The sequence below is a fragment of the Anopheles nili genome, chromosome 2, assembly GCF_943737925.1.
Source record: "Anopheles nili chromosome 2, idAnoNiliSN_F5_01, whole genome shotgun sequence".
Lineage (NCBI taxonomy): Eukaryota > Metazoa > Arthropoda > Insecta > Diptera > Culicidae > Anopheles > Anopheles nili.
The window spans coordinates 63548076-63661165 of record NC_071291.1 but is presented as its reverse complement, the minus strand read 5'-3'; the positions used below and the strand labels follow the sequence as shown (position 1 = coordinate 63661165).

The 113090-nt window shown below is 48.3% G+C and overlaps 11 protein-coding genes across 11 annotated transcripts in view; 5 read left to right on the top strand and 6 right to left on the bottom strand.

The window, feature by feature from the left end:
* Positions 1 to 3563: 3563 nt before the first annotated feature.
* On the bottom strand, positions 3564 to 5823 carry LOC128731828 (tubulin-specific chaperone E). The gene is made up of 5 exons (XM_053824974.1): positions 5743 to 5823; positions 5551 to 5651; positions 5048 to 5422; positions 4267 to 4976; positions 3564 to 4178 (listed from the first exon to the last, which is right to left on the bottom strand). The coding sequence occupies exons 1-5, from the start codon at positions 5821 to 5823 to the stop codon at positions 3883 to 3885; spliced, it is 1563 nt and encodes a 520-aa protein (XP_053680949.1). The 3' UTR covers positions 3564 to 3882.
* A 785-nt stretch (positions 5824 to 6608) lies between these two features.
* LOC128727973 (PSME3-interacting protein) lies at positions 6609 to 7635 on the top strand. The gene is made up of 4 exons (XM_053821843.1): positions 6609 to 6705; positions 6783 to 6881; positions 7000 to 7160; positions 7231 to 7635. The coding sequence occupies exons 1-4, from the start codon at positions 6609 to 6611 to the stop codon at positions 7633 to 7635; spliced, it is 762 nt and encodes a 253-aa protein (XP_053677818.1).
* A 6861-nt stretch (positions 7636 to 14496) lies between these two features.
* On the top strand, positions 14497 to 77141 carry LOC128727957 (uncharacterized). Its single transcript, XM_053821842.1, has 24 exons — positions 14497 to 14540; positions 33577 to 33907; positions 34404 to 34461; positions 36071 to 36204; positions 37613 to 37786; positions 40626 to 41906; positions 43830 to 44974; positions 45066 to 45364; positions 45432 to 45563; positions 45659 to 45706; positions 53194 to 53356; positions 53497 to 53616; positions 60350 to 60786; positions 60877 to 61109; positions 61336 to 61694; positions 61789 to 61855; positions 61923 to 62042; positions 62159 to 62367; positions 70681 to 71342; positions 72183 to 72732; positions 72800 to 72998; positions 73069 to 73224; positions 73312 to 73419; positions 75739 to 77141. Exons 1-24 carry the CDS (start codon positions 14497 to 14499, stop codon positions 75943 to 75945), a joined length of 7236 nt encoding a protein of 2411 aa, XP_053677817.1. The 3' UTR covers positions 75946 to 77141.
* A 3109-nt stretch (positions 77142 to 80250) lies between these two features.
* LOC128727941 (seminal metalloprotease 1-like) lies at positions 80251 to 81527 on the bottom strand. Its single transcript, XM_053821841.1, has 3 exons — positions 81437 to 81527; positions 81175 to 81363; positions 80251 to 81088 (listed from the first exon to the last, which is right to left on the bottom strand). The coding sequence occupies exons 1-3, from the start codon at positions 81525 to 81527 to the stop codon at positions 80547 to 80549; spliced, it is 822 nt and encodes a 273-aa protein (XP_053677816.1). The 3' UTR covers positions 80251 to 80546.
* Positions 81528 to 82726: 1199 nt separating this feature from the next.
* LOC128727924 (seminal metalloprotease 1-like) lies at positions 82727 to 83764 on the top strand. The gene is made up of 4 exons (XM_053821840.1): positions 82727 to 82744; positions 82796 to 82886; positions 82952 to 83137; positions 83223 to 83764. Exons 1-4 carry the CDS (start codon positions 82727 to 82729, stop codon positions 83762 to 83764), a joined length of 837 nt encoding a protein of 278 aa, XP_053677815.1.
* Positions 83765 to 84657: 893 nt separating this feature from the next.
* Positions 84658 to 85542, top strand: LOC128727908 (zinc metalloproteinase nas-13-like). The gene is made up of 2 exons (XM_053821839.1): positions 84658 to 84931; positions 85016 to 85542. The coding sequence occupies exons 1-2, from the start codon at positions 84658 to 84660 to the stop codon at positions 85540 to 85542; spliced, it is 801 nt and encodes a 266-aa protein (XP_053677814.1).
* A 1579-nt stretch (positions 85543 to 87121) lies between these two features.
* On the bottom strand, positions 87122 to 90241 carry LOC128720586 (protein lines). Its single transcript, XM_053814261.1, has one exon. The coding sequence runs from the start codon at positions 90239 to 90241 to the stop codon at positions 87122 to 87124; it is 3120 nt and encodes a 1039-aa protein (XP_053670236.1).
* A 3131-nt stretch (positions 90242 to 93372) lies between these two features.
* LOC128721806 (WASH complex subunit 1) lies at positions 93373 to 94866 on the top strand. Its single transcript, XM_053815599.1, has 2 exons — positions 93373 to 93465; positions 93522 to 94866. The coding sequence occupies exons 1-2, from the start codon at positions 93373 to 93375 to the stop codon at positions 94860 to 94862; spliced, it is 1434 nt and encodes a 477-aa protein (XP_053671574.1). The 3' UTR covers positions 94863 to 94866.
* A 156-nt stretch (positions 94867 to 95022) lies between these two features.
* On the bottom strand, positions 95023 to 95604 carry LOC128721807 (protein mago nashi homolog). Its single transcript, XM_053815600.1, has 2 exons — positions 95318 to 95604; positions 95023 to 95250 (listed from the first exon to the last, which is right to left on the bottom strand). The coding sequence occupies exons 1-2, from the start codon at positions 95579 to 95581 to the stop codon at positions 95068 to 95070; spliced, it is 447 nt and encodes a 148-aa protein (XP_053671575.1). The 5' UTR covers positions 95582 to 95604; the 3' UTR covers positions 95023 to 95067.
* A 3323-nt stretch (positions 95605 to 98927) lies between these two features.
* On the bottom strand, positions 98928 to 103090 carry LOC128727892 (membrane-associated guanylate kinase, WW and PDZ domain-containing protein 1). The gene is made up of 3 exons (XM_053821838.1): positions 102642 to 103090; positions 99621 to 102357; positions 98928 to 99548 (listed from the first exon to the last, which is right to left on the bottom strand). Exons 1-3 carry the CDS (start codon positions 103088 to 103090, stop codon positions 98928 to 98930), a joined length of 3807 nt encoding a protein of 1268 aa, XP_053677813.1.
* Positions 103091 to 110551: 7461 nt separating this feature from the next.
* LOC128720137 (uncharacterized) overlaps positions 110552 to 113090 on the bottom strand; it is a 4831-nt gene continuing 2292 nt past the window's right edge. Inside the window, exons 4-6 of the mRNA XM_053813784.1 lie at positions 111642 to 112186; positions 111434 to 111577; positions 110552 to 111278 (exon numbers count right to left, since the gene is read on the bottom strand). Coding sequence (XP_053669759.1) covers positions 110568 to 111278; positions 111434 to 111577; positions 111642 to 112186 — 1400 coding nt within the window. The 3' untranslated portion in view covers positions 110552 to 110567. The remainder of the gene's footprint in view (positions 111279 to 111433; positions 111578 to 111641; positions 112187 to 113090) is intronic.

Here is a 113090-nt window from a genome sequence, read left to right as displayed (position 1 = left end):
CGAGAGCTTTCGCTTTGAAATATAAAAAATAAACCGAGCGGTGATAAAGATGATAATTTTCGACAATTTGCCAATGATAGTGAAAGGGAAGGGCCGATTGCCGATGCTGCTGGAGGACGTTGAGTCCATCTTCTAAAACCGGAAGCCGAGCGAACGAATTAAACTCTGATTTTTCGCTCCTCTCGGGCTTGAACCGGAAGGGACTTGAGGCTTTTTACTCGTTTCGGGCGAATGTGCTGTACATGGCAACCGGAAAACAGCTTCATTGGTCGAGAAGAGAAAGCTCTAAGTAGGCCTGGTTGCGTGATGCACCGACTACTCGATCGATTCGACTGTTATTCGATATCGCGTTTCGTAAAATCGAAAGGTGAAAACGCAGGCACAACAAGCCAATATAAGGTCGGCGCTCGACTCTCCAAATCGGTCCCGACCTTCAGAGGGGTAAAAGTAATTGCAATTGCTGATCGAACATTGCGCCAACATTGCGATTGCCATGAACGAGCAAACGAAGCAATCCACAAACACTGAGCACTTGCTACTTGCAATGAAAGTCTTATGACACAGCAGACAGACAAACAGATTATATACATATATACATATATATTATATTTAAGAAGATAGCGAACAATCTGCTTTGATAAGTGTAAGCCGTAGCAGCGACGTAGGGCACGCAGGCACGCATTAAAAGGGCGAATTAAAGCGCCCGCGAAACGCACTGCAGAGACGAACGTGCAAGTTTAGTAGAAGTGACAACGTGCTATCAAACCGGAAGGGAAAGCGAAAGTGTTACAGAAGGAAAAAAATAGAACGCTCAACATTACCGATAAGGGAGCGCTTCATGACGATGTACATAACCGTTGACATTGATTTATATACCTATACATATTATACATATATACATAAAATTACCGTAAACAAATCATAGCAGCATAAGCGAAGGACAGTGTGAGAGAGAGAGAGAGAGAGAGAGAAAGAGAGTGTAGCTTGGGTGCATCGTGATGCACCGATGCAAGCGAGGTTAAAATGCAGTAACGCAATCAGTGGCAAACATACATGCACGTTCGAATGGCAAAAGTCCCGCCCGAGGTGGGACCAGGTCAAAAAGTGGGGAGAACAAAAAAAAGGGAAAAAAGGGAAATCACGGCAATGCACGGAAAAAAATAGAACAAAACAAAAACCACGCAACAAAGCATACACACGCGAGCACTCGCGCAGTTTTATCTGTGAGACAAACAAGAGAGAGAGAAGACGAAGAAGAAAAAAAAGGGCAAACAAACGAAACACTTCTAATCGACACATATTCAAGAGAAAACGAACCTAATACCACCCCCTCGTATTTGTAGCATTTCCACAAGCATACACATCTGTGGGTACCGGCCGTCGTAACGAAAAGGATGCGTGGAGCAACAAAAACAAGCAGCATAAGCAAAGCAAAATGGCATATTTATATATAGATATATAAAAATCAGACAAAAGAAAACCCCCCTAGCTAATGCGGGTAATGGTCCCGGAAAAATCGCAACCGCACCGATGGCTGGCTATTCGCGTATAATCACCCTCATTGCAGGCATAAACGATATTGAAAACGATAAATGAATCTTAATCCTAAGTCACCGTGACCGTGGCATCGGGCAGAAGAAGAAAAGCGTATGTGTATAAAGCAAGCATCTATGTACGATATGAAAACTTACTAAAGAGACGCGATCGTGCATCGAACCCGCGATCGTGTACGATCGCCCGAGCATCCTGTCGAGCTGTCGGCGACGGAATCGTGAATCGAAAAGTCATATAGCATAAAACAAACACGGGATCCGCAGTTCGCAATTTAGCTCGAGATTGCTTTGCGTAGCACGCAAATATACGTTCAAGAGGGCAAGATTCATCTCGAACGCAGGGAGAGAAAGCGCGAAAGCATACTACTCTTAATAGAACGTGGGGGAAAAAAATACTAGGGCAGGCACATCCTCATATATAAATATATGCATACTCATGTAACACTATCGATATAAGGATACAGAAACAGCGAGACAGGAGCAAGGAGCGCTTTCACAACCAGACTATGGGGGATGTTTTTGAAGTTTACCTTTGCGTTTTCTACATTTTCGGACATTGTTGCCGTCGTTTGTTTTTTGTCATCGTTAGCGAATAACTCAAACCACCCTCTACACTCACCTCCCCCCACACACACCCACACAATTACTCGCGATCGCGCAAACAGGCTTCATGTAACGATTGAGCAATCCCGGTAGCACATTCCCAAGGCTCCACCGGAAGTAGGCCGCGGAACCGAGTTCGTTTGCAATTTTCCACCCCCGTAGTCCGCAAGTGTGTGTTTTTTTGTATGTCCAAATCGCCCCCCCCCCCTCCTCCCCATCCCCCGAAAGGGCGCTTCCTTTCGGGAGCTTGCGTAACGCGCATTACCGAGATAGCGGCTTTGTTGATGATTGTGTTCGACGGGCGGTGAGGGGTGAAACGTGAGAGCTTCATGGAGTCGGGGTCATGTAATGGAGTAATAAATTTAAAAGCAAAAACAAAAAGAACAGCAACAAAAAATCAGCCTGCGTCCCATATGGCCAGACAGACTAAAAAAATTAAAAATGGCCGGTCGGTTTATTAAAGCTTCGTTAAACGTCGTATGAGAATTAATGAAATTTAAAGCAAAAAGAAAAAAACACACACACCACACATGCCGGCTAAAACACACTATAAACACTACACGTCGTGGGGCACGTGGGCGGCGTAGATAACCAAGTGTAAATTACTGAAACTTTGCTGTAAGCCAACGCGAAAGTGTGCAAAAAAGAGAGCGTCAAAGGACGACGCCAGCCGGGCGGACGATGTTTGTTAAGTTTTTCCTTCTAATGCTATAGAAACAGAGAAAGCGAGAAATAAATAGGAAGAGAGAGAGAGAGAGAGCGCGCGCGCTAGGAAGGCGCAAGATCGCGATCGATCACGATGTCCTGGTGTTAAGAGCGAGCGAAATGGCTCCCACACCGATGGCGTGTCCTTGGGAAAATGTTACGTTTCGCACTGGACGCACCACGCGATCGAGTGAAACGCGATCTAGCCCGCTTATGTAAACGAGATACGCGAAAATCACAACACGGAGGATCCTGCGAGGATCGTACCGTGAAAAGGATCGCTAGCAAAAAATAAAAAAGGGGAGAACGCACTCCCGAGGAACACACACACACGATGATATTAAAAAAAACCAGAAAACGAATATGCGATAAGCGGAAAGGACAGCGCACGTGGAGCGAGTAAAAGAAGAACAAGAAGAAGAAGAAGAAAAACACATACTGTTATTAGTTAACAAGGTATATGCGATAATATGAAAAAAGTATTAAACGAGAACATTATGAAGCAGCGGGATTGAGCGGAGAATGCTGAAATAAAATTCACAATGATAAACGAAATGGTCTATATTTGTTTGTATTGTCTTCTGTTCCAGAGACGGAGGACGTGCAGTCCTCCTATGGACGAGCTTTTATTTTCTTTCAAGTAGATCATCAGATATCAGCTCATAAATCTAAAAAAACAAGAAACACAAAGAGCTAGTTGTTTTGAATACAACAAACACATCGCACTATGTGCTGTTGTGGTTTAATTCGAGTTAAATAAAAAAAACACGATTGAATAGAAAAAAGAACACTTGCATCCGCGATCACGGTGCAATGCTGCAGCTGCTCCTCGGGGAGGCCCGCAAAGGCGTGTTTAACAAACGGGATTAAACGTGACGAGAGTATAAAACAATCTGACTACATAGGGAGTGTTGTGTCACGTACGGTAAGAGAAGCTCTCGGTAATACGTAAAATTTGTATTAAATATCCAATCACGTGCAGCAAATGCGACAGGGGTCGATCGGTCGGTGCATCCTTCCTTCACTCAAACGCGATCGTGTCGTTATCCTCGACGGAGTAAAAATCGAGACTCTTGCCGTGGTTGTCGAGCGGTATTCGCACCTTACGCTTCCGATCCAACAGGTACAGTTGTAGCGAGGACATGCTCTCCGGCAACCCGAACAGCTTCACGATCAGATTCTGGAGCGTGTGCAGGTTGATCCGCTTCGGGACCTTCTTCTCGCGCCGCTGCGCCGTCATCTCGTTCACCAGCTGCAGGTTGATCATGTTGCTTGCTTTGCGCGTATCCGGCAGGAACTGTTCCGGACTGCCCAGACCTAAAAGTGAACGGAAAGGAAACCGTCGCGGTGAGACTCGCTGGTATTTACGATCACGCGTGAGGTCGCGCACGTGGCTTTCACTTACGTTCCATCAGGCGCGGATACATCCGGTGGGTTTTGAAGAACGCCTTCAGCCGTTGTGCATCGTTGCGCACTTCCGCCCACTGGGTCGCGTACAGTTTCCACATGTCGCATTCGGAATCGCGCCGCAGCTTCTCGCATATCGCCGCCCGATTGAACATCCGCAGCCCGCCGATAGAGCCAACGACACGCGAGACCGTCTCCTCGTAGCTCACGCTTGGATCGGAATCGATTGTGAGATGTTCGAGATGGGCCAGCTTGTCGAGCTCATTAAACGTGGCGCACTGGTCCTGCAGGGGGTTATCCCGTAGGTACAGCGAGCGCAACTGCGGGAACAAATCCACTTTTTCGTTGTGCGGGCAGTCCTCGGAGAACCGCAACTCCCGGATGCCGTTCCCGTTTAGGAACAGGCCTTCGAGAGCCGGCAGTTTGCCAAGGTTGCGCAGCGAATCGACATCGCGGATGGCGTTTTTCTGCAGATCCAGTATCTTCAGACGGCTCAGGGCCACAAAGTAGGGCGCTTCGTCCTCCACGGAATGTATGTCATTTGCCTCCAGCGAGAGAAACTCGACGGCGGGCCACATTCGTGCCAACCGGACCAGCTCCGTCCACGAGCCGAGGGCACAATTTTTAAGAATGATTTTGCGAATGTTCTGGAATTTTTGCGCAAAAACGCTGATCTGCTCCTCGTACGGATCAACGAATCGGTTGTTGCTGTAACGATTTTGTTGGGAAATGACGCATCAGTATCGAAAATGCCTAACCCCGTCCCTGGGGCTACTCACGAGAGATTCAGCTCCTTTAGTGTCGGGATCTGCTCGGCAATATTCGCAACAACGGTCCAGTTCCACAGGAGCGTCGACGACACGTCGAGCATCTGCAGGTTCACGAGGCTGCGCAGGGCTCCGGCTGCATTCACGGGACAATACCGAACCGAAACGTCCACCAGCTGGTGCAGGTTGCTCTGCTTTCCGCCCACCTTCTCCATGCCCACGATCTCAAACACGGACGCCTGCAGCTGCTTCTGCACCGCCCGAATCATCTCCGAGTCCATGCGCACCGTGTCCTCGGTCATGATGTACTTCTCGGTGATGGCCTCCTCGAGCGTTTGGAACTTGGTGAGCTTCTCGCTACGGATCATCGAGCCCGACATCGGCAATCTGTAAACAGATATCGTGGATAAAGAGAAAAAAAAATCGAATAATAAATATACGTTCACGGTCGATCGATCCAACAGGGTGACACGGTTGATGAGTCATGCTGCTCTCGTGCGCACCACCGAAATTACCTTGTCTGGAAGTACTGCACCCCGTTGATGTTGCCCGAGTGTTTTCCGCGCTCGGGATCGTCCCATTCGATACCGATCCATTCGCCTTCCGTATTTGGTACCTGCGAAAAACGTCGGCGAGTGGAAATGAAAACAGAAAGTTACACATCCGCAGTGCGACGTTGGCCTCATCCAGCGCTAGCTAGACCTTACCTCGCCCACGTATCGGATCGTTCCGAAGTGCTGGCCCACTTTGACGCGGACACCCCGTTCGAGATGATTCTGCAGTATCATTGCGAGGAATTTACACTCCGAACCCGCGGTCAAACCACGCAACGGTGCACGTTTTGCGAGAAATTCACCGTCGACGAAGCAGATGCACGAACCCGATTTCGATGCAAGAGTTGATGTTATGGGGCAATCAACAAAACAATGACGGAACGGACAGATGGTAGAAAAAGGCAAAACACTGCCATTAGGGGTTGAAGGGGTGGAAAGTTGATGTTTTGCTATCTTCTGTCGTGAGAGTGAGGGAGATGGCGAAGGAAAAAGCTGTCAGTTTGACGTTGTGCAAGAACGTCCATCATTTGTTTGGTAATTTCTTTATAAATGTTCACTTAAATACTCAAAAACGCCCAAATGCTATGGGAAAAATTATCAAAATTATAGCTACTGATGCAAAAGGTATTATAAAGGTGTTTGTCCGATTCGTTTGTTTAAACTGAGTCGTCTACATGACTGCAAAACAAGTTAAATAGCATTGCTGCGCAATTGTTTTACTACGATGTATTTATGTTAAAAAAATCAAGATTTTTAAGCTCCCTTTAATTGCGATATTGTTTGCAAAATAAAGCATAAGCATTTCATACAATTTCTCGAAATGCAACATTACTAATTGCAGCACTGTGTAATTGGCCCTACATGGTTGCAAACTCACAGCATGTAAACAAACGTCTCTATCAGCCTGCTGCCAGTTTGTCAATATTTTCGGTCCAGATTTGTGTGTGTTCTACTTACGCCTGCTCTTCATCCCTCTGAAGAAAATTCTGCAAAAAATATATCACTGCTAGTATCACGATATGGCGAGCGGATTTGTTACTGAAACGGAGCTCGCAGAAGCTCGCCGTAAGCGGCAGGAAGAATGGGAAAAAGTCAGAACAGCCGACCAACCGATAGGTAAGTTTTGTCTGCCATCCCAAGATGGGGTATTAGGAACATAAAATTGTAAACCATTATGGTGACTTTATCCACAGAGGCCCCGGAGGAGGAGTACGACCCCAGATCGCTATATGAAAGGCTGCAGGAGCAGAAACAGAAGAAGGATAGCGAGTTCGAGGAGGCTCACAAGCTCAGTAAGTTCGTTCATTTTTGCTTGTAAGGATAGTTCATCTTTTATCGAACGATTTTATTATTGGTTAACTTTCGGGTATGGTTTGTGTAACAAATTGTCACTATTTTTTGTACGAGCAGAAAATATGATCAAAGGTTTGGATGATGATGAGGTTGAGTTTCTGGATTTGGTTGACAAAAATCGTATGCAGGCGGAACGGCAAGCACACATGGAAGAGCAAAAAATGTTAAACGAGTTCCGTGAAAAGGTGGCAACTCTTCAAGAGAAACAGTTGGACGAGGTAAAACTTTGCAGTTGACATTCGCTCTATGTACCAGCCGTGTAAGAGACCATTTGTTTTCAATTTGTAGCAAATACAGCAGCATGTTTCGAAACCAAAACCCGCGAAGCCTTCCATGAGCAGTAATCGATTGAGTCAGAAGCAAATATTGGCAGGAGTTGTAAGGAAGCGAAAACTGGAACCCGATAACAACCAGAGCGAGTCCAAAAACGCATCTGAGAAACCTGGCAGCGAAGAACCAGCGAAGGCTGCAAACAACACAACGAACGCCGCCCAACAAGATCCTGCCGACGATAAACCTAAACGTCCAAATATGGCCATGCGTGTCATCGGCATACTACCAGGCATGGGATCGTACAACTACGATGATGACGATTCCGATTCCGACAATAGCTCAAATGATTCGGAAGTAGATACCAGCCAAGAATACGATTGGATTGGACGAAAGATTCGTAAAACTTGTGATGGTAAATGATAGGTATATGGTATTGATGCGCTCCGTTTTACAGAGCGCTTATCTCGGCTGGAAAATACACTCCAATTAAACTATGATGCTTCTTCTGATTTACAGTTCCTGTTGATCGAGAAATAAAGGTTCATGTTAATCATCATTTCTAACGTTAAGAATCTACCCGTGACATTCAATTTTATTTATACTATTTGTAATTGTCTTCAATCTTATGCAAAGCAAAAGAAAATCTTCCACAAATAGTTAACACTTCTTAATAATTGAAACAAGAACTAACAGATGCAAGTACTTATACGTGATCATCTTGGAACACGATTAACATGCAGTGCCAGCCATATGTTGCATATGACTAGCAACATTTATATAACATTTAAAACAATTTCAATTTCTTTTACAGCAATATAAAAATCCTTGCGTAGCATATTCTGAATATCAAAAAAGTCGCTGTAAATCAATCGAATCATGACGATGATTCAAATCAATTAACACTCCTCGTAAAGATAAAAATAATTCAATATGATTTGAACTGTTTGTTATAAAATACTCTTCGGAGTATTCCTTCTATAGTGTAGAATGTCTAAGGCTCTAAAAATGTCTTTTTCCTTCATTTGTATGGCTACTAAGTTGACCATATCGAGCAAAATTGCTAGTGTACTAGCGCTTATGTAACCACTGTCAGTGGTATTTCAGATGCCAAAAAATCAATTTCGAACCAGCTGGGATTAAATTCCTAGAGGGAAATTATTAGATTAATCCTTGTGCTGGGAAATGCAAGACATGGATTCTAATGCAGCCCAGCCGAAGCTTCGCGACTTAAATCAAGGAATCTCAGATGCTAAACGAGGCTCACCAAGGATAAAATATACAACCCCCCGTTGATGAGAGCTAACGATCAATACCCTGGGAATACGGATGGATGGAATCTCAGAACAACATTACCAAATTGATGAATTATAATTGAACTTAAAACCAAAAAGACAGCATTTATAATTTAAATTTTGCTATAATAAGATCAGGCTGTACTAGAATTAATTGAAAAATGCTGGTACTGGGAGCTGCAATCGTATGTAGAAAAAGTAATTTTCTGTTCCCTCTGAACTAAAAAGCAGGTCCATTTCATTTAGATCGATTGCTCTACTAGTTTTACATTTATTCAACATGTTTTTCCCATTCGATTTGAAAAAGCCAGTCAGTAGTCATGACAGCACATCAGGAGTGTGCGCCAGAGTGTGTCACACTGCTCCCTCTACCCACCAGTGGCAGATGTGTATCCTTGCAGTAAGGTGTGTTTTCTCGCTGTCATGTTTTCGTTCATGTCAGAGCAGCCCGACCCGAAGCCAGCCTCAGACGCATCACCCTTTTCGAGTCGAACGAATTGTGGTCAAACATCAAAGGGTACGCTTATCCGAAATTCTCTCGGTATCCTCGCTAGAAGTGGCTGCCGTCTATTTTTTTTATTGTGTTGTTGCCGTGTTGTGCCTGTGCCGCGTGTTAATTGCGCTGATCTAAACAAGGTAAAACAAGATGCTGGCATCATCGCGTTTTGGCCTCGCCAAGTGCGTGCGTGTGTGACCGCTCGATCGTTTGGTGCGATGATCTTTCCGTCACCGCCAACTGTGTGCCGCAGGAAGGTGAAAACTGAAACTTCAGCGTAACTATGTTTCCGATTTGTGTGCAAATCGACAGTGGTAATGGTATTATGCTCTGCTAGCGCTCTTGGTAGAAGAACAGCAGAGGTGCTTTCTCGTGCTTGTTTTTTTTCGTTGAATTTCTCCCGTTTCCTGCCGTGTGTGTTTTTTTTTTCGCCAAATGTAGAGTGAACAAAGCGTGCGGTGGAAATAAAGTGCACAACCCATCGTTTCAGTGCTCATGTGGGGATATATTTCATCGGGTGTGGAATCGAAACGGAACAGCAGCGCTGGACTCCTCGCGCTCAGCCACCATCATCGCATCATCGTCCTCCTTCGACCCCGTTTCCAACACACCGTGTCGTCATTTGCGTAGTGTGTTGGCCCCCGCAGTCAGTGTGCGTGTTGGCATCGTGTGGCCCGTACGAGGGGGTGGGGAGGCGGGGAGGGAACGTGAATTCCGGCCGCGCCGACAGGCAACGCCTACCAACCCGATCTTTCCGTGGCGTTGCGAGCCCAGAGGGTCCCTGCGTTCCGCAATAATTCTCTTCCCCCCGTGGTGGCCACCGTTGTGAAGCGTTTTATTTTCCTTTTCAAAAAAAAATCCCCGGCCCCATCACATGGTGTCCGCAGGTCAAACCCCGTTCCTTCCTTTTCTTTGTGCGTCGGTATGTGTATGTGCGTGAGTGTGTACGTATGCATGTTTTTGATTAAAACGCCAAGTAGGCTGCTTAGAACAGCGCACAATTGTGCCGTGAATCCAAGATGTGAGTGAAATCGAGCCGAAGAAAAAAATGTGTGCGCCGGGCCAGGTTCACGACAGGAAGGAAAATGTCTCGGATCTCGTGTGTATGTGTGTGCGTGTGTGTGGCACGGAATCCATGCAGCGTACGGAGCGTAGAAAGCGCTGCTGCTATAATCTTCTCCATCGGGATCGAAATCGTTGGGCAGAGCGAGAGGCACCGCTCGAACATGGCGCCGTGCGAGAGAGCGAGAGCGACGACGAGGTCGCGCGCGCGTGTGTATGTGCGTGCGTGCCAAGCTGGCCATTGTTGGGCGGGTGTGAGCGTGTGTGTGTGTGTGTGCATCGTGCATCATAATGTGCGCACTGGCGTTTTCAATTGTGCCCCTGGAAACGTGTCTGGGAATGTATATATATGGCGCTTGTGGGGCTCCCTTCCATGGCCCCTTCTTCAATCACACATACGGACACACACACACACACTCACCGATGGTGGCTTTTTAATTCACAGCTAAAAGAAGCAACCAAAACCAAACTGCTCTCGCCATCGAATGCGGGTGTCACAGTGTGCGGTTGTGTGAGTGACGCGTACGCCCCCCTCCCTATTGCACAAACACACACACACACGCGCGCTCACCGTTAGTGCTGGATGGGCTGGCATCATATTTGCATCACGGGGGTGAAACGGGTCGTGCTGTAGCAGCAGTGGAGGGGGGGGGGGGAGAGTGTACGAGAGAGCTGCACTATTTCGCGATCCACGCACGGTGCAGCGGGTTGACGTTTTTCGATCACGATCGTGTTTGAGGTTACGTTTGCGAAGGCACGGAATTAGTAGTAGTCCCACCGTAAACCTTCCAGATAGCATGATGCACGCACGCACACACCCCCACACGAGCACACGATCGAGGCGTTTTTTTTTCTTCTTCTCTCTATACTCTTTCCTCTCCCATTCATACCGCGAAGACTCAATCAGCGAGTGTAAACGCACCGCGTGATCGTCGTCGGTTGTTATGTTCCAGATGTGCTGGTGCCCCTTTTTGGAGGATCAACAGTCGCTTCCGGTCACAGTGCGATGGAAAATGCTGAGTTTGAGCGGGTTTTCATGACTCCATTTTGCTGTGGTTAATAAATCGCAAATTATCTCATGGCATATAAGACGTGAGTGGGGGCCACATGGCTTTTATGTCGCTCTTTTTTCGGCGTTCAATCGCCTCGAGCATCAGCGGGTTGGTGTTTCCACTAAACCGTTTTCGCGTACGTGCTCTCGCAAATGATGTTGCCGCGGGGGTTGATCGATCAATGATCGCCAAACGCACCCTGCAATGTAGCTCGTAGTTGTGCTCCACTTTTAAGAGCTCCCTCCCCCTGAGATGCACTATGTGCGTACAAAGCATTCTGGACGCGCCCCGTGTAAACGTATCTGTGTGTGTACGATTGTTAAAGGGAAGATCCAATGCCTTTTGTTGTTATGCTGTGGGAAACACTTGTACTAATTACGAAGAGTTCCTCTCGATTGCCCTTTGCTTGGGGTTTTGCCGGAGAGAGAAAGAGTGAGAAAGCGATGGAGCCAGAAAAAGAGAGAGACTCCGGGATGTGAGTGAGAAAGAAAAGACTCATTTGACCTACCCGCGGACCGTCTCGCGGGATCGCCGGACGATCGTTCGATAGTTTCTGCCAACGAGCGCGGATAGTTTCGATGATCGTTTCGACAATACACAAGCCACAACTCGATCGAGCGCACGCACACACCCATGCACAAAGGGTTGACGGGGCGTGTACGTACACCTCTGCATGCGGTTGGGGCACAATTTTCTTCCCTTCAAACAAAATGCAAATCGGGAGAATGGATTTAGCACCAACCGCGGAAGGGCGAAAAGTGCGATCTGATGGCCCCGGCGGCAGTTCCGATGACCGATTACGCTTGTGACAAGGGATGGAGGGTTTTCTAAGAAAAATGTGTATTAAAAAGGTACGAGGTATTTTCTTATCTTATCTTATTTCCGGTCCTTCAGTAGCTTGCCGAGACCGAGTTACCGAGAATTCGCACTTGAGAAGCAATCTTTTAAGTTGTATCATGTGAGCCCAACCCGAATGCCATAAAAATGGTTTCGTAAAGCCTTTGAAATGTTACCTTGTTGATAATTTTGTTTAATGATTTTAATTAGTTCACACAATTGCTTCATGGTGTATGAACGATCAATTGCCAATATTTTTAATGGTTTTGGTTTAATTTTTTGCGATGAGCAACGTGCCTTTCAGTGGTGTTTTGAATTTTTGAACCACCCATCCAAAAATCGTTAATTACGCGCCAGAGAAGCTTTCTCGACCCGAACCCGATAATGGAATGGAAATTCGTGGAAATTCACACACACGCGCGCGCGCGCATCACCTCCATCTCCATCACGTTTGGTAGTAATTTTCATCGAACGTGAACTTTGGAGCAGTCGGAAGTGCAAAAATAATAAACGGAGTTGCTTCTCTCGTTTCGTTGCAGCGCCAGCAATAATAGAAATCGCCTCCCGACGAGCGAGGAGTCGCTGAGGGTTGGGAGCGGAAAAAGGGAGCAGAACCCTCTACCCCCGCCCTACATTAGACGCTTTCCTCTCTCTCCTCGCATTAAATGAAATTAAAAATAAAAAAAAACCTCCATGAGCTGAGGGGAGTTAAAAACATTAAATTAGATTACATGGTCTACCCTCCTGTCTGCCGATTTCCCCACCCCACAGCACACAGTCGTCTGTCTCGCCACCGTCGGCCATTTGTGAAAATGATTGCCCTCTTCTAATCTCACCCATCCCAGCATATTCTCGTCGTCTGGGACATGCTCGGTGTCACTCCACCTACTCCTATCGCTCGAGTGCTCGCTGGCCCAAGCGATCATGGCGATGACGCCAAAGGTGAAAGTAGTATAAGGCCTCTCGCAAGATAAGGCTTGATAGGGGCCGGGGGAGGGACAAACAACAGCACACAAAAGGGGTGGGGGAGTGATCACACACCACAACAGCGGCAGTCTTCTCGCCGCCTTAGAGGGGTGGTGTTGCAGATCACGGGCAAGGAGAGACGATGGGTGTGAGGCAGGCAAATAGAAAAAAAAACCCACCACGTGTGGGTGGGTGGAAAGTGAGCGGAAAAGTGCGTGCGTGCGTCCTGCGTGCGTGTGAACAAGAGCAAACACCATTCCATTTCTTCACGGCAACCGGAAAAAAACGGGCAGAGAGGGGCAATGGAAAGTGATACATCAACCCGCGCTTTCGGATTATGCATTGTGAATGCGTGCGTGTGTGCGTATGTGTGTGTATGTGTTTAGATAATGGAAAAGCGTTTTTGTTTTTTTTTGTTTCATTTCATTCGTTAAAGTTTTGTTTTCTAGAAAATGTAGAAGAATTGCCGACAAGCGGGGAAGGACAGCGGGCGTGAAAAACCGGAACGTGAAAATGAAGCCCAAAATTCGAATGTTAAATTAAGGGTTAATTTTAATGGCGGGGTAGGCTGAGAAATTCGGAAGTGTATCGCGCATCATTCCCCCGATCGGTCAGTGAAATTGGACAAAACAGTGTGAAGATCGCAAGCAAACTGCGCTGTCGTGCGAGCGCGAGAGTGTATCGTCTGTTTGCCTTCGTTTGTGTTTGCGCGGTGGTGTGCTTGTTTGTGTGCGAAACGATCGACGACCGATCGAGCGCTCGAATGGTGGATTAGAAGTATAGTAGGCTTATGCGAGAGCGTTCCGCAGCGGCTACTGTCAAAAGTGACAGGCGGTGGGTCATCGCGATCAGTTCGGGGGAAAGTGTTGTTTGAGGTGACCGGGGTGGATGAGGAGATGTGTGTGTGAATGTGTGTGCTGTAATCGATAAAACTCGCAATGCTCAAACTCCTATCCTGTCGATCGAAAGGCCAAAATCGCATTCTGCATTGTGTCGAATCTTGTTCTGTTTTTTTTCTTTTTGAGCTTATGCTCATTCTCTCTCTCTCTCACACATTCTTGTTTCTTTCTTCCTCTTCGGGGAATCCATAGTGCGCTTTCGGATGTGCTGCTGCGTAGCAAACATGAACCAACCGTAGCTGTGAGTGAACGTGAAACGTGCGCAAACGGAAAATAAATAAATAAGTTTCAAACAACAACAGCAAAGCAAAAAAGAGGTGTGTGTGTGTGTGTGGGCGTAGGCGCGAAAAGCAAACTTCGCCTTTTCCCCGGGAACGGATGCCCCAGCAGCAACCGAACCGGTGGGGGCAGCTGGTGCGCCATCTCGCAGTGGAAAAGTGACGGTATCCTTGACGCATCCTTGCGGCGCATGAGCGCCTAAGGAAGTGTCACACCGGCGTGTGTCCGGGAGGGTCCTTCCGCTTGCCCGAACCCGAAGTCTCCGCACACGTGGTCCTGAAAGCTGAACGTCCCTCCCCCAAAGCCACGGAAAAGCTGTCTCCCCGTCAGCCAACGACTCGCCGTGAACGCCGCTAAGATCCGCGTGCGGATTCGGAGGCGGCTTCCGCGAGCGCTCCATGGATAACAACAACCTGTCATCGACCGCCGGACCGCCTGAAAGGTAATTTTTGTGCGTCTCCATTCGGGGTTTTTTTTTCTTTTCTTTTTGCGGGCCCCGTTTCGACGGGAGCTTTTCCTTTTTCATTTTCCACCCGCTGTCGTTCTTTCCTGGTTTTCTTTTTCTCTCATTCGCGAACAACTGCACCTTACAGCACGTGTAGTCTTTTTCGGATTTAGAAGTAGTACGCTGTTTCAGTTAGACGTGCGATCCTTTGGCTGCCCGATTTGAAAAATAAAAACCATATTGGTGAAACCGTTTGCTACTCCGGAATAAAACGCAAACGAAATCGGTAAATATTCTCGAGAAATAATTCGTGTCGGTACTAGACGATTTCCATCGATAAATGGGTGTATGTGCCTTAATCATCGTCCAGAATGTTAGATTTTTAAAGTATTAAAACCCGACGAAATGTTGCTTATGGATTATTTGTGTTTAAACTATTGAATGGACTCATTGATGAGCCTTTCTTGTTGTTATTGTTACATTGAAGACTTTAGAGAATGAAAAAATTGACTGTGCCTTGTTGCTGGCAAAACATTTTTGTGTTGCGATTAGATATAGAAAATTGTCCCATCGTGCGCGTGTATTTAAGTATTTTTCTACCTGCGACCTAACGCAATCGCCACAAACAATCGAACAACCGAAATAACGAGTGACATAATCGGTTAATTGTCCACCGAAGCGTGAAACGTATTTTTTGTAAATTTTCATTTATCAAAGCTGCACGATTAATTGCTCACAATTTTTCCTAGAAGTAAGGTGAAACGAATGTTACTTATCAACCGATAAGGCGACGAAGAGACCATTGCATAACGTGAATGATAACGGGATTAAAATCGGCGATGGCGAGACAATAATTAGCGCCAGTTTGTCACACCTTTAGTCCGTTTGCACCGGTCCACTGCTGAAGCTCGTTTACTTACGCAATGAAACGCAATGAAAAGGCTAAAATAGGGATGCCATAATTGGGTACATTTTTTTGTGATTTGGTAGATTACAGATAGCTCAATGCAACATTATTAATTGAACAATGCGTGCGTACTGATAGTGCAAGAGTATACGAATCATTTCATTCGTGAGGAAGTTAGATAAAAAGGTGTGTTGGAAGGCTGTAGCTAAATTCGCTAAAAATACGTGCATCGGGTAAGAAAATATAATATTATGAAGTAAAAGCTTTAAGTCAAAAGCTTTTACAATTTTAAATATTTTGGATTTGAGAGAGGAAAAGCTGGAAATCGTTACACGAGGGTTAAATATAGAGACAAGTACTTTTATTTTATTAGGCGAGAAAATAACTTGCGATCTAAATTGTTGGAAGGAGAAATATATAGGCAAATAGTGTCCATCACATTCAATAATGAACAAAGCTGCAGCTAGTTATGAGCAGAATGCTTATTGCGCATTTAAATTTTTGGTTTTAACTGAAAAAAACTATGCGAAAAGCCTTTGTACACTTTTTTGACAGTTTTTGATCGAAATGCTTCAATTCATTGCTTGTGTCATTCACATGACTCATTTATCGCCTGTGTCAATTTCGAACAGAGCGTTAAAGCAAAGCTCCATGTCAGTTAAAAAAAATACCTCTTCCAAACGCAAACACACGCAGTAGCTGCTCTCTCGGGGGCCACTTTAACGCATGATGATGCCAAAAGAAACTCACGTAGAAGCCTCTGTGCAACAAAAGGTGTACAATTTGAGCACGATGATATAATATTCCGGACCCCTCCACCACTGTCTGAGATCATCCTTGGTGACTTGACCAGGCTTTGTGAGAGACGCTGAAGCGCAAACACTTGATCTTCCTTCACCTTACGCCCCGCGGGTGACGGGCGCTTTAAAATGTCGAATTTTCTCGGAGCCAACCCCCGCTTGGCTGCATTCGTGTGTGTGTAACTGGCCTGTGTCTTGACCCGGTTTTTCTTTTGCCCTACGGTGCGGAAACTGGCTGGCTACACTCTAGTCACCGTTTATTGTGTGTGGATGTGCAGAAGGTTGCAGAGATGCATTTTAAAGGGCGCGCTCAAAGTTTGCAGGCTAATGAAAAATGTAGCCAACCCCCGTGAGAGGCTGATGAGACTACATGAATGCTAATATTTACCTAATAAACTACCCCCAGACGAGTTGTTAATGAGATGTTTTTTTTTGCTTCAAAATCGCTTGATGGTTTTGTTGCAGAGATTGAATAAAGAAAGCTTATTCTTTTCCCAAAGAATTATCCAGAATTATTAGTGTGATTCGCTTATGCCACACCATTCAGCCTAACTCGTCCTGAGTCATCACTTTGCTACTGAGAAAAAAAGGCAAATCCAGTGGCGTTCAGATTCCAACGAGTAGGACAATTCTTCGCATCAAACCGGAGACGATCCGTTCGAGATTGTGATGACGGTTTCGTGTGCAAAGTGTTCCACGATCGGTTACCGACACCAAAGTGTGATGTGTGTCCCGTAGAAGACGATGATTCCATCCCCAATGCGCTGCTGATCGTCAGCCAGAGGGAGCTCGTTTTCGCACAAAACGTGAGCAAACGTTAAACAGGCTGCCCCATGTGCCGTTGGTGGTTTGATTGTCGATCGCACGGTGGAACCCGCGCAGGCTTTTACAAAGGGAATTAATTAGCATTCTTTGACCAAAGATGGGGCTCGTAAGTGTGGAAGGAGTGGAGCAGAAGTGTGATGCTTGTTGGCGATTTAGCTGGTGACGCTTTTGCGCACGAGTTCACATCACACTTTGCTGAGGCACATCCACTTTTTGAATCGATAGAATATGTCTGTAACTAGCTGCTTTTCTGAGGCAAAAATGTGATGAAGGTTTTCAGTAGTTTACTAATTTGTTTTCATGTTTGTTTTCCAAATCAAAATTCGTTTGTCAGTGGAACAAAGCATGTTTGTTTTCGATTAAAACGCTGTATTTTTAGCTAAACACTTATTGCACCTGTTCCAATGTTGCAATAAGAGCAATTATAAGTAAATTATTATCGAGAACAGGAAGAAATATCATCGACAAAAATCCCTTAAATTTCATCATGTTATGAGCTTTAAAAATCACCGTAAAACAACACTTCTGGTAACATTTCTTGAAATGGAAATGTGATACTCGACGATCGATACATTTGTGCACTTTCGTGCGGATTTTGCACGATTTCTGAGGCGGTCAGAAAAATACTCGCAATCGGCCCCCTTCCTGGCATCCTTCAAATGCGATCGCGTGTAATTTTTTTTCCCCTTCTCGTGCTGCTACCCTGACACGTATTTTTTGCCTCACGTCACGGCAACTCAGAACGATCACGCGGAAGACGATGGTGGCCTTTTCGCACTGGGTTGTGAGCTGCAGCCCTCCCTTCCGTCTCGAGCAAGGGCCACAATCACATGTGCCTCGGACCAGTATGTTATTGTTTTAGAACTTCCTCCCTACCCGGTTGGCGGCATCTCGGCCACAAAGGGAGCATGTAGTGCTGGAGAGAAGAAAAAAAATAAGAACAAGAAGTGACAGAGGAAAAAAACTAAACAAACCTCCTCATCAGACGAATGTGTGGGGGGTGTCATATTATGTGTCAGCAAGCGCGCGCACAAGCTACTGTTACTCGTTCCGGAATCGCTCGCGCCATATTGTTGCACCGATCGTGCGGTTTCGTGAAGGAAAAGGAAGTGGCAAAGGGTTGGCAAAGGGAAGCAAGTTGAATCACTCGACCGCGATTGATCTGCCGATCGCACAAGGTCCGAGCCAGCGTGCTTGCATGAATCTACGCCGCTACTCATTGACACGGCCTCCAAACACAGTTGCAGTTGGCTCTCATAAAAAAAGCTCCTAGTAAAGCCCAACTGCTGCAAAAGCACACTCAAATTAAAGACGATTTGTGGGAAATGCCCAAAATTTACAAAGAAAATCACATACGAATGGGGGCTTTTCCCCGAACGAGGGCTTTGGTGTGGCCCCTTATTAGGCCCTCCAGGGATGACCTTATTTCTCAGCGCTTTAGCCCCAGTTTTTCGGGCCACGAACCAGCGCAGACCACTGGAAAACCTTCCATCGTAACTGGGGCGTTGGTCTCATCATCGTCACCACCGATAGCGCGCCCGGTCCGGACCTGGAGAGCAAACATAAATGAGCAGTTCCCAACCCCGGCTCCACTCACCAGCCCAGCCCGGAACGAGGCAATTCCCGGGGGTGACAAATGGCGGCGCGATAGCAGGCGCCCCCTATACAACCCAATTGGTGGGCTCGCGCGGAGGCGAGTGGAATTTATATGTGCCCAACAGCAGCAGCAGCAGCAGCATTACAAGGACCATTCCATTGAGGTGATCCACGAGGTTGGTGGTTATTGGAGGGAAGAAAAAAAAATGCACCCAACCGATGCACGGTTTCTTGAGGAGAGGGTGAGATTAAGGACGCAGTGAAGTTCGTTAGGTGTATCGATAGGACGGCTGGCGTTTCTGGGAACGCCATTATCTCAACCACACCCAGCTTCGAGCTACCGAGGCCGGACGTTCATATCGCAAAGAAAAAGCCACCCCCGAGTCACGGGGGTGCTTCCGAGGGCTAGCGGGTTGGTGTGGGGGGGGGGGGCGAGGTTTCAGCACAGGCGGGGAGTTTTTTTAGGCTTGTCGCTTCCTTCCTTCCGCCTTGGATGTGGGTTCATTATGGCACAAAATATTCCGCATCTCTCAATTATACCGCCTCACAGGGTTCGCTTGTGAAGGGTCAATTCGTGTGAAACTCGAAGGGAGGCGGACTGTGGAGTCTAGCGGGCGAATGGAATGGGAAAATCGAACAGTTTGTTGAATTATTTATCCATTTTATTGGACGGTAAGAATTTTGATTTTTTTTGTAACGAACATTTTTGATGGAGCCTCATATGTTTTGTAATCTTGTTTTTCAGTAAGATTATTTTTTATCTGTTTTTTTTTTGTTACATTAACCATCGATTCCTTCTTTTTCCCTTATCCATTCATCGCAATATATTTGCATATTTCGTGTGTATATTGCCTTTTTATTCTGATCATACTCTGAATTCTGAAAATACTTCATCGTCACCACCATTCCATCTCTCTGATTGCATTTGCATTTCCCACGCGATTGAACGCGTTCTCGACCCATTTGTACACAATTCTGCTATTAATCGATATGTCACCCGAGTAGTTCGTCTCAGTAACGTGAGCATAGTGAAGAAGGCGGCGCGAAATGCATTATTACACAGCCCGTTAGCGGCCACGTTACGCCTCGCGTAATTGCGTTCTGCTCGATTAAAAAACCATCCGCACAGCAGCAGTAGGCAACCCAGAGAGTGGAATGGAAGGACATCCCCATGTAGATTGCGGCGGCTATTATCAATCAGAAATTCTACTGAACGGGGGTGATTTTATTGAGCGCAAATATGTTGTTTTGTGCGATATCCGCAGTCCGTGTGAATTTAAAAAAAAGCAGTAGGCGTACCATTGAAACTTTAAATTGGCTGTTCGGCGAACCGCGTGAAAAAGAGACACTCATTGTATTGATTTTATTTATCGTCGATAGCGCCGCCGATAGAATGCAAACGGTTCTTTTCCTGAGCTGAATCATTCTCGCAGAGTGGCACTACTGTTTTTCCCTAGGTTTTAGCATTTTTTCGGATGTTCAATGAATGAAAATATTGTTTGTAATTTACCTTTAGAGGTGCGAATTAGCCCCGTAACCATCAGAACACTGTCCCCGTTGTTGGGGGTCAATTTTCAGCAAGAAAACCTATCAATAATGTAGGCCACTGTCTTCACAAGGGCGTTATGGAACTTGCGGGGCAACATTTTAACGAAAAAAAAACAACTAACATCGATTGTAACGGCCACGTTAGTTTAGTGTGTCGTAAGGGGGTGGTGCATTCTTCTCATGATGGAAGCCGAGAGAAAGAGAGAGAGAGAGAAGCGAGAAGCTAAAGAGAACATGTAAAAAAGAGCCCCCACGGTTGAAGGTGCTGCTGGTTCGTTCATTGTCGGTTGCGCCAGCCGGCAGCTCTCGGATTAAGGTAGTTTCACGGTGACCGCGATGGCGTCATCCGTCACCACCGCTTTTTCGGAATCATGCATCTCTCTGCAGCGGCTTTGGCGCTGAAGGTTGAAACAAGGAACAATAATCAGCGAGCGAATGAGAACGCGTGGAGAGGGAGGTTGAGGAAAGGTGGCTTGGGCGCGCATACATTCGCGCGATCGGTTGCAAGATCCCGCGGCGAGAATATGGGAGGGAGGGGAATAAAAACAAGAACAAGGAAAAACAAAATGGAGAAGGACAGAGAGAGAGAGAGAGTTTTCATGTTGCGGGAGGCCGTATTTTTTTTTTGGTGTAATTTTTCTAGTCTACGGCGTGCGGCTCCATGTGTCATGTGTCATGGCAACTGAGTCCATCTGGCTGCGTCCTGCAGGTGTAAGCGAGCCAGCATATGCGAATGAGCTTGTTCGTTTTTATCCTCAGGAAAATAAGAAGATAAGCGCGTTCAGAGGATGTTCACGCATTCATCATCTGGGGCAGACTTTCAAATGCTGTTATTTGCCGTGCCCGGGTGGTTCCCAAGCGGTGGAGGGGGGGAGGGGGAAGGGTGAGATTTTCTCACAACACTAGAAAAAAGAAGCAGCAGCCTTGGAACACGGGGTGAAACAAAAGAAATTAGCAAGAAAAATTCGCCGTGAGCGCGATGAGAACACTTTCTTTTGGCACGCGCGCGAAAGTGAGACGGAGAGACACCTGTGTGTGTGTGTGTGTGTGTGTGTGTGGTGGGGGAAGAGGAAGAAGATCGCGGAATGCAGGGAGGCACTCGTCGTCTCTTCGCCTGGAGGATTCACAATGGGCCCCTGCGATCGATTGCTGGTGCTGCTGCTTTATGCTGCTTAAGCGTCCGCCTTGCCCTGCTGCTCGTCATCGCAACCCCAATCAAGTCGCTGGTATTTTTATCGCCCCGCCACCCCTTCACTACCCCTACGCGATTCTCGTATGCGAGGGTTGCCTTGGGGGTACCCTACTGGCGAAAGCCGAAGCTCTGTGGTAGCGGGAAAGAGACAAAAGATGATTTTCTACCTACCCCTCACCGGTTTGAGTGATTTTGGGTGATTTTTCCCCGCCTGGCTGCACGAAGTGAACGAAATGGGCTAGATTTCTCCGCTTTGCACCTTCGCACCCTTGTGCGTGTGCATGTGTGCGGCTGCCAGCAGCGATTTTGGGTTTGTGTGCGCGTTTCTCCAAATTCTAAGTCCGGCCGATGCGTCGGCGAAGAGAACTTAGCAAATTTGTGGATTGAAGCAAACGGCGAAGAGTACGGGTAAGTTAAAGAGAAAACTCAAACTGCCAGTGTGCAAGTTCTGTTCTTGGAGAAAGGTCGCATCATTGCAGAGGAAGCGGTACCGTTGAGGTAGGTTAAAAATCATCCCAATTGAAGTTTGATCTGCTTTCTAATACTTTCATTATCTTATTTCATGTTTGCTGCTGCTTGACGAGGGAACTACTATGCAGGACAGGATGTTTGCTCCTGTTTGACGAGAAAATTATGTCACCGCATTTCACCACTGGAAATACTGCTGATAAACGTGAACTACGTGCAATTGGACGATACAGGCAAGCAGTGTTACTGGACGATGAAGGCGTTTATTCCCCGTACACGCAGCTGAAAAACGCCACCGCAAACAAAATATAATGAAATATGAAAAACGCAATAAAATGTACTGTATTCCCTCTTGTAGGTTCTTCCGTCTGCGCGTTTGTTCTGAAAGAGAGCGCAGCCGTAAGCGCGAGCGTAATTGCGCTCGAAGCTTGCGCTCGCGGCTTGCGTTCTCTCTACCTTGAAAGAAACTGAGCTGCAGAAATGAGAAATGTGAGCGAAGGGGAAAAGGGCCGAAGCATGCACGAGCGTTTCCGGCCGCGGTTTCATTTTTGACGACAAAACCGCAAATTTGAAGCCTTTTGAGAGCCTCGGTCGTGAGTTTCTTTTGAGTGATTCTTGGCAGTAGGGTAGTTCCACCACCAAACGTATACCAACACACGAACGACCCCTACTGCCAAGAATCACTCAAAAGAAACTCACGACGGAGGCTCTCAAAAGGCTTCAAATTTGCGGTTTTGTCGTCAAAAATGAAACCGCGGCCGGAAACGCTCGTGCATGCTTCGGCCCTTTTCCCCTTCGCTCACATTTCTCATTTCTGCAGCTCAGTTTCTTTCAAGGTAGAGAGAACGCAAGCCGCGAGCGCAAGCTTCGAGCGCAATTACGCTCGCGCTTACGGCTGCGCTCTCTTTCAGAACAAACGCGCAGACGGAAGAACCTACAAGAGGGAATACAGTACATTTTATTGCGTTTTTCATATTTCATTATATTTCGTTTGCGGTGGCGTCTTTCAGCTGCGTGTACGGCGAATAAACGCCTTCATTGTCCAGTAACACTGCTTGCCTGTATCGTCCAATTGCACGTAGTTCACGTTTATCAGCAGTATTTCCAGTGGTGAAATGCTGCGACATAATTTTCTCGTCAAACAGGAGCAAACATCCTGTCCTGCATAGTAGTTCCCTCGTCAAGCAGCAGAAAACATGAAATAAGATAATGAAAGTATTAGAAAACAGATCAAACTCCAATTGGGATGATTTTTAACCTACCTCAACGGTACCGCTTCCTCTGCAATGATGCGACCTTTTTCCAAGAACAGCACTTGCACACTGGCAGTTTGAGTTTTCTCTTTAACTTATCCGTACTCTTCGCCGTTTGCTTCAATCCACAAATTTGCTAAGTTCTCTTCGCCGACGCATCGGCCGGACTTAGAGTTTGGAGAAACGCGCACACAAACCCAAAATCGCTGCTGGCAGCCGCACACATGCACACGCACAAGGGTGCGAAGGTGCAAAGCGGAGAAATCTAGCCCATTTCGTTCGCTTCGTGCAGCCAGGCGGGGAAAAATCACCCAAAATCACTCAAACCGGTGAGGGATAGGTAGAAAATCATCCTTTGTCTCTTTCCCGCTACCACAGAGCTTCGGCTTTCGCCAGTAGGGACGCCTCAGAGGAGACCGATCGTGTGGCGCATTCCATGTGGCCTCACGAGAAGAGAGAAAGAGCGAATGTGTCTCGTGTGTGTGTGTGTTGAGGGTGAGTGCAAATGATGGCCTCACACTGTGAACGAGATCGCAAGTTGCGATCTTGCGATGGCAGCGGTGCCGTTGGCTACTACTCTCCATTGCTTCAACCGATCGCCGTTGCGTATAGCGTTTCCGAATTCCGGTCCGAAAAGAAAGGCGAGAAAATGCAACGGAGTGCCACTGGAGAAATGCGTGTTGGGGTTTTCGATAAGACAACTCCCCCCCTTTGGTGACCCGGAAGGATCCCTTCGCTGGATGGGCGCTGCAAGCGAGAGCTCTTTATCGTCGAATGCAGCTTCAATGACGGCGGCTCTGGTTGCAGAATACCATTAACGCTCGGCGAGGTTCAACGCGGAAGTTGTCCTTTTTGTTAAGGGAATGATCGAGAGTTGCTAATGAAAAGTGAAATCGTTTAAATTCCAAGGGAAGATGCAATGGGACGAAAATGCATGAATCATTACTAGCACGTGTTGGTTGGTTTTTTGGAATGCGGTCTTAACTCATGAAATAATTTGCAATTACTTATTTAAAAAATGATTCAAAAAAGTGCGTTATTCATTGTTACTTTGTGTAAAATATGCGCTCGTATCATTTCCTATTTGAAAATAAAAATGTTTAGATCAATATTGTGCCATAAAAAGGCAGCTTATGTTTATAGTTTTGTTACAAGGTAATTGCTATAATCACTATTTTTAAGTCGCCTTAGATGAAACTGATTATCATGATCAACGAGCGAAACGATTATGTAATGAATTAAAAAAGCTTAAGTATGTATGGTCAAGTTTGATAGAAGAAAAAATAGCTTGACTGACGTTAGTCCGATGAATTAGATCATGTACTTAGATTATCCGCTTGCAAAGATGACTCACACATTCAATTGAATGCATTTTCGCACCGCATTAGATGCTGATCTAGCGGGACCTTTTCTCCAGCCCCGGTGTGTGATGTAGCGAACATCGTGCGATATAATTGCTTTGTTTTTTTCTCCCCCCTATTCGTCCTACTCTATTGTTTTCGTTTTGTCGAACCCCATTTGTCATGTTTTCGCTGACGAGCGTCGTCTTGCAAAACAACCAACCAACGTCGCCTGATCACTGCTTCCTTGGTGACGGTGGAAAACATCTCAGATAGCATTTTACTCCCAACTGCGTATGTGTGTATGTGTGTGTCGCTGTGTTTTGTGCATTTGAACACCGTCGTGCTTTTCCCGGAATGTGGCCTTAGTCATAAGGGCTTAACCACCAGCACAACCCGTAGGATGCTTGCAAAAGAAGAAAACATGAAAAAAAACCACCCTGCGCTGTTTTGTCACCCTTTCGTTGTTTTGAGCGAGCGAGCCGATTATGTTGACCGCGAAATGACACGAATTTCACCTCCCTGGTCCGGTGAGCTAGGTCGTGGGGGGTTGTCGACGAAAGGGCGCGCCCCGGTTGTGCAGTAGCATGCGAATGTGTGAATGTGTGCCATGGTGCATTTATTTCGCGAGATGGAAACGATCAGCCCAACGATCGCTGGTCTGGTGGAATGAGGCTCGGATGGGTTTTCCCGGACGCGCGTACGCAGCCATCCGTTAATAAGCTCATGTCGATGATCCCGTTTAGTGTCGGTTTCATTTCACTTGTCCTCAACGGAACGGCTCAGATAGATGCATGCAAATACCCTGCGCTATTTCGTGTGCTAGAAGCTGAGATTGGAAGATGTATGCCATGAGATTTCTGTTGGGAAAGATTTGCTTTCGTACAAATGCGCCCTGCATTAGGGTCAGGCTAATCACTTTTCGCGTTTAACTGACATTTTATGGGATTATAGTAACGACATTCCAACGGCTCTTACTTTGCACACATTCCAGGGTCTTTTGATGTGCATGTTCCTTTGAAGCACACCCAAAACCATACATCCTAAGGACGGACACCTTCCGAACACTGTGTGATCGACAAATTGACGCATGCAAAAGGTGGGGGCCTTATGGCGGGAGAAAAACTGATCGTAAAAAGACGCCACCGCGAACGTGCGCTTCAGAAAATGGTCCAGAATTACTGTGGTTTTGGCCCAGTAACACACTTTCCCCGGCAGTGAGCGCGGTTTTGTTGCTTTAAAATTTAGTTTTAGTATCACTTTTACACCCCCAAAACGTTCTAGTAAACCAACCCCCGCCGGGCAATAAAAATACAAAACCTCTGGTCCTGCGTGCTTGCGGGGAATGGAGAAGGGGTGGGGAGGTCCGGTTCCGGTCAATGCAAAAGTCGCAATAAATGCTTTCGCGAGGAGGGGGGGGGCATATAAATACCTTTTGCCATTGCATGTGCTGCCCACAGACCGCGGTTTATTGGGGTGTGAAATATTTTTAGACCGTGGCCGAGAACGGAAAATCAATTCCAAAAAACACACCTCCTCACCCGTTCTCGTTGGCGACGGAGGAGGGGGAGTGAGAGGGGGCTCTAATTGGCAGCAACAGCAGGGGGTGTGTCACGGTTCACGTGGCGCATACCACCTTATTTGAAAAAAAAAAGAACGAAAACGCTCAAGGCTCGAAAGGAACGCGCAAGGATATCCCTGCGGTTGCGGTGACAAACAGCACTTTGACGACAATGTCCAGATCCTTCGTTCAACGGGGCAGTGGGGTGGGGGGAAGGGTGTATTTGTCAACAATCGAAAATAAACCCGCGACCGTTGGAGGATGAAAAATCGTCAACCGGCGTGTGAGCGAAACGGACCGAACAATCACGCTCTCACTCTCACAGAATCGAGAGATCCAAATTGGTTGGGTATATGATGTTGAAGGCATGTTTTCCGTCCGGAAGGATGACCGGGGGGGGGGGGGGGAGCTGGTTTTCCCGGTGGTGTTGTTTGTGCCGGCTTTTCTCGCAGCAGGAGCATCGTGCGCTATCACGAAGAAGGAAAAGAAAAAACCGGTGGTGTGTGTCATCTGTGGCGCATGTGCCTAGCTGCTTTTGCCGGCATATATCCCGTTGGCGTGTGGCCACAATCAAACGCCATCTCTCGAGGCAAGCGGCAGTGCGCCGGTCCTTTGAACGCGTGGCAATGTGTGCGTGTGGGCGCGCTCGGATGCATCCTCCGCAGCGTTTCTGTCTCGGCTGTCACGAAATGTCAACATTGATGGCGCTATTCGTCGCCGTTTTTTTTTTTTTTCAACGTGTTGTTTTGTTTTCCCATTTCCCGGTGTTCGGTCTCTTAGGTGGGGGCCTTTCATCCAGTTCTAATCGATGGGTGATGGGCGTAACGTCCTATGACGGATGGGGCAACATTCAAAAGCCGGTGGCGCCAGAGAAACCGGCTCCATCTAGCCATAAAAAAGGGGGGAGGGTTGCATGTTTTCGAGATTTCTTTTATGGCACTCTAAAGGAATGCGACCGATGGTGGTGGACCGATTTTGTATTATTTATTTTTCAACATTCTTCAAACGAAACCACCCCTCAGCTCCTCCATGCACTGAAAGCATCCAACAAGGAGCGTGCGAGTAGTAGTTTTTTGCTCGCGCCACTTTTTGTCTGTTTCGATTTATAGCACAACTTATTTTTATAGACCCGTGGGATGAGCGTTCTCTTCAATTAGGCATGCGGCGCATTGATAACGCAAGGACATGCAATAATATCAGCCAACAGGGAGCCCTCCTTACACACCCTGTAGGTCACGTTCGTACTCGGGTTTGGTGGTTGGGTGAACATAAATCCAACCCCTTGTGGAATAACCCCATAAAAAGATCCCACAGCTGGTACACACACGCGTGTGCGCGCGCGCGCGTGTTGGGTTCGTTATCCTTGCGGCGAAATGGCAATCGGCCTTCGGTCTCGTACTGGGGCCTCCCGTTGAAATTGCTCCCATCGGAGAATGGAAGCAGCAAAAAGGGGGTGGCGAGAATGTGAAAATGAAGGCATGGAAAAGGACCCATCAACATCCTGTGATGATGAGTCAAGGGAGGTAAAAGCCCCAGCGCTCCGCTTTAGTAACCTTTCGCGTGCATTTGTGCCTAGCTGTAAATTATGCGACGTGATTCGTTAGAAAAAACACACACACACGCGCCACCCGTGGAAGGATGGGTTTATTGTGCCATTTTTGTGTTTGTTTGTTTGTTGCTCCTTTTTCAACGGCCACGCAGAGACGGTTCCTCTGGGGAGTCCTGCACGGTAATAAATGACAGCGGACCTCTAAACGATGCTGGGCTACGATTTTTCTCCATCGTCCCATGAGAGGTGTGTGTGCGTGCTAGAGAGAGAGAGCCCCTCAGGACACGGAGGGCATTTATTTTCATGAACGGGAAAAGGTCAGTCGGACACGGAAACGGATACTATTATTGTCGTAATCATTCGCAAGCGTTAAAATAGCTTTAGCGAATTGCGTGATAGGTTTTCTTTATAAAAATGCTTTTTCTATTCCTTTTCAAGGAAAGGTTATTTTTTTTAATGGAAAATGGAGATCCTTTTTTGGTCGAATGACGAACGAAGATCGTGAAGATTCCGGTCCATTGCTTTTTCATTTTGTTTTCCACCCGCAATACCCCATTAGATTTGTGCTCATTGCGGACGAATTTTATGTCCACGTGTCCCGCTCTCCCAATCCACATTTATATCCTCCCCCCCCCATACCTGCATGGCGTGTGTTGGTTGTACGCACGTACCATTTTTCTTCTCCACTTTCGTTAGTAACTGGCCAATTCGTGCACACCACTGTTTGCTGTGATGTCACACTCGCTAAATGGCGCGTATCAGACGCGCAGGCGGGAGCTTCTGAGGCACATGCTCGTGCCGCTGTCGTAAACGTTTGGGGCGACAGTTTCTCGAAACTGACGTCCGAGAGAAGTGGGGGAGCTGGTGAACGAAATGGAGGGTGGGGGGGGGGGTACAATCGCGCCCGTAACTGGCGCAGGGTTACGTAAAAGCTGTTTGGGGGCTTCGCCTCAACCAGCGAGATTGCACTTAATTAAATCATAATTATATCAGGCGGCCTTCCTCCCCAAAACGACGCGCGCAACGAGGCAACGAGGCGATAGGCACGCGAAGATAGTGCAGTAAATTTTGGGGAGAAATATTGACCATAACGGACAGCTCGTTACGGGGCAGTAGATGTGGTCAAGGCATGACGAAATGTGGGCGCGCGCGCGCACACGCTCTGTTGCTGTTGGGTAAAGCTCCGGGTTGCCATTAAACCGTTTGGGGATGAGATTTATTTGGCTTGTGTCGGTTGGAATTGGAGTTTTTTTTTTTTCGTTCAAATAATAACTCAATAAAGTTCTGTGAAGTTTTTTTACGAATTCCACCGTGGTTTCTTGATTTAAGTGAATAATTTTAGTAAACAAAATATAAGTTGTTATTCAGAACTGTTGGTATTGAGATTTATAAACGAAATGTATGTTTAACAACACTCTCTTTCTATCTGATTTCCATCCTCATGGCATTAATTTACTCCACTGTCCCAAGCAACTGAGGAATGTAACCGTTTGCTGCTCACAATTATTCACCCGCACTAGTTCTAAGTGAACGCGCCTCGGCTCAGTTTTTCTCCCTCTTGCCCAGCGAGCGTGGACAAGTTGCTTCTGGCGAGAAAAATGTGTTTGTAATCAATCGCAGCTCCCAGTGCAGTGGGAGTCATTATCGTTGCCCGTGCCCGATGAGCATAAACAAACAGAGCTCTTGCCTCATGCGTTGTTGGTTTGTTTCTGTTTTGTTGTTGTTGTTGTTTTTTTTCGCTTCTCCCAAGGAAACGCGTTGCGAGGCACGCGGCTTCGGTATGTGGTTTAGGACACACTCAACCAAAACCGTACTACCATCGTACGTAAGACGTGCGAGAAAGAGAAGCCCCGTGATAGGACTGCAGCAAACGATCCTCGGGCGGAACACTTCAAGCAGCAGCAGCAGCAGCAGCAGGGAAATGAATCAATCTTACTCCGAAGGAGAAAAAAAAAGGAATGGAATGAAGGAACGAATGCAGCTGCTGCTGCTGCTGCTGGTGATAGTGCATCTGGTTTCTTGGGTGCGGGTGCATTTGTTCGGCCTGTCAGTGTGTGTTCTGTTTGCTCGCTCTCTCGCATCTGTTGGGGTAAAATCCATGTGCTCAAAGTTACTCGATTGTGTAACATGGGGGTGGTGTTTTAATTAACATAAAAATTAATATAAAAATTCATCTTAATCAACCAAAGATGGTAGGTTTTTTTTTTGTCTATTAAAAATCAAAATGAAAAAAGCCTGCAGATCGAACGGTTTACGTGGGTGAAACACGTGCACAACACGCACTTACGCTTCGGCAAACGCACACACGTGGGTTTGATTTGTGTGAATTAAACGCTTTCCTCAATCATCAACTCAATTAAATCAAGTTGCTGCAGTTCAGTGGTGTAATTGCTTAAGCTTGCACCCTCCCGTTTGGGAGAGAACACGCTCCAGGCGTACCGGGGAGAGAAAGAGAAAGAGAGAATACTGATCGAGAAGGAGTGAAAAGTAGAAGGACGGTTTCGTAATGGCACGAAAAACGCGGTCAGATGTGAGGTTCTGGTCGCTAAAGGCAGGATTTTCGGAGGAATAAACAGTGGACGTTCGCGCATTACACTTGTTGCTGTAAATGTAATGATCTTATTTGCTTATGAGCTTCTAAACCTGCGAGAATGCGAGAGATTCTATAAAATAAATGAAATATTTTTTAGACAAATATTTTTAGTGGCTTATAGCTAGTGTACTCTGACATTGGATTCGATACATATTTCTATTTTTGTTGGCAAAATTCAACCCAACACCCATCTCTGAAATATGACAAAATTTATGCCTTTGACTGAGCTTGGTTTTGATAATGTGTTATTGAAATTCGAGTAGAACCTCCTCCTAAACTCTCCAGACGTTTGTCTTCAATTTCATCGATGCGATTGCACATCCCCAGCCCCATATTCATACGGCAATCAGTGCCAGATGGTCACCAGCAGCACCTCCTTCAGCAAGTCTCTCCGCCACCCGTTTACATTCAGCCGTTAAAACATGTCGGCATCCGTCCGTCCGGTCATCGTCGGCGGGCGTGTGTGTGTAACGAGGTTTGAGCTGCCGTTCGTTCATTAGTCCGAGCTGGGGCCCGTTTTTTTTTTCAACCTTTTTCCCTTCGCATCCGCGTAAAGGAGAAGATCAATCGCTTGCGCGCATATCGTGGGGGCTGGAAAGCTGCCAACACACCCCTCCCGCCTTTTCATAAAGGGTGAATGAAGGGGTGACAGAGAAGGGGGGCCACTGTAAATTGTTACTGACAGTTTTTATGGCCAGCCAGAGCTCGCCCAGCAGCAGAGCGCACACGGGCAATAAGAAATGGAATACAGAGCGCGTTGACAAATGAAACGAATGAAATGATCTGAGAGGGGGGCAAACAAAAATGCAACCGAAAAACCCCAAAAATTAGCCGCGCCCTAAAATGCGTCCATTTTTATTATTCCCGCAACCCCTTTCAGGCTCTCCCTCCGTCCTGTTCCAAAGCGCAGTTTCGAATTTTATTGCCGTAAGTTGTGAAATTAGCAGAGCCGCGCGTGATTTATGGTAAACTCGCGCGACAAACAGACAACCCCTCGAACGAGCGGATCAAACCTATCGATGTACGAATGCGCGAAGCGCTCCGGGAAGGGTAGTTTTGATTTATTTTCTCACTCTCCTCCCCCCTCACACCATCCCTTCGGCGGGGTCCTTCTCGCGCTTTTCGCGTTGTGGTGAGCACTTTTATTGGGGCTAATTGTGCTTCTGGGTTTTGGTCACACGCGCTCAACGCTAGTTTCCAACCATTTATCGCGACACACCGATTGTGCCTCTTGAGAAAGCTCCGGTGTTGGCCTCCTTCTCGTTGGCGTTATCGCTCGCTCGCGAGTGCTGTGAACGACATTCGACTAATAGCGGATAGCAGCTATCGAAAATTAAAATCGCACAAATAATTTAAACCCTAATCAATTGCGATCAATGCAGCGGCCGAGCGGTTGTGTGCCAAAGCCCAGCCCAGGGACCGGTTGGAAGCGAGCCGTCCTTTTGTGTCCTTGTGGGGCTTTGTGTGTGTGTGTGTGTGTTACGTACACGCGGCGGACGTTCGGCAAACAGCAGGAGCGCCAAGTCGTTCGTTCAACCAAAAAGACCTGACGTTGGAATGGAAGATGGGGAAGGAGGACATTCGTACTCGGTTCCATCGATTATACAAACATCCATTAAGGCATCGTCTCGAAGGTGGAGGAGGATAACCAAACCGAAAAATAACAAGACGCGCCGGACCGCCACCAAGAAGCCCTCCACACCAGCAATGCGGGGGCGAAGTGTGAGACACGCGGATGTAGTATTTTTAGCCCGTAAATTGTCCGATCGATTAGCCGGATTGTATGGCACACAAGTAACTAACGAACGGTGAAACGTTGGACACGCCACCACCGCCGACGCCGCACATGGTGGGATATTTGAATTATATTTTTAACGCATTACGAGCCGGGAGTAAGGTGTATCGAGACAACGATATGTTTTTGTCTCTCTCATCCGTGTGCCTGGTGCACCTATTGGAGGTCCTTTCTCCGGGCGAATCGTTGTATCGATTGAATGAAATATTGTGCAAAAGAAAGAACAAAAACCTCGTCGTTGATGAGTAACGGGAGGAGGCGAGTCACACGCATTTTGTGAATGCAAATCGTGTTTCAATCGCACGCTGCGCTTGGGAATGATGCGTTGTGTTGTGTATGGGCGAATATGGCGGAACAGCAACAACAACAACAAAAAAAGTGGAGAAAAATTCCCATCCCACGGCCTTCGCTCGTCAGATGTTCGTCTTGTGTTTAATAAGGTCGCCCTTTTCAAGGATTCCGTAAGCGATGTGTTGAAGGGAATCCAGGGCGGGAGCGGACGTACGGCGTGCTAGATAATGCCGGCGGGCGGATGCAAGTGCAAGTGCAAGGGCAATTGATGCGACTTGTGGCCATGTAGTCTTTTTTGCACTACGAGGCGAGACGGACAAACGAACATGCCGACGTTGGTGTTGTGTGGCGTGTCGAGGCAAGGCAGCGCGAAGTGTTCGCATTATTAATTGTGCGTTTTATGATGCATCGCGTTGCGTCCGCGTTCGAGCTGCCGATGTGTGTGGCTCGTTCGTTGTAGTCACGATTTTTTGTCAGCGTAATACCATGCGAGACAAGGTTTAAATATCGTGCCCAACTTATTGGACAAGTTTTCTTAACAGTTCTGTTGGAAGGTTTTAGCAAAATGCCACTCTTTCTTTTGCTACTTCTAAATGTGTATTTCTATTCTTGTTGCATTATCTATCACATAAGTTATTTATTTTTGTAATTTGATTTTTTGTTTATCTGTCTCAAGTATATTTGATGTAATCTGCATTTTAGATTTGTGTAGTTTGCTCCCTACATTCATTTTCTTTTGTTCGATCTGACATTTTGATTCTTATTGATTTATTTATTTTTTATTTTTAGAATTTTATCTTGCCGTATTTGGTAAAATCGTTTTATTTTTTTAATTTAAACTGCAGTTTTCATCGCGATTTTCTATGTTTGCCGTGATTGTAAAAAAAAGTCCTCATTGCTAGTCTAAAGATAAAGATTATGAAATTAGCATCGGTTCGATTTTGCAAGAATTTCGACACTATTTTACACACATTACATATCACTTTTTTCCTCACCCTCTTTCTCATCCACACTCAATTTCTCTCTCTCTCTGTCTCTCCTGCTTCACCCGCAACGACGCCACCCATTTGACTTTGATCGGGACTTGGACACACTTGATATTGAATTTTTATTTTGTATTTTCTCTCTCTCTCTCCCTCTCACTCTCTCTCTCCCTTTCTCCTCGTCCATTTGATTCACTGTTCTCGTGCCTCCCCCCCCCCCGCCCCCTGATGCCCCGTCCAACGAATGCCAAAATTATCTGTCTATGATTACGATCGGCGGGGGTTTACGTTTGCTGGACTCGCGTTCCATCGCCATTCCCTGCGGGTCACAGGTCACCCGTACACAGTCAAAGCAGCCGCATACCGACCAACCAGAATGGCAACGCACTGTCCCCTAGACAGCAGCAACAGCAGCAGCAATCACACTCGCAACAGCAACAGCAACAGCAATCCCAGCAGCCAAGGCCCCACACGCTAACACCGACACGGGAAGCCGCCGCCAACGGCTCGATGGCGATGCAGACGCTCGTCCTTACGGTGAACAAGGACGCGACCGGGTACGGCATGAAGGTGTCCGGTGACAAGCCCGTCTTCGTCGAGAGCGTCAAACCGGGCGGTGCGGCACGGCGTGCTGGTCTCATGCCGGACGACATGATCCTGAAGGTAACGGCAACGGCCTGCAGGGAAGAATACGACGCACACACACACACACACCATTTTTCATCCCGGCAGCCACACACCACCCTCGTTTTGTGTTTTCTTTTCTCGTGATCATCATGATCGCGCGATTGTTTTCCACGTTTTTCCGGCTCGATCGATCGATGATCGTCCGTTTCCATGCTGGGTGAGGCAATATTATGTCTAAAAATATTTTTATCTGAGTATATACTCCATTGACGTGTTTTTTTGCTCTCAATTTCCTTCATCCCGGTTATGATGCTGCTGGTGGGATGTTACATGGATATATTTCCACCCCCTGTGTGTGTGTTTTCATTTTCGATCTCTTTCATTTTAATGATTTTAATATATGATTATTTTGGCATTCCCGGTGTCTCATTTTCTACCCTACCGACTGTGTTGCTGCCGACCTCCCCAAAAACCCCTTTTCGCGCTACATTGACGCCCTTCCCCCACCATCATCACCCCCCCGCCACACTAGGTCAACGGAACGTCCGTACGAGCGTCAACCCACACGACCGTTGTGGAGCTGATCAAAGGTAAAACTATTGCGTCTGTGCGTTTGCGTGTGTATGTGTGTCTGTGTGCGTGCATGTGTGTGAGTGTTTGTGTGTGTGTGTATGTGAAGGGCAAAACAAATCCAGCAAAGCATAAATAATTAAACCCACCACCACATGCCGTTGTCCATGCGCCGGCATGCTTTTCCCACCCCCTTTTTCGCACTAACCGAACGCTAGAAACGCATCATTGTTGCTGCGACACAAACGGACACATAGTTTCTCCTACTCCTCCGCACTGGTAACCCGTGGTGTGTTTTTTTTTTGTTTTTGGGTTTTCCACTCCTTCCAATAAATCCACGCTTCGAAACCACCTGTACACTACCGACACTCACACACCAAAAAAAAAACCGACCATTCTTGCACCAGTATGAAACCTTTAACTACCATCGCTAAGCTTCACCGCACCTTTTTTTTTCTGACAACTATGTATGTACCTTAATCTGCACTACCAAATTAGTGGTCTTTCGCTGCTAGAAAAACGGCCAAACATTCCACCAGACGGGTAACATCTCAGAAACGTACCGATCATTCCACCCCCACACGGGCGTCGATTGCGTCGCGACTGCGAGCTAGATTAAGATAAATTTCCATCTGGAAAACCTCTAATGGAGACGTGAGAGGTTTAAACACCGCGGTTACGGTCTCTTCGCTACGTTGCCGCATAGATAGAGTGCCTGCCCCTGTTGGAGTGGTGTTTTTGCTAGGTTTTAATCGCTTGTAATTAACTCGATTGTATTTGCTTTACTACGGCGAATGTTTTATTTATGTGTAGGCTTTTTTTTTTGCTGGGCTTTCTCTCACATTATGCAGTAGCATAATTGACGGAGGCGTTGCTGCAAAGACGTTATCAATTACATCCTTTAGATTCATTGCTCAATTAAAATGTGCTTTTTTTATCGTATCTTTAGGCTAGTTTTTTTAATGATTTATTTTTTGTAAAAATAAACTGAAGCACCTCCTGCTGTACAGATGTATGCTATCGAGTTTTTGATCAAATTTTAACCAACCATTCTCACCCTCTCGCGGCTCGCATGCCCAGTTTGTTCGGGGAATTAAACTGGAAAATCGTTCGCGTTTCAGTTCGATGGGTTTGTAAAAAAAACGGGATTAGAAGAGGGGAGAGGGGGGAAAACGGTGTGTAAACAATAACCCACCCACCTTGGCAACTACCGGGCCAAAAACGCGTACTACTAACACCAGCTGCTCGATCAAACACATCTCGCACCACTCGGTTTCTGAAACCGCCTACGCTTTTCCGGGTGAAAAATCAAATCCTGCGCCTTTACACGTTTGGGGGAATTTTTTAATGATTTGAGGCATGTGTGTTTTTTTTCTAATGTAAGCTTTATAATAATTGGGCTCTGTTCCTTTGTTTCTAACAATAATCGTATCGTAATCTGTACCAAAAGCATCCTTAGAATGTATCCTCCCCGGCCTAGTCGCATTTTCCCGACTTTCCCTGATTTTCTCTTTCACTGGCTCTCTCTCTCTCTCGCTTCCACCACAACATTACCCCCCCCCCCCACCGCCCACCCCTGCACCGCTGTAACGAAACGGGTTTGTTATGGAGTTTTGCTTCTCTTTGCAGCATCGGACGTCGTTGAGCTAACCGTGCAGCGAGGCAGCAACAGAATGCAGCGACCATCGCCCTCGACCAACGCGATCGCACCGATGACGCCGGTTGCGCAACGCAACAGCATCACCGCTCCACAACCCGTTGATGTAAGTAGACACTAGGACATTTTTTTCCCCTTTCCCTCAATGATATCAACTATGGACCATGGTACCAGAAGCCATGAGAGAATATTAACGGGGTCTGGGTTAGAATTTGAATGGAAATTTTGGAAGCAACACCCGATGGGAAATTGTGTCTGCTTCCGTTAAACCACCCCCTGGTTGGGACGCGTGTTGTCGTGTTATTTTTGTGAACGTCCGCTTTCCCATCCCCCCCTCCCTCCCACAACCCCCGCTTGCAGTGGGGAAAAACCACGACCATCGCCTCGGTCGTCATTTAGCGCGATTCTACTTCCAACCTTTAGCACACCGTCATCGTTTATTTTTCCACGAAATTTACTCCATCATCGATCGAAAAATGTCAAGATCATCGGGAGAGCATCCCTCTCTCTCTCTCTCACCCGCAGGGAGAAGGGTGAAGGTTGGTGGGTGGTGAGCATTTGCTTCGCATGTCGTCGGTCTAAAAATATGCTCCCGCTTTTTCCATCCCGTTCCCAGGACTAAAACGGAAGGAACGGTGACCGGATCGGTTGTTTGCCAGAATTTCCCCCACTGCTGTCAGTTGCTGCATCCCTTTCTCGCTCCTTCGATAGCTCACTGTCTCGCTCTCTCTCTCTCTTTCTTTCGGTCTGCCCACCGATGAACACATTTTCTTTCACTTCCTCTGGAAAGGAAGCACGCCGCCGCCGCCGGTGTGTTCGCCTGCAGATGCTAATTTCTTCATCACATTCGAGCTGGTTGCTTCCGAAACGCGTCCGTTCCACGCCTTTGAGAGGGATGCTCATTGATACGATACGATGGATCAGCTCCATCGTGCGTGTACGTGTGTGTGTGTGTGTGTGTTCACGACCTGTTGTGGCAACCGTGTGGTTGAATCACTCTATTTCGGGATTTTTCTCATCGGCTGCTCGAGTTTTCCCGGCACGGGGTCGTATGGAATTTTGCGCACCCGTTTCGGGAAAGCGGCAATTTGTTGTTGGGCGGGCTGGAGGAATGTCGATTTTTCTTTTTCCTCTCCCTTTTTGGAGGGGGGGTGGGCTTTGGGATTTGGACGGGAAACAGGAGAAGGGATGCAAAATAAGCGAGAAAGATAACAACGTGCAATGGGTGATGGAAGAGGAGTTATAGCTTGGTCGCTATCCTCGGGAAGGTTCGTTGTATTTACGGCCGAAGGTAAAGAGCGTTCAAAGTTTATTTGGATAATCACTTCCAGCACATGCGGTGTCGAAAAGGGACTCAATTTGGCTTCGTGAAAGTCCCAACGAAGCTCGAAAAGCAGTGCATTTATACAGAGATGTGTGTTCTTCCGAAAAACCCTTCACTCCATCCTTTCCAGAGCAACCATTTAAACCTCTTCTCTCGCTCTCTCTCTCTCTATCTCAACTTCTCTCCTCAGTACGCCAAACAACGGGAAATGGAGGTCCACCGCATGAACACCCTGCAGCTGATGCTCGATCAGTTGAAGAAAAGTCGCGAAATCGCGATCTCCAGCAACAAGCAACCGGAGGTGGCACGGGCCGACGCGACGATCCAGAAGCTCGAGAAGGAGCTGCAGCAGATGCGTAGCGAGGTAACGTCTCTGTGTACAGCTTCTTCTATTCATTTTTTTTTCGTTTATGTACGTGTGTGCGTGTGTGTGTGGGTATCCACCCACGATCCCTTCCGAGCCACCACCGTTTTGTACGGTTGGATTCGGTTCGTTTGTGTTATTATTATTTCGTGTAATTTGTGTTCAGTTTGAGGTTCGATCGGGTTTTCTTTTTAATACTCTTCTTTCGCCCCCCCCCCCCTCCAAACCACCCTTGATCTCAACCCACCCGATTGTGTCTACGTCTTTGAGGAGAAATTCACTTTTCATGCGCGTTGTTGATGCGCGCCCGTTTGTCGATTAGTTTTTCCTAATGTGTATATGTGCGCGCGCGTGTGTGTGTGTGGTTTGTGCGTGGTTTTGATATTTTTCCTCCCCCCCCTGTACACTATTTGTATAGTTGCAATTTGTTTTATCAACAACCCCCAACAACAACCCAATCAAAAAGGGGGTGGGTCACATTTCGTACGAGGAAACGCTCTTCGTGGATCCGATCGCTTGGTTTTTTGCCGCTGCAAAAAAAAGGGTTATTCCACCCGGTTGCGGTTTTCCGTTCGTGGTGGAGGCGTTTTTCCTCGGGTTGTGCTTTTCTTTTTTTCATTTTCATTTTCGCGATGTCGTCGCGCAACGCAGCACCATCCATCCATCCCGCGTTTCGGTGCGGTGCGTATGTTGAGTTCGGTTGTGTGGAATGTGTTTACTGGAACCGACGATTTTCTCTGGCCCGCCGCTGCGTGTCCGGTTTGTGATGTCGTTGGCCCGAGAAATGGCCCGAGTTTGGGGTGGAGGGAAAGGTTGCGCCGGATTAAGACATTGATCGAAAGTGAGCATAACATGCGCGAAGCATTGTGCTGCGCCTTCCCCGCCCGGTAACGGACGTTTGCGTTAGTTTGCTGCTGCCCGCCCGCTTCTCGATGTGTGGTGTAACGTACTCGGTGGTGCAAATGAACTTACCCCCAAATGCCGGCTGCTATAATCAATCGAAAAAAAAAAACCAAACCACCATTGCTCGCAATCACGAATCCATCATTTATTTTTTTGCAATTACACGAAACATTAACGCTCGTGAAATCATTTTATTAATCACAGTAAAACAGCATCACCATGGCGCATGGTATCGATGGACTTTTAATACGATCGTAACAACAAATCATCACGCTGTGTGTCCTTTCTGTCTGTTTTATCGAGCCGTTGGGGTTAGATAAAATGAGCTGTGTTGGTGGATCATCATTCATATATAATCCTCTCATTTAGAAAGAAGGGTGATTTTTTGTCGGTGATTTATGCGTTGTATTTCGAGTTATTGATAATTTTAAAAGTATTGAAATTGGATAACTATCATTAAAATTTACATTCATGCTTCATTAAATTAAAAAAAAACTCAAACATACCGCACCACAGTTCCTTGATCGTCGTGCATCAACAAAGAATAATGCTGGTGAAGAAAGATGCTGGTATACTGTCATGGGGACACTGTTCTTACTCCTCGTTGTTAAATCGTATGTCCTTTTTCAATGGTGGTCTTTTAACCATCATCTTCACAGCAAAACATATCACAAACACTCCCAACCCCACGCTCTCATGACACATCGCCAGAAGCTAGCTTTTCGTTGCGCTAAAAAACCAACCCAATGAAAATGGGAAAAACCACCCCATAGCTGGGAGGGTCTCTGTTAGCTTTTTTGTCATATGCAATTCTTCGTTTGCGTTCTTCTGTTCCTAACACCGTCGCATCGTTGCATTATTATTTATGCTGGTGCACCGTTGTGCCAACTATTGGAAGCTGCGTTGTTTGTTTGAACTCGAATGCTCGTAGGTGATTTGGAATGATTTGACACTCTCGTAACGGTAGTAGATTTGTTATCCAGTATCTTGATTGTTTCGTTTAAATTCGTATCAAAAATAAATACCACCTCTCACAAGAGGCGGGCCCGTTGTCGCATTTTGGTTGGAATGATGTTTGTTGCAAGCTGATTTCTTGTTTATCTATTCTATTCGTTTGATATAGTTAATTAGTTAGCGCGGTATGCATTAGTTGTTTTACTGGATTTTTTGTTTTTACTTCCACACTAAGCTAGATGAGTATCTACACAAGATCCTGGTCTCCGTATCACACAAGGGAACCATAGTTTAGAAGGACAGTGGTGATATTATATTTCAGTAAATTCGTCACGAATGCGTGCGTGTGTGTGTCTCAGGAAGGGACGATAAAATGCACTAAATTTCCCAACCAATCAAAGTTCATCGTGCGTGTGTAACTTATGAGTTTAATATTAAATTATCTTTCATTATTTTTCCTCCTTACTCTCCCCCCACATATGGCATCGAAACTCCTACCATCTCTTCTCGTTTCCTCCCACCGTGTGGCTGTGATTATTGTCTTGACAAAAAAAACCAAACAAAATGCACTTTAAAACCCTCAATTGGACGCGCGTCATTTTCTAATGCCTGTTTAATTTCCTTCTTCTTTTTGGGTCGGTCTCGGATTGAATGAATGAATCCATCACACGAATCAACAACCCCCGCCCACCCCACCTTCGTCCTTTATCCCCTGTATCCATCACCATCACCCCCGTCTCTCTCTCTCTTTCTCTTTGCACACCTTCTCTCGATTCCTTCTTTTTTTTTTCTTGCTCTCGTCCTCCTGTAACCAAACTCCTCCGGTGTTCATTCGTTCCTGCGTTGATGTAACGTCGGATGCATTCACCACAACCATGTGTGCGTGTGTGTGTGTGTACGCTGCGCCATGGGGGACGGGGAGGGATTCCTTTTGATTTCACGACGAATGATCGGCAAAACATCACACACACACACCCCACAGCTCGGCTCGTCGTACCCAGCATTCAGCCCGTCGTCCCTCAGCTCACCGCCGCTGTTCCCACAACCGCAACCCCCGAACACCACCTCCACGACGCCCGCCTTCCTGTCGCGCTTTCCCCGGTCACTGTCCTCGCTCAGCCTGGGCACGAAGAAGAAGTCCGCCGACGCCAAAGAGATCAGCTCACCGACGGCCGCCTTCCTTGGGTCGCCCGATTGCCAGAGCCCACCGGACGGTCCATTCGGGGCGTCCGGATCATCACCGGGGGCCGGTTCCGCCGGTGGTACACCGACCAAGTCGAAGAAGTACAGCGCCAGCAGCGCGTCCGATCACCACCATCACCATCACCACCTGCTTGGGAATCATCACGCGCAGCAGCAACAACACCATATGGGCCGAGGTGGCCATTTCGTCGGGGGTAGCAAGCAGCAGCAGCAGCAGCAGCAACAGCTGAGCTCCGCCGACATACCGCCACCGTTGCCGCAGCGCAACAACATTCCAAAAAAAGCGGAGGACACGGTCGACATGCTGTTGGTCGGTTCGCGCCGCAACATCCTTGTGTCCGACCTCGATCACCAGCTCGTGCTGTCACCAACCGCACCGGACACGGGCAGCCTGCATTCGGGCGGTTCTTCCACCTCCTCCAGCTCGAAGGCGTCCAGTGGTGGCGGTGGTGGTGGTGGTGGGGGTGGAAAATCATCCCGAGGCAAGAAGAAAAGTGGCTCAAGCGGTAGCAGCGTTCACAGCAACAGCATTAACAACAATAATGGAGGTGGCAGCAGCAACAGCAACCATCATCATCACAACGCCGCCAGCAGCAATCTGCTGAACATCGAGGCGCAGCAGCTTGTTGCTGGTGATGCGGCTGGTGGACCTTTTGGAGGGATGGCCGCGACGGCAACGAGCACGACCGAGGTGCAGGCGGAACCGCCACCCCTACCACCGCGCCAACCTGGCATGCTCGAGGTGGTGAACCAGAATCTCATACTCAATAGCGATAATAACGCCGGCAGCAATGCTACCACGGCCACGGGGGCGACTGGTTCGTCCAGTGGTGGTGGTGGTGGTGGTGGGACGCCCAATGGGAACAATAATGGTGGGGGTGGTGGTGGGGGGTCGCGAGGATCGCTTGAGATGCGTCCACCCCCGAACAGCATAAACACGCTGATGAGCTACCCGCTCATTACGACCTGTACGTCCGTGCGGGATAATATGGCCGCCGCTTTTCCGCTCTCCTACCGGCCGAACATACTGCACCAGATGCAGCAGCACCAGCAATCCACCGTAAGTAGCAAAGTAGAACCGAAAACAAAACCAAAAAACAAACCCAAACCCAGAGAAAACCCACTAGAGCAACAGGCAAAAGCAAGAGAAACGGCGGAAGAATCAGCCTCTAGCAATCAGTGCGTGCGTGCGTGCGTGCGTGTGTAGAAGGAAAGCTATAAACTAAGGAAGGTGTAAAGAAGGAAAAAAAAAGGAGCAAAGCGCTGTCCTGGTGCGCGAGAAACTGACGGCTTTATAGATACTAAACACCCCTTCCATTGTACAGTGATCACTTCCCGCAACTAAACATCTCTCCGACCTACCCATACTGTCCTTTACTGGTGCGCCCTCTGGTGGCAAGTGGGGGCGTTTTATGCCCTGCTGTACTACTTTTCGCATCCTTCCTGTTCGGTGGGAAAGCAGTCAGAAGAAGCCACCGCCAAAAAAAAAAGGATCAGCACCAGCCGCCAGGTGCCAACATGGCGCGAGAACATCAGCTTCAGCTTCGTGGAAGCCTTCTACACACTAGCGCCTTCTAGATCATCTTCCTTGTTCAAACATATCGCTTTTCACATCACCGGGTGCTTTACTGGGAGTGGGTGGGTGAGAGTGTGTTCCTGCTTTAACAACCGCAACATCCGTCTCTACGATGCTGTTCTGTTTTTGTTTCTGTCCTGGCCCACCCGTGTGTCCTGTTCGTCCATTCGTGTTTCCTTCAGTCAGTATTTTTGTGTCTATCTTATCTACGAGTGGAACAAACAAAAAAAGAACAACCAAACACACAAACAACTCAAAATCATCCTGCTGGCACCCTCTTAGTGCTGTATTTTCCGGGCTTTTCCCTTCTATTTCGACGCTCCTGTTTCGAGTGGTTCCGCGTGGTTCCTGTTCCTCCCTGCTGTACATAAACTTCCGCTTCGTGGTTGCGTTTTTAAGCTATTACTTTGTTTATTTTCTACTCTTTTTCTACCTCTCTATTTCATTCCTCCTTTTCTTATGCCTGCTGGCGTTTGGTTTTCCTCAGTGAAAGTCTCCTGTACAGTTTCAGTTAGCTTTGGTTTCGCTCTCCTTGTGTTTCACTTCTTTTTAATTTTGGGTAAGGTTTCATTTTCAATTTTCAGTTTTGTGCGTGGTGTGTAAATTTCAGGTAACAGGATCTGGCGCTACGAAGATGGAAAAAGGGTGATAAAACGCTTATTACTAATCACGAACTACGGTGGAAAATAGAAAAATAAATCAAACGATCGTTCATGATGATCATTCGATATGAATTGGTGGGATTTTTGGGACATTTTCATATTACAAAAATAAAACACATTATGTTAAGCATATTTTAGTTGTAAGTAGCGCATGAGCACTGGGCTTAGGCAGTAGTTTGTATAGTATTATTCATCCCTAATCCTTCCGTAGCATGTAGGTAGTAAATTGTATCGCAATTGAACGGTTTAAAATTCATTCTGGTTGGTTGCATGGTCTCTATCATTGTATGCCTTAACTCTTTGCAATGTATAAGAAACAGGAAAAAACAAGCTAGCTGCACTCGCATATAACGTTTTCATATATTCATGCAGTTCATTTGTTAGTCAAAAATATTGCTCACTATCGCCGGATGGCAGTTTCCTGTTCTCCGTGGCGCGATGGCATATAGATGGGCTTCTAATTTTTTTGTCCCTCCCAACGTTCCGATGCTGCAGTTGCTTATCACGAGAGCACCGTTCCGTAGCGAACGAATTGCTTTGTACAAAGCGGGATGCTGGTAGCAGTGCGAAATCACTTCCGCCCGAGGCTTGAGTTATGCGTTGCCCTGTTTCATTTCTTTCCTCCCCTTCCTCCATTGCATCGGTGCGATTGGCCCCGGTTGCATTTGGTCCTGATAAACTGTGGCTACCGTTGCGAAGCTCTACCGTACTAATACCGTCCCATTACTCCAACGTGTTCCGCCAGGCGATGAACCAATCTGCGGCGGCGGCTGCAGCAGCGGCAGCGGCGGGTGTAAATCAGTCGATCAACAAGAAGCACCGCCGGATCGTCTCGTCACCGGAGAACATCGGCTCGAAGGAGTTCGGGATGGTCAGTGATCATCACCATCACGGTGGCTATCGGCATCACAAGACGTCGTCTGACTCGTGGGACAAGCGATCGGAGATAACGCCACCGGGAACGCCTCCACCACCGTACCCGAGCTCGTCGATGACCGGCAGTGGTGGTGGGTCGGCCATCGGGGGTGGACATCATCACCATCATCATCATGGCGGCGGTGGCGGTCATTTGCATCACCATGAGAACACCACCGCCGGTGATCTTGCGATCGCGAATCCGCTCAGCAGCATTAACAACAATCACCACGGTGGCGGTGGCGGAAACAACGGAACGGTGATGCCCGGGGGAAATAGCAATATCAACAGCATTAACAACAACAATGGTGGGAGTCACATGTCCTCGTCGTACCACGCGCATCATCACGGCCAATCACCGATCGGTGGTGCGGCTGCCACTGGAACGGGTGCCATTGTGGCCGCACAAGCGAATGTTGCCCAGAAACCGATCATCTCGATGGAAGACGACGACATCTCCGACCAGGAGAGCTTCATCGAGGAGAACAGTCCGTTCCGATCACTGACGCAACTGCTCGAAGCGGAAAAGTCCGTCTATTTGGCGGTGTTTCTGAACTTTGTGCTCACCAACTCGGACCCGTCGGCGTTGCTGTTCTACCTGATCACCACGCTGTACAAGGAGGGCACCATCAAGGATATGCGCAAGTGGGCGTACGAAATTCACTCCACATTCCTGGTGCCGGGTGCGCCGTTGCAGTGTGCGAATGCGGACGAATCGCTGGCACGGGACATCGATGATGTGCTGCAGAAGGAGAACGATAAGGCGGAAATCCTGCGCAAGGTGTTCTGGCGTAGCCGGAGGAAGGCGAAGGATACCATCAGCCATCAGCTGCAGCAGTTTCAGACGAAGCGTACCGCGGGACTAGGCACGATGTACGGACCAAACGATCAGCTGCTGCAGGCGGCAAAAGGCGACAAAGTGAAGGAACAGCGGATCATTGACGACACGTTGCTTCCCAAGCTGCAGCAATATCTGTACGTATGAGGATGTAACAAGGAGAAACTAGAATCGATGTATTAATCCATTGTTTTTTCTTTCTTTTTTTGGGATCTTGATCATCTTTAGGGATGAACTCGAGCGCGATTCGCCGAAGGAAGATCCAAAGAAGTCGGCCCTCTGTTCGGCCCTGTCGACTGTACTGATGCGGTTCTTCGTTACTCGCTGCAACCCTGGCGGACCGATCGACAAGGTGCATCACTTTGTCAGTCGGGAGAAGAGCTTCAAAAGCCGGCTAATGACCAAAAACCGGAAGCAAACGATCCTCGGTCACAACCTGCATCTGCAGCCGTACTACGAAGTGACGCGCTGTAACCACTGTCAGAACATTCTGTGGGGCGTCAGTCCGCAGGGCTACCATTGCACTAGTACGTATTTCTTTATTGCAATACTCATCATACATCGCTGACGTATCCTTTCTGTTTGCCTTTTTAGATTGCGAACTCAACATCCATCGGGCGTGTGCAAAAGATCTCTCCGAATGCTGTCCTGGGCCGGCGACTCAAAAGAACGACAGTAAAATCACTAAACTCATGGAGAAAATCTCTAGCCGTAATCATCACCAAGGTGAGTGTGGTTATCTCGCATCTCGTTGCCGTGGATAGCCGCCTCGTGTTGCATTTTCAACGGTGCTAACGTTTCGTGTTCTTATCGCATTTTAGACAAATCACGTCGCCATGATGATGATACGGATGATGTAACTGTTGGTGGTGAGTATTCTAGCGAACGTTTTTACCTTACGGTTGCCCCGATAATGAACGAGAGAAACGTGTTTGGAATTTGTCAAGTTGCTACTTAGGGTATAACTTGTATGTAAATTTATAACAACGTCCGAAAGCTGACGGTTCGTCGGTTGATTATTAGGCATTGAAACTTTCAACTGTATTATCTCATCTTGCTATATATGAATAACCTCATGATTCATAATCTGTCGAGGAATCCCCGATGTACTTTCTATGTGTTTATTTTGTTTCTGTTATCATTATATTTTCTTCTTTTGCTGTCACCATTACCATATGTTAGAATTATTTCAACTTCCCGATAGATCCAGATGGGTTAGTCATGGAATTAGTGAAAAACGTTCAAATATGATCGCAAAACTTTTTTTCGGTTGATTATTATACAAAACACCATTGGAATAGGACATTATTTTTAGCTTTTCTATATTGAACAGCTTCACGTAAGCGTGAAGTGTGGAGGTAAAAGTGTTCCAAGTTTAAATGAAAAACTGTAAACCGCGTTGCATGAGAGAAGCGCACAGCTGCAGCAACAGTTTTTTGGCATCAACAATGTTCACTTGCTAAACGACGCCTCGTGCAAAAACAAAAACCAGACCTGGTTTAACCACACACTTTGAAGTACGTGGTAAATGTTCCCGTTGCGCCGTGCCGTGATGCATAATAACAATCATCGTTGGGGTTAGCCTGCTCGTTTCGAGGAGCCGCAGGTTGTGCTACCATTTTTAACATTTGCCGCCCGTCTATTTAAGATGCAGACGCGTATGTGAGCGTATGTGTATTTATGGGAAAAAACGACTTCCATTTCCACGCCCTAACGGCCACCATAATGGAATAGATTTTCTCTACCGAAACCGGTTGCTGCCCGATGGCTGATCGCGAAATCGACAAAAAAAGACCCGCCGGAACCTGTTTAATTACCTAGGCAACCCGCAAAGCACTGTCGAAGCGCTTAAGCCGTTAGAGCAGGGAGGGAAATGAAGGCCCCTTAGAAGGGCTTACGTCATTTTCATGTATCCGAAGATGGGTACGGCCAGCGACGACTAGTTTCTACTTTCCTCCGGGCGGGTTTGCGCACCAGCACTGCCTCTCCTTTCTCAGTGAGCAATCGAACTCGTCTTGTCATAAACGTGGTCTCAATCGTCGTCATCATCACCCTTATTATCACGACACTTTACGGCGTGCAGTTGGCATACCTCTCCAGCAACCCCTTTGACTTGGGGTTCGAGCCCTCGATCGCAAGCTCAGCAGCATGAGCTGGTGATGACTAATTCGAGGAGGTTTCCATCTATCCGGCACGTGCGTGCACCTAGAAAAGCCCACATTCTCACCCGTTTGCTTGTGGTGTTCTTGGTGCCCTCTTAGTCAGAGTAGCTGCTCTTGAGTGGTGCCCACGAAACATTCCTGTTGTCCGATAAACACGGACAAACCATCGGTGGTACATTTGAGATGTTGCGAAGCTAATCATTGAACCTCTGTGTGGCCGAGTGTGTTTACAAAGCGCGCGCAATCCATTTGGCTCGTGTGGATTATGTGATGTTCTTTTGTGTACTTAACCGGCCGAAGGGCGCAACAACATTATTGTTTCAGCTTCCAGCTTAAGCTTACGCTGACCAGTACATGGAACCGGGAGGCCCTAAATGATTAATAGCAAAAACGGAAATCAATACCGCCTTCACAAGTGCCCCCATCGCGCGCGACTACGTTGCGCTATCGGAAGTTTGCAGTTTTGCGTTGATTGCACTATCAGCGAGAACGTGTGTTTGTTGATTTTGCCTTTATTTCTGTGACTGTTTTTCTTCGCTCGTCCCACCCCCAAGCATTCAACTCTCCCATTGTGGTGGCTCTTTGGTTAGCATCCCTCGTTGCAACTGCGCAACCTCCTTATCCGACTTTGCTTGGGGTTGTGTGTTGCTGAGGAACAAACCGTCGCCACGCGGGTTCCGAAGAGTGCGCATTTTACTCACCCCCCCGAGGTACTCGGTAAACGCGATTGCTCTCACTCTCACGCAAACTTTTCAAGTCTCACGGTGTGTGTCACCGTCATCGCTCGAAGTAGCTCAGCTGCGCGCGCGGTTTCACGATCTCACGGTCTCGCGGGGTCCCACATTTTTTTCCCCCCGATCGTTCGTTATGCTGCCACATTAATCGGAGGGGTTCATCTCACTCTCTTGAAACCAGCCCCCCGCCACATATGGGGGTGCTTCAATCGATCCCCCGGGTGAGATCCGATGACGTTTGACACTTGAGCAAAATCAAGCTAACTTCTCCAGTGAAGAAGAGGAGCGAAAAAAACAACGCTTGATGTATTAATGGTCACATCATCTCCACCCTGCTCGAAGGTATTTGATTCACCCACCACCCTCTCCCCTCCCCAAAAGGGGGTTGATCGAGCCGGGCGTCTCCATTGTGAAAATGTGCGCGCTCGGAGCAAAAAACCGCCGTGCGCGCGCGTGTTCGTCATTCATCTCGCGACATTGTCGGATGGTGGCGGCGCACCTATCAGTGAGCGTTGGTTCCACACGCCTCACAGTCGAACGTTAGCGCGGATGATGAACGGACATCGATTCGGTGCCGCGTGTGTCGTCGCGCCTCATTTTCCCGCACGCACCGTGGGTCGCTTTTCCGGGCAATCTCGCACCCGCTCCCAATGGGAGTTCGCAGTGATTTAGGGCAACTTCCGCCGGGTTTTAAGCGCCTTCCGCGCATGGTTAGTGGAAACGAGGCAAAAGGTTACTTGGATCACACTTGCTGTAAGCGAACGAACGTGCTCTCGATGGTGTGTTTGTGGTGGATGTGTGTGTAGTAGGCTAGAAGAAAAACGGTGAATTATACGCCGATTAATACCGTGATCGTGCTAATTAGTGCATATTTATATTTCGCCTTAAACACCAGGCGCATCGTGTGTGTGCGGGAACAATACTACCAAACGAACCCACCCCGAAGTACCAATAATTATCCTCTCAAGGCCGTCCATTGATCAAACCAAACTGTCGACCCCGACCTTCCCCGAGGTGGGAAGGTGAATCGGTGGGATTGGGTGGGCCGATGGTCAACCCAGAGGACCGAGGAGTGGTGGCACCTTTTCTACACCCCAACCCATCGACCGATCGCCGCTTGGGTGGCGAAAAATTTCCGCCGCATTTTGCGTAGGCACCCCCACGACGGCGAACCGTTTGTCATCGCCCCGATGCTTGCGTCGCGAACAGATGGCGTGAAACCGCGCAAGTGACGCACGGAAATTATTGTTTAAGTGAACAAGAAACGCGAATGCACCGCGTGTGTCTTAAGCCACCCACGATCCTGTGATCGTGCAGCAGCGAGCAAAAGGGAAGGCAAATGCAGCCTGCACCGCGTTTCAATTCGTGTTGACCAAAGCGAGTGTGTCCACGCAGTAATTAATATGTATTAACACGGGTGGCCAGATATATGCACCATCAGATAACGCTCGCAGGGTGTTCGCTGGAAACCGTAGCCTTACTTTTGCCCTAAATTTTGCCTTTCGTAAGCAAATAGCGGAAAAACCACACACCAGCTGATCGGAAGGAACAATTCGCCTCACCATCACCACCCACGGTTGTTGTAGCGAATTGAGCTAAGTGCAACAATTTGTCGACATTGTGCGCCATTGCGGGTTTAGTCAGCCCGTGCAAATTGTGTGTGTGTGTGTCGCATGGTCGCGTTTTGGCAGGATCACAAAAAACACGCGAGCGCGCGCTACATTTGCAAAAGTACGTCGTCTCGCAAGCCGTGGGTTTTTCATCGCAATGTCGGGTGTGCGCTCATTGCGAATGATTGATTTGCGCCGGATGGTTTTAACCTACGCCACCTTGTAGATCGCCTCCTCCCAGTGTAGAGCGTCAGGGTTCAAGAGTTGGAATGTTCTGGCACATACCATCATAATCGTGTGCTTAATTACTAAGGCTGTGGTGTTTGTTATTTGCGGATTTATAAACCCGTGTAAAACGTGGAAGGGCTTAAGCTATCCTTTACTTCATTTCTAACTGATGAAAGCTACACATGTCGTTGGTATTTTTTTTTTGGTTTGATGTTAGAAATCAATTAAAACTACCCCATTCATTCATTTACCTTAAAGATGAGACACTCAAATTTTGCTCCTCACGAAGAAATGTTGCAACTTATCACTCTCCGCTGTTTTTTTTTTTGACGGAATGTGCTATGAATGGCTAAATTCAAATTCGAAACATCTCAATATCGCCACCGCACGCCATGTCCGCATGAATAATTCATTCAAAAAAACGCGCAAACACGAAAATCCCCTCGCGCACACACTCTGCTGTTGGTTCTTCAAAGTTGGTTGTCGATTTTCAACATCCTCGCGAGCGCGTGCGTGTGTGTATAAGTTGCTTTTTTTTGTTCATTCGTTAACTCACTGGTTTTCCTACTTTTTTAGTCGACATTTGGCCCTGCCCGCGAACACATTCCTTCCTTTGCGGCGGGTGGCCTCATCTCTGGCGACAAACCCTTCCCCAGCTCAGCGTCTCACCGCGTGACGAGAAATAATTTTCTTTACGGGTTTGAGTTGGGGTTTTTTTTTCCTCTCTTTCGTTTTGCTTTTGGCCGTTTGCTTGCTTAAGGAATAGCCCGCCGCCACTCGAGCGCACGCGGGAAGGTCCGGTTGGTTTGACGGTTTTATTTTTAAATTTGCCCGTTCCTCCATCAGCTGAAACCCTCGTCGAACGCAAAGAGAAGGAAGGAAGCCTTGTCCCGCATGCTTGCAACATGTTTGGCGATCGCGCGCTGTCTCGCTTGTGGCTGTTAGCATTTTCTTCTCCCTTTTTTTTTGTGTGTGAGAAGGGAATGAAACCCATCAAAAAACGCCCCAAAATCTTCCGCTCGATCATGCCCGAGACGGGTGTACTTCCATTCAGAGGCCCCGGTTTCGTTGGCAAACGAAGGTGTGTGGTGCACGGAAAAAGCCGTGAAAATTCCCGTGCGTTTGCGGTGTTTCGTTTCGTTTCAAGTTTTCACTAGTGCACTTTGTTTACGCGTGGAAAATCAATCTTACTCTAGTGGCGGGGGGCGCACTGGCCGACCGGTACGGAGGGATTTTCCTGGGTAGTGTTTTTCTTTTTTCCACCCTCGCCGATTCCTATGTACCGTCTAAAAACGAGTTTTTTTTTTTATTAAACAAAACGCTCCTACCAGCGGGCGGCGTGTGTGGTGATATAAGCGCTTCGGGAAGTGTATAACGGTGGCCTTCGGGCATCGGAAATAGAATATTACTAGAAAAACAAGACCAGAAAAGTATAGTGCCGTGTGTGTGTCTGTGTGTTTAAGTGCGCCGTTAGTTGTGACGTGCTGAATGCATGCCGGTAGAGCAATACCAAACAGTCCACCGACATCCAGAAGAACACCATGATGTGGTTCCGCACGGGAAGTTTCCCGGATGATCGGTTCAGTGTGTCGACGTTGAAGAAGCGCATGCGGCGCAAAAACAAAACCAACGATGACGGTCAAAAGCGGACAGAAGATGACCCAGCGGCGGCAGCATCTTCCAGCAGTACGACGGTGGCCACAAACGCGACCAAAGAGCGGAAGACCTCAGATCGGGCAGGATCACCCGGTGGTTCGACGGGTCCGATCACGGTCGGGTTGATGGTGATTCGGCCACCACCGCGTGCGTACAAAAAGAGCTCCTCCAAGAGCCGGTTGGATGGGGGGAAAAAGGCCATCACGATGCCAATCACGGATACACGCACGACCACGGGTTCGGCCACGATCAAGAGCTCCCGGTCGAACACGAATCTTAACATCAACACGCTGATCAAGAACAAGCTGAACCACCATAAGCAATCGCCGGCAAAGTTGCTGGCGAAGTTGATGGACCACCAGCCGGATGGAAGCACCGAACCGGGACCGTATCCGCTGTCTCCGAGTAAATCTGTAAGCTTGTGAACGAATTTGGGGCACCGTACGATCGCTCGAGGAGAGGCATAAGGATATTTCGTTTCCTATAAAACATTGATGTATTTCATCGATGCTCCTGAGCGTTTTTTAGAACTACAGAAAGGGATCTTTTAATTTCCTTTTTCAAAATGGTTATCGTTTGCATTAAATAATCTCCCTTCTAATCTTTGCGCCCTCCTCGCGATCGTTTTCCATCGTTGCCAGTGACGAGAAAGAGCTCATGTTTGCGATTTACGCGAGTCGCATGCATGCGCACGCCAGATGTTGATGAGCTGTTTTTCTCATTTTTGTGCCCGTCTTTTTTCTTTTCCCCATCCTCTCACCGATTGCTCATCCACCCCTGCAATATCAATTAAACCACCACCACATGGCGACAAACATCTGACCCTAATTTTGTGTATTCACACACCCCGCGCTGCGTTTGAACGCACTTGAACGCGCGAATGTAAACAAAACTCGCATGGCGGTGGCGCAGATAAACTGCTCGCGCTCTCATTTGCTGCATCTGAGCAGCGGAAATCTCGCACCGGGTCACCACAAGAAATACAAGCTGCAGAAATCGAAATCTCGCAAGGCCCTACAGCAGCAGCAGCAGCAAAAGCGCTCGTCGGTTCCTTCGACAACCGCACCGGAAACCTTCACGAGTACGCCGGAACCCGGTTCGCTGGATGACGGCGGGAAAGCGGAAGGCAGAGAGGAAGTTGATCGAGTGGCGGCCGATTTGGGTGTCACCACCGGAAATGGTAAATATTTCGTTTCAGCGCGCGGGCACAAGAGAACTGAAGAGGTTTTTACGATTACGAGGAGGAGGAAAAAAAGTAAACCCCATGTGTGTGTGTTTGTTGTCTTGTGGACATACTTCTAAACGCCTTCTTCAGCCATTCGTGGTGACACTCCACACCACGGATCATATGCAGCGGATCTGGAAAGGCTAGGCTGTGGAATAAATTATCAATGTAAATATGCTCGTGTCGCGTAGGAACACCACCGGGCAAAGATCAATCCGCAAATGGCCTTCCGGATGGTCAAATATTTCCCGCGAAACAGAAGACGCGAATGCGTGTGGAAAGGAAATCAGTAATGGAGCCATCGAATGTACGGTCAACCGGTTGAAGAGGGCCTTCCATTTGCATAAAGCGGGTGACATGCCCCGAAGACACAAACAACGCCAGGAGGAGGAGTGCACGACGCTGGCCTGGTGGTTTTGTCTAAAGAAATATGCTCTGATGACATCATCGTGTTGACGCGGTGAAGCTACACAAACCTGTGGATTTCGTCATTCTTTCAGAGCGGTTCAAATTTGCCCTTTAAAAGTGGATATAGCAGGGTTTTTGAATCTTAACGGTTTGGTTTTTTTTTTGTCGCAGTACCAATTTTATGAGCATGTTTACACACAAACGCGATCTTTCGTTTCTTTCGATTCGTTAACTAAGCAACTTGACAGTAAAATCCAGCACGTTTCCGATTTGTTCAGGGCTCCCGAGTGGCTTCTCTTTGCTCATTGTATGATTTCTTTGTATTTGCTTCAGAACGAGGAAACCACACAATATTAGCCCGTCAGCCATCGGATCGCCGTCAGGACATGAGTGGACACCTAGCTAACACTAGCGGCAATTCCGACCATCTCAGCAGCTCCACATCCGATGCCTACGGTTACAAGCAGTCCGCCGATGACGATCAGTTCCGTGAAAAGTAAGTGTGTCGTCTTGGGTGACGACTTTTCCTTCCCTTCGTGCGTCATTTCCGTGGTTTTTCCCTGTTCGTTCGATTCCAAATAACGATGTCATTTTTATCTATCCCCCATTCGCTCTCTCTCTCTCTTTCGCCACCAGCGTGAAGTCCAAATCTGCCCCCGTATCGGTGAACCGATCCGAATCGTACAAGGAGCGATCGCAGAAGAAAACACGCACCACGCGGAGAAAAACGTCCGATCCGAGCCTGACGAAAACGGCGTAAGTACACCCGCAACTTCGATTGCAGTCAGTTCGCAGGCAGCGCAAAAGGAGGGCGCATTTTAAAAATGCTCCTCTCAGACAAGCGGAGATTGTGTAAAAACATTTTAAAGCGCGTCGAAGACGAAAAGACGATCACTTCGAACGCAGCGATCCGTCGGGCGCAGAGATTCGTTTAATTATTGGTATTTATTTTTAAAACCACTGCGCGCCGCTGGGTTGAGATGGATGGTGATTTCCGTCATCCGGCGTAGTCGTCCGGATGCCGGTTAAATTATAGAGCGGTGGGGAAATATTTGCTTATCCAAAGTCAGCAAAGAAGCAAAAGAAGAAAAAAAATACTTTCGCTGCGCGTTCCAAAGGTTCTCCGCGTGTAGACATGTTTTGACGCGTGCAGAACATAAAGCACGGCGGGCGAAAATGGGAACCCCGTCATCGGGCCTACACCCTGACTAAGGAATGCGCTGGAATGGATGGAGTGCTTCCGTTACTATTCCGATTTATCACCCCCCCTTTTGACGGTGGTGACGGGGATGAATTTTTGGCCACCAGCGGAATCCTTCCGTTTGACACATGCACGGCAAGAAAAAGGTCGTTTACGCCGACGTCATCACGCCCTGGACGGTCGTGGTCCTGCGTAGTTGAAGGAAGTCATCGACGATTGACTAGGATCGATTAATGAACCCCTCCCTGCCGCCACATCACACGCACCTCTGGATCGCGTCGCAAAGTAAAGAGAGAGAGAGAGAGAGAGAGAGAGAGAGAGAAGCAGAAAAGGACGCGCGCGAGAATCGTAAACCAATCCCAACCCTAGATAAACAGCTGACGTAAGTCGAAAATAGAATGTATTTTTTTTCGCCGCCTATTGGTTTTACCCCCTTTTGCTTTCCCTGTGTCCGTGGGGGGTGGGCGGGTTGGGTGATGATGAGGTGGTGTCTGTTTGTCGTTGACCCGCTTCTAGGATGTGTTGGGCGCGATGGCGGTGTATTTTTTTCTCCGTTGCTCTCTTCTCGTACCGCTAAACCATCGCTACACAAACATGCTCCGGCCTGTGGAGTCCTGCGGTGGTGGTTGGGGTTTGTTTTTCCTTCCGCGCAAGCACACACACACACCCCCGCACGCACGAACGCATTGCCTGCGGTAAGTCCGACAAATGGTGCTAAAAGCTGCTGGCCCACTGGGTCCTCATCATAACCGACGGCGATTTGACGCTGCTCCAATTCCTGACCCATAAAAAAAAGCGAGCGTGTGTGTCGCAAACGCCAGCACTGAACATTTCCGGTCGAACCAGGAATCTGGACGATTTTTTTTTCCGGAAGTGAAGAACAATTGAATGAGGGAATATTATCCTTTTTTTGGTATGAGAGTAGTATTACTTTCGGTCTGAGTAAAAATGGAAACGAAAGTCTAATGATGCAGTAGGTAGTCCTAACTGACATTTTAAAATGTCCTGTCAGCTAATATGGCCGAGCGATATGAGCCTTTGGGTATCATTCTAATCGTTTCCCCAGAAGCGAGTTGACTTCCCCGAGCTAACGACTTAATACGATGTAATTATTCGCCGTGCTAATCTAATGCCATAACTCAATTAAGTGCGCAAAAACGCGAGCCCCCTATTAAGGGGCAACAACCACCAACGCGCTGCACAGGCCTCATCCTCGCCCCATATCGATGCAGATCATCTGGAAAGTATCGTCGGCTTTCCACCGTGTTCCGATCTCCCGGTTGTGGTTCCAATTTCGTGTGTTGAGTGGAGTATTTTTTTTTCTCTTGTCCTCTTTCCAACTGCACATCCAATCCAGGTGAATTAGCCAGCCTTGTTACCCCAGTGTACTGCTGATACATGCAACTATGCTCGCTAGCAGTCGACCACAGGTGGAAAATGGGGGTGGGGGCGCCTGACCAAACGTCCCCCCAGTTTTCCTCTCCAGTACACGTGAAGTCCGACGCCAGGACGCGCGGTGCCGATGACAGTTGCGTTACGGTTATCGTTTTGCGAGCGAGTGACAGACAATTGGCACGTGTGGGTGGGTGAGAAGAGGAGGGACACTCCCTCCCCTTTGGCTGGTCCCCCCATTTCCCGGTCCGGTACGATCCGGTGGATTAGCAATATTGGTACGCGAGAAGAAAGGGTCCTCCTCCTATGTACGAGAGAGAGTACGGCTAGAGTGGTGGGTTTTTCTTTTGCTTCTTCCCACGCAAACCTCGAGCGGCCATTCTGTTTCTTTTTCTTTTTTTTTGTTGAGCTGCTTCCGTCCACCACCACCCCCCCCCCCCTCCCATCTCATCACCGCAGATATTCTCCGGTGAGTTGCGTCCAGATGTGGGACTTCTCTCCGGCCGCCACCGAGAGGAACTCGCCCTCCTTCCAAGCAGCAAGTAGTAGTAGTAACCGGGTCGCCGTTGTTGGATCGTGGTCGTCGGACCAACCAAACCCAGATAGTAGCGCTCCTGCTGGCACCGGCAGCAGTAGTCTTTTGCGACCACGCACGCCCCACCGACGAGCGTGCGTGAATGTGTTCTGTTACCACGGGGCGGTGAGGTGTTTCTCGTCGAAGTCGTTTCTCTGTTCGAGCCGAGAGCGATCCTAGAGGGGGTTTTTGCGCGCGCGTTTTCCACACTCCTCCCCGCCCCCACGGGAGAAGAGGAGAAAAAAAAACGTGGCGCGCTTGCGGTGCTTTGGCTTCCTCGCGTGCGTAGTTGCCTGGCAGTTCCCGCCCGACCAGGGTCACGAGCAGTACACTAATCGGTGGAGTATTGCGACCACACATCAACCATGCGCCGGCGGTCCATCCGCCTGGCGCGGGTTAAATCCGCCTCCTTCTCGACCGGTGGACCAAGTTCTCCGTGCCTGTGAGTCAGCCCGTCCTGTGGTTATGTTTTGTTTGTGTGCTTTTGGCAAGCTTATATTAGCGCATACTCTCCCCGAGGGGGGGTTCGATGAAGTGAAACGTCTTTCCGATCCGCTTGCACGTTTGTGAAATTCCGATCGAAAGGAACCACTCTTTCCCCGCGGATCGCACCTGGGTGGAAAAAGCAACGAATCCTGCGCGAATTGTTGCTGTGCTTAGTTGCTGCATCGTGTGCTGCAGAATGATGGGCGTTTATTTTCCTGCCACCTGGCTGGATGGAACCACCTCCCGTGAGGAACGAGCGCCGAGTTTGCTTTTCTTGCGTGCTCGCGCGGAGATCTACACCTTTTGTCGGGTGTTGCTCCGAATACGCCGAGATAAGTGTGTGTGTGTCTAACCTTGGTGGGGGAGGGAGGAAATGGTAATTCAACACCAACCGCGCGAGAGGCACACACTTTATAAAAAAAAAAACCGCGTGAAAAGTGCTACTCTACCTGCTGCTGCTGCTGTGTGTACTGGCCGTGGTGCGCGGATTTCAAAGCCGCAAAAAATTGTACCAACGGAAGGGAAAATAAACTCCAGCCGACGCCGCGGAAAAATACAAACCCCGAAGAGGCGATGCGGGCCGATCGATTTTCCAATTGGCTTTTCCTCGGGTCTAATGTAAACAGTGTGCGGCGCAGTGCGTTTTTCAACTTCTCAATTACCTGTCCCCGTCGGTGGCGGCGGCATCGGTGGTCGCCGCTTGGTGCAAAAGAGCGGGCCTCCCTGCGTGAATGTTTACGATCGCGATCGTAGCGGTGTGGGGGTGGTGGGTGTGATGAGGAGCTGGGGGGGGGGGGGGGTGGAAAAACTTTTTCTTCGCTCACACCCTCAGAACGCAGTTATCAGTTGCTATCGGTCTTAAACGATCTCTCACTCTCCCCCTCTCGATAATACATCAAAACGAGGGTGACGTGAAAAGCGATGGATTTTCTTTTGCAAAAGCCGGCCGTTTATGTGTATGAGTGAGTGCGAGAGCCAGCGGGAAAAAAAAACCTGCAGCAAAACCAATTATCAAGCGCCTTTCCATTTCCTGTAAGCTGTCAGCCATATGTCTTCTTTCGGGGTATTTTGTGCGTGTGTGTGTGTGTGTGTGTTGTTGGCGCTTGTTCTACCTTTTTACGTTTCCGCGCTCATCCCCTCTGGTAGACGTGTCCTTTGGTTGGCGCGGCTCCTTACGGAAATTCAACTCGATGATAAATGAGGCGTCCCAAATAAACGCCCACTGGTGGGTGGTGAAAGCGAGGTGAGGTGAGGTGTGCGCGGTTTGGCAGCATTATACATCCCCCTCGGCTTCTCGCAAACCCCCCCCCCCCCACCAACGGCAAAAAAGGACACCCGTGTACGACCACCCAAATGTCAACAAAGTGTGTGGTGTTAGGGGGCGCTTGTAGAAGAAAGCAAGAGAGAGCGCCCCGGGGGTTTTAGCGGAATAGCTAGGACGTCTTTGCAACGATCGTCCTTTTGCAGGATACCATATCCCCCAACCGGGAGGGGGAGGAAACCTGCAACGTGTAAAACGTCCCGGCTTTAATGAACTTTCCTTTCCACCAGCTATCAACATCGCTTTATTGCCATCCTTTCGTTGGAAATGGATTTTATTGTCTTTTGCGTACAGTGTGTCCCGTAGCAACCGCAACAGCGCCACTGTTGAGTTGAGAGAATTAATAGACTCATAACTTTTACCGTGTTCTAGTTTTATCATCGATTCACACGTCGTTCGGGGACCCTCAATGATTAGTTTCATTCGAGTTGGGTTTTTTGAAGGAAACTCTGCGCAATTTGGTGACAAATTTCGCGTGCCACTGTGGGCAAGCTAAAAGAAAGCAAAAAAAATCCCAATGTCCAGAGAGCAGTAGGTGTGGATCATTGATTTTTTTCTCCCCCGTTGGGCAACTTTAACAAGCAGCAGCAGCAGCAGCAGCACACCACCCCCTAGTTGCCCAGTCGAATGGAGGGTTTTTGTTTTCCTCCCAGTGTGTGGTGTGGTTTGAAATTCTAAAAACCCATCACCCTATCGCTGAAGGGCACGCGGGGAGTGGGTTTGAGCACACACGGCGACGGGGCAGGGTGGTTTATATATTTTCCTTTCCATCAGGAGTGCATTTTTAGACGTGAGTAAAGGTGTTGCGGGATCTGCCATAAACAAAAATGAAATGACCAACCACGTCCTTTTTCTTCTCCGTGCCCTGGCGCGCTCCGATCGTTGGCAGGGAGAAAGGGTTTGATGCCAACCTTAAAGGGGAACACCAGTGCGGGAGCTGGGCCACCGACGGGTTCCGGTTGGCGCCCTTTTCCTTTTCTCAACCACCATTCTTCCAGCCAACGCCGCTGGGCTGGTGGGTAACGTACGGTGACAAACCCCTTTTGCAACGGGTTGCAAAATGCATCGACAACACGGACAGTGGATTAAAGTGTGGGAGTTGAGTGCGGTGTGGAAAGAATTGCACTGCTACCGTCCCGGGTTGTCCCGGGAGCTAGCTGAAGCTCCTAATTGACCGAGCTCCGGTTGATTAGCGGATAAAACATGGGATTAGAGGTACAAACCGCAAAGGGCTGCCGATACAAACATGTGTGCGCATTACCTGGAAGGGATATGGTATTTTGTAGAAGAAAAAACGAGACAAGTGGTGAAAAATTCAAACCTTCAAAAAGAGAGAGAGAAAAGGCGAGAAGCTCGATATTTATAAGAACGACAGCGAGAATCTAGTATACGTACATATGGTCAGTTGTACGGCTTGGCAGCGTAAAACACCATGCACCTCCATTACCCGGATGATGTGTTTCTTTTTCTCTCTCTCTCACTAGCTCTCTTTCTTTCTCTCTCTCACTCTTCCTCACTCTAACACGTGTAACACCGTCCCACCTACGGAGTGGGGAAGTCTTGCCACGGAACTTTAACAGCTAAAAACTAGGGCCATATTCCGTCCATCTGCAAATTTGCGCGCGCGAGACATGGCAGTAAAATGTGGGTGATGACACTAGCGCGAAACCGGCAATCGGTTCATCCGCCAACACAGGCACGGGCATGGCTCACACATGTGCACAATAAGGGACAAGACCTCAATCGTGCCGTGGTGACGAATTTCCATTTATATTACCGCGCGGCGAAAACTAGTGCGCCGCACTAATCTATACGCCACTGTCTGCCTTTCCCGTATGCCAAACCAGGAAGAGCGCTAATTCCGCTAAAGGGAACCAGCACCGAAAATAAAAAAAAACAAATGCTCTCTAATCGATACGCGACAGTGTTTCTCTTCCTGGGAACGCAAGGAAAGGTACACCAGCGTTTTTTTAAGGTTCCCCCTTAAGTACGCATCGATCGATCGGGAGGGGCCACACATGAAACAGTGGGAGGAGGGCTGACCTCTTTTCCACAAGCGCCACTTTAACGATCTCGCCGCTTTATTAAAGGCTAGGGCACAATTAAGGAGGTCATGCGCCGCCCCAGCCATGCGCAGTGTGCGGTCGGGGGATTTTTTTCTTGTGCGATCGATTCTAAAGTCAAGGCCTAGTGTAAATGAAATTTGCATAACTAATTGCGCGGATGACGCACTGGCGCGCGCGTTCCTGGGCCCGGTGGACGATCAGCTGGTTGGGGTGTTTCTTGGCCAAAGATGGAGGATGTAAGATGACATTAATTAAACATTATGGCGAATATAATCGTGCTGGGGTTTTGCCTGTGTAATAGCAGCATTTAATATATTTAAAGTGATGCGTTTGAGTAGATTAGTTATCATTCAAACGTATCTGCATTAGTGAAAAGACAAAAAAAGCACATTTATATGTTGTACGAATTGATAATAATTTGTTTTTCATTCTCCTGCCCACTCCTACAGTGATGAACAGAATGAGGCGTCCTCGTTGGCCAACAACAATTATTCCAGCAGTTCCACATCTAGTCTTCCATTGGCACTGGACAGCCGATCGACCTCGTTGGAGGCGGTCGGTGGTGGTACCGGTGCAACGACTGCGGTCTCCTCGGCTGGTCCAGCAGGAGCCGTCAGTGGTATCAACCCGACGCACTCGCCAGGCAGCGTACTGCCCTCGAGCGCTTCGACGGTGAGTGGCGCAAGTGTGGCGACCCATGGTGGTAGTGGAGGTGCGGGTAGCGGTAGTGGTGTCGGCGGACTGAACCTTCCCACCGCACGGGAGTGGATCGATAGCGAGGACGAAGGTACGGTCGAACCGGAAGCCGACTGGAGCTCAAACATACCACCCGAGATCCTTTCGTCGATCAGCGATCTCGAGAAGAAGCGCCAGGAAGTGATCAATGGTACGTAGGTTTTACGCAGGGAGGATGATGGTGGATCGTTCCAGGACATTCTCCTTTAACTGATCGATTTCTGTTTTTGTACATTTGTAGAGATCTACCAAACCGAACGGAATCATGTCCGAACGTTGAGGCTACTGGAAGGCATCTTTATGCGACCGATGCAGGAATCCGGTGCCCTGCCGGTGGAGCTGATGAACCTGCTGTTTCCGCACTCGCTGATCCATCTCAAAGATCTCCACACCTCGTTTGAGTTTAAGCTGAAACAGCGGCGTAGCGAACACGCGAACGTCGTACGTGAGATTGGCGACTTGTTGCTAACGATGGTAAGGGTGCTACGCGTGCCTTATAACCCATTTGGAGGTTGCTGAGATGAGTCAGATGCTGAGCTCAGTGGAATATTCAAAACAATAATCCTTTACCGACAATTTTGGGTGCATTTCGAGCAACCTGATCATGACGCAATGATCGTACGATCTGACTCATGCGACAACCTCCATGGGAGACTTCATTTGGTGACTTTTTTTTAACCTGCGGTAACTGTTTTCTCAGTTCGATGGACAAACCGGCGATGAGTTGAGGGAGCACGCGGCACATTTCTGTGCCCGTCAGCAGATTGCCCTGGAGGCGCTGAAGGAACGCCGGAAAAAGGACGAACAGCTGCAACGCCTGCTGATGAAGGCCGAATCTCACAAGGCGTGCCGGCGGTTGCAGCTGAAGGACCTGTTGCCGACGGCGCTGCAGCGGTTGACAAAGTATCCGCTGCTGTTCGACAACCTGTACAATTACACCGTGCGCAGCTCGCCGGATAATGAGAGCGAGGCACACGCCATCCGGAAGTCGCTCGTGTCTGCCAAACGGATCCTCGATCACGTTAACCAGGCGGTGCGAACGGAGGAAGATATGCATAAGTACGTCGTGGGTGGTTACGGGTTGATGTTTCCTTTCGAAGAAACGTTGTTTTATGATGAATTTCTTTTCTTTTCATTTCCCTGCGCCTCGTAGGTTATTAACAATCCAACGCAAACTCGACAAGAGTGGGCTGGACAAGGATGCTTCTAGTGAATTTAGGGTAAGTAACTGACCACTTGGACGCGCTCGCGTTGTAGCGACTAATTTCGTTTCTGTTCGCTTCGTAGAATATTGATCTAACCGTACGTAAGCTAATCCACGATGGGCCTTTAACGATGAAAAAGAATCCAGGTATACAACTGCACGGGCTGCTGTTTGAAGATATAATGGTGTTACTGCAGAAGCAGGTCAGTATCTGGTGTGCTATTTTCGTTACATGCGTACCCACTTTTACCTAACTGTGTCTCCTTTTTCTCTCTTGTTTTTCGCATCCTGTTTTCCACCCATCCCCCACCATGCCCAGGACGACAAGTATCTTCTCAAGTACCACTCTAGTCCCGGACTCAGCGGAAGCGAAAGCAAGTACGCCGAAGGCCGCTTCAACCCCATCACCAAAATTAATCTCATTCTGGTGCGACAAAGTGCCGTCGACAAGAACACGTTCTTCCTGATCAACACCAACGTGTCGCAGATGCTGGAACTGACCGCACCGAGCAGCACCGAGTGCAAAACGTGAGTAACCGAATCAGCGACAACCGGGTTGGGCAAGGAACCGTGAGGAAATCGAAAGGATGTGACGGTGTAACAAAGTTGCAGCAGCGGCTAAATGGGTCGAGGTGATAATCGAATGGACGGAGAAGAGCGTTGTTTATTGAGGGCAACTGCTTCGGTAATGAATCCCCCCCACACACAGTTGGGACAGGCATTCGGATACGTTCTAGCTTTAAGCGACACGGTTTTCCCATTCCCGAGAGATCAGTTTCGGGCACGAAAATGTTTTCAATGGAAACAGAATTTCAATAATAATGGGCGTCCAGGTCAAGGGAAAGCACGTTCGCCAATATTATTCCTTTGTAACGGTGGCTTTGAGAAAAGCAGATGTGATCTCGCCGGTTCTGTGAGCAATATTCTAAACGCTAAAATATGCTGGAACTCATTGCGATAGTTTTTTTTTTGATACTATCAACGCTATCTTTTATCAAAACCAGAAAGGCACAGGCTCCAGTCTTTCATTGACAACTGCTTTGCTTGCAAAAAGGATTTTTGCTCGGGCTCTAACGCTTCTCCGGTAATCAAATGTAAATTTTTACGCTGTTTCCTGTGGCCATGCTACCTGCCTTGGTAATCAATACCCTCCTTCCATTACCCTTCGTGTTCGAGGATTCCTTTCTGCATTAAAGTGTGCCCTTCAAAACGAGACTCACTTTAACTCATCGAACTCCAGGAGCTCGGTGTCGATACATTGTACACCTATTTATTATGCTCCTCCTTCGTGCTTGAATGGTTTACTTTTTACAATCGAATGCGTTCACTCATTAGACGCAAATGGGCAATTCGCGACGACGGCGACCCATACGCGGCGAGGGTGCTATATTTAGTTGCCAATTTTCCTTCGCCGAAAAACCCCGATGCGCATGAATCATTTCGAGGCCCCCTCTCCCGCCATCATCGTCGTTGTTAGGCTGGATATTTTTAGGAAAAGGTCGCCGTTTTCGGTTGTTTGCCGTGCGCGCGGGATGAGGGTGGAAAAGTTCGGCGTTTTCCCAACAAAGCGGAGCCATATTAAATGTTTACTATTCCCGTTGGCGTTACTCATCAATAAGGCGAGGGAATGGTTTTGCTTCGTGTACTTTCGGTGAACTTTCGTTCAACGAGAGCGAGGCTGGCGTGTTGTGTTGAAGTGTTCGCTCGTTAGCAGCTTGTACGAGAGATTACCTAAGTTTTTCCCCGGGTGCATCGGATGCTGCTGGTGTGGTGCATATCCACTTTCTCCACGTCCCAGGGGTGGGACACAGCGGGAACAGGTTTTTCCTCCCCGTGTGTTCAATGAGCTGGTCAACGGCGACACATGCATCGTACGCTACAGCTGCGAATGTCTGTCGCCCTTCATTAGCGACGGGTTATTGTTTCATCTCTCAACCATATTACCGTCCGGGTGTGTGGATCCAAAAGGGCACACAACACCGGTGGATGGGAGAGGGGGAGTGCTCAAACTCGTTTCTAGCTCCCCAACCCTCCACAAAAGGCTTCCTCTCTAACGCTGTGGCAATTATGTGATAAAAACGGGAGCGACCAGCACATTGAGCACGTGATACCTGTACGTAAAACACGTGTAATTAAGCAATGAGCAGGAGAAAACGGCCGGCCGGCCGGCTGTGGAAGCACTTCAATGTCAAAGAGGAAAGCATCCATATTTTATCTAACAACCCAGAGCAGAGCCTTCCCGGTACCATAAAGTCGGTGTGCGTGAGTGCGTACAGCGACCATTTAAAGTTTGCGATCGTTCCGTGCAAGCCGCCATCGTGTTGCCCTTGAAGAAAAATACCCAGAGGGGGTTTGCAAAACAAAAAAAAAGCAAAACGATGAAATGAAAAATGAAAGCTTCCATCTTTCGATTACAAACCACCACCTGCGGTACCGTCGTTTGTATCCTAAAATGTCATTTTGTTCATTCGTTTGGAGCGCCCGTTCCCAAAGGAGCATTTTTCAGCTTGTTTTTGTACGCGCGGGAGTTTCATCTTCACTTGCTTGTTCACCCCGAAGGTACGAGAAAAGGTACAGTGCTAGAAGAAATTATTTGCAAACAAAACAGAGACGAGAGAGACGACAACAATCGACGAGAGATAGGGCTCCCTCTGGGGGGAGAGTGAATTTCCTGCGGCACGAGTCCTTCCTGGAAGTACGTTTGACGAGACGGAAGCTTAAGAGAAAACTGGCGTAATGGTTTTACGTTTTTTTTTTGGTTGCTGTTTTTGCTTCCAAAAGTTGCGCTTGTTAAGGGCACGCGCTCTCATGTCTTATGAATTTACTTCAAGGAAGATACAAAAAATCCTTGCGGCACAAAAACATGCCGATTGACTTCTCCCTCGATGAGAGTTTTAAAGGACTCGTACATTTTGTTGTCCGAGCATCATTTTATGCCTCCGGTGATCAATTTTTTTTTTTGGATGGTTTTGTTGTGCCGCAAGAAGAGGTTTTTCCATTTTCCACAACGAAAGGGAAAGGAACACACGCGCCAGGCGAGGTGTGTACTAATCACGAATCGCGATCGATGGCCATGAGGCAACCGATCCGGAATAGGAAAGTGTGAAGAGACGCTAACCAGCCCCACGTTAAGCGGCGTTTCGAAGGGGAGGTTGGCCCATGTTTGGATCCACACACACACACACACACGGAACCCGTGTCTCGTCCTGACCGACCCAGGAGAACAGCAGGTCAAGTACACAACCAGCAAACCGGAGCTGAGTTTGTTGTTTGGCCGTTTGGCCCCAGCAGGGTGTAGGGTGACGACTTAAAGGAAATCTGAGGGTCTGGTGTGTTGGTGGTCTGTCCTGATTTTCCGTTGAGGCGGAAAACCCCCCCTACTTCTTCTGTTTGCATACGGCGAGAAGAAACGGAAAGGGGCAGGCCTCTTTTACGTTTCTTGGCGCGTTCAAAGGCCAAAGCGCGGTAAACGTGGCGTTTAGTGAAACACGTCCCGAAAAGACGTCAAATTCGCACTAACTTACACGCTGGTGTGCTTAATAGTAGTTTAGCGCGATCGAACTTCTCTACCCACCCACGCCGGGGGTGGTAGTCAAAATAATTTGCGCCAACGGAAAACTTCGCGCACGCTCTCGCACCGCTGGGGTGTTGATGAAGATGTGCCTTCTGGTGGGCAGAAAATACCCACCCGAAGCGAAGCGTGGTACACACTACAGCGAAGTGTGTAGGTCGAGGTTGTTCCATCGTGCGCCACGTTTGCGTTTCCAGTCCCTCCTCGCAAGCGTTTTGTTAAGATCGCAACGGAAAAGCGAAAAACAACATTATCACAGCACGGAAAAGTTTAAACGCCTTCCCGGAGGGGCGGGACTGTGAAAATGGAAGGAAAAACGCTCCAGGAAACGTGCGGATGGAAAGCGCTTCCGGAAGCGGGGGGGGGGGGGATTCATTTAACGGATGTCCGCCCACGCGTGCGGCTGTGTGTACGTTTGTGCATGGGAAATGGGTGGGTGGTTGGTGTTTTTTTTTTGGCGAAAGTTGGTGGAGATTGTTTTTTATTTCCAACTTCAGAACTCCAGCACCCGGAACTCGCTGGGAGAGCACGCTCTGGTAATTCAAATGTCGAGAAATTTCCTGCAAAAAGTAGGGAAAATGTTCCCGAAAGCATAGCTACCAATAATAATTGAACGCTCTGGGGCAAAATAAATCAGATAATGTTTTCAAGGTTACGTTTCGATTTTCCCTCGCCTAGTCATCATCTATTTTGGGGGCTCGGCCTTTTATCGGTGCGTGCGTTTATTGGGGCGTTTGGTTGATGTAGCAACACACGAATGCTGAATTTTAATTCGTACAAAAAGGTTTTGATTGATTTGTGGTGGCTGATCTTTATTTTGGGCTGGCTAGCGCGTGCTAATGGAAATTCTACATTTAACAGTAAAAAATCCATCCCCCCTTTGGTTAGTAGGTCAGGATCATTAGTTCTCATGATTGATGCCCGATACTGGAATACATCATGGAAGCCAGGGAAAACCGGGAATTGATCGGAAAAGCGTAGCTGCCTTTACCGATAGCCGGTGATTGGGTATGGGTCCTGTTTTGTGAACAGCTGGGTGGGGAGTAGATTGATCCTCACACGGTTTCAAAACTAAAAGATGACAAAACTAAGCAGCACAGCAGACTTACTTGGCCCCACTGACCGATCGACAGCGCAGCTCTCTTTCAGCTGGTCGAGAACAGCGGGCAAGAGAACGAGAAAGAGAGAAAGCTTTCCTTCCTCCCAGGGCCTAGGAAATCGAGCGAGAAACCGCCGCCAACAAGCAGCAGTAAGATAAACTGCGCAGGGTTCGGTCCCAAACACACACACACACACGGTGCTGCCCTTCGCACGCACAGCCAAGCGGGGTCGTTACTGCCGTCATTCGGCAAAGAGCCGCGCGCGGTGTGGTGGCTGCACGGAGACAAAACCTTATAAGACGGTCCGATGCCGGCGGATGCGGTTCAGTTTTCCCCGAGAGTGCGTGAAAACCGGACGCGTCCTTCGCGCGGAAAAAGCGAAAGAAAGGGGGGAGACGAAACGACGATTTCTTGTTGATCCCCCTGGAAAAATGAATGACCGTTAGCGAGGATTGATTTAGATCCATTTTTTTTGGTGGAAAGTGAAAGGAAAAAATCCTCTCCCGTCAGTTCCCCGGTGTCATTGAAAGTGATTTGGTGTTTTTTTTTTGTTGTGCAAGGAAAAGCCAATTGTGTGTGTGTGTGTTTTTTAGTACGCAAGTTTGAAGAAGAAACATTCATATCTCGCAAATTAATATATTATGATCGTGAAAATTTTAGACATCAACTCATATAACAAACCCCGTGCGGCAACTGTGTTTGAAATTCGTTGAATTACCGACAAGCGTCCACGGCACGGGGAGGGGGGAGTTTGGATGTGGGAAAACGTTTTTCCTTCTTCCGTCGGAACCGAACCTCCTGTGGTCGCGCTTCTCTCGCCTCCCGTCGCGTGTTTGTTTACAAAACCTTTCGGCATTATTTAGAGATGCGCGCGGGAGGAACAGATGGGAGAAAAAATGGGTTCGAGTGGAAAAGCGTCGGCGCGTTGGTCGAATGATGTTTCGGAACCGATCGTCCGTGTCATCCGTGGTTTAGCGGGAAAAAAAAGCGCCGTGATGTTGCGTGTGCCATTTGTGCCTCGGTGGAAACAGAGCAAACAATATGTGTGAAAATTATTTTGGCGGCCCACCGAATGACGATCGCCGTTTTGTGTGGAAATTTGGGAAAGAGAAACCCGTTACGTGGGAGTGGTGGTGGGAAAACGATGAGCAATTATTTAAATGGATCTCGTATTTGACTGTTGTTGGTCAGATTTTGGAGGATAAATAGACATTTTAGCTAAAATATGGGCGATCATAATGAGGTCTATTTTTCGCCATCGTTCCAAAAATGGAGCTTTGATCATAAAAATGATTTCTGTTGAATAATATATCCTCCAATAATTGTCCTCGCACAAATTTATTCGTCCATTCGCCTCTAAACGTGGCCAGATTTTTATAAATGTGTCCTTAAAATTGCACGTCAAAAGAATCGAAGCATTTTAAACGCTTTCATTAAGCTTTATGCAAACATGTGAAACGTTATCGGGTTCCTTCAACCGCTCGAAATGAAATAGCATTGGTGGAAAACCTTGTGCCTCTTGCCTGCCCGCCTGTCTGCCTGTCTGCCTGCCCCATAAAGCGCCCAACCCAGCTTGCCCGACCGCGAGTGATTGAAGGTTGATTGCGAGAAAGCTAAATTGCCTGCGGTCGTGTGTGTTTTTCTTTTTTTTTTTCGAACGGATATGTGATATCAAACCGAGGCACAAGCCACGAGACACAATAGAATCGTTATTGACATGTCAGCAGAGTCACCTGGGGGGCGTGTTCGGTTGTGGTCTATATCGGTGCAGCAGGAGGACGGCAGACTGCGGAGACGACGTGCATGTTGAACAATTAACGGTGTGCCGACTGTTTAAACCGCCCGAGCCCTGCAATACGATAAATGTTCAATTATCGTGCGCGGTTTGTCCCCTTCTCTGTGTGCCATATTATAGCCTACATATGCGATGCAAATAGTACATCCGAGCCCCGAACCACGGGTATTTTTATGGGCATTGGAGGGAAGAGATGGTGAAACAACAAATATGCATGCTCAACAGGTTGCCGGCAGCGCACGATTGCATTCCCTGAAACCTTGAGCGCCCTTAACGAGGAGAAAAAAGGATGTGTCACTGAGCGTCAGGAATTCCGGAGGGTAGATTCCTTCTTAACGACGCTTTTGTTACACCGAGCGTGTGCCGCTTCACGTACACTTTGCTGCATTTAACTAAGTAAAACTATTTCGCGGCCTCAGTTTGACACGAGAGAAGCTTGATAATAAGCGGCCAATTACACAAACGACGCTCAAACGCGTGAGCACACACGCTTTTGCTCAGTAATTCGAGCGGGAACTTCCTCCTTGTCGTGCTTCTTGTCGAAGGGGTTTCGATCATGTGTCACTCGATCGGACAGATCGATCAATCCCGGTGTGAGGGGTTTAAAAAATGTGTGTAACAATGCACCTTCTTGCGATCTCCTGGGCCATTCTAGCGTGAAAGTGTGTGGTTTGTGGAGCTTCACTAGGAGGAACATGACTAAACCGCAATTGATTAAGATGTCGTGTTGAATTTCACTTTCATTTGCGGTGACGAACTCGCTTCGTTCCGTTTCCGGCGAAACCCAACGTGTTTAGGGGTGTGTTCCTTTGGGGTTCGATATTATTTTTTTGCAATGCAATACTTCAAACCACGCGCGAGCGCCCCTTTTACTTCCTGCGGTCTTGCCCGGGTTGCTTAGATTGATTTCATTCAAAAAGCTCACCAGAGTAGGCTTTTGTTTTACGTTCGTTGGGGGAGGTTACGTGGCAAAGATCGCGCGGCCTACTAACGACGACGATGACGGCTTCGTTTACGGTCGACGTGCGCTCGCAAAGATGAAGCAAAAGATCACGTTTCACCAGAACGTCGTCATTTGTGTGGTGTGTTGCATCAACCGCTGCGCTGCACGTTAGGCATTTTGTCTCCGCAACAACAAAAAGCCCATTTTTCCAACCCAACGACCACCGGTTTGTCAGACCCAAAATGATTGAATTACCCATCTCGAGTGACTGCGTTTCGGGCAAGCAAAACGCCCCAGCCGATCGTATCCAAATTTCAGCGAGCACGCCATTTTGAGCCATAAAAATTATACACTTTTCTGCTGCTCTGCAGACAGACAGACGGATGAGTGTTGTAACGCTGTTGTGTAACGATCCACACACCCGGATAAGTCCCCGATAACGATGTAATGAACGAGCGCAAAACTCTGTCTCCCCGTGTGCGGAAGAAGAACCATTCTATCACGTTGGTGGCCCCGTTACCTAACGCGGGTTTGTTTGTGCTTACACAATTCCCGAAGCCACCCTTGGTCAACATCCCGTGGCCGCCCGTTACACACCTGATAAGCTTTTTGCCAATTTTAATTGGCACATCACACTCACTTCCTCCTTTACGACACGACGCCACACGTGTGGACTCTGCATTCCATAATCAGGACGGAGGTTGGTGTATGCATTTTTAATGCTCCTGGTAAAGGTTGACAACGTGAACATCAAAGCTATATCCTTGAAAACTGTCGCCAGCGATCGGATGGTTGGGAAGTTGCCGGGGAGGGTGGTTTCCGGTGAAGGTCACGGAATATGGAAACGTGTGTTCACGCGTGGGGGCTTTGACTGGTGTTGGAAGCACTGTATGTGACCACCTGTCGTGAAGTATTCGCTCCGGACGGATGGTCTTGAAAAAGCCGTACATCAGCGTGTAGCGAGCTGCTGAGTAATACTTTATTTATGGACACCTGAAGGTGGGAGGACTACAATTTGAATAAGGAAACACGCCCCCCGCAGGACGCAAGACCTGACAAAAAGTGTTGCTGTGGAGTGTGTAATGAAAGCCTGCGAGGGTTGTTAGTGTTGTCGCGTTAGTGAAAATGATGAACTTAACCGTGCCGGCGGTGGCGGGTCGGTTGCGCCGGAAAAGCATAGCTGCTGAGGTGTCCCACTGTCTGCCCGAGCTTCGGTATGACGGGGATCACGATGGAGGAGCAGGTTCCGGAAGTGGTTCCGGGAAGCATCACGCCAAACGCCGGGGAAGCCTCGGAGGCGAACCAATCCGGCGGCCATCTCTCGTTTCAAGGTGGCAAAGTGAACGTGTTTGAAATGGGCTCTGGGAACGGGAACATAAGACGATGATCCTAACAATTGTGTGTGTGTCTCTTCTCCTTCTTCTCTTTTTAGGTGGTTTAAGCACATTTCTGATGCTGCCGATGCCTACAAAGCACGTACCAAAGGAACGCAGGAATACGGAGACGATAGCGCCGGTGGTGCCGGTCACCCGCCGAAGGACAGCTTCGAAACCGTCACCGAAACGCAGAAGATCGAACAAACCTCGACACCGATCGAGCGGCTCGAGCGCAAGGACACGCAATGCCGAGCGGTCAGCAGCAGTGCCGGTGGTGGTGGCCATCATCAGCAACCGGTTGGTTCGATTGGTCCGACAGTTACGTCCCAGGGAGCACACGGTGCAGGACATACGCACCCCGTCACGCATGGATCCGGTGGTCGTTCGACAGATGAGTCGTCGCGGTTATCTACCGGACCAGCTGGAGGTGCGAGTGGCTCTAGCGCAAACGAAACGGAGGATAACCTCGAAAACGAGGAGAAGGAAAAGTTTAAGCGAACGCAACGGCACGGTTCGCAGGAGTGTAACGGTGGAGGACGCACGACGGACGACGAAGATCCTGACGATGATCACTATCCTCGGGGGCATCATCCGGGTGGTGGTCGTGGATCGAACAACACGCGGACACTCACGCAACAGTGCTCGTTGGTCGCACCGAGTGAAATCCACGTCAGTGTTAGCTCCGCGATGACGGCGGAACCGATCCTAACCCCAGCTGGTAAGTGAGGCGAGAACATAACGTCAGGAACGCAGGACAAGTCAAACAGGGTTAAGATCCAATCCAAAAGCCATCGATACCGAGCAACATCTGCCATCGAGGCGAGGGTTGTGTACGTGCACAAATTTCCCCACTGGAGACAGCCAGCGAGGGATGGAAAAGTCGTGTAAACATTTGAACGACGGCCATCACCACGAATCGCGGTACAACATTTCGGCAATGGGCGCATTTCGCATATTTATTTTCCTTACCGCTCTTTATGGTCACTGCGTTGGTGTCCGATAAACATTCGCTGGCTGGGAAGGCAATAGTGGAGCGATCGATTCTCGTCCGCCGTTGCTGTTGGAGCATTTTAGGCACCACGCAAAAACGGGGGGAGTAAATCGTTCAAAGTTCTCAGAGCTACCTTCATGAGACTGTCTGGAACGGCGTGCCACTTGTGCTCTTTGGGTGGAAATGTTTGTTTGCGATCGGAAAAACAGCGCTCGAACGAACCTGCTCTGCTGGTGAATGGTTTATTTTGTTTTCGGTGTTACAACCCCGATGAAGTAGGCTGTGATACATTAAATGTGCACACATTGAAGCAGCAGTGTCATGTGAGGCGTATGTTTGCGAAATGTCGATTCGCTTGAACGACCTTTAATTTATTTGTATAATGTTTTCCAATGATCATCAGCATCAGTTACATAAACTATTTCGTATGGCTGTGTTATATTCGCAGCCAGACAATAATATCCCAAATTCCAATGTATATAAATAGGAAACTTAGGGGGCAAATTACACTTTTAGAGGCTTTTTAGGTATTTTTAATCTCACGTCTTTATCCCTTTTTTCCCACAGAGCAACTGCGCCGGTACGACCAGCTGATACAAAAAACGCTGGCAAGCAAGCAGCGCGTAGTGTGCGACATGTTCAAAGTGCCGGACGAACATTTCCAAGCGATCGCGGATATCGCCGCCCAACCGGAAGCACCAAAGGAACCAACCGAACTCGTGCTGGCCGCGTTCGCCTACGGCCAAACGCTAATAGAGATCGTGAGCGAGTACACGCGCGTTTCGGAGAGCCAACAGATTAGTGCCGTTTCCATCTCGACCTGTGATGAGTGCTGTGTGCGCGGTCGCACTAGCAAGAACCACATTCCGTCGATTACCACCGCCAAAGAACCAACCGAACCGACCGGACCGACGATAGTCGGTATCGACAGCAGTGGTGGTGGTGGTAGTGGGGGAGGTGGTCCGCCAGTGCCTTCCGGTGCATCGGTGGTGCCGGTGTCACCGGTCACAGCTTCATCCGCCGGTTTCCAGCCACAGCCGATCGGTGTGGCCGTGCTTGATCAAAGCGTCAACATTACCGAGGATGAGGATGGGTACTGTGAGATCGATGAAGTCCGGTAAGCATCCCTATATAAGCTAAACACCTGTATCTCCTTCTGATTGTACTGTTGTTCTCACTTCCAGAGCTGCCGCCGTGTTGCTGGCTGAGAATGAAAAGGCACGTAAGCTTACGGAGGCTTCCAAACTCGCCGCCAGTGCGGTTGCTGCCGGTGTGAACGCTGTAGATACCTTAGATGACGCCATCGGAAGCGGCGACACTGGCCGGGTGCCAAAATCGCCCGAATCTCACATAGAGATCAACGATAATTACGACTCGACACTGGTGAGACGCCAAACGGCACGGTTTCAACGGCGAAAACGGGCACACTAACGTCCCTTTATCCCTTCCGCAGAGTCCCTCCATGACGCAAAAATACTCCGGAACGCTGGGTGTGGAACTGTGCGGCAAGAACCGGCTGCTCCACGCGTCGACCCTTGCGCCAACCGTACCGTGCCATCTGATAGCGAGCTACGTCACTGGACTGAACGCCCAGATTTCGCAGCTCTTGGTAAGCCATCGATTGCGGTCCGGAAGTGGTACAAAGCTCGGTTGACATGACATGCTTCTTTTTTCTTTCCTGTCTCCCAACACACAGCATAAGATAAATGAGAAGGATGTGGAGCGAGAACATCTGCGACGTGAGAATCAACATCTGCGGGAGCTGCTGAATGCGATGCATCAAGAGCGTGTTTTAGAATCACAGGTAAAAACGAACACCCATTTTGCTCCGGAACTGCATACCATTATTGATATGAGGATCACGATTATGTAGTGTTATGCAAATGCCCCTAACAGGGACAATCCCTTGTTGCGGTGCCAGGCGCTGCTGTCTTTTGCATATCGTATCTTGTCGTATCTCATGTTTTCTGGAGCTTGTGCTAACAAAAAACGCTTCTCAAGCTGATGTTCTTACTTGTAAATATGATTTTATTGCATCTCTTATCAAAATCAGATATGAACCACTCGTTTGGCTATATTTGGGCACCTCAAACGTTATCTAAAGGTCAAGCATTTTACGTTCGTTGAACTCGACCAACATCGGCCGTACGATGCGCTGATAATTTGCCCCATTGTACTGAATCTGTCGCGCTTTTTCGCTGTCCGCACCGCTGACGAGGCTTTCGAAATTTGCCACTATCTCGTCGGTTTGGTCCATCAGCACGATCGGCAACACGGATACGACGGAGACGAGCGCGAAGAATTCCATCCGTCTTATCTCACGTCGTACGTCAGCTAACGTTGGAATAGGCCTTGCATCGTATTTGAGGTGTTCGAGCGTTTCTTTGAATGATCTGTAGTACAGCTGGACGAGCTCATCTAATCGGGGTCGCGTTTCATAGTTCGGACAGGTAGCTAGAACGTAGTTTAGGTCCAGACCAGGGCTAGTGTAGAAGCTGATCTGTAGATCAACAAACGCCACATCCTGTACCTTCGAGTCGTACCGGAAGAGCATATTATTCGACCACAGATCACCGTGATTCAACACACGATATCCACCGTCCGATTCGCATTCCTGCTCGAGACAGTCGCGCAATCGGCCCACGTACACCGGCAAAAGCTTCTCCAACTTTGCCACGATCGTCTGATCGAAACCATCCCACTGGGTCTTCGCCACACTGATCAGCTCCTCCAGGCCCTTCTGGAAGATGGTCTGTATGTGATCGGACGGTTTTTCACAATCCGGATTAAACATGTTAAAGTGAAACTGACGCCGCAACAGATCCGGCTCCAGCTCAGCAAACCTCATCGAGGCCGCATGGAACTGACCAATTTTCTTCATCACCAATGCACAGTGCTCAAAGTCCAACCCAGCTTGTCGGTTCACCGACACGTAACCGAGCGTTTTCAGATCCTCGAACACGATCACACGCTCCGGAATGTCGGTGGCATAAAAGCACCGTGCTGCGAAGAACGTCCCGCCGGTCATTTTCGAGAACTTCGGTACGACTTCCTGAAACATGACCACCTCCTTTTCGTACGCCTGCATCTCCTCGATGATCGTGCCGCGTTGGCCACCACGTGGGAGACTTTTGACCACCAACGAGGCGGTTCTTGTCGGTGCATTTTCCTCACCATCGGTGAAACGAACCGCTATACGAAACACATCGCTCATGTAGTTATCCCCGTTGGCAGTGGCGCGGGTTATTTTACTGTCGAGAATTTGTGCCTTCTGCACGTCGAATCCACGCACGATCGCCTTCGTGATCAGCAGCTCGTCGATGTACTCCGGTACGAGGATGTCCGACGTGGTATTTCCATTCCCAACGACACCGTTACCATTCGTGGCTTCCATCGTTGGTCAAGATCAAGCCGAGCGTCAGCTAAGGAGTGTACTTATCAGCTACGCTTTCGAGCATAAACTGGCCAAACGTGGTCGTCCACGAGACTGATTTATAGATGGATGTACCGGCGAGACTATTTGCGGAAGATCTCGTCATCCAGCCAGGCAGAAGTCCACTTAAGGCACGCGCGGTTCAGACGTTCGTGCAAAAGAAAAATGACTAGTCATGGTGCGGCTCGCGAAGACGCGCGTGCCGGGTTCGTTCCCAGGGTGTCGGGCAGCCTCTGGTAGATTAGATTCGATGCTAACCGGTTTCAATTGGTGCCGCCGGGGTGCGTGTCTTCGCGTGCGGAATCGTTATCATTTTTAATGGAATGCATCTCATAATTTGAGAGTTAAATTGATAGTTTGTTTTGCCCAGGATCGACCTGTTGACTAGGAGTAAAACATACGAGTATGATTTTTTTTATTATGTATCAAATATGCAATGTTGGTTCAGTTCAATTTCTTTTCAAAGCAGAGGACATACAATGGTCTATTATAGCATAAAATTGCATCATTTATATACGAGCAGAGGTGTTGAAAGACTAATAAGGCAACGAGATTTAATTTTAGATAGCTTTAAGGTAGCTTTTAATTTTGAAGATTTTTTTTTATTTGTTTCTTAAGCCCAATAAGCTACAGCTTGTTCAAATATAAACTTAATAATTTTTCCCCTATTCTTCGTAACTTTTCCCGTAGGAAACCAACCAAGAAAAGCAACCGCTCGCACATGGTGATGATCATCTGGCACAGACAGCAGCATCCTCGCCTTCTTCTGCGCTCGGGTCGGACGTACCACCAGCAAACCAGCACCAGCAGCAGCAGCAGCAACAAACGCCACCAAACCACCCACCGGAGGAAACCGGCGGACCTATTAGAAGTGCACCAGCAGTGCCTACGGACTGAAGCAATAGCCGCCCGCAACCGCCAGCGTGCGACGGCCGCCAGCATTGAACCTTCTACCAACAAAACGCATTCGATCGTGTGATGTGGACCGTGGGCTATCGTAACGCCTTCAATGTGCGGCCCAGTTTTTTAGCGATCGAATACTATTCCTTTCTTTCTTCCCGCGCATTTGAATGGTACGACCCACACAGGAGGGTGAGGAGGCATGATGCAACTCATCATCCTTGGCACGAGCTGCTGGATGATCGCGGGAACAGGCAATCGTGGTGGTTGGGAGAGACATTTTGGAGGATCAAAACAAATTAAGGGAATTGTGCAGCACAAACTCCCGCCTCGGAGCGCCATCTAGCGGCTGGGCAATGACGGGCAAAAAGGATGTTTTTTTGTGACGGAAAAGCAACGATTTCCGGGAGGGAGCGATCAATGGAAAAAGGGCTTCACATTTTGCATGAATCTTGTGTATTAAGTTGTGTCTCTTGTATCGTGCGTGTGTTGCGTGTGATATTTGTAAGCAAAAGCTCTTGCGGCTCTGTTTCGCTTTGATCGCGTTCGTCCTAACGGAGGTCCTTCGGCACTGGCCTTTGCTGTTAAGCTTGAATGCCGGCCGTTTTGGGGCTGATCATTTCCCGCCCTTTGGTTGGAACAAACATCCTGAGGAGGAGTCCTGCCTGGCAACATCCCGATCATTCTGCTCCTTTCGTACAAAAAAAAACCTCACCCCCTGTTGGTCACTTTGCGCGTACGGCTCGTTCCTTCACTATCGCTCCGTGCCGTTTCGCTGTGCTGCTTTCATGGTAGCACCCGGCAATGGCAGAAAGAGCAGCAACAAACAAATAAAAATAAAATACTTTACAAAAATAATAAACGACAAAAAAAAGTAGCAGACGACAAGAAAAAGAGAGAGAGAGAGAGAGATGAAAATCGTGTAAAACATAAGCGCACGCGCGTGCGCACACGGCACTGTTGTAATTGATTTATTATTCGCGTTAGTGCTTATCATTTAAATCGATTGTCCCGCATGGTTATTATTAAAGCAACACAACAAAAACGCATTATTTTATTATTACCTTTCGCTAGGGATATTATTATTATTATTATTATATTATTATTATTAATATTATTATTATAATAACTATCGCTACTATTACTGCTATTGTAATTGGTACACTAGAATAAATCGCCTTTGGCACCAAGCCGAACCCCCGGATCGGATTCGGGCTCTTCCGCCAACGGGCTGAATAAACCGTTGAAAAACCGCAACCACACCCCGTTGTAAGCTGTAATCTCGTCCACCCTCGAGGTTGTCCCGTGCCGTAGGCGCACACGAGATGCAAACAAGGTCCCGAAACCCTCGGGCACAGACGCAGAAGCAGAGGATCGAATTCGTGCTCATGGAAGTGTCCTTTCCTGGAGAGAGGGCTGCGCTCGAAGGAACGTTTTTCGCGTGTATTATTTTTTAGACGCGTGCGCGTGTGTATAGTTATCGGGAAGCGATTAGGGTGGGTGTAGCGCGGCGTGTAACTAGGAACAATCAGGATAATACACCATTTCAAACACATTTTTCCAACTACTGCTATCCTTACACGTAGTCATTATGCGTATGCTTTTACTATTCTAGAGTGTGTATGGCGTAAGCAATCGTAATCAGGAGGATCATTGCATCCTAGAGAGAGAGCGAGAGAGGAAGAGAGGTGATAAAGCAAACATTTGGTACATACCGTGCATGTGATATCTCGAGGAACCGAATGAGCGTTGCATCTTTGCGCGTGGCTGCTTCTGCGGATAAAAGAAACAGATAAGAAAACTTACACGGGGCCGCTAAATGGCGCGCTTTTCTTTACATTTTCATATCAAATATGCCTCCCACTGGGGGTTGGTAATTGCGTAGCGCGAGCGTTAAATTTTTCCTCTTAAACCAACCAAGCAAAACATTAGACTTCACACTTAATAAAATGAGCATAATCATTGGCGCAAAAGGAATTATCACGCACTTAGCGATAGTGAGAGGAAACGAAGAAAATTAAATTGCAGCGTGAAAAACATCAAATTAGCGGGAAAAAAAACACATAAAAGTATTAGTGAGAAAATGCCTTATTTTGAAGACATTTTTTGGCGGACGGCACTACATCCAAGCGGGTCCCGGCGAAGAGGCCACTTCAAAGGACGTTATTGAAACTGTCACATACACTCATAGCAAGCGCACTATGATAGCAATCGATGGGGCAGAAAGCTAAGAGCTGCGGGCTTTTGCGGATGCCGAGCGAGTTAGGTTTTTGTTTTTACTATACATATATACATAACAGCATATATAAACATGAAATTGTACGCCTTTTCGATTCCCACTTTTTCGACTTCTTAGAACCGCCTAGCTCGCTCAAGATATATATGATGCCCCCTGTCTAGAAGAGTAGGCTTTGGGCGGAAAAAAAGGAATTGAAAGCACACTTTGAAGGATGCGTAGTAGGCGCAGGAGAAAAATTAGGAGAGCAATCCCCATCAACATTTAAGCCCTCGCGAGCGTTACCATGGTTACGCGAAAAGGATTATTCCCAGGCACGGATCCACCCCGTGGAAATTGCTAGTAGTAGAAACGCGACAAGCTGCTAATTCAATTCATTTTCCAATTTTCCAATCAACACCATTATTCAACCCCCTATACCTTATACACCGTTATCAATCGTTGCGCTTCGTTAAACAAAAATGTAACAAAAGCCCTTCTGCCTTTTGCTCCTTACACCCGCACATACACACACACACGCAACACCGTACGTTTATCGTGAGGTCGGGCGCCATTTTTGTGCGCCCTAAAGTAGAACTAAAAGAAAATCGCTATACCAATAATAACACAGAGAGCAGCACCCTTTTAGTGTGTATTATCTATGCAAAAATGCGACTGTAAACTGTAAACGAGGAATTACACGTGCGTGCGCGCTGCGATTAGATTAGGTGTGCATGTAAAAATATGCATATCGTCGTCACCACCACCCCCCGCCGCCATCCGCCAACGGTGCAAGTTGCGTGTTTCCGGTCACAACCTTGGCGGCGCATTTCCGGCCCTCAAGGACGACGCGGTGCCCATTTTGTCGCAGGTTTTTGAAACGCGACCAGCGGGAGGTAATGTTTGCAGGACAACATTAGTACCACCCACTCGTGTGGGGTGGGGAGGGGGGAGGTGGGGTATGTGAGGTTTAATGAGAGCAAAAAAAAAAACAACATGCAAAACAAAACAAACACACAATGTACTCAACACTAACTAAACACTAAGCGGGCAAGCGAAGAAGAAAGCGCATGATGTTGGTGTTGTTGTGCCGACGAAGAAAACAAAAACACCCACAAACAAATGGACGCAAAAAAAAACAAACACGCCCGAGGGCGCGCGTAATTGAAACAGAAATAAAAAAAAACCCGTACTCCCCGTCGTACTCTGAAAGCCACGTGCGTGTGTGTTTGCCTTTCTTTTTTTTTTTGGCAATCCGAAAACTCCTCCCAAAAGCGCAGCATATCATCGGCGCACGTACGTTTCGGGCCCGGAAGATTACGAAGGCCACCCGAAGATCGGGTTGTCTCTTTCGCCCACCCATCGATAACCGCCGGCCGACGGTGGTGGTGTGATGATAACGGGATCGGATCCCACGCCCCCTTACTACGGGGTCGTGCTGTCTTGCTCCGCCCGGTCGAACCAGCCGAGCAACCTCCTGATATTCCTGCGCTCCTGTTACTTGGTGTCAAAAAGCGTCGTCGCCGAAGGCATTTTTGGCGATTCAGATTTTTCTGTCTCCGGAGGAAATTTTGCGTTTCGGTTTTTTCGCGCGCGCTGTTGCAACAGCGCGCGTGGGTTTTGATGCGCGTAACTTGTGCGTGTGACTACGGAATGTTGTTTTTTATGTTTACTGACATTCCGTGACTGTATAATTGCAGCGTAAATGGCTAAAAATACTTGCCGTACGTTGTAAATCGCATTTTCTTTCAGTTTTAAAAAGAGAAAACAAGCTTTTTGTACAGTTTTAAATAGTTTTATTGTGCTTTTTACGTTTTTTGGGTATTTATATAATTACAGAATTGCATAATCACAACGTAAATTACTAAAAACACTTGCCGTTCATAGTAAATCGCATTTTCTTTCAGTTTTGAGAAGAGATAACATGCTTTAGGAGTAGTTTTAAATAGTTTTATTGTACTTTGTATAATTTTTTTCTTACAAAATTACATAATCACAACGTTACACACTTGCCGTTTAAGTTTAAAGCTAAGAAAACACGTTTTTTGAAGAGTTTTAAATAGTTTTATTGTACTTTTTAAATATTTCTTAAGTATTTATTCACTTTTATAACTAAATAATTACAAAAATACGTACTGTTCGTTGCAAAACGCATTTAATTTGAGTTTTAAGGAGAGAAACCAACTTTGTTCAACGTTTTTAAATAGGGTTAGTGCATTTTTTTTACATTTTTCATGTATTTATTCAACATCCATCGCATACAACAGCATGTAAATCAGTAGCCGTTGAGGAGATCTTGCATTAATCTTTCAGTATTGCGACACATTTATTAAACTACCACTCTGGCCAAAGGAACGGGGGGGGGGCCTCTGCTATCGCTCGCTTAGTTCTTGTTCAGACACTTGTACATATGGTTCAGCTTGGAGATATCCCGCTCGCTCATGCCCACCCGCTGCCCGATCGTGGCCGTCGAATCCTTGGGCACGATCGTCCGCTGGCCATTCTTGCTAAACGCGGTCCCACTGTAATGCATCACGCTGCCGTAGTCATACCGCACGCTAAAGTCCGTCACCGTGCCACTATCGTAGATGTTAAAGTTGTGCTCCTTGCCCTCCTCGATGTTTTCCCACACGATCTCGACGAACTCGTCCCGATCGCTAGCGCTCTGCTGATGGTAGAATCCAAGCGCGTGGATAAACTCATGCACGATCGTCGCCAACCGGAAGCAACCCGTATCCACGGCGTACGGTTCCAGGTTGAGTGTCTGCGCACCACCACGGTGACCGACGGACGAGTAGCATCCGGAACCGGTACCGATAACACGCACGTAATCGTTGTGCTCTTCACCACGCGTAACAAACTTCAGGCAGGACACCGACTCGATCTGCCGCAGGCCTCGCTTGATGTGTTCGATCTGCTCCGGTGCTGTGGAGAGATGTAGCAAAAGATACCATTTTAAATAAAGGAATCAAGCAGGTGACAACACCCTCGACGCTCGAAAGAATACTTACTGAAGTCCTCCTCGACGATCATCACTGGGACGGTATTTTCTGGCCACCGGAAGGTCGTTGCAATCAGCCCGTTCCGCTTGTTACCCAGCAGCGATCGTTCCTGATCCTCGCTCAGCACAATATCACCCTCAAACTGTCCACTCAGCTCCTCGGCCAGCTCATCCGGACGAAGGTTCCTCAGCCGGGCAGCTGTTGGTTGAAGCAAAAAAAAAAGAATTATTTTAAAGAGTTCTTTTTCTCTCGAACCCCAGCACACACGTACCATTCTCAGGGGTGTTCTTCAGCACACCAGCCTGGACAATCACCATGGCAACCGCCAGGACCGTGAAACATCGTAGCAACCCAACAACCATTGCGCACTCGGGGATGATGATCCTCGTTCCGATGTTACTTCGCTACCGACCAAACGCGGACTGTTAATGCGGGAGCTACCGTACCAGGGGCATATATCACATTTCGGTGGTGAATACAACGCACCCTACCAGGCGATAAGCGGCTCCAAGCACCATGGCTCCATGAATCGCGCCAACAATCGAACGGAATGCCCCATCGGTTGAATTGCACCTATTGCGCGGCTATCTCTATCTATCCATTGTCTGAAGGACGGAAGGGTTGGGGTAGGGGGGGGGGGGGGGTGGAAGGCCGATAACAGGCAGATAGCCAGGATAGCCAGGGAGCTTGTCCTAAAATATGGTCGTCACTTCTCGACACTCCCGCAGGGTGTGATAGTGGCAAACACACCCGGACTGCAGTTTGTGATTCGATTTGCATTGCTCTCGGGCCATGTTTGGCAGAAAAAAAGGCTACAAAGCGCAGGTTGAAATAGTCTAACAGGTTCAGGAGATAAAGTGGCGGGCTCGTCTGGCGAACGATTGATTGGAATCGATTTTCGATGGTTTTCTGGGAGATTCTCTTCTACCAGGCTTATCGTTCGAGCAGCAAGTACTTGCGTAGTATCTTCCATGACTGTCCAGATTCCAGCGGTGCACTCGATAACCGCAAGATTAGCGAAGCGAGAAAACGCTTTCCTGGAATTCCAGCATCGGTGGTACTTGACATACATTTTAATGATTAAAAAAGGTTATTACACTTGTTTATCGAACTCTCAATTTGCCACCTGATACTCAAGGTCGGATTACAGCCGGCTTGGGCCATAAATCCTGGCGTTTCAAAGCACTCAAGCGAAGCCAGCCAGTTGAGCCGAACCCTTGCAAGGGTCAAACGCCTTACGGATGCCGTTTTGCCGGCTCGCTCGATACGGATATCTTATCGGTGCCGTCATGCCGGCCGGCTAGAAATGGATTTAATTGTCCATTGTATTGCAGACCATTCGGGCTAATCGGGCGCACGAGAGTCATTGAGCAAAAGCCACCACAACGGCATAAAACCAAACCGAGCGCGGTGTTATCGGACAATCGGGATCAAGGGGACTATAAATCGGGTGGTTGCAACAATTGGCGAGATTTTCGGTAGCCGCTACAGCCTACAGCTGTAAAGCTCTCTTCCGTTCCAATTTGTGAAAGTTTTCCCGAGAAACGCACCACACCGCAACATGGTAAGTGAAGTGGTTGTGAGTTGCGAGGTCCTTTTCAGCGCCTTTTTAACGTGCACCGTTTTGTAGAGATTCCTGCTGGTCGGTGCTTGTGTGCTGGCGTTTGTCGCCGTTACGATCGACGGTTTCCCAACCGCTGTTCCAAACACCCGACGAAATGGTAAGCTAAAGTGGCCGGTAGGTGCAGTGACAGCGAGAAATAAAGCTTCCTTTGCGCGCTCGTAGTGGACCGGTTGGCACACCTCGGACCGGATGATCTTGCTGAGGAGCTAAGCGGCCAGTTCGAGGGTGATATGGTGCTGGACGAGGAGCAGCAGGATGCGCTGCGTAACAAGCGCAACGGATTGATCACTCCAACGCGCCACTGGCCGAACAAGATCGTGTACTACTACATCGAGGAGTCGCATTTCAGTACGTAGTAGATCGCATTCGTTCCGTCACATCCGCCGCAAATTCACGCCACACACGTTTGTTTCGTTTTGTCCACCAACCATAGCCACGGAACAGGTGGAACACATCGAGCTCGGTGTACGGTTGTTGCAGAGCCAATCGTGCCTACAGTTTAAGCGCGTCCCGATTGATGCTCCGCAGTACATTCGCGTTATCGGATCCGGTTCCGGGTGTTCGTCGTCCGTCGGTTACACCGGCCGGCAGCAGAACCTTAACTTGCAGCCGTACCCGGTCGGGCAGGGTTGCTTCCGCATTGGCACGGTGGTGCACGAGTTCCTGCATGCGCTCGGATTCTACCATCAGCAGAGTGCCAGCGATCGGGATGATTTCGTCGACATCGTCTGGGAGAACATCGAGCAGGGTACGGAGAATAACTTCAACAAGTACAACAGCGACGTGGTGACGGATTTCAACGTCAAGTACGACTACGGCAGCGTGATGCATTACGGTGCGACAGCGTTCTCCGTCAACGGTCAGCGCACGATCATCCCGAAGGATCCGAATGCCTCGATCGGTCAGCGGCTTTCCATGAGCGAGCGAGACATTTCCAAGCTCAACTGGATGTACGGTTGCTTTGGCAAGAATTAAACGAACTGAAACGAAATGATAGATAACACGATTTGAACAAAAAATATACAATTTTATGCATTAAAAGCGTGGGCTCTTGTGTTTTGGATTTGTACTCACGACGGGTATAGCTTTTTGGTCTCATTCGCCACATATGGAGGCGCCCAGTTGTTTGGGTTGAACGTTTTCGATTATGGAAGCTATGAGGAAAGATGCTAATGAGATGATTTGAAAAGAAAAAATAATTATACGATCCTGTCGAAAGAATTTAATAAACGGCTTAAAATCGTCCTCGATCGTGTATGATCTTCAAGCGTGTATATCGTGTATATAAGTCGAGATGGATTTTGTTACTTTCCAGCGCCTAAAGGTTTGCTTTCCATTTAGCGCAGTCTTCAACCACACTGCATAAATGTCGTGCTACACACAGGGACCTACAATAGTAGAGCTGATACAATTTTGTCCATAGCTTATCTGACTGCCGGTTAATTGCTGCTATACTAAAGAGACGTTTGAAAAGATAGACAGCTCTCCCTGCACAATGAATGCACCCAGAAGCGATTTCCGCCACGCGCCACATCCCTACCAGCGAACGATGGAACACGCGTGACCCAAAACAACAATGTCAATCACTACGATAGCATCTTCTGGTGGCGTGGATTTGCGATAGAGATAGCAAATGCGCTCCTCCCAAGCAAACGCACCACTCCTCCAGATGGCCGCCGTGGTTCGTTGATAATGCATTATCGGATAAAGATTAGCGCACGGCACGAGATTTGACGTAAGAGAGTCCGGAGTATTTTCCCAATAACCTCCACGAAGGCAGCGTGTTGCCGACGCAGTAAAACAGTGGCCCCCGTGCGCAACGGAATAAGGTAGCAGCTGATTTCTCGCAGCAGCAACAACACCACGCGATGGCAGCTCTCCGGGTTGTTGGTAAGCTTTCGGTGTTGCTGGTGCTCCTTCCCGTCGTGGTGCTGCATCCGCTGGCATCAACCGGAAGCCTGCAACAATCGCATCCCGAGATGGTTGGCCGACCGGCGGATGAGTTGGGCGATCAGTTCGAGGGTGACATGCTGCTGACGGAGGACCAAAAGGCGGAACTCAGGAAGCGTACCGGCATGTACCTGCCCACGTTCCTGTGGCCGGACCGTACGGTACCCTACGAAATAGTAACGACAGACTTTAGTAAGTGCACGCCTTTCTCCTGTAACATTTCCGGTGGATGGTTTATCGCACACACACACACCCACATTTATCGCATACTTACAGATACCGATCAGCGAGCTGCTATCGAAGCCGCGATGCGTACGATCGAACAAGCCACCTGTGTCCGGTTTGTCCCAGCCACCAGTACGACGGTGGATTTTGTGCGTATTGCCGCCGGTTCCGGATGTTCGTCGTTTGTCGGACGGATTCGAGGACCACAGGCACTCCACCTACTACCAAGCGCCGTCGGAACGGGTTGCTTTCTACACGGTACCATCGTACACGAGTTGATCCATGCGCTAGGGTTCTATCACATGCAGAGCGCAACCGATCGCGATCTGTACGTAAGCATCCAGTGGGCAAACATTGCGCCTGGACGGGAGGAAAACTTCCAATCGTACGGTACGGATCGCATCATGAGCTACGGCGTTGCGTATGATTTTAACAGCATTATGCACTACGATTCGCGAGCGTTCAGTGTTAACGGGTTGCCGACGATCGTGCCGCTGGTGGAGAACGTTGCGATCGGACAGCGAGTGGCGATGAGTTCGGGTGACATTCAACGCATCCGAAACATGTACCAGTGTTGACGTGGATCTGTGGAGTAGGACGACGAAATTAAATATGCAAGCAATCAAACGGAACTCCCGCTGGGCTGTATACTCACTTAATTATCCTGTGGTGCAGCTTCGTTCCTTCAACCGAACGGAAGGTTCTCCTATGTGTCGTCTGCTGGTTGAGTCTCTAACTTCCTTTGGCTATGGTAGCTGTTCTAACTCACATCGTTCCTTCGACAGTAGATTGCTTTAGGCAGTGAAGTTGTTTCGGTGACGTGATAGCTCTTTTTACATTGCTTTTCTGGTCCGAATCTTATCCGTGGTAGCTAAACTCCTAAAGTTCTAAATTATGTTAACTTTACTTATGTCATCATGACTGCCTCAAGTCCTTTCTCAAGGTTACTAACGAACGGTGTAAAAAAATCAATTAAATAGTTTATTACAATCTAATCCCGAAGGCCGGTGTGCCTTCGTCCTTGATCGATCGCTCTCGAGCATTGCGCGTCCGGACACCCCCGTCTATATATATATATACACAGGCGAGAAGGAGTATCCGCGCAACGGGTGCATCTTTTTCGGTAGATAATTTAGTTTTAAGCTACACACCCGGAATGGTTGCGTCCTGTAAACAGGGCCTCTTGAGCGCCACTCCCGTGGAGTGTGGCTGGAGGATTACTCTCACTTGCGTGTTAACAAACAAAAAAAAAGGCACTTATTAGCAGTCCTATAGCACGTATAAATTAGACTACAAAACGTTCTTCCTTGCAACTATTTGTCTATCCTAACCGTGTGATAGGGGGTTTGTTTTGGAGGGTTATTCGTAACTACTACACAGCGGTGGTGTCCCAACGAATTTAACGTGTTTTTTTTTTGTACAAACGCCCAGACAGGACGCATCTCTAAAAACCCGGCAAGCTATTGGCATTGGCAGCACCCTATTTCGTTGCTTTCAAATTTAAACTTTCACACCACCGCTGGCCTGGGCAATGGAAGACTGCGTAAGAGTAAACTTGCTTAAACTAACCAACCTGGTGATCTGTGACACAAACGGACCGTTCGTCCGTTCGAACACCTAACCGAAGCGTGTAAAACGTACATATACATATTCAGGCGTTCAGTGAGCATTGTACAATTCAGTCCCAGAAATTAAAAGAGAATCCTAATTACTACAGTAGAAACGTAGCGTCGAGCGTACTGGAATGGTTTTCGTTTTTTTTACGTTTCATTTCCTCTTGGCAGCGTTGTGTGCGTAAAAAAAAAACGATGCGTGATTTGGAATGGACGAAATTAAATCTCGCAGCACCACCGTGACCGGGGTTGAAACACGGCCTAAGTGCGTACGAAAAGAAGGAAGACGAAAAACAAAGAGAGAGAGATAGAAAGAGAGCTTATCTCTTAAGCCACGCATGCTTCGATACGCGCTGTTTAGGGTTGTACTTTTGTTACATTATTTCTATGTAGTCGCAAAAAAAAAATTACACGTATATTACAATGATTTGCCTGCCGCTAGGAGATGCCCAAAAAAAAAGGCATCGTTGAAATTGGGCCATAATTTCACCCCAACAGCGCCCATTATGTTACAAAACGGACCAACCCTGGTAGATTTCTGTCTTCAGCTCAGCTCGTTACCCTCGTACAGGCTCTCGCAGTGTTCGATCAATCTCAAAATCGGCGTAATGTTGTACGGAAACAGTGTGTCCGCCACGAGCCGGCTGATTTGCATGCGCAAGCTAATAAGCACAGTCATGACGCTGTCCAGGATAACGTTTGCATTCGCTCCTGGCACGGCGGCCACCGATCCTGAATGCTCACCACCAACCGCACCAACGCCGGCTCCTGCAACGCCAGCGTCACTTTCGGTGTCGGCTCGTAACCGTTGTTGCAACAACGTCGCCGCATTGCTGTAGCTATTGTGCCGATAGTAATTGTAGCAGCTCTGCGTGAAAATCGCCCAGTTCTGCCGGATGTACTTCAGAAAGCGCAGCAGAAACAGCAAAAAACACGTTTCCGTGTTGATGAGCAGATCGAGAAACAGGTCCGTTATGTTCGGCCCCAAATTGGAGAACTCGATTAACGTGTACACCGGGTTGAGCATCGCGATCAGCTCCGGGAACGCGTTGTTCCGGAAGGAGATGCCCGAGGTCACGTCCAGCGTGCAAACCATCGCCTCCACCAGGTAGTCGTCCTGATCGTCGAACAGGTGTATCAGCACCTTGCTGAAGTGGCTCTCCGGGTGGAACTCGAGCTGCGCCTTCAGAAACGTTTCGAGCTTTTTCACCACGTCCCGGATGCTGCGCTCGATCATCTGGATCTCCTGCATGTCGAAGTCGCTGCTGTCCACGCTCGAGTCGCTCGAATCGCACCGGATCTCTTTCACGATCACCGCGACCGCCTTCAGCACGAGCAGGGCCATTTTTTGCAGCAACGTGCGATCGTAGCACGTCTCGGGTGTTGCTACTGGATGATGATGGTGCTGCTGGTGGGCAACGGCATCTGCGGCACTACTTTCCTCCGGCTCGTCTAACCGGTCTAGCCGCTTGTCCTGGTAGCGGATCCGCTCGCCCTGGTAGCCGAGAAAACCGAGATGATTACTGTAGGACGATTTCGGCATCTTGTCCAGTATCCGGTAGTCCTTGACGGAGCGTACGATGTTGTGCGCCAGGCTGCCAACCTCCTCCGGGATTAGATCCTGCAGGGCGAGCGTTGAACCGTAACAAAGCGCCTCATTGAAAAGCGTCAACATTTGCCGGTAAATGACGGCATTTTTCGTGACGAGCAGCAGCAACTGGAAGTTATCGAGTTGCGAGTGGAACGGTTGCGTCTCCACCACGGACAGGTTCGCTTTCACGCTGATTATGCTCTCCCATAGCCGCAGAAACGTCAGGATGCACGTCTCGGTGGCCACCATCACCGCCAGGTTCGAGCTGTTGGCTTGGGCCCGTATCAACGAGCTGATGTGCTTGACAAGCGCAGACCACTTGCCACCGAGGATGTTAATCGTTTCGAACTTGATGCGTGTCGTGTCGAAACTCTCCGAATCGGTGAGGGTGATGTACCGACACGCCATGGATTCGCCTTCCGGCAATAGATGGTGGGTTGTTGTAAGCGTACCTTGACTAGATGGCACCGGTGGCGCCGATGCTTTGGACGTGGAAGACCCCGAATCCGTCGAAGAGGTCGACGACGATGTCGTTTCACTTGCCGGCGCACCGGTAGGGTTGAAAATGTTGCTGGCCGCACCATCTCCCTCGTACTGGTGGGAGGAATAATGCGTCGCGAAGTAATTATCCGCAAGCGAAGGTGCTCCATACATGGTTCCAGCTTGTGCGCCCACCGAACTACTGCCAGCTGAATTTTCTCCCGTCGGTGGCCATTCACCGGATCTGGGAGCATTACCAGCACCACCACTACCGCCGGCACCCGCTCCATTCGCTCCCGCCACAGTATCCTCGAGCGGATGTTCCGTTTCGTCCTTCCACTCGACGATTCGCTTGATCACTTCGAGACTAGCGCTGATTTTGCGCACCGCATGCAAATCCAGATGCCCAAAGTTGAACAGATTAGCGACGAGCTTCTCCAACCACCGATCGTCATCCGGATCGTCCTTCACGATGATCAGAAAGGACGACAGGATGCGCCCCGCGAGGTAGCTGATATACTTGCTGTTACAACTGCACAACTCGATTAGCTCGTCGATATCGAGCGCTGGAAAACCGGCAAACGAAGGACTGCTGACGCGGTACACCTGCAAGTGCGGATGTTGTAGATGCGGATGATCGTCACTGCGGATCAGGTAGTTGCATAGCTCCATCACGCCCGCACAGATGTTCCCCTTGATGTTCTGCTTCAAGTACGTATCGAACAGCAGCTGCACGTTCGACAGAAACTTTAGCAAATGCTCGAACGGCCATTCCGAAAGCGGAGCAGCGTCAATCACACCGTTCGCTGGAACCGTGTGACTGTACAGGTGGTGTGGTTTAAAGGACATCAGCAGCACGCTTGAATCCACCGTGCAAAGGCACTGCCGGCCAATCGCTTCCTGAAACAAGGCATGATAATCGCTCGGTGCGGGATCCGGATGTGCCATCGCACCGTGCGATTCCAGCTCCGACGTTGAGAGGGAGGTTGTGCTCAATAACTGTTGCTGGTGCAGCTCCTGCTGCTGCTGCATCTGTTGCTCATCATCCGACGAGTGGTCCACCGAGGATGGTACCAGCTTCGTCGAGGAGCAGGATGGCGAGGATGAGAGTGACGTCGACGATGAGCATGCTGACGATGCGTTGGACGAATTTCCGCTCGAGCTTGCCGGTGTCGTCGATGTCACACCGTTGCTTCTACTGCTCGGGCTGCTTCCCACCTGAACACCGGTGGTTCCTGCTAAACCTAACCCTAAACCTACTCCTCCAGATTCTCTACTATTTACACGATCATGCTGCTCTATTCGCTGCCGCTTGATCACGGGCTGTTCGTGTGAGATTCTCTCCCCACTGCCACCATTCGAGGGCAGGATAGTTCCACTTCCGCCGCCTCCTCCTCCTCCTCCTACACCTCCGCTACTTCCTCCACCATGCGTGGATGACCCGCCGGTCGATGTGGGTGGGTGACCTGCTTCGGAGGACCTGCCATTCATGTCGTTGTCCATGCTGCTATCGCTGCCAATGCTGTCACCATTACCGCCGTCGTTTCTGGGTACCAGCCCCTGTGCCGATTTGCTCTCGTTCTGCAATACCATTCGCGCGGTAAATTTTGCTCTCCCGTTTGCTGGGTTATCGTTCCGGTTCGCGGAAAGCTCCCGGTCGCCGGGATGTGCTTTTTTAAGCTTATGCTTTCGCTCGTGCGGGAACGTTCGCCTGTTGGCATTCGAAACGCCATGGACGATTCAGCGCGTGGCGGAAAGTCTAAAATGAAATCGAACGTGTAAGGTAATCGTTAAAATTTGTTTAATTCGATAGATACTTTAAAGGATACTCAATTTAACACTAAAAATAGCCTTCATGCAACCATTTCTAGCATTTCATAAAAATGATTAGCGAACATTGAAATTTGGTTCTTTTATGGTAAATAAAACCCATGTGTATTTACTTCATGACACAATTCTATTCGTGGATTTTTTGTACACGTATTTTAAGACATCTTGTGCACGAATCAATGACACACATAAATATCAAGCCACTTTTTTCGTGTGTTTGGCACATGTTCTGTTAATTAAAATTTGTTTTAAAATTCTTGTAATCATTACAAATTGATAAAATTCTGTTCAATTATACTGAAAAATTAAACTTTTTTCCAGCTAAACACACAAACTATCCGTGTTCAATAAGGCACGCTAGTAGCGAAATTGAAAACCCCCAATTAGTCATAATTTTCTCTCGATAAACCCATCAAAGAGGGCATATTGCATGTGCACCGTAACCATCGCAACGTGGAGATGATTCGTCGCCTAGGCAATCCTTCTCCACAGGGGACCATCATTCTTACGAAAGCTCACTTTTGGTCCTCTCTTCTGGTAAGGGCCATCCATTTCCACGCCATTCTATGCCACGCCGAAGCAGAAAAACGCTGAAACATAGCCCCAAGGTCGAACGGCGCGAGAAGACGCCACGACCACGCAAAGAAGCGAAGAAAACGAAATCGTGCGTATGTGTGTATAATCGGTGGGCGCGATCGAGCGCAACATAAAATCTCCGCCAAACCCCCGTTCAGGAACCCCCCCCCCCCCCTCCTGCCCTCCTCACCGTTGCGCCGCATGAATGGAGCCAACCTTATGTCCTCTCACCTTCCATCCCTCTCCATTGACGAGTTGTAGAACGTCCTCCCTCCCCGTCGTCTCACGCTTTCGTCCCATTTCCTTCACACAAAGGAAACGCCACGGTAAGCCACGGCAGCGAGCGCATACCAACGTCTCGCTGAGTGTGGTGGAGCCTCCCAATGGATGTTGGGAGCTAAAAACCACAGGTGAGTTGAATGCAGGGACAAGAGAGGAACACACAAAAAAAAAAAATAACCGACCCTCCTCGACGCGGCCAGGAGAAATGCCGTTGCGTTTCGTTTTTTTTTTCTTAATTCACCCGCTGGTCCATCTCCCCATTCCGCATTCCACACGCACGCGCACACACACACGCGCACACGCGAGCGCCCTCGTGCGTGATCGAACCATTATGCCCGGAAGTCATCAAAATTCCTCAGAACCCCGTGTGTGCAAGTCCCCGGGAAAGCGCGTCCCACGGATAACGAATAGATCAATATTAAGCGATCATCTCAACCGTCCCCTCCGTGCCAGAATGAAGATCGGCACCGAATGGCATGCTTTGGGGGCACCAAAATTCCTGCTGTCCCCGGGTGTTCCTCCCAATCCCTTTCCCGCTCGTATCCATATGCCCGTTTGTTTCCCCACCCTTGAGCGATATAAATCACATTGTACATATATCGATTTCGGCTTCACCAGGCGCGAGGAATCTATGTCACGCGTTTTTTTTAAATACTCCCCAAAAAAGCAACCGATTGCGATATAGTTTTCCCGTTTCAGCTTAAGTGCATCCCACCTACCATCATAATGTTTTCCATTCCATCCACGGAAAAGGCGATAACGACGACGGAAGCTGGCACGAAATTAGATGAATGAAAGCTTTGCGCGTTCAGGCTTGCTTGCCGTGGCTGCAGCAAGCAGACCAGCCAAAACCAGCAGCAGACCACGTACACCACAAACACAAACACACACACACACTCGAACGCGTAGAGGGCAGCCCTCTCGCAAGCTTGCTGCGTTAAACGACGCGCTACATACACACACCACACACTTTTTTCCCCTGCTAACGCGATCGACGCACGTACACGAGCGCGTAACCACGCACACCACCTTTCACCGTTCGCACGTGTGTTAGTGAGTGTGTAAGTGTCAAAAAACAGTAGCACTTTTCAAAATATTTCCCTTTTGCATGCGGGGGAGAACACGGCGGGGCGAATGGGCCTTTAGCGGGTGGTTCTTTTTTCGCTTTTTTTCCACCCCACGCGCACGGTTTTCACACACTTTTCACGCGCCGTAAATGGCGACCAAATATGCTTCGTTCACGTACAGCCTTTTTATTCCGTTTCTGTTCCACCAAACGCGTTGCTTCCCACTTGTTGCTTGCCCGTGGCAAGCAGGCGCGAGGGAGGGGGAAGAAAAGTAACAGAGTAGCCCACCACACAGAAGTCACCACACGGGGTTTCCTTCCCGTTTGAACGCGTCACAGTTTCGTCTCGTTTGCGGAATCGTGACACTACGGTGTTGCCTCCTGGATGCGTTCACGCTTACGTCACACTGCACAACGCCACTTGCGTGCACTTTTGCGAACGAAAAACGCCGAAAAATGTACCGATGCCTCGCGAAGCGGATCACACGCACGATTTTTTTTCTAAAATGGCGGCTGCCTTGCAGTGCAGGCTGGCAGGTGCCAGGTTAGCTCACGGAGCGCTCGCTCGTGACGGCCATGTTGGATGGTGGTTTGACAATCGCGCCACCATTTTTAAGCTTAAAGGTTTTAACTTTCTTTTTATGCTTCTATTCTTTGGAACACACTTTTCAGATTCAATTTAATATTTTTTCGACATTCCAAGTAAACTTTTTGTTAACTATAATTTAAATAAACTCTCCCAAATTGCGGTAGAGAAATTGTCTCAACTTCCAACACAAAAAAAAACATGTCAAAATGCAGTGCCCGTTGTTTTGATAGCTGGCAAGGGGAATTATTTACAGTGCCAATGATTCACCAAGGCGATGAGAACATTTTGTGTTTGTAGAGTAAAAACGACGAACCGCCGGATTTACAGGGCATTTTTTTCGCCAGCAGAACTAACGAGGAATAGCTGCTGCACACGTGCATAATGCACACGTACAGCGTGCCCATCGTGAAGCATGATATTCGTCACGAAGAAACGATTCTCGATGCCATCAATGCCTTTGAATATCTCAATCAGGTATGCAACGTCCGCTTAAATGCATAGCTTAATCTAGCATAAACGTTGTTTTTAAGGTTGTCGAAGATGTGTTCGGAAAGATCAACGCTCGAATCGAGCGCAACCGGACACGGCTGGAAGCTATCGATGCTCGCGTGGACAAGGTGAACGCGGACGTCCGCAAGCTCCACGACACGAAGCAGGCAATCATCATTTACTCTCCCAGCCGGTATCCGGCAAGTGACATGGACTCCACCGTCGAACCGACCTTCTCGCCCGGCAACGGCATTCCCTTTCCGGAGTGCCACTTTCGGCTCAAAGATAAACCCTACCTGCCGTCGCATTCGCTGCAGGAAAAGATACAGTTTTATCACGTGAAGTCACCGCGCGAAAGTGAGCGCATTTTCCCGTTTGATTCGACACCCAATCACGGTACGGGGCACTTGAGCGGACATCCGTTGGGCCCTTTTCTAGATACGCTTCTGCTCTTCAACGAACCTGCGTACGTGCGGGAATACAAGGGCCAAGATTGGAAGCGCGCGACGCGAAAGGACTCATCCCATGGGGGTGCGATACGCGAGGAAAAGATCGTATCCTCGTCCTCGCCGATCATCCGCAGCCGGATGAAGAAAAAAAGTCAGGACATTTTCTACACGCCCTCGTTGAGCGATGCACCGAAGCTGGATGTTCCCGTGGACTTGCCCGATCTGCCGGGCATCGTGAGCAACATCAATTACGTCGGTAACAGCACACTGATTGCACCGTCGCTTCAGCTAGCGGGCATTATCGAGCAGCTGCCTTCGCTCGAGGATCTCACCAGCGCGATCGATGTGGCGGATCATTCCAAAGAAAAGGACGAAAGGATTCATTCGGCCTTACCGAAAGTGCCTCCTGTGGCTCGGAGTGATGCAGCCGGCGTTTCACAGCCAATGGCCGCGGTTCCGCCTCCTCCTCCGCCACCACCACCTCCGCCTCCTCCACCACTACCACCACCACAATCTCAAGTTTCCACAGATCTCGAGAAATCGGCAGAGAAGGATATGGCCCCGAATCCACCGGCTGCTGGCAGTACGGTCAAACAAAAGAGCGCCCCACCACCCACGGAAGGTGACGCGCATTTCAATCTTATGGAGGCCATCCGGCGAGCGGGAGGTGCTGGAAAAGCGAACCTTCGCCACAGTACACCCGCCGCAGGGACACGAGCAACCGGAACCCGTAGCGATGCGTCAGAACCGAAGAGCTTGATCGACGATCTGCACAATAAGCTGCAGATGCGTCGCAAAGGGATCTCGGGTACGCGCGAAGCTCAAGAACCAGGCAACGTGATCGACAGACTGTCCGCGTTGATCCCGCCGCCCGTGCCTAAGCTTGCCGCGGACGCATCAGCTAGCGAAAGCAATGAGGAAGACTGGGAGTAGACGTGAAAGTGTCCCTTACGTTTATTATTATTCTATCAATCTTACAAAAAGAGAGTTTTGCATGGTCGCAGGTTTGCGACGCAGCATCTGCTTCTGGATGAACTGATGGAGGGTTGGTTGTCGCTAATAAATTGAAAAATCTGATCTGAAAATCCCACAAATGCCTGAGAGAAAACGGTTTTTACAGTTCCGAGTACCGGCGCATTTAGATCGGCTTGATTTTGAAGTGCAAACCGATGAGGGAAAACACTAGACACTTCAAATCCTGTACCAAATAGTAGAACCCACGCAATCCTTCCGGATCTTTGGACTGATTCACGTCCACCAGCGACCCCGTTTTGGAGGTGGTGAATGAAATGTGCTCATCACCGATCACGATTTCCAGCTCCTGTTTCGGGGAAAGAAAGGACCGATTATTTCCAACAAAACGAGAACCAACGCTATCCCATGCTAACCTGCCGTCCGACACGATCCGGTGGTGGCCACAGTGAGTCATCTTCGGCCATAATTTCCGAATCCTGTATGATGCGCTTGAGCTCCTCCATTACCGCTTGATGCACGTACGCTTCCTTCCGGATCATGGTGTCGTTTTTGTAGTTCGAGTTGTTGGCGTACCGCAGCTTACCGTCCGGTCGGAATTCGAACTCCAAAAACTCGTGGCCAAACTTTCCCTTGTGGCCTACGTAGTACCGTAAATAGAAATCTTCCGTACTCGACATACTCGGTGTTTTACTCGCGGCAGTTTCTAAACCGAAATTGTTGTTACTTTCTCGTCGCTTTTTTTGTTGGTTATTTTTTCTTGTCACTTCACTAAAGGTTGGATCACGAGCACAGTGTTGACATGACAGTGTATTATTCGTTCATACCGGTTGAGGTATGGTAACGACCAAGGTGCATAGATGTTTTGGCGGGCCTCTGTTAATCTATTTCAAACATTAACACCCTTCTTCAATGCAATTCTAGTCACCACGTTTACGTGACGGGTAAAATGTTCAAATTATTTTTTTACAATCCAACAAACCACGTGGTAGCAAACAAAATTATGCTCTGTGGTATATCAGTTGGTTGATTTGAGAAAAATTTCCCCCCGTGTTAATCGAATCTTTAGGTTCTCAATATCTCTACCCACGTGCATCCTGATGCTTCCCGATTCAACTACTTGCATTATTTATTCGTTTCAAGAGATTTTCTTGCAACATTCCTATCGAAATGGTACAATCGTGATGATTTCTATTCATGTCAGTTGGCTAAATAATTTTAAACTCTTCTAGCGTCGTTTGGTGATAGGGAAAGAACGTTCCGTTGCTCTTTCCTCCTCGCACGCGAACGAGATAATAAGGTGAAGCTTGCGCGCTGCTCATTATCTGCTGGCGGTTATGATCACTCTATTACTTTACTATTTAAAAAAACAACGCAACAAATACTACACGGGAAGATATTTCTCCTTCCCCGATACGATGCCAGGCGACATCTATCGCGTTGATCGCCTCTATCAGAATGTCTACATGTGTATGACCGAAATAGAACGTAAAGCTTAAAACAAATAACATTTCTTGCTGCCTGCTAGTTCACTTACAAAATACCCGGAACTCGTATTAAGATCACTCTACAAGATGCCTTCGTTAACTTTCGGATGCAGTCGTTCATCATTCCCGCATGCGGAGAGGATGGTTTTAAGTAGGGATTATTGCAAGAAGGAAAAAACCCAGCGACCGACCGCTAAACACGCTTAAATTCTCTGCTCTACCATGCCCTGAAAATTGGGAATATGTATAAATGTATATATGTATAACTAGCTAACGCTACTGCTTAACGTAAACGAGTATAAAATGCGCTACAACTAGTGGGGACACGAGGGAGCGCTGCGTTCCCTGTTCTAAACACGTACTTTTAAAAAAATGGGAGGCACTTGATTTGATTTGATAACATCCACTGATGGGTTTTTGTTCAAACGATGTTCCTAATAGTGGTACGTTTTAAAATTTTTCTCTCTCTCTATCTCTTTTTGCAACAAACATTTTAACCAATATTTACATCGAATGGATGGGTCGGTTTAGGTTGAGCAAATGGTAATCGTTATTTGTCACTTTTTGATAGAAGCTGCTAGAAAGTAATAGTAGTTTTAGAACATCGCCGAGGATGCTAGTAGTAGCCACGATCGGCAAAGAATCCTTCCTCTCTAACAAAAGGCTAGTCTAGTAAAAAAATGCTGCTAAGGTGCATAGATATTATTTAACACTTTTTTTTGCGGGTGTGTGGTTAACTATCGTTAGCTGTTGCTATCGCAAACTATCGTTAAATTATTTTCGTATTTACAATCTCTCTTCCCTTCGGCATACTAACAACAAATCTAGAACATATGATAAGCTTTCTTTGAGTCGTATAAGGTACACACTTATTCGCTTCTATACTCTGGCTACATGTTTCGATTGGCTATATTACGGTGTAGTTATACTGTTGCAACTTCGAATCGGTTCGATTCTGCGATATGAGCATCATGAGGTCGATTAATGAACATTATTTTAGTGAGACAATCACTTTTTGTCTCCTCTCTACACCAGGTAAAATGCAAACGCATTAAAACGACAGCAAATATCTCAACATCATGTATAAATGCAACCGTGTGAAAGTGCCGATGTTGCTTGGTAAACCCTTTGTATTTTTTTTTGCTATAAAATCATCTAACCATATGTCGCGCACGTGTTAAAAACGCATTAAGTACAAAATAACGGCATTTGATTTTTTGTCCGTTCGTTCGCACTTTCCCTGTCGCATCGAATTTGCTTCTTTTATGGACAATATGCATTAAATATTTGTATACTTATATATTGAGCTCACGTTTGATCACCTAAATTGATGTTTTTTTGTTACCATTCGCGCTAGGTTACTACTATAAAATGGTGTGTAAGGCAAGAATTTTTCACAGGATGGATTGCATTTGTTATCTTTTCTCATATATTCTCTCCCTGTTGCGAATAAACACCTCGGTTTATCGGTTTATTCACGTGGTTCCTGGGTATTTCTAGCTCCAGACGGAGATTTTCCGTTACAACATAACGAGGTCATTTAGGCGTTATTCCAAAGTGAAGGAGCTAAACCTGGGCTTGAGTTATCGAACGTTACAAAAAAAACAGGTAAAGTAGCACGTGTCGTGCGTGTCGAAAAAGAAAATCAGTATTTCACATAAAAAAAGAGAATGCAACAAATCTGCATTCCATTGGAAGACAAATGTTATGCAATGCTTTAAGACATCCAACGCAGATATTGATCAGCATGAAGCAGTAATCGAGTCCCTCAAGACTACCGCTACATCTGCTGGATGATGCTGCTGGGCATTATTTTTTACAAATTTGACAAATATGCTGCAAAATATGACTCGAATGTAAGACATAAATAAACCCACAATCAGTTGCACAATACACAAAACAAAAAATGAAGGCTTACTGCCAGAGTAACACCTATCTACGGGTGATTTCTGCACACACGCGAAAAAAAATGCACCATAAAGCGAAAAAAATGTTCCCGAATAAAGAAAACCAAAAGGGGGCTTTTGCCCCAGCAGCAACAATGCGAACGTGGTGAGATTATCTTGCACCATTTTCCCACGCAGTTATGCAGAGCGCGACCGTCAGATCAGCAAATCTCACAGTTTGCTGGCACGGCACATATGAACATGCGAAGGAAAATTAGAGCAATCTCGAGGGCGCACGATCTACGAATGGGGAAAATTGCTCTCAGCACACATACACACAGCGTGCAGTGGCGAGAGATCAAGTGGTTTGTAACGTGGTGTAACTCGAAACCACCATTTTGGGGTAAGGGAGATTTTTCCGACGGCAGATGACATAAGTAATCGGTAGGTAGCAACGCCACACAGCGGCAAACCGTGAGGTAGCAGTAGCGCAAAAAAAAAAAACATCTAAGACTTTGGTACTTGATAACCGACATCACATCACCACCACCACGAGGACCTTACTTGGGCAATGCTGGATCGGTCGCCTCGCAGGACACCGGTGCAAGTGTCCGGTGCCGCTCGGCCAACTGCTGCTGCAGGCGTACCCTTAATCAGGATATGATCGCCGGGTACCGGTTGATCGTCGGTCCATTGCTGCCGCTAGCCGTGCTGTTGCTGCTCACGTACAGGTCCGTGTTGGAGCTAAGCATTGGACCTCCTCCACCTCCTCCAACACCACCGCCATTCATGACGCCACCATGCGGTGGAGCGGATGTAGGGACACTCGGTTGGATGAGCGATCCGATCGCAGGATGCATGATGCCATCACGCGGACTATCGATCGTCAGTTTCACCTGCAGCCCGGACTCCTTGATCAGGTTAACCACGTCACTGTGGCTCATGCCCGTAATGTCGATCGAGTTCACCGCAATAATCCGATCACCGATCTTCAGCTCACCGCACCGCTCCGCCGGACTTCCCGGGATGAGATCACCGATCGAGGAGCCCAAAAACTGTCCGGACGAGGAAATGATCACGAAACCGAAACCTTCGTTTTCCTTCCGTGTCACGAGCACGTTGTACGGGTAGCGAGGATTCGCGGGAAAGGGTGGTGGCGGGGGCGGTGGAACCATCGGTTTCGTGAGTTGCCTCCGCCGGAGAATCATTGTCACTTGGCCTCGGAGTCCGGCTTCACCCATCAGCTGTACCACCCGATGGTGGGAGGCATTTTCCTGCAATTACGAGCGCCATTTGGTTAGGAATTTTCTTCCGAAAGGATACACCACCCATCCATATGCACTTACCACATTCACACCGTTGATGTTGAGGATCTCGTCACCTGTCGCGATGCGTGTGTCCTTATCAGCGGCCCCACCCGGCACGATGTGACCCACGGTCACCTGTGATCCTTCCTCCGTGCCGCCAACGATGCGAAAACCGAAACCAAGCGCTTGCCGTTCGAGCGTCACCTCAGTCAGCGAGTACTCATCCAGCCCGTGTCCTGCGAACCCGTTACCACCACCCGGGAACCCCGCACCGTAGATGTTGTTGTGCTGTTGCGCCTGCAGTGATGGTGAGTGTTGCTGTTGCTGCTGCTGCTGCTGCTGTCCTGGTGCCATTTTCCAACCATTTCCAGCCGGATGCATCTGTGCTGGATGGCCGTAGAAATGGGACAACTGTTGCTGCTGTTGGGTATCGTACAACGACATCCCATTCCCACCGCCGGGTGATTGTTGCAGATGATGCATCGGATGTGGTGCCATTTGTTGATGCTGTTGCTGCTGCTGCTGCTGCTGTTGCAGGTTGTGGGGAAGGTAGAGATTGTCGTACTGTGGGACACCCCCAATCGGTGGTCCAGGATTGCCCGATTGCTGCATCGATCGCTTTCGATCCATTAGGTAATCGTTTAGCCGCTTGCCAATGTTGTCGCTCATCTGCGGTGGTAAGCTGTACGTTCCGTGGGGCGATGGGTTCATGTGATGCATTGGTTGAGACGGAAACTGACGGTTCATTAGATGCTGCTGTTGCTGCTGCTGTTGCCGGTAGTCCTGGCAATCGTAGCAGAAACAATTGTCGTGATGATATCCTTGCCCTTGTCCAAGCGGTGGCACCGGTGGTGGTGGAACCAATGGTGGGGAGTAAAGCTGATTGTACCCTCCTCCGGCATTAGAACCGGCACTCGCTCGTCCCGGTCCTCCCATACTGTTCGTCGGGTGGAATCCACCACCTCCACCCGCGTACGAATGCCCTCCAACACCCTGCTGCCCGTGGTTGTGGTAAATAGCCGTATCGCTTGTGCTGTTATTCGAACTTCCGCCAATCGTCAGCTCACCCAGCCTCTCCGAAAGCGTCGGATGTTTCAGATGCCCAAGATGCGCCAAATGATGGTGATGATGATGATGAAACTGATCATCACCCGGATGATGGTGCCCATAAAGCGCGATATCGTTCGCGATGGAATCGTTATCGTGCGCGCTTCCATTCGATTTCATGTTCAGCTCCAGCTTGGAATCGGTCACACTCTTCCCACCCGCACCATCCAGCTCGATTTCGTCCGCGTTCAGTTCCGCCAACGGGAGGGAGGGCGTTTTCGCACGTGCCCGCGTATCGACGAGTGGCGTTTTCGGGCGTGTCGGGAGAATTTCCTTCGCCTGCGTGCTGTACAGATCGGCCGTCGGTGTTTTGCTGCGAAACAGATTACTACCAACCCCGGGGCCGTCCTTTTTCAGCATCCCACCACCGCCGGAACCAAATTTGGCCATCTCGATGCTTTTTCGCAGCTTGTTCGTGAGCTTGCTGCTGGCGGGAAGCGACCCCGAGGCCGAAGAGGGTGCTCCCGGTCCGACCATCATGCCACCCCCGGCCGGTGCTGGCCCGCGTTGCACCTTCAGCGTGGTTTCGATGTTTTTCGGGCAATCCTTCAGCACCTGCACCACCTCGTTGTGGCTCATGTCCTTCACCGGGATCGAGTTGATGCTGAGCAGCACGTCCCCTTCCTGCAGGTTCTTGCAGCACTGCCGATCGAGGATCTTCTTCACGCGCTGTCCGTACGAACTGTCCGTGATCGTGAACCCAAACCCGTTGTCGCTTTTCACGATGTTGATGTGCAGGATTTCCGGTGGCATATCGAATGCTTTGCCCTTGTTGTAGTGCTGCTGGTACGAGAGCGTGTCGTTGAAGTAAACATCCCCTCCGTTAGAGGTGATCGTTGGCCCGCTCCCCGACGATTGTATCTTCGCCAGCGGGTTCTTGTGCAGCACATCGGAGGATCCTCCCGACGAGTGGTCTACCATGAAGCCACCGTTTTCCAAAAACTTCAGCTCACTGTCCGCTATCACGGCACCACCGTTCGGGACCAGCCCATCAACCGCGATCGTCGTCACCACCTCCGTATTAGGATCGTTCGGATCGAACGGCAGCGGGTACCCGCGGCACACGTCCAAATGCACCTCCTCCCCAGCCATGATCGACTGGAAGATGTTCACCATCTCGTGGTGCGTAAACCCAAGCACACAGATGTCATTCACGTACACCAGCACATCGCCCATCTTTAGCTGGCCATCCATCCACGCCGGTCCGTTCGGGACGATCGATTTAATCTGCAAAAACTCCTCCACGTTGTCGTCACCACCGACGATCGTAAATCCGAGACCGCGGATCGATTTAACCAACGTCGTCATCAGGCGCTCCCCACGCAGGTTTGCCGGGTTTTTGGTGAAATGATTCACACGACCACCACCGCCACCACCCAAGGGACCACCACCCCCACCCAGTGGTCCTCCACCACTCGCTCCTCCACCATCGAGTGGGTTCGGTCCGTCGACGGAGGATCCGCTGCGTTCCTGCATTCGTTTGGCCTGCAGGACGGGGTTTTCGTACTGCGTTTTCCGGTTGACGTGATCGATGTAGTACGTGCCGTAGTGAGGATCGCAGATCTTCTCCCACCCGTACGGTAGCTCGTCGTCTTGGCAGTCTTCGAGGGATTTTTTCTGAAACTTTGACAACCGCGGATCCAGCCAGTGTGATGTGCCGGTGTTGTGGCTGGAAAAAAGATGATCATACGCACGATACGTTAGGTTAGTGGACGAGAATCGCAAAACATTATCGAATGCATGGTGTGTTCTTTTTTGTTTTTGTTCGTTTGTTTGTTCTCCCCCTTTAACGGAAGTGCTGGAGATTTTTCTGTGAGTCATCACGCTCTTTGTTCGGTAGGTTTAAGGGGGCGTTTTTGAAATTCCTCACATTGAACATTCGAACCGATAAAATAGCGGTAAAGGATGAGGATTCGTGTACAAAAAAGGATGGTAATGCATTTTAAGACTTACTCAATGAAGTACACCTCGCCACTGTCCGTGTAAGCTTTCTCCCATTTTGGCGGCAACGGGCCCAGCCCGTCCTCGTCGTCTAGCTGATGTGACGAGACGTCGGTTTTTTGGTCATAGAAGCTACCCGTTTCGCTGTCACCCGTCGCAATCGACACGCTTCCATCGTTGCCCTGTTGTTGCTGCTGCAGGTGATGATGGTGATGGTGATGATGATGATGCTGGTGCAGGTGTTGCGAGTTGTGGTGAAGCGCCAGATTGCCATTGTTTCCGGCGGAACCACCCGGTGGTACACCAGGAGGTGGCGGCCCATGATGCTCCGTTGAGGACTGCCCGCTTCCGGTGCCATTTTGCGCGCCATGGTTATCACTACCACCGCCCCCTTGTGACGCGTCCTGCCCGGAATCCGATTGTACGCCCATTGTGCTATCGGTTGCTACCGATTCACTCATTATGTTTGCCCACGCAAGGCCACCAAAGGGTTAGAACAAACGGTCGCTTTGTGTGGGGTCTCCACCCACCGTTATAATTTGCGAAAACAATCACAACCTGTGGCACGTGTGTGTGCTTTGTTCGTTCGCCGTTTTCTGTGAGCAATTTTGTCACTCGCGATCAATCCACGATCGATGGCACAAAACAATCTCGTCGTCGTCCGTGGTGCAAGATTCGCCGGTTTGCTGAACTGAAGCGAAACCGTCCAGGAATCGTGTCCACGCAAGACCAGCAAACTCACTGAAAATGTTTCCACGCAAGGGCACACCAAACAACAACCAGCCCAAATGGCAAACCGTGCCCGTCGATTTTCCCGATCGCGTCGATGGCCAAAAATATACACTTTCACCCGTCGTTTTGAGGGAAGGTACGGCCACTGGTAAGGGCGGCCAAAACGGGAGGGGAACCGTTTCCTTTTCGTTGCTTCCCTTTCACTCACTTGCTTGCTCGCTCTCTCGCTTGCACGCTTTAATTCACCTTGATTGACGACCGAAACGCATATATTTTTTTTTGCTATTTTTGACAGCAGCCACTGGAGGTCACCCGATTACGATCGCCACACAACACACCTGTCATTCGCGTTTGGTCACCACCATCACCACCACTAGCAGCACCATTTCAAGAGACGTGCACTAATTTTCTCACTTGGGTGGCCACCCCAGGGGCGGATGATGCACGAAAAACACACGAAAAACAACAACAACAACAACGGCAAACAAAAAAAAACTCGGTTAATGCACTGCACGTGGCGCACCGTCCGTAGCTGGAACCGTCCGATCGGGATGCGTCGAAAAGGTAAACATTTTCCACCACTACCGTCGAGGATGGTTGATCGTTCGAATGGTAACGAAGACGAAGAAGAAGCAACAAAAAACGCTTTCGCCGTCGTCCGTGGAAGCGATGGCCGCGACTGCAAGGTACCGGTTGGTGACGTCGTCCCTCACGGAGCGGCAAATTCCTGTCCACGCTGCAACCGGTGGTGGTGGTGTGTCATCACCATCATCATCATCATCATCATCGGCGGCACCGTTGCCCGTACTGCTGTGTGCTAATCCGTAGGTAGCAGGCTATGAATCATCACACACGCGGGGTCAATTTTTCGCTTCTCTCACCAACGAATCGACAAACGATCGCCGAGTCACGACGGCTGGGCGGATTTTAATGGATAGCCATCGTCGCGAACGCACTGATTACGCGCGGCACCACCACACACCCCCAATAACACACTAACGGCTGCTGCGGTGCTGGTCACTGAACGCGCCGAATGGAATGTTTCGGTTGCATTCTCCACTGTTCGGCTAATGCCACCGCGAAACCGCTGGAACACTGCGGTGGTTTAGATCGCGAATGATCGTTCGCGCCACCGTACACTAATACACACTTTGGAGCTGTCACTTTGGTGCGCGGTTCTCGTTGGTCGTCGGGTGTAGTGTGTTTTTTCAGTAGCATCGGAACGGAAATGCTTTGTTGTTTCGTGCTCTGCTTCAAAAGTATTTACCACACTTTTTCATGACCGCAAATGCGCTATGATTTTAAAAGTAACAGAAAAAACACTGTCAAGGTAAAGAAAACGTAAAGGTTTTTATACATTTTTTTACACAAACTTTTGTTGGCTCAAAAAACCCAACCCAGCGTGCCGTGCCGGAGTGTTTTTTCGAATAAATATGCACAAAAGCGCGTTACACCATAGTAGGCCAACATTTAAATGGAAACATCGAGCGCAGAGTGTGAGAAAGACAGAGAGAGCTAGAGGACACTATACCCCTTACTCCACTGTCCACCTGTTGGGCCATTTGTCTGTCGATGGGCCTTCCCCTCGGGTCACACTAAAATCGGTCACAGATGTCCGTCTCGACCGAGAATTCGTCTAAAAAAAAAGAACATACACGCACACGAGAGGAGCTCTTTAACTTTCTTTTCATTCATTCCCTGCCACCTCCGTGGTTGCGCGCCGCGTCCACAAAACTCGGGAGAGCTATCTTTAGCGAAAATCAACATCAAGAGGAGCGCAACGGACGGTGAATTTTCCCGAGGTTCGCGCGTTCGTTCGTTCTCCAACTCCAGCCACGGTGGTGGTGTGTGGTGCACGTTGTAAAATACTATCGATCGCAAAACGACCGGCTGCGAGACGGGGACGGCAAGCAAGCGCACGCTCTCACGAACGGTGGAATGAGCGAAGTGGCGAAAGTTGCATAATAAACATGTCATTATTTCTATCATTTATCTCCCCTCACTCGCGTACCCACGCCACCGTTCACTGCAGCATATGACATCGACGGTGGTTTGCAAGAGGCTTCTTCGCATCATGCTCACTATCTCTCTCGCTCTTTCATTTTCTCTCTCTTACTCGCTCGCTCATCGTCCACCTGCTACTACGATCGCGCGCGCCACCAACGGACAAACCGCCCGCTTACCTGCAGCATTGGCTCTCAAACCTATGCTACCAGCGCCGTGCAAACAGGTTAATGATGTTCCGTGGACGAGAAGGATGAAGAGAAAAAAAAAGGTGACTAAACCGTAAACTTTTGTTTTTCTTTCCCGCATCTCTCTTTCTCGCTCTTGCTCCGTGTTTGTACACAACGGGCGTGCTTGGTACGGGTTTTTCTCACCGAATCTTACCCAAGCGCCCGAGCGCACACATTCAGACGCCAGGAGCCCTTGCAACGGGTGGACGCATAATTATGTATACCACACATTAATGAAAGTACACTGGCCGTCCACCATCTCTTCGGGGGTTCCTCTTTAACCGTTTCCCCTGTTTTTTTCCCACTGCCAGCCCGGAGGGGATGTCTTCCGAAAAAAAAGAGGGTGCACAACGGTGGTGGTTCCGTCCTGATGCTTCTCTTGGCGTTCTCCGTTCCGTCTCGCTTGGCCCCTTGAAGAATTGATCGATGGGAGCCCACACATCACACACGGCGCGAGAACCCGCCCGTCGCCTGTACGAGTGCTGCTTTTTGTCCTGCCGATCAATAAACGGCAGGGTCCTCCACCTTGCTCCTTCGCTGTTCGAACGCTAATTTAAAGAACGGCCGGGAAGGAGGGGCAAAAATATGTTTCGCGTGCATTCCATTCCGCGCGCGAGAAGCGGCCGCGTGACAAGTGAATGCGCTTTCGCGTACGCGTCACAGTGTGCGTGGGTAATCTAGTTATAGGTCGAAATCACGAATTTGTAATCACGGCAGCCGTGGCATTTGAGCCGGAACCGGGGCACTTATCAAGCCCGAAAAGGGTCACTAGCTGTGGCACCGACCGAGATGCCTTGAGACGGGTCGAGTAAGCGACAAATTTGCCAACTCAACTAGCTCAACTTGAGATTTACTTTCGATGGCAATCGAGAGCAGCACTACACTAATAAGGAAGTACGTGAAGGGTTGAAGAATTAAACTTTCGTTGGAAAAAATGCACTAGAAGCAAGAATAAAGCATTGCCTAAAGCTTCATCACAGTCTCACACACTGCTTACAAAATTATGCGTTATTCCGCCACATAGCTTTCATCCACTGATGGAATGTTACCCATCGCGTCAAACACAGGGGTTGAAGGGATTCGCTCACAAACTGCATTGGCTATGGTTTGATCACTATAATCACAATAAGCGTGCTTATCTTGCACGAAAAGTTATCTTTTTCTTTACCATTCCACAACAAAATATAGCACTTTCTTCAGCGATCGCGAACGCTTCGAAGAATCAATTTCACACACGCAAGATATCACCGCACTGCTGCATCAAAATTTTGCCGCATACACACATTGTTGGTGCAAACTGCACATTGCACCAGTCGGCGTTAACATAATACTGCGTATCGCCGCGCATGATGCACACTGTACGAAGCGATTTTAATGGCAAAACAACGAAAGAAAGCTAAACTGAACCTGCTCCGTGCGCCGTCCTCCATTTTCAAACAAAACCTCCGCTTCTTCGTCTTCGCCCTCTTCTTACATTCGCAGCGCACTATGCAGGCAGCAAATCTCACGCGACACGTGGTACGTACGCGAGCGAATTCAATTACGTACCATTTATTGGGCGCTTTCCTGCATATTTGCGCAGAACAACGGGTTTAGCAGTGATTATTGCGTTAAACAATTACTAAATTCTACGCTACAACTGCATCCCCCACAACAATCGCGCATACACACGCTGTGACACTGCAGATGTCAGATCAAATGACGTCAGTTGCTTTTTAAATACCGCCGTTGTCAGATGTCCGGTTTGGCCGTTGAGCAGTTTAAATTCAATGTGACTAAAACTATGAAGATATTAACGGATATTTATATTACACCATCAGCTAGCTTTGTAACAAAAAAGTTGCACAATAAAACCATTGAGTCGTAAAATACGCTTACAGATATTAAAGCGCATGCTTGCATCAAAAAGAGATCATTCAATTTATACATACAATATACATTTTAAGTGTATGCTTATCTTACCTGTTGGAGTTCAAATTGTAAGAGAGCTTTGATAGTTTCCAATTGATCAAAAATAAATCCATTTTTCAATTTCGTTTTATACACATAGAACATAGAATTAGGAAAAAACTTACACTTTAAAAAAAATCCAACAACTTTACATGATGTGTTTCTCGATCTATAACGAACTTTCTTTCAAAATGAATGGATAAAATACACAAGTCGTTTTTGTTATGAAATCCTTTGCAAAAACGAAAGGCATTAGCTTCTTTTGGGTTTGGCGAGATTATTTTTTTCGCCCTTTTTTGGTTTTGATTTTTATTTATTGAAAATGTGTTTTTTGCATCCCCATGTTTTATTGTCCCCTATTATACGAAAACCCATCAGTGGATGCAAAAAAAACCCTTCCCCCAAGATCCGGCAGTAAAAGAAAGGAATGTTCAAAGGACTCGGTCCCATTTGTCCCACGAAAGCATAGAATAATAACTGAAAGGGTAGTTAACTTGGGGGCAACTGATCGTGTGTGCTAGCTGAGACTGTGAGGCCCCCCGCCAAAAACTATTAAAAAATATACAGTAAATAAAGGCAGTCACTTGAATGTTTTGCTATATCGTGAAGGCGGAACAAGACTGCTGATGTGGAAGCACCAACAAGCTACATGATCACACCCAAATAACAATCGTTCGTCTTACTGAGAGGTAGTGAAGCACCCTCGCACGTGCTTACTCATATCTAGCGTACTTATCGGCTTGGCTTAGAAAGTAAATGTCATGTTTTGGCCGGAGAAGGATATGATTAGATTGTGTTGATTTTGTTTCAAGTTTCAATGGCTGTGGCACGCCGAACGTTCTCAAATTAATCGTGCTTCCTAAGGGTTCTTTTTCGCTTGTTTTTCGCAAACGCAATGATCATTCTCGCTAAGTCTCTACTGGTTACGCTGTGGTACACTTAACGGCTAGCTAGAAGCCTCCTCCCTCATACATGTATACCTCTAGTAAATGCAGTGTCATTGAAAAAAAATGCTCTCTGCAATATCTCGACAGATAGCTAGACATTATCACAAATGTTGGCGTTCTACCGTGTCCTTCTGTGCTTTGACCAGACGAGTGTCTGGCCCGCAACGACATACAATTCCAAAATAATGCTGTCTTCAGCTTTGTACTTGATTTGCTTGCATTTGTGTTGCATCGCCCCCTAGTCTGTGTTATGGAGAATATTCCCCAGCCCAATTGGGGGCTTAATTTTGCTGTATTCTCTTATACCGCCACCGTACCGCAATTGGCTAGACATTATTCTACTATATACTTAGCACTGAAACATGCCACTAAAGCGTATCGTACGCGGTTTCTTCAACTCGCTGATAACACGCACGATCGATTACGATTGCCGTGCTGGAAAACTTACTGTACTAGGTTTGCTTAATGCTAGGACCGAAAGTAATACTACAACCAACAACAACAAAAAACGTTAAATCGCTAATACAATACTATCCATACATCCGCGGCAAAAGGGAGAGTGTAGTACACCTAATTAAAAATTATTTACACGAATAAAACCACGCGCTCGTTTTTGTTTTGTTTATAGATTAGCTTGTTTTTTTTTCTCATACGTATTTGAATGAACAGCTTGATATACTTTATTTTATTGGTTACTCTTAATGTCATAATTCGCTGAAACGGTGCGCGTTAATCATCGCCTGCGTTCGTAGTTACAATTAAAAGAAAAGCGGAATCAAGAGACATGATATAGTTAGTATACGCGGCCACCGCACGCGTGAGAAAGAAGGAAGAAAGGGGCTGCAAGGGAGATAAACCACCCTATCTGGTATCAATCGATTCTGCCAAGTTTTTATCACTACTGCTATATGTACGTTTGCATATGTTTCCTTGTATCATTGTGTGTTTTTCAATTACTATATAAGTTGCATAAACCGTACCAATGCGCCCCAAAAACCGGGCTCAAATGCATGCAGCTGCCTACGGCATTAGCTGATTGCGCCCGGCGAGCCTCGCCCATTATTACAACAATTGTTAATTGCTTGCCTAAATATGATGCCTTGATCTTTACACAAAAAACCCTAATCTAAGTGTCTAATGAAAGGAAAAAAAAATTCGCACGATCGTCGCACTTTCGTGACGATCGGGGCTTGATCACTTTTTAGTAAAAAGGTAAAAGTCATACAATAAAAACCAATAAAAAAATAAAGAGATAAAAAGAGAAACTAAACACTATTCGATCGTAATTTACTTTCGTCGCTTCGTAACTAGTCGCGTGAGTAAAATCATTAAACTGGCATAGGTGCTATTGGGGAGTAAGGAATTGATTGAAACATTAAAATCGGATACGATAAAGATCCTTGCGAACCGGGACACGTACAGGTAATTCTGATGCACATGTGAAACAGCATGTGCACCTGACTATTCCGCGGTTGGCGTTGACTATGATATATCTTTTTGCTTTTGGCCTTTGGTGAATACGAACACGAACATAATCAATGTTGGGAAGGGGGGGGTGTATTAAGTATGGAACTAGCGTGATCGCGATCGCACAACATTACACGATTGCATTGGGAAAGTATACCGTAAAAGTGACAGAAATAAACGAACAAAAACTGAATTAAAATACAATAAAAAGCAGACGAAAACGATCGACTGATCTTCAGTAAAGATCCGCCTCCCCCGTAAGAGGCTATAAGTTCTAATCTATCGTAAAACGTGTGTTGGAAAATTTGTTTGTCGACTTTCCGTCAATACCTTAAACTTATTTGCTTTTACACTGTTTTTTTCTTCTTCCTCCATTTCGACTTGCTGCCGACACTTTGCTGGCTTAAACTTAAAAAACGGCGCCTTCCCAAAGGAAGGACGCGCGCAGGTTGTGAATGTGGCAAATGCTGCTTTTTCCTTGCTAAGGATGCATGTCGCGTGAAGCACAATAACGCACACACACACGCGCCACTTACTCAAACACACACACACACACACACATACACACACGTACACTAACCGGGGGGGTTTCGATAGAATAGAATCGGTTAATTATCCTTGACTAACCTCTGAATTTTCCGCTTGTCGGCTTCGTTGACACCGATCCGCTTGTCCAGCCGGTCGAAGATGCGCGTCTTCCGGTTGCCGCTGGCACTGGACGCCACCCGGTCGTCTCCTCGCTCCCGCCTGTCGCTGGTCGACTTCATCAGTACGATCCTGCGGCTGCTACTTGCTCCACCTGCTCCGGTTCCTCCGCTTCCTGCGGTGCCTCCGCTGCTGCCCACGCTGTTGCCCGATGTTGCTACGGTGCTCCGTTCCCTACTGCCCTTCAGGGGGGCCGCCGCTCCTCCTTCACCTGCCCTACCGGTGGTGGGCACGGTTGTGGTAGACACATGGCCACCGCTGCTGGTTGAAACCCGCACAGGTTTCGAAGGCATCGGTTCCGGTGTCGGTTCACGCAACAGCAGCTCCTCGAGCAGATCCAGCTCGATGGCTTCCGAGTTGGGTTCACTGATTCGCCGCTGCCGATCGGTACTACCGTCGCTCGATTGCGGTTCATTATCCGGACGCGTGCGCGTACGATCCTGCGGATCACCCGGAGCGGCCTTAACGTGACCGCTCGATCGCTCCACGGATGAACGGGGCAACGGGTCGGCCACCGATGGTTCCGCGTTTTTCTTCTTGAGCGTAATGATCCTTTTCTCCGTCACGACCAGCGGGGTCAGCTTTGGTGGAGTGTTCTCCTGAGGTTTGATTTCCTACACCACCGTTGTAAAAACGCACAAAATTAGTTGGAAATTAACTATGGCACGGGAACTCATCACCGCCATTCAATGAAGGTATATAAATTGACCGAAAAAATCATTTTAAAAGTAGGACGTCGGCAGCAGCATAAACGCCACCATCAACTCACATTCGTTCGCGTTTTCAGCTTCTCCTCTGCTGCTCGCTTCCGGCGCATCTCTTTTTCGCGCAGCATTTTTTCCCGGGTCGCTTTCTGCTTCTCGATCTCTATCCGGTACGCTCTCGTTTCGGGATCTTCATCGTCCTCGTTCCGCTAAAAGAAAGAGTAAAGCGACATTGTACAACACGACCTCAGAAGCCTCGGTGGTGAGTCTTACCTCATGATGGCCACGGTTGTTTTCCCCATAATCACCGCTCTTCCGGCGCTTCGGGAACCGACTGTCGTCATCTCGATCGCGGCTAGCGTTGCGTGTCCGACCAAAGTTCCTCCTGCCAGGCCGGCCAAGGTCACGATCCCTGCTACCAGCGCGATGGTGGCGCCTCGGTGAATATTCACGTTCCCGCTCGCGTTCACGTGACCGAGGCCGCACTTCACGTTCCCGTTCGCGCGATCGTTCCCTCGATCGAGCCCGGGGAGCTTCGCGGTCCCGCTCGCGTTCACGGTCCCGGAGTTCCCGTTCCCGGTCGCGTTCACGTTCCCGCGAGCGTTCCCTTTCGCGTGACCGAGCCCGATCGCGGTCCCGTTCGCGTTCCCGCTCGCGAGAAGGTGACCGTTCGTGGCGCCGCTTTTCCACCTCGATGCGGTTCTTGTTGATGAACTCTTCCTGCTGGCGGAGCAGCTCCTCGTCGCTGACCTGCGGACGGGAGCTGACACCGGCCACAAACTGTTGGTTGTTTAGGGCCGCATCACGCATCAGTTGATCTGGAAGGTTTTTTTTTTTTGAAGTTTACGAAAATCGATTGATAGCATCGCAGTTTACACAGCGTGTTCAGCGCATCCCAAAAAAGGATCAAATGCCGTGGAATTGAAAACGTGCTCATCAATCGCGAATGCGAAAATTTTTTCCTTTATTTACACACAGTACAATTGGGGTAACAACAACGGAAAAAGCAAAACAACAGAACGCACTCTTTGGGGGATAGAGATTTTACAAACAACGACAACGAACAAAAAAAATGTAGTAATAACAAGAACAAGCCCATCCTGGGAGCCTGTCCAAAGCCAAGAAGACGACGAGTAGACGAGCCGATACACAAAATTTATAAACATTTCTTTTCGCATCGCAATATTTGGACGGTTTGAGACAATCGGTACAAAAGGGGTGTTGTAGGTACAAAAAAAAACATGTGCAAAATATGCAACAAAATAAACGCTTAAAGGCTAACACTAACGCTAGGGTAACATAAGGATTTATATATGCATAGGAACACATTCAACGCAAGAGACGAAACGTTCAAAACGGACGCTTGAATATGCTTATCTCGTTGCACGTTTTTTTTTGGTTTGTTTTTGTAATTTGTTTCTAATTCGTTTTTTTTGTGTGTGCGACTACTCATACATCATACAAGCTCTTGCAACGAGCGGTATCCGTTCGCATACGCATGATAACAAACGGTGGTTCGTCCTTTTTTGTTTCTCTCTCCTCTGCACTAGCCTCTGCCAGCAGCGGAATACAAAACTACTAAACATACCGACTTCGGACGCTACTTTTGTACAGGAATGTGGTGGTAAAACAACACTATGTGTCCTTACAGCCTACACTAGCTGCTAGATTGCTAAACAAAAGCCAGATGCCTACGGACCAAACTAAATGCCTAGCACGGTT

Coding starts and splice junctions, on each gene's coding strand:
- LOC128731828 (XM_053824974.1), bottom strand. CDS start 5,823: ATGATACTGCAGAATCATCTCGAACGGGGTGTCCGCGTCAAAGTGGGC. Junction 5,423..5,550: donor GTGCAGTACTTCCAGACAAG/GTAATTTCGGTG, acceptor ATCTGTTTACAG/ATTGCCGATGTCGGGCTCGA. Junction 4,179..4,266: donor GTATCCGCGCCTGATGGAAC/GTAAGTGAAAGC, acceptor GTTCACTTTTAG/GTCTGGGCAGTCCGGAACAG.
- LOC128727973 (XM_053821843.1), top strand. CDS start 6,609: ATGGCGAGCGGATTTGTTACTGAAACGGAGCTCGCAGAAGCTCGCCGT. Junction 6,706..6,782: donor AACAGCCGACCAACCGATAG/GTAAGTTTTGTC, acceptor CTTTATCCACAG/AGGCCCCGGAGGAGGAGTAC. Junction 6,882..6,999: donor CGAGGAGGCTCACAAGCTCA/GTAAGTTCGTTC, acceptor TTGTACGAGCAG/AAAATATGATCAAAGGTTTG.
- LOC128727957 (XM_053821842.1), top strand. CDS start 14,497: ATGGATAACAACAACCTGTCATCGACCGCCGGACCGCCTGAAAG. Junction 72,733..72,799: donor TGTGAGATCGATGAAGTCCG/GTAAGCATCCCT, acceptor TCTCACTTCCAG/AGCTGCCGCCGTGTTGCTGG. Junction 72,999..73,068: donor ATAATTACGACTCGACACTG/GTGAGACGCCAA, acceptor TCCCTTCCGCAG/AGTCCCTCCATGACGCAAAA.
- LOC128727941 (XM_053821841.1), bottom strand. CDS start 81,527: ATGGTTGTTGGGTTGCTACGATGTTTCACGGTCCTGGCGGTTGCCATG. Junction 81,364..81,436: donor GAAGAACACCCCTGAGAATG/GTACGTGTGTGC, acceptor TTCAACCAACAG/CTGCCCGGCTGAGGAACCTT. Junction 81,089..81,174: donor GATCGTCGAGGAGGACTTCA/GTAAGTATTCTT, acceptor ATCTCTCCACAG/CACCGGAGCAGATCGAACAC.
- LOC128727924 (XM_053821840.1), top strand. Junction 82,887..82,951: donor TCCAAACACCCGACGAAATG/GTAAGCTAAAGT, acceptor GCGCGCTCGTAG/TGGACCGGTTGGCACACCTC. Junction 83,138..83,222: donor CATCGAGGAGTCGCATTTCA/GTACGTAGTAGA, acceptor CACCAACCATAG/CCACGGAACAGGTGGAACAC.
- LOC128727908 (XM_053821839.1), top strand. CDS start 84,658: ATGGCAGCTCTCCGGGTTGTTGGTAAGCTTTCGGTGTTGCTGGTGCTC. Junction 84,932..85,015: donor AATAGTAACGACAGACTTTA/GTAAGTGCACGC, acceptor GCATACTTACAG/ATACCGATCAGCGAGCTGCT.
- LOC128720586 (XM_053814261.1), bottom strand. CDS start 90,241: ATGGTATTGCAGAACGAGAGCAAATCGGCACAGGGGCTGGTACCCAGA.
- LOC128721806 (XM_053815599.1), top strand. CDS start 93,373: ATGCACACGTACAGCGTGCCCATCGTGAAGCATGATATTCGTCACGAA. Junction 93,466..93,521: donor CCTTTGAATATCTCAATCAG/GTATGCAACGTC, acceptor GTTGTTTTTAAG/GTTGTCGAAGATGTGTTCGG.
- LOC128721807 (XM_053815600.1), bottom strand. CDS start 95,581: ATGTCGAGTACGGAAGATTTCTATTTACGGTACTACGTAGGCCACAAG. Junction 95,251..95,317: donor CGGATCGTGTCGGACGGCAG/GTTAGCATGGGA, acceptor TCCCCGAAACAG/GAGCTGGAAATCGTGATCGG.
- LOC128727892 (XM_053821838.1), bottom strand. CDS start 103,090: ATGAGTGAATCGGTAGCAACCGATAGCACAATGGGCGTACAATCGGAT. Junction 102,358..102,641: donor GGCGAGGTGTACTTCATTGA/GTAAGTCTTAAA, acceptor TCTTTTTTCCAG/CCACAACACCGGCACATCAC. Junction 99,549..99,620: donor ACATCAACGGTGTGAATGTG/GTAAGTGCATAT, acceptor TCGTAATTGCAG/GAAAATGCCTCCCACCATCG.